Source organism: Sarcophilus harrisii, chromosome 6 (assembly GCF_902635505.1).
Source record: "Sarcophilus harrisii chromosome 6, mSarHar1.11, whole genome shotgun sequence".
Taxonomy (NCBI): Eukaryota; Metazoa; Chordata; class Mammalia; order Dasyuromorphia; family Dasyuridae; genus Sarcophilus; species Sarcophilus harrisii.
The window spans coordinates 144,862,433-144,970,438 of NC_045431.1; the positions used below are offsets into that span (position 1 = coordinate 144,862,433).

The window sequence follows — 108,006 nt, forward strand, 5'->3', positions numbered from 1 at the left end:
TGCTAGATCCTGAGTGATCCTTATTATGGCTCCTCAGTATTTGAATTGCTTTTTCCTGGCTGCTTGTAATATTTTTTCCTTGGTCTGATAGTTCTGAAATTTAGCCACACTATTCCTTAGAGTTTTAATTTTGGGGTCTCTTTCAGTAGGTGTTCAATGAATTCTTTCAATGGCTATTTTGCTTTTTGATTCTATGACATCTGAGCAGTTCTCTTTGATGACTTCCTCAAAAATAGTATCTAGGATCTTTTTTTTTTTTTTATCATGATTTTCATGGGGTACAATAATCCTTAGATTATTTCTCCTAGATGTATTTTCCAGGTCTGTTGTTTTCCCAAGCAGGTATTTAACATTTTTTTCCATTTTTTCATTTTTTTGGTTTTGCTTGACTGATTCTTGATGTCTCATCAAGTCATTCATTTCTATTTGTTCAGTTCTGATTTTTAATGAATTATTTTGTTCATTTACTTTTTTTTACTTCTTTTTGTAATTGTCGAATTGAGTTTTTAAATGAGTTGTTTGGTTCTATGCAACTTTTTTTTTCCAATTCACAAATCTTTTTTTTTTTTTTTTTTAAGGAGATATTTTCTTTTTCCGATTTACAAATTCTGTTTTCCTGGGAGTTCTTTACCTCTTCCATTTCACATTTCAGGGACTTGTTTTCTTTTTCCACCTTATCACATCTTTCTTTTAATGAATTATATGTCTTTTCCAGACCCTCTTGCAGTTTTCCTTTCCTTATCCCATTTTTCTTCTAGCTCTCTTTTAAGATCCTTTTTAATTTCTTCTAGGAGAGCACTGTGTGGTGAGGGTCAGGTTATATCTCATTTTGGGGCTTCATCTGGAGACAGTCTACTTTTAGAGTTTTCAGGGATTGAAATCTGTTCTCTTTCTCTACAGAAGCTGTCTATAGTTAGAGGTCACTTTGCCTTTTTACTCATTTAAAAAAAAAATTGGGATCTGCTTTTAGGGCAAGGAGGTTCCAAGTTTCCTCTACAGACCACAAAATGACAGCAATGTGCTAGGATCGGGCTGAGTCACGCCTGGTGCTGAGTGGGTATAGCCAGGTCCCATGAGACTCTGACACTTTGGGGTACTCTTTACCCTCTGCATTTGTGTTGGATGCTTTATAACTTCTCTGTTGATCTACTGATTGCAAACAGGGCAGAGTAGCCAACACTGTGGTAAAGTCCTCCCCGTAGATTCTCCTCCCTACAGATTCTCCATCCCCCAAAGACCACACCATGCCCCTGGTCTCCTCAGCATGTGTTGGCCTCCGTGTCTGTGCCTGGCCTCCTCCTGTACCTGCACTTGATCAAAACTTTGGTAATCTTCAAAATTATCTTCTGCTGATAATTTGCTACACTCCCAATATTCATGAATTCTGTCAGTCTAGCACTATTTCAGAGGCTGAATTTTGTAATATGAGGTTAGTAGGAGAGCTCAGAAATAAGTCTATGTCCTCTCCACCATCTTGGCTCCAATTCCTCCCCCTCATTCATTTTTTAGGATGAGATTATTTAATTTCCAATTACTTTTTGGTCTATTTTCCCATGGTCTTTTAGTGAATGTAATTTTTATTGCATCATGATCTGAAAAAAATGCATTATTTTTGCCTTTCTGCATTCAATTTTGAGGTCTTTATGTCCTAATATGTGGTCAATTTTTTTTTTTTATAGATTCCATGAACTGCTGAGAAGAAAGTGTATTTCTTTCTGTCCCCATTCAGTTTTCTCCAAAGATCTATCATATCTAACTTTTCTAATATTCTATTCACCTCTTTAACTTCTTTCTTATTTATTTTGTGGTTTGATTTATCTAGTTCTGAAAGCAAGATTGAGATCTCCCACTATAGTTTTGCTATTTCTTCTTGCAATTCTCTTAACTTCTCCATTAGGAATTTAAATGCTACACTACTTAGTGCATATATATTTAATGTTGATATTGCTTCATTATCTATGGTACCCTTCAGCAAGATATAGTTTCCTTCCTTATCTCTTTTAATTAGGTCAATTTTTGCTTTTGCTTGATCTGAGATCAGGATGGCTACCCCTGCTTTTTTACTTCACCTGAAGCATAACAAATTCTGTTCTAGCCTTTACTCTGTATGTCTCGCTCTGTTTAAATGTGTTTCTTGTAAACAACATATTGCAGTATTCTGACTTTTAATCCAGTTTGCTATCTGCTTGCGCTTTATGGGAGAGTTCACCCCATTCACATTAACAGTTAAAACTACTAATTCTGTATTTCCTGCAATCTTATTAATCCCAAATTTCTCTTTCCTTTCCCCCCTTCCTTCCTCCTCAGTATTTTAGTTATGAGCACTATTTGCATCAAGAAGTCCTCCCCCTTTAGAGATCTTCCCCTGTTCTTATACTTTTCCCCTACTATTTTACTGTTTTCACTTCTGTTTAGCCTAACCCTTCCCTTTTCCCCTTTCCCAGTCTGACCCTACCCTTTTGCTATAGGGTGAGAGAAATATCTCGGTGAAACCAACTATATCTAATATTCTTTCTCTGAGCCAAATCTGAGATTTAAGATTCACACAATATCATCACCCTATCTTCTTTCCCTCAATTATAAAAGATTTTCTTTGCTTCTTCCGAGATGTAATTTCCCCCATTTTACCTTCACTTTCCCCTTTTTTTCTGTTATAATCCCCTTTGCACCTCTAGTTTCTTTCTTATAACAGTAAAATTAGATTATACATGTACTCTTTATGTATACCCATAACAGAAATACAGTTCTCAAGAGTTTCTTTTTCTTTTTACCTTTTTATACTTTTCTTGAGTTCTATATTTGGAGGTCAAATTTTTTGTTTAGCTCTGGTCTTTTCATCACAAATAAATGGAATTCACTAGTTTCATTGAATGTCCATCTTCTTCCCTGAAAGAAAATGCTCAGTTTAGCAAAGTAATTTATTCTTGGCTGCATTCCAAATTCCTTCCCCTTTTGGAATATCAGATTCCAGGCCCTTTGAACCTTTAAAGTGGAAGCTGCTATGTCCCGAGTTATCCTTTTTGTGGCTGTTCAATATTTGAATTTTTTTTTTCTGGCTGCTTGTAATATTTTTCCTTGGCCCAAAAGTTCTGAAATTTAGCCACAATATTCCTTGGGGTTTTAATTTTGGGGTCTCTTTCAGGAGGTGTTCAGTGAATTCTTTCAATGGTCATTTTACCTTCTGATTCTATGACATCTGGGCAGTTCTCTTTGATGATTTCCTGAAAAATAGTGTCTAGGCTCTTTTTTTCATCATGTATTTCAGGGAGTCCGATAATCCCTAAATTGTGTCTGCTAGTTCTATTTTCCAGGTTGATTATTTTCCCAATTAGGTATTTTATATCTTTTCCCATTTTTTCTTTTTTGGTTTTGTTTGACTGATTCTTGTTGTCTCATGGTCATTCATTTCCATTTGTTCACTTAGGAATTTTAGTGAATTATTTTCTTCACTTACTTTTTTTTTTACTTCCTTTTCTATTTGTCCAGTTGAATTTTTAAATGAGTTGTTTTGTTCTATGGATTTTTTTTTCCATTTCACAAATTCTGTTTTTTAAAGAATTATTTTCTTTTTCTGTTTCACAAGTTCTGTTTTTCTGGGAGTTGCTTTCTTTTTCCATTTTATCAGACCTATCTTTTAATGAGTTATATGCCTTTTCCAAACCCTCTTGCAAAGTTTTCATTTCCTTTCCCTATTTTTCTTCTAGTTCTCTTTTAAGATCCTTTTTAATTTCTTCTAGGAGAACCTTGTGTGATGGAGACCAGGTTATATTACCTTTTGGGGCTTCATCTGGAGACAATCTACCTTTAGTCTTCTCAGAGTTTGAAATCTGTTTTTCTATTTCACCATAAAAAGCTGTCTATAGTCAAAGTTCTCTTTACTTTTTTATTCACTTTTTAAAAAATGTTAAAGTCTGCTTTTAAGACAGAGGACGTTTTCCAAGCTTCTTCTACAAGTAGCAATCTCCTCTATAAGCAGCTGTCACTGTGCTGAGTCAGTACTGACTCACTCCCAGTGTTGGGTGGACGTGGTCAGCCTAGGTCCTGTGAGATTCTGGCTTTTGTGATTCACTATTTATCTTTTGTATTTGTGTTGGATGTATTGTTGATGTACTGGCTTGCAACTAGGGCAGAGTGACCAACACTGTTGTAGATTCCTGCAAATTCCCTGCCATGGGGAATCCTCACTACCCTGAGGAATCCACATAGCCCTGCGACTCTGTGCTGTCTGTGCTGGTGTCTGTGCTCAGCTGCTTGTGCTTAGCTGCCTCTCTCCTGTTTCGGATTGAAACAGACCTTTTCTGGTAATCTTCTAAATTATCTTCTGCTAGTAATTTGTTGCACTTCCGATATTTTTGGGTTCTGCTGGTCCAGACCTAATTCAGAGGCTGGATTTGCTAATTAGTCTGAGGGTTGTAGGAGGAGGATCTTAGGATCCTTAGTATCTGTAAGATCTCCTACAATCCTAAAGGTTGTAGGAGAAGGTCAGAAAGAAACATGTGTCCTCTCTGCCCCTGGAAGTCCTATGAAGGGTCTTTCAAAGGCAAACCCAGTAAAGGAAACTTAAATGAACCTCAAAAGGACAAGATCTTAAGTAGAACATTCTCATGATCCTTCAGGGCCCCAGTAACTCTTAGGGTCAAATGAGGAAGAAAAATTGTCAAACTGGGTTAAAGGTCAAAAAAAAAAAGGTCATCAAGAAAAATTCCTGAAGGAGAGGCAAAGAAGAAAACAGCACAAAGTTGTTCATATACTGAGATGGGGGGTTGAGACAGTAGGGATCTCATGAGTTTCCCTTTTAGCTGGGCTGAACAAACAGTTTTTAAAAATGACACTAAAAAGATTGGCATAGTACAGAGAAAAGGAGATAACAATGGGAGTGAGTTAGGCCAAGTAAAGGGAAAGGGGGAGGGATTTTACATAATTTGAAAGATACAGAGAGTAGATTTTAAAAAAGAACAAAATGTATAATTTGAGAACCTGCATCAGTACCAGGGAAACAGGGAGGAGAGAAGGCTGGAATTTGATTGTCCCAAGTTATAGAAACTACAGATACCTAGAGCCATTTTTTCCCCCATTTGAGAAAGGGTGGGAGGAAGAGGGGGTAGACAAGAACCATTACATCAGGATATGATTGGGAAAAAAACAAACATAAAAAATCACTTTTTTTTTTTTAAGTAATTAAATAGCATGTAATATGAAAGATTAATTTAAACCCAATTACCAAGCAGAGCATTTAGGTAGGCTTCCTAAACATTCCCTGACACACTGGAAAAACTTAGAGTGGACAGTTACTGACAACAGATAAAATATTCATATGAAAGAACATAAAGGCAAACACTAGAAGACTGAAGAAATAATAATAATTGAAATAGCTAAGATTTATTTAACACTTTAATTTACAAAGTTTTTCACAAATGTATTATCTTGTTTCATGCTCGCAATAGCCCTGTGAAATGAGATATGTGCCATTACAGGAGCCTTTTCACCAATGAGGAAACTGATGTGCCCAAGGTCCCCCAGCTAATGTCTGTAGCAAGACACAAACTCGAGGTCTTCCTCACTCCAGGTCCAGTGCTCTATCTATTCCTGTATGCTCTGTTTGCATAATGTTCAGCCATTAAGTATTAATTCCTTAGGCACCCATTTTCTAAACAGTTGAGGAGAAATGAAAAAATTGTCGTTGTTCAGTTAGTCTTCAAAGGACTCTTCAATTTAGAAGAGTCCTTCTAAATTAGTCCACTAATAACTAAATAAAGAGCATAATGGGGATGTAGATTTTGTTTCCTATGCCAGAAGTTGGGGGCACTTCCGCTTCTCTCTCTGCAGACATTACTGCTGAGGGTATGTGCTGTCCATTCTGTCTGGCCCCTCTCCTTTTTGCATTGGGTCCAGCACATTTTCGGTGTTTTCCTCTGCACTAGAGTCACTCTCCTCCTCCTCCTTATCCCTGTTGCTGCCATGTTCATGTGAAGAGTTTTCACAGACTTTGTCTGCAGGGACAGCACCTTTCCGCTGAGGAAGGATGCTAAAAAATGCTTCCTGCCAGTCTCTTGTCTCGAGGTACTCTAATACGATCTCAAAAACTATAAAGAAAAAAAAACAACCCAAATTTCTTAGCAGAGCAATCTATAATACTTCCCACACTCTGTAAAAATGCACTTTTCCCTCTATACTTTCTGTCAAAATAGGCTGACTTCTAAATCTCAGGGTCAGGATCTGAAAGCAGCATAGGACCCTCCCCTTTCTTCTCACTACTGAATTCAAAAAGTTTTCCCAAAAGTATAGAAACCATTTCCTTTTCTTTTTTCCCTTACTCCTTTTGCTCCCATCATACTTCTGATATGCCATAACAAATTATATTTACTGTGAAGCAAAAATTATCAGGAAATAGAAGTTTAAGTTTCTTCCAATATAACACACAAAAAATGAATGAGGTAATCACTTCTGCAGCAAAGTCTTGTGAATAGTTATTTCCTCCAGGCAGATGCCTTTATGTCCTGGAGAGCCCTCTCTTGAAAGACTAGGTAATAAACTGTACCTTAGAGCTAAGTAATGCATACCAAGGATATTGGAACTCAGATTGAAAGAGACATGTAGGTTTGTCAATAATGGAATGTTTCTGTTTAACCATTTCAGAACTTACCATGATTAACAGCTAAAACTTTTCGACTATTCATTTTCACAAAATCCCCCAGTGGAAGCTGTGCATGATTAATTCCATGCTCTGATGCTTGTCTATATGTGATACCCTGTAACAAGGACACTATAATTAGTATTAAAACATATTATTTCAGCAAGGTCTGTGATACTGTGGGGCAAGGGAAAGACCCTAAGCAAACCCTATGCAAACAAAGAAGCAGACTAAAGAACGCGTTCTGGGGAGATTTGTCATTTTTTTTTTAAACTGTGATTGGGAAAGATACTTCTAATACTGAGATGCTTTTACTTCCTACAATCATTCTTTTTAGAATGTAATGTGCCTCCCAAGCTCCGATCAGATCTGTGTCTATAAAAGAACAAATCAGATCTCTTTTTTCTTCTGCATCTTCCTTAGTTATTAATTAGTATTAAAACTTAAAACTTCACCAGGACGGCTGGGACACTATACAATCTAACATACTGAATTTCTATAGAAGCATCATTAACTTTCCTTAGCAGAAGATATGAAGATAATGCATATATGTAATACAAAATTAATTTTAATCTTTTTTTTTGCAGCAATAAGATAATATAATGTAACATAAGATGCAACAGCTATATTTCATTTATATAGGCTATCCCAAAAAAGTTTTAGTGAGATTTTAACCTATTTAAGTTTTAATAGCTATTGGAATAAATAGTATCGTTATTAAAGCTTAAAATGGCACTAAGATTTTTGGGATATAGCAAGAAGCAGCAAAAAAATAACATGAAAAAAATGAAATATACAAATCACTCTGTATCAAAAAAAAAAAAATAGGTTTTTTGTCATTTTTTTTGTTTTCTTCCCCAAGAAAATTTTATCAAAGCTACTAGCCAAACTCACTGATAGGAATTCCAACTCTTCTCTGCTCCCTGTAAACCCTTGAGGCAGGAGTCTGAAAAGTATTAAAATGGTCAAAAAAGACAAAGAGCAGATGGAAAAATTGAAGCCAAGTCTCTGAATTATCCACATACTGGATAACCAGCATATAAATTACTGAGAATTAACTTTGTAGTGTGTGTTATATACTATAAATAGACAAATAAAGGTATTTTTTAGTTGAAAAAGACGTAACAGAAATAAACATGGCCACAAAAGAATGTAAAAGATTAATTTATATTTAAGGAGATAGCACACACAGAAAAGCTTGAAAGAAGCTCATTGTATACATTTCTTGAGAAGTTTACAGAATAATAACTTTTTTATTCTGGGGGGCATATTGTATTGATAGATAAGTTACTTTCACTTTCTGTACAAATTATCATCTGTCATTTAATACTTTTTTTGTTAAATTAATTTTAGTATATTGGCAAAGTACTGTACGATTCCCTCTGGAAAAAAACAGCTCTGTTAAGTTGACATTCTGATGAAAGGCAAAAGTAGACCAAGACAAAGCAAGGAGGCAGGAAAATGTACTAGATCATATCATCAAAACCAAAGACTCCAAGATGAAATGGACACTGCCAGAGTCAGTGACCCAGACCCATCTTTTCTCTTACATTACTAAATGCTAAAAGCAGATTTTGTGGGTACTGGATCTATGATCTCACAGGCAGGGGAACTTCTACTGAAGAAAACAGTACTGACAGGCAATTGCTCTGCAGCTTCCCTGTCTGAAGGTTGCTTGGAGCCCTATGAGGGGAAGGGCTGCCCCTTGTCACCCAGCCAGATGAGCATAATCACCTTATGATGATTGTGATCAACCAATCCTCCAATCACATAGGCCTTGGACTCATCTAGTTCCTTCAGTATATTAGGTGAATCTGATGTAAGATAGATCAGGTCCTCTTTCTTCATAAGTTCACTATAGTGCTCTGGTTTGATATGAATATCCTTGAAGACACAAAGTAGGAGAAGCAATTAACCAAAAAGTTATTTAGCTAAAGCAAACTCAGGAGTGAATACTTTCTTCTCCATTTTACCCCCAACTTTTAACATAAGTAAAACAATTCTTGTCACAGTAAGAGAAAAATGCTTAGTAAAATGTAGGTCATATTCAATCCAATTACTTAAATGAGTACAATAGATTACTATTCTTCCTTTATCAGATGTTTCCTACTCTAAACCATCTTATATTCTGATGTCACAATAACTTTTGGATCTAATTCTTTCATCATTTCACTCACTCAAAAAATTCCAGTGGCTCCCCATTATTTACAGTGTATAAAGTCGAAGCCTTTTAATTTAGCACTCATAGTTGAAATGGGCCTTTCCACTCTCATCTTCCATTACCTCTTTTCCTAACTACACATGTTTAGAATTTGTCACCTCCCAAAAGGTGCTATCAGGGAAAAATCTGAATCATCCAAAAAGATTTGGACAAATTCGTTATGGTAAAAGTCATACATGTTTAAAATGAGATGACAGACTTTAAATTTAACATACCATGAAGAATAATCAGGGCTTCTTAATACATTTGTAAGGGCCTTTGAGGCAAAAGAATCCTGGACTGGAATGAACCAGTCTTTCCTAATCACCTCAGTTCTCTTCTTCCTCAGAATTAATGTACAATCTTTTATTTATATCTATAGTTAACTCCAATTCTGCACCTGCCCTCAATGTCTGTACTCATGTCCTACAGTTAGTATGATTTGTTCCCTCAATCCTAGAGAAATTATAAAAACAAAAGGTTATTTAATCTCATAAGAATATTTTTCCAGTTTTGTAGTTATAATTACATCTGTAATTACACATGAGGAAAATAAGATCCAAAAAGGTCTTACCTTTGGCTTTATACTCTCTTTTGTTCTCTCTCATTCTCTCCAGAAATATTCATTTATATGTATGTATATATGCATGTATATAGTCAATTCCTAAAATTTGCTACTTCTTCCTATGTAACATTTTATGATTTCACCTTTCCTTCTTAATTCTAACAATCTCAGCCTTGGTCCAATTGCTGTCACCTCTTGTCTAAAGAGGACCTCTTCCTCACACAACTTATTAATTAAAAAGATGGCTCCTGTTGAACAGAACAGCATATGTATAAAATATCTTATTTCCATAAAATGTTTTACAAATTGCTCAAGTAATTGTTGTGCACAAGGTGCATAAATTGGACAAGAGAAGGCACAATGAATTTGGTGAGTCCACTAGTAGTTCCATAGACAATATCAACAAATTTGTGGAGAGGTCTCTAATGACTCTCCATTTTCTGCTGGCCTCAAACAACATTGCAGAGGCAGATTTGACTTAATGTACTATTGAAGAGAGTTGTCAAAAATTGGAAGTGCCTTAGGATGGCTGTGTAGGCTTGCTAGAGCTCATGCTCTGCTAGTACAACCTTAATAATTGCAGCACCATGCCATAATGAGGCACTAAATGATGACTTTAGTAGATGCTGGTACAGCTATCCTTTCCATATTACAGCTTTCCTCATTGAAGTGAGCTACTCATCATTGGAGGTCCTCATATAGAAGCTGGAAAACCACTGCTGCAAAGGAGATGGCATTTGAGGAATGCTTTCCACAGATGTGAATATGCCACATGCCTTCTGTAAAGGTCTGACAGGACTTCTACCAATTTAACAAGATCTTCTGCCTCTGAAGAAGGCTCTTCAACAGATGCCTCAGCTGGCATTTCCTTGTTGCTGCCTATCATTATAATCAAAAGCCTTTACTTACTCAAATAATTTAATTTGGCCCTGTACTAAGGTTGGCCTCTTTGCTCCTTCCAGACAAATTTATTCATTTTTCCTTTATCTGATAAAATGAAAGCTTCAGGTCTGTCCCAGAACAATTCAATTCCCAGCTTCTCAAGCTCCCTTTCTCTAGCTGCTCAGACAGTTCCTCCCAATGACTAACTCATAAATCATTACCTTCCTTCACTTGTCCCACTAACTGCATATAATGTGAATAACATGAAAGTCTTAAACTTGGACTCGTCAGAACTATGTCACAGATCGAAGTATTCTAAGACTGAATCTTCTAATGAATGAACTTCCTTGAATATGGCCCCAAGCAGTCTAACATTATACAAAGTTCTACTTTCTTTGATTATGTACTTACTTTTTGTATTTGCTTTTACTTTTCACATGTATCTTTTCCATTGTGATCTACATTAGTTTTACATAACTTCTATTTTAAACTAATAAAAAGAAATTACATCTATTAAATGTGCTTTGTATATTAACCAGAATGAAGCCAGGTCCCTGGGGGCATAATTAATGTTTTTAAAAGATGGATAAATTTCAGAAGTGAGAATTAAAAACTGGAGACAAGGGACAGAATCAAAGTAGATTACTGATTCATTTGACAAATACAGTAGAAGAGTTTTCTCATTGGGAATTAAGATTTAGAATCAAAATCTGGCTTTGCCACATTATTTTTGTTACATTGGGCAAGTCACTTTAGCTCTTATATCATTCAGCTTTGAAAAGCATTTTTCCTCAAAAATTAAATTCGCAAAATATAGATTCAGAGTATCTTTTGTATGAAAATATAGCTCTCACATTTATTACTTAGTGAATTCAAACAACATTTTAAAGTAAGGGAATTTACAAATTAAAAAAAAATCAAATAGTTAACTCAGAATTCCACAGCAAGTCGGTGCCAGAGATAGGGTGAAAATTGAAGTCTTCTAGTTTCCAATGAAGGACTCCATCCAAAAGATTAAGGATCACGCCATCTAGTGGCCTCCTAACATTATACTTTCTATATATTATATCTAGCCTCTTGCTTTGATACCTCTTGTCTTCTATCTATTCCCATGGAATGTAATCTCTTTGATTAAATATGGTCCTTGATAGGACATATTTCATTTTAGTCTTTGTATCTGCAGCACTTGTAAGCACTTACCAAATATTTGGTACTTTAAATTCGATTCTCTTACTCATTTTGTTCTAGAAAGGCAAAGTGGTAGTTAAGAAAAAAATACTGGATTTGAAGTCTAATGCCTCCTCTGACATTAAAAACCTATGAATCTTTGGACAAATTCCTTAACTTTTCTAGGTCTCAATTTCCTCATCTATAAATGAGTGGGCCACACTAGATCTAATTTCCTTTCCAGCTCTAAATCTTTGGTTCTGTGATCCTTTGCTGCTTACTATGTTGTTGTCAAAGAATGTTCATCGCTTTATCTGGCTAAGCTCTAGTTCAATATATATGCAACAATAAGGCAATAAAATGTAGAAATTTAAGCACAATCACATTTGAAGCAAGACATTTACCCTGACTGAATTACCTTCCAGTTGACCCATCCTTTGTCATTTTCATCCATGATCTTTTTCAGCTGACCTCCATGACTGGTCAAATAATACTGGATGGAGATTGTGGAATGAGAGACAAGAAGTTGGAAAAAAAAGAAAAAGAACAGTGAATATTTAAATTCCATATATAGTTTTCTAACAAATACTTATTTCTCCATCAACAACACATAGGGAAGGGCAGCTAGGTGATGCAGTGGATAAAGCACCAGCCCCTGCAGTCAGGAGGACCTGAGTTCAAATCTGACCTTACACATTTAACACTCCCTAGCTGTGTGACCCTGGGCAAGTCACTTAATCCCAATTACCTCAGCCAAAAAAACAAAAAACAAACAAATAAAAAAAAAAAACATGGGGAAAAATTCCTAAAAAAAAATTCTTTGTCCAAGGAGGAAAAAAATCTGAATTACGCTTCCTCACCTTTATTATTTTTTTTGCCAATCCTAATAGATGGCTACTATTTCCTATGCATATGCCCACTCCAGGGAATTATGAGAATTAAATGAACCACTTGACTTCATTTTGTGATTCAATTCTGGAGCTAGCTTAGTTTCCTTTTTATTCAGATTCTAAGCCTAGTCCAATTTCTGTCTTGTGAAGAAACAATTTCATTCAATTACAGGAATTGTGAGAAAACATTATTGCATTTTTTTTTAAACTACGCCTGCATGGCTAGGAAGCTGGATTATTTCTACCTGCTGTTTAGAGATCCTTAACTAAGGGCTTAGATTTACTATGACTAGAAACTACAATAGATCCAAAGACTGATGCGAGGAATTCACACACACACACACACACACACACACACACACACACACACACAGGCTTATTTTAAATTACTGATACTTACCTGCACAGGATGTGATGCTCGACGATTTTCTGCATAACACCTCTGAATCTGTTTATGAAGCTTCTTAATATCCTATAAACAAAATATTTCATTTTCAGAAAAAAGTTCCCCAAATCAATTGCTAATGTAGCAATCCTCTTGCTTAAGAGCAATAGAAAAGTCTGGCATCAAAACAAGAGTTCGAATAGCCCCACATCCAAATGATTATCATATAAGTGCTCTGCAATATTAACTATGTAATCACTAGACAAATTATGCTATTCTATAAAGTCTTATTACTTTGTTTTTGTCTTTGTTCAAGAAAAATTAGCCACTGACTTTTTCCCCAAATTTTCTGCCTTTCCTTTAAGTATCCTTTATTTTTATATTTCTAATTCCCTTTTGAATATACTAACTTCTCTGGTCCACAATTTGCTCATTTTCTGTAACTTTCTCCTCCATTCTACTACAAACCGAAATATTCATACTCTTGATCTTTCCCCACCTACAAATGTTCTATTGCCAGATTCATCAATTCTGAAATTCCCTCAACCAATCTTAATTTCTTGTCATTTTACCTCTCTAACTTCCCTGCAACTTCAAATCTACTTCTTCCAAACTATGATTTCCAATCCCTTAATTCCTAGTTTTTTTTTCAGGTTTTGAAGATTACATTAACTATATTCTCAACAACCCTCAGTAGGTCCTTAGAGGAACTATGCAATCCTTTTCTCTTAAATGCTTATTTTATTATCAATCTTGCCCTGCCAAACCTATGCCTTATATTACTTCCTCTGTCTTCAATCCTACTCACAAGTGGCTGAAGACAGCTAATGAAAATCACAGAACTGTGTTACTTGGATAAATGGATTTCTTATTTATCTCAATTTCAGCAAGATAATTTTTACACCTCATTAATTCACATCATTTTTTTCTAAATTTATTCATCCCTTCTCAAATCCCCCATGGCTTCCTTATCCCCCTCTTTCCCACCTGAGAACCTTGCCTCATATTTCACCAAAAAAATTAAGGACTATATCCACCTTCATCCTTGTTTCACACAATGAGATGATCTTTCTCCTTGACAAGGCACATGTCTTTACAGGAACCCTTAATCTCTTCCCCATCTATCTCCTCTAGCAAACTGCCACCTTTATTATCCCTCACTTATCTTCAATCTCTCCCAGATGATTGGTTGTTTCCCTGCTGCCTACAAAACATGTCAATGTTTTACTCATCTTCAAAAAAATTTTCACTATCCATTTCCTCTAGTAAGTATCCCATGCTTCTCCTCCTTCCTATGGCTACATTCTTTGAGAAAGAAATTCTTATAATTTACACTCCCCTATGTAGCCTGCAATCCAGTGATACTGACCTCCTAGCTGCTCTACAAAGAAGACCCTCCAACTGCTGACTTCAGCATTTTCTCTGGCTATAACGTCTCCCTTCTCATTTCTACCTTCTGGTTTCTCTGGCTACCTTCAATTAAAATCTCATCTTCTACAGAAAGCTTTTTCTAATGCTTAATTCCACTACCATCTCTATACTGATTACTTCCAATTTACCAGATTTTTAACCTATTTGTACATAGCCTTGTTTGTAAATTGTGTCCTTCATTACATTGCAAGTTCCTTAAGAACAGAGACTATTTTTTTACCTTTTCTGTGTCCCTAGCACTTAGCCCAATGCTTGACTCACCACTGGTGCTTAATAAAAGTTAATTAATTTTGTTCAATAATTAAAATATGATCTCTATTAATGTGGCTTAAATAATTAAGTTTATTGGGCCATCTTTTCAAGCTACATTAAAAGGGAAACATATATCATCATTTTCTATTTAGAGATTATGGACCATTTACCAAAAAAAAAAAAAAAAATCTATGAAGAATAGTTTTTATTAGTTGTAAAATTGAAATAATACTTTTTTTTTTTTTAAATGAGGTATGGAGTCCAGATCTTTAGGGAAGGAACTCCTGTTATGGAAACTCTTTCCACTAACACACATTAGCAACTTTTTATTAGTAGTTACATAATCTATTTAGATTCATTTTATAGGTATGAAAAAGCAATGCAATTCATTATATAATTTATTTTGGGATAGTAAAACTTATCTGAAAGATATAGTGGGTAGAGGTCTTAGAGTCAAGAAAGCCTAAAGTTAAGTACAACATTAATTCAACAGACAAAAGCTCCATTCTAAAAGTAACTCAATTCAAAAGATCTATGAAAAAAATCTGACATTTGAAAATGATACCTTTGAAACCATCAAATTGTCAAAACTGCAGTCAATAATAAGGCGGAGTGGACTCGGAACAGCTTCACTTCGAAAACGTTTCCTGTCATGGCCATCTGAGTTTGATTCCAGGTGAGATTGGCGTTCCAATTTTCTTCTCTGGCGTCTTTCCTTGCGCTTTTGCCTAGAATTGGTTAATGAAAAGTAATTCCTTTTGTCATATACTTAAACAAAAAGGAAAAGAAAAAAAGTAAGCTAATATTTGAAAGAGCTTTTGCTGACAATATGAGTTGATGAAAGAAATCTAAATATTTCTACTCAAATACCATCTGTGCCCCAAATTTTGTTTATTCTATTAGCCCAGCAGCTGTACTGTATTAAATACTTTTCCTTATCCCCTTTACAGATATCTCAAGCTGTGTTTCAATAAAATGGAGCAAACACTCAACAGAGCAATGTGTACAGAGATTACAGGAGAAATTTTTATGCTAATATATTCCATCTAAAATATCAAAGATAAAATCACATACATTTCAGGTAAAAAATAATTACATGTAACTACTGTGGGGCCATATAAAATAAGTTCTACTTCTTTTGGTCTGCTGCCCCAACTCCAGTTTCCTATTCCCTCAGAGGCATTCCAAACTCTGAGATGACTTAAGCTAGAATTTACAAATTCTAATGCTGTATTTAAAATGTTTTATGACTAAATTTGCTTGAAAAACGCTGATTTAGAAATGGAGGAGAAAGGCTGATTTTCAAACAACTGGTTTTTTACCTAACAACAACCAAGCTATCTGACTGATACTTCTACTAGACTGACTAGAGATTTCAGTACTGTGTACTACCAGTTTCAATATATAACTCTAGCTAAACTTGCAAAGGTTCTAAACAAGGCCTGTGTGAAAAGTGTGAACTATGTGTGAGGAAATTAAACTTTTTTTTTAACTTTATGTAAACAGAATATAGTCTAACCCCACCAGTCATTTCATAAAAGGGTATTATTACTACTATTAGGTGGCACAGTAATAGTGCATATATTTTACATGTATTTACATTATATTCATTAATTTTAATGAACATTATTTATTGTAATGATTTACAGTATTTAATTCTCACAACAACCCTAAGAGATAGGAACTATAATTATACTCATTTTGCCCAGGATTACATAGCTAATAAGCTTCTGAGACAAGGTTTGAACAAAGTTTAAGTTCAGATCCAGTATTCCATCCACTATATCACATAGCTGCTTATTTCAAAACAGATGACAGAAAATGGATGACTCTGCAAAACTATGCCTTTTCTCAGAGTGGATCAGTGCAGGCCAGCACATTAAAATTGCAACATGCAAGGCTACGATATTCAACCTAATTTTAGTCTTTATTTTCCCAGGAGTTTACATCACAAGATCACATATACTGAAATACTCAAATCTTAGGGGCATATTCTCAAAAGTAAAATAATATACCAATTTTGAAAATCATACTTGCGGAGTTCTCTTTGGTCTTCCCATTGTTTTTGCCTCATTAGTTTCTTCATCTGTCGCTTGGACATCTGCTCGGGAGCTTCTCCTTTGTCAAAATTTGGCTTCAGTTGTTCAGTTTGATCCTTACTCGAGTCCAGTTTTGTTTTCACACAATCTGACTCAGGAGGTGTTGGGAGTACATCAGTTGACATATTTATTATTTGGTATCTGTACAATTGAGAGGCAATCTTTTATCAATGCTGAGAATTCACAAACATGCAAGTCAAAAATCCCACTTTCTTGCAAGAATGGATTTAATTCATCAAATATTTCTATGCTTAAGAGAGATAAAAAGTTTAGATAAGACTTTAGTTCTCATGGTGTTTCCAATTTATTATATAAATTCAAAGTTTTTAAATATAAGGTATTTATTCTGATATTTACAGAATATTTGGTTTGAGATGTCCTGTTGGAATTTGAAGTTCAGGACCGATAAAGGATGATACAGAACTAGGGATTATCTGCACAGATGCCTATTGAATCAACAAGAGTTAACGGAATCACCAAGTGACAGAATGTATCTGGGGAGAAGAGAGTCCTTCCCATCCCTATCACCAATCAGTTAGCAGACATAACCTAAATGAAGATCCAGCAAAGGAGATTGAAGAATGGTCAGACAAGAAGGAAGAGAACCAGGAGAGAACAGTTTCACAAGGAAAGTGAAAAGGGGATGTGTAGGGAAGTATCAACAGTGTTAGATAGTACGTTAGAGTTTACAATGCACTCTATGTACATATATATGTGTATATATATATATATATATAAAATCTCATTTTGTCCTCAGAATGACCTTGTGACATAGGTGCTCCATTATTGCTCCCATTTTATAGATGAAACAGGCTGAAAGAGGTTAAATGATAAGCTCAAGGCAAGGTTACAGAGCTAGCAAGTATCTGAGATAGGATTTGAACTCAGATCTTCCTGAACCACAACTTCTACACTCAACTCACAGTTCCACCTAGCTGAAGAATAAGAAAAGGTCATTAAAATGGACATTTAAAAATTTTTTTGGTAACTTCAGAAGAAAAAGTTCAGCTGACTGATGAGATCAGAAGCCAGATTCAAAAAAATTTTGAAGAGCTTGAGATGATAGAAAGTATAAGTACTGAATATAAATGACTTTCTCAGAATTTAGCCAAAAATGGAAGAAAAAAAGTTAATAGCTAGCATAGATGGTTGAAGCAAAAAAAGGGCATTTTTTTAGGGATGGAGGAGATATTTGTAGGCAGCAGGGAAGCAGCCAGTAATCAAAGACTGACAAAGATAAGTGAGAGAGTGGGGAGAGAGTAATCTATAGAAGGGAAGCGAAGCAGGTTTTCCCTGCCAAGGAAAAAGGCCACCTCTTCAGACTGGACAGGCACAAAAGAGGAGATACTGGGAAAGCCTTGACTGAGTAATACAAGACAAGAAGAGGAGGCAAATGGCCCCAATTTGTCAGATTAAGTATGAGGCAAAGCCTCTAAAACTGTATGATTCTTAGCCCCTTTTTCTGCCACTCTGCCCGCCATCGTTGCAGAAGCAGAAGAAAGTTGCATATAAACAAGTAATCTTATATTTTTATTTCATGGGTTGCTATGGCCAATAATCAGTCTGTTGTAGGGAGGAGGGGGAGACGGGAAAGGGAGATTGAGCATCTCTAAGCATTACCTAAATCTGACTCAGGGAAAGCAGAATCTGCTCCAAGGAATGGACTTAAAACCATTTCAGCATCATAGGTTGTAGAGGGCAGGAACTCTGGAGAAGTATACTTGAAACAAGGATACTTACAACAAGGTGTTAATTCAGTGGAATTGATGAGTTGATGGTTCTCTAGTTTACATATACTTAGTACTTAGCATAATGATGTAATGGTTCTCTAGTTCACACATATTCAGTATGCTGTAATGATGTAATTATAATAGGGTATTTAAGGGCTGAGAGGACTGGAAATGAGACATTCCATCTTTGACCAGCCTGGTGATGTCTGTCTTGCCTTCATCACTTCTCCATTAAGATGAAGGACTCAGGCTGATCCCGAGGTCCTCCAGAAAGCTAGCCCAAACATACAACAGGATCCCTTAGGAACATGAGGAACTGGCACAATTAATTAACATTTATGAAATACTAGTAATATTACAGCAACTGTCAAAAAGAGGCAAGGAATTCACCCTCCAACAAAGGAAACAAGCAAATAAGTATGTATCAAAAAGACACATACAAGTGAACAAGATGAGGTGAGATCTCTCAAAACAGCTGTGAAAATCAAGTAAGGCTTCATCTACTTCCGAGTTGGCCTGAAGGTCCTTGAGCATTGACCCAAGGGCATACTTAAGTTCCCTTCCTGCCTTCCTCCCATGACATCATTTTTTTCCTTCCTACTTCAATCAAATATGGGCAACTATGTACTTACTGGCCAAGTTCAATTTCTTGGGAATTTCCCGTGTTTAGAATGTAAGACCCTCAGCCATTGAGGATGATGGTCAGTGGTTGTAATGTTCTGGTTGTTTTTCTGGAGGTCTAAGCAGCCTTCGTTTCAATTGAACAATCACCACGAGAATAGCCAGATGTTAAAGTCCAAATCCTTTATTGTCTCCTTGCCTGGGGCCCTCATAGCTTGGTTTCAATGGAGGAAATGCAGGAATCCAGCCACCACCGTGGTGTGAGATGGAGTGAATCTCTCTCCTTGGCTTCGAGAGCTTAAGTTCCCACCTCCAGTCCTCTATCTTCTCTGAGTCTGACCTTGGCTGAGTTTGTCCCAGCTTATAGGCTCTATTATAATTACATTATTATAGGTGTGAATCTTGTAGAATAGGTGTCAATCTTGTAGAACTATAATAAATACTAAGTACATGTACTGAACTAGTGAACTATTAATCACCATGCTAAACTAGATAACCATTGTATTCCACTGACTTAACACCTTGTAAGAATCCTTGTTTCAAATACAGACTTCTGGCCCATAACAAGTAGTGGGAGGGGGTTTGCATTAGGGACTATTTAAAGTGTAAAACCTGTCCCAAAAGGTGCTTCCTGCTTTCAATTTTGCTCAATGGGAGGGACACCTTTTGCTTTGCTCCTAGAGATCTCTCCAGTTTTTTTATTAAATGGTGACTACTCACCAATTTGAGCCACAGTTTGAGGGGGTTTGTCTGGGATCACATGACTTGTGAATAGGCAAACTCTTGAGTGCTAGTGGAATGGCTCCCTGCCTTGACTTAGGCAGCCCGGCAGCTTCCAGGGACTTTTCTCCTGGCTCCCCAAGGTAAAGTGGGCCCGAGGTGGAGAAACTCGGGGCAAAGCAAAAGCAAGAAACTCCACAGTAAAAATTCCAACCGACTCAGTGTGAGGACAGATCAGTCAAGCAATTTGCTGCGCAGCAATCCAGAGGTAAGTCCCCGTGAGCCCCTTGAGTCAAGTTACAGACTCTGGAGGGGTGCTCTGGACAGGATAGGATAGGCCTTCTTGGGTGACTGAGGTCAACTGATAACAATTGATGTGTTTGGGCATTTTGGAATTTAGATTCCATCCCAATTCAATGGGTGTGGCTCAGTCCCAGACATCTCTCTCAGAGAAAAATGAGAGAAAAAAAATGGTCAGAAAATACTGGTAGATAGTCCCTTGGGAAATAAGTAATTAGAGCAAACTGCCAAAATATAAAGGAAAAAGCAAGAAAAAGATGATAAGGTATTGTTGTTTTGTCTGGGGTAACAATGATATTGGTGGAGGCACCATTTGGCCTAAGTATGGCTCCCTTGAAGACTGGGTGTGCCAAAAAAGTAAATTTGTATGTTAATAATAAAAAATCTGTTAATCCAGAGGAGACCTTATGTGCCAGACTATAGGCTTTCAAGAATCAAAGTGAAAAGGGTATAAAGAAGACTTTCTACAATGGAAGGCATTGTTATCTCTCCCTCCTCCATCCTTAGCCCCACCTCAGGAAGCCATGACTTCCAGACCTGAAAGAGAAGGAGAGGACTTAATTCAATCAGCCCTTCCAGGGACCCTGAGGTCAAGGAAGACTTAATTCAATTAACCCCACCAGGACCCTCAAAGGGCTATTTGATTCACTAAGGAAAGAATTAGAGCAAATTCAAAGGGATATCCAAAATTACCCTCTTCCAAAACCCCCCCCCCCCCAAGTCTTAAATTGTATCCCTTAAGAGAAGTTCCCTTGGTTCGGGGAGGTATAGGATATGTGAATGCTCCCCTGAGTGCCACCGAAGTCAGGACCTTTAAGAGGGAAATGAGGCCCTTAATAGAAGATGCCACCGGGGTAACAGAACAATTTGATCAATTTCTGGGTCCTAATCTTTTTACTTGGGGAGAACTTATATCTATTTTGAATTCTCTCTTCTCGCAAGAGAAGAGGGAACTAATCAGAGAAGCAGTTCTAAAAGAATGGGACAGGAGACAACCTTCAGTGCAGGAGTACTTCCAACTGACCAGAAATACCCTTTGAGTAGATCTGAATTGGGATCACAATAACCTCATATATCAGGGAAGTATGAGGGATCTTAGAGAACTGATAATTACAAGAATTCAAAATGCAGTGCCAAAAGCACAGAACATGAAAAAGGCCTTTGGGGTGACTCAGGGGAAGGTCGAGTCACCAGCTGAATATCTGATTAGACTAAAACTTAGCATAAGGAAGTAGTCTGGGTTTGACCCTGACCAGGAGAGTAGAAGATACCTTGAAATTGCACTTTGTGACCAAAGCATGGCCAGATATCAGTAGAAAGTTACAGAAAGTAGAAGGATGGAATAATAAAGAGCCTTTCCAATCTATTGGAGGAGGCCACCAAGGTGGAATGATGAGAAACTCTAGCATGGTAGATGGGAAAAGGAAAAATGGATTTGCTATTGTGGATGGAGATAAAACTTCCACTGTTACCAAGGGCAGTCTACCTGTTCATTAGTCAGCTCAAATTTATGAATTGTATGCCTTAAATCAAGCATTGAAGTTATTGAGGGACCAAGATGGGAATATATACACCAATTCGAAATATGCCTGAGGTGTGATACATATATTTGGAAAATTTGGGAAGAATGAGGATTTATAAATAGTTAGGGTAAAAAACTGGTCCACAATACACTAGTCAGAGAGGTACTGGAAAACATTCTGGCTCCTAACAATGTAGCAGTAATACACATAAAGGGACATCAGATGGGAAATCCTTTTGAGGCAAGGTTAAATAGATTAGCAGATGAGGAGGCCAAAGGAGCTGGAGAAGAGATTACCCCTATAATGGCCTTGATACCTGTACTTCCCCCTAGTCTGCCCTCTCCCAGTTTTACCCAGAAGGAAAAAGAGAAGGCCTCAACTCTTGGAGCAGTTGAAAACTCGGAAGGGATGATGGCTCTTACCTGACAACAGAGAGGTACTGACCAAACCAAGTATGAGGCAAGTCCTTCAACTGCACCAGGGAAATTACTGAGACGTCCAAAACCTGTGTGACGCTGTACTGACAAGGAAGGTTTTCCCCGGGCTTATATACTATTGTGATAACCACGTTAGAACCCTGGATACCTTAGAATCAGCCAGAGTCAGGATAAGCAAAAGTCCTTAGCCTTTATTCTTGGTCTTTAGAAATAGGATTGAATTGGATGGAAGCAGAATCTCCACAACCTTCCTCCTCCCTCATCTACCGCCCAAGTGATTCTGGCTAGTCTTACTCCACCCCTTAGTCCCTCCTACAATTCTCTGTATACACCAATTATTGAGCAGCACAGGATAGTGGGAAGGGCCATTTCCCAAGCACCTGCCCATAGAGTATTGTCCAATCGGTAATCAGCTTTAAGTGCTTGAACCGACCTCAGTGCATCTCAAGAGTTTCAGCCCTCTACATACTATGACCTAAAAACTAGTGGAAAACTGTCAAAGGACTAACAAGGCTGCTCAATGTCCCCAAAGGGGGAAGAGCTCCGGCAATCAGATCATTTCAAAGCATCCAGATGGATTTCACTGAACTGCCACCAGTGGGTCGCTTCAAATATTTGTTGGTCATAGTGGACCATCTAACCTCATGGGTAGAGGCATTCCCCTCAGCATGAGCAACTGCCCCAACAGTAAGTAAGGTCTTATTAGAACAATTATTCCCAGATATGGAGTAGCGGAGAGGATAGACTCGGATCAGGGAACACAATTTTCTGCCCAAGTATTGCAGAATCTGATTAGGGCCTTAGAAATCACTTGGGTCTCCATACCCCTTGTTATACTCCCTCTTCTGGGAAAGTAGAAAGGATGAATCAAGAAATAAAATAAGCATGGACTAAATTATCTTTAGAGACCCAACCACCTTGGACTAAACATCTTCCTCTTGCTCTGGTCAGAATCAGAATCAAGCCACATAAGAGATATTGGACTTTCACCTTATGAATTATTGTATGGTCATCCTTTCCAGGTTTATATGGGAAACTGAGACCCTATTTTGGGGACAAAGGATTTATTTCATAAGAGATATGTTAAATCATTGGTATAACTTTTACAAGAACTACTACAAAAAGGATTAATATCTCAAGACTCCTACTCTAGGTTTCCCTATTCATAGAATTCAGGTTGAAGATTGAGTTTTGATCCAATCCTGGAGGGATGAGAAGTTACTCTGTGGTGGGACGGACCCTATCAGGTGAGACTGACCTCAGACGTTGCAATTAGGACCCAGGAACGAGGCTGGACACACCATATCAGAACAAAAGGACCTGTGGCACCACCTTTATTGGAGTGGACAATTGAAAATAAGGGAGACCTCAAATTTCATTTGAGAAGGGGGCCTCCACTGCATGGAACACAATCTCTGAACCCAGTGCATTGTAATTATCTATGCATCACTCTTCTTATTACTTTTTAAAATTACTTTGGGCCTCTTTGCCTGTGTGGGAGCTGATATATTTTCCCTTAGGAATTTCACCTTTACCTCACAGTGTACTCACCTACTTCTTAATTGGACACGGATCTATTATATGGATTAATAAGGCCAAAATCTTTCTTTCTTCCTGAACAGGCAGACAAATATTTAGAGATTCAGTTGTATGATGATTTGGGAAGAGGGAAACAGAGTTTAGATACCTCCATTACCCAGACTGGAGATGCAAATGGTTGGGGTGAAACTTGGCCCCCAGAAAGAACAGTTAAAGAGTATGGGCCAGCCACCTGGGCTCAAGATGGGAGTTGGGGATACAGACCCCTAATATATATATATATTGAATAGGATAATTAGACTTCAAGCAGTTGTAGATATTATCACCAGTCCTAGATCTAATTAATAACTAGAATAGTCCAAAACTCATTATCCAGAATGATTAGTTTGGAAGGGAAAGCTGAGGGGTCTGTTAGATTGATGGTATTAAAAAGATGGGAGCCAATGCCCCAAGAAGACCCACAGGAGCCAGAAGGGGATGAGGAATTAGATAGGGAATGTGAAATTATGTTACAAAAATTTGAAGAGATCTTGATGAGGTGAATGAATGAGTGCGATTCCTTCTGCTCAGAGACTGCAGGTGCAGGTTGGGAAGCCAAAGAATTCACTAACCCCAGAGGCAGTGACAAAAATAGGAGGATTTATTGTCAAACACAAAGAGGCATTCTCTTAGTGGGCATATTTTTTTCAATGGAGAGAAATCTATAAGAACTATAAAAACTATAAGAATAGTTTCCAGAAAACCTATTTTATGAGTAAGTCTAGGGGAAGTTTGATAATTTTCAATTGAATGTGAAATCTTTCCTGAGATTGACTTCTTGAAAGGGCAACAGAAGTTTGATTTGCCCTTGAATGGTTTTCTTTATCTCCCTCTGAAAAAATATGAAAGCATTTGGAGTCTAGGCAGATCAAAGGGAGATGTGGTTTTTGTCATTTTACATAATTTTACAGAGTTCACTCAGGTCATACAGAATTCACTGGTGTCAATCTCAGTATACAAATAAGAAGGGGTTGGGGGGGGCTGAATAAGATGAGGTGAGATCTTTCAAGACAGCTGTGAAAATCCCGTAAGGCTTCATCTGCTTCCGAGTTGGAGTAGCCTAAAGGTCCTTGAGCACTGACCCAAGGGCATGGCTAAGTCCCCTTCCTGCTATCTTGCCATGACATCATTTTCTCTCTACTTCAATCAAAGAGGCAACTACGTACTTATTGGCCAAATTCAATTTCTTGGGAATTGCCTGCGTTTAGAAGGTAAGCCCCTCAGCCAATGAGGATGAGGGTCAGTGGTGGGAGGGGCTTTACATTAGAGACTATTTAAAGTGTAAAACCTGTCCTCGAAGGCACCTCCTCCTTTCGATCGTTTGCTTGCTAGTAGGGAGACCCCAGAATAATAAACGCTTGCTTTGCTCTCTCCAGCTTAAATGGTGACCATTCTGAGCCACACCCAAGGCAAGCTGGGAATAATTACAAGAGGAAACGCATTAGAATTCAAAGGAGTTGAGAAAGCTTCTTTGCAGTAGATAGGATTTTAGTTGGGGCTTGAAGGAACGACAGTCATCAAGTGCAGAGAGGAGGGAAATGTCAGGCGTAAAATGGGTCCTTGACAATCTCGGTAGTTTTAGGCAAGTCTCTGGGCTTCCTGAGCTGTAAAGTGGGAGGATTTTGATCAGACGGCTTTAAGGGTCTTTTCTAGATCTACGATCCGCGGGCATCCCGTCTCTCCGCGCCCGTGGGCATCAGGATTCTGACCGATAAAACGGGGGACTTATACTAGATGACTTGTTCATTGCTTCAGTCAGAAGTGGGACGGTAGACCGCAGGGGGAGGAGCAGAGCGCGGGCCAGAGAGCACGTGACACAAGCGAAGGCGGGGCTAGGGAAGCACGTGGGTCATTTCCGGGCGCTCCTGCCCGCTCTAAGGTGGAGTCTTGAATATATTACGTGAAAGGCAGGACCAGGGAAGGAAGCCCGCGCCCTCTCAAGCCGCCTCCTATTGGGGGACTCGAAGTCTTACGCAGCGTGTGGAGCCGCAAGGCTCGTTACGTAAGAGGGTGGAGTGGCTCGAAACAGCGGGGTGGAACCGCGAAGTATATTACGTGAGGGCGGAGCCTAACATACTAATGGCCCCACCTCCTTCCCCATTTCCCGCCCTACGCAGGGGGTGGGGAACTACTTCGCGGTTCTACCCCGCTGTTTAGAGCCACTCCACCCTCTTACGTAACGAGCCTTGCGGCTCCACACGCTGCGTAAGACTTCGGAAGGAGGTGGGGCCAAGGAGTATGTTAGGCTCCGGGGGCGAGGCGAAAGGAATCACGCGCTTTCCAAAGCCACACCCCCATTTCCGGTCCCGCCCTTCGCGGCGCGCCGCCCGTCTCCCAGAAGTTTCGGGCCTGTAGCAAGTGCCAACAGTAGTAGATTCTAGCCAAGCGGAGGGCACTCACCCTTTCCCCCATTCTGGCTGCGAGCCACCTTACCTGAGCGAGGTAGCACACAGTCAACCGTTTTTTGACCCGCAGATCGTTTTGCGATGAGTCTTGCTTTTCCTACACTTCACTTTCTGAAGGGACTTCAACTCCCAGAGGCAGAAGCCTCGGAGGCCACGGCGGCGGCTTGACGTAGGAAGCCGTGGGAGGCCGCTCCGGGTCGTGATGTGACGTCGTCACCCCGCGCCAACTCTACTCCTCAGGAGGGCTCCACGGAAATTCTTTGCGCGCATGCGGAGAATGAACCATGTGGGAGGGCGTGTTTCAATACAATTAGAACTGTTGCCTCAGAGTAGGTGGATTCTTTTGGCCAGTTCTCGACTTTCGCCCAATTTCACATAGATCGTATTTGAACCCAACGCCTCTGACTCCAAAACCCCTATTTCTCTACTGTGCTTTTCAAGGGGCAGCAATAAAAGGTAAATATATCATCGATTTCCAGTTTTAAAGTGCGTTCTTAAGCCCATTTCAAAAATGAAGCACCTTGAGATGTCAAAAAGTTGTCTTTTTTTTTTTTTTTTTTAAACAAAAAGATCGTCTTGCCGAAGTTCTTCATAAAACCCTATCAAGTATCAGCACTTAATTTTCTTAGCTAACATTTTATTAAAATAAAAATAATAAGCGATTAACAGAAATAACTTAATATAAGGGATGATTTTGGCGCTTTGGTACAAGGAATTCCCAGATGAGGAAATTCAGAGGAAGGTGGGTAGAGGGAAAAGGCTGTTCCAGAAGTTGGGACCTTTTTTTTTTTGGGGGGGGGGGCGGGGCTGAAGTGACTTGCCCAGGGTTACACAGCTAGTAAGTATCAAGTGTCTGGGGTGAGATTTGAATTCAGGTCCTCCTGATTTCAGGGCTGGTGCTCCACCCAGCTGCCCCGAAGATAGGATATTTTTAAAGTCATCAGCACTATATATCCGAGGTGGGTCTTCTTGCCTTTGAAGCCAGAAGACTATCCATTAGCCAGCAAGGTGTCCCCAACGTAACATACGCAGATATTTATTGAATTCACATGCTTCAAATTCAAAAACACCAACTTGAGAAAAGTCATCTGTGCCATAGGTCAATGTATCCACTATCTTCAGATTCAATTCAGTAGTTCTGGCACACATTCATGCTCTGCTATATTAAATAATCACATCCCATACCCTTTCAAGTTGGAATGTCTACCCATTAAAACATGCCCCATGCTCTATGAATTACTAAAACTGAGTTAAGAAGAAGATTGAAATTCAGCTCTGCTGACTAGGTTTCACCACCATTCCTGCACACTGTAATAGAAAGTGCACTGGATTTAAAGTTAGGAGCAGATTTATAATTGGAAGGATCCTGGGAGGTCATTAGGTCAAACTTCCTCATTTTGCGGACTAGGAAGTTGAGGACCAAAGAGGGTGAAAATGAGGTGGAAGGTCATACTTAGAGAAAGCAGAGCCAGAATTTTAACCCAAGCCTTAGTACAAGTTTAGTACAAACACCAAATTCCTTCCTCTAGAAGACCTAGGATCAAATCTCAGCACCACTGCTAGCAGCTGTATGTTGATGCCTGCATTCATTTACAATTATAGGCATCCATAAATGTTTTTTATTTCTCAGTCACATTTATTGAAGCTCTATAAGCATTCATTAGGTCCTATTATATCCCAGATACCGAGATAGATGCTAGGAATACAATGACAAAAACTACTATTCCTAATTGGAGAAAAACAACATGTACTATGAAAATTAAATATAAAATATGGACAATATAGATACAAAGTAATTTCTGTAGAGAAGGTACTAGCAACTGGCAAAGAGGATAGGCTTTATAGTAGCCATAACATTTGAACAGTATCTTAAAAGAAACTAGAGATTTTATTAGCATCTATGCTAATATGAAGCTATAAAATGAAGAGAAAATAGTTCTTCTTGTAGGAGACAGCCTATGCAAAAGTGCTACTTAATATGTAATTATTGTTATCTAGTACATATAGAAGTTTTAAGGTTTGCAAAAATGCTTTATAATTATTGTCTCTTTTTATCCTAAGACTTTTGGGACACCCTGTTCTGAAAAGGTTATCATTTCTTTTTTTTTTTTTTTTTTTTTCTTTTTTTGCTGAGGCAATTGGGGGTAAGTGATTTGCCCAGCATTTAGTATTAGAGGTTAGTCTTGAACTCAGTTTCTCCTGATTTAAGGGTTAGTGCTCTATCCACTGAACCACCTAGCTGCCCCTAAGGTTATCATTTCTAAGAAATTTTTGTACTACTTCCTCTTATGGTTAATATTGCTTATCTATTTATTGGTGGAGTTTGTTTTCCCTAGTCAGTTGTGCAAGATTTCAGGAATTACTGATTATATTATTGTCTTCAATTCTGACTGAACCTTTATAACTACACCACAGCTAATAAATAGCATGGTCTTCTGAATTTAGACTTCTTGTTTTAATTTGGAGTAAATTTTATTAAACACTTTGCTGAATTAGGAAAGGAAGAAAGGAGTTGAGATAATCTTGCATGATGTCAATTAACTGGTAGGTGGCAATACAAGCCTGGATTTACTTCTGGTCACTTAGTAGGCTGCTTCCTTCAACTGCCTCCTTGATCAGCATAGAGAATGCTCAGCCAAGATTGGTAATCAGATATGCCACCCTTCACATCTAGGTCACAGAATTCAGTCTGGAATTGTAGTAACCTAAAACTTTCCCTTTGACAGCTGCTCAGTTGACAAGGAAAATTGATAGTGCCCTACATGGGATCTGTTTTATGAAGAACTGAATATTTCTTCCCAAAAAATCATACACCCTTTTTATTTCTTTCCAATCCTAGTACAGTGTCTAGCAATACTAACTGATTAATTGATTTCTTATTCTTGTCAAGATTTTAAGTTTTTTCTTTGTCCTTTTTTCATAACTTCATATATTGTCACAAAGTGCTTTATGTACGTTAAATAAATTTGATTGTCACAATAACTCTAGGAGATTGGATCATAGATAGCATCATAGACCTAGAATGGGAAGAACCTCAGAAGCCTTCCACTTTTACCCTCCCATTGTACTACAGATTAGGAAACTCAGGCCTGCCTAGTGCTACACAGATAATAAGATCTGAAGGCAATTATTATGACTTCACAACTCTGCCTGGGTGACTAAAAAATAACCTGAGGATGGAGGTTTCCAGCCGTGGCCAATACTTTATAGACTCAAAAGATCTGAAATCATTAGAAGATTGAAGTAATACTCCCAGCAGCAACTACAATTCCTAGCAGAGGAAAGAATGAACATCAGAAGGAGAAAAACCCCAAATCATTCCCAGAGTACATAGATGTTTGAAATTGATTCAGAAGTAGAGTCAAGGGGAAGATGAAAATGAGCAGTCCCTCCAAATAATTCATATTTTGGCATTTTAAATATTAACCTCCTAGAAGAGTACAATAGGAATTAAAACAAGCTTATGAGCATTTTGTGTTTTAAATATTTTTTTTTTTTTTGTGAAAGATATAAATAGCACCAGCATACCTTGTTTTATATACTGAGTACCTTTCTAAAATGTACCTTGGTCCTTTTTGTAGATACAATAGACATGATATTTATATTTATACAGCATCTACTCAATATATTTTTCATCTCTTGGTCTTTATAGGCTGTCCCTTGAAGCCTGCTTTCCTGATTAGTGAGTTCCTGGTCTGATTTACATTTTCTGAGAGGACCTACACATGCTATGCTCATTTCACTCATTTCCTAGACTTGGATTCACCTCGCTACCAATTGCCAAGTACTTTCCTCTTCCCCCCATACTCCTCATAAGCTTGTGGAAAGTAAGGACATTCTTATTTTCTACAATGTCTGAAACATAGTATTTGTTTGTTTGTTTGTTTGTTTTAAGTTCTAGCTAGCTAGGTTTGTCAATCTGTCATCTACTTTATCATTTTGTGTCTGTTAGAAAACATTCATTTTTGTTTTTACTGTTATCTTCTTTTCCATTGTTGTCATCATATTGCATTTTTTAGTTCTGCTTAGTTTATTTTGCATTAGTTTATGCCTTCCCATGTTTCTCTGAATCATTTTTTTACGTATAGTCCAAGAATTATATTCATCTATCACAATTTGTTTAGCTATTAACATAACTTGTCAATAAACACTAATTAAGTACCTACTATGTGTTAGGTACTAAAACAAGAACTGAGCTAGAGGAAACCCTTCAAGATATTGATCCCTATCACAGTCTTGGTACTCCTTGAAGTATATACATAGCAGTGGGATCTCTGAGTCAAAAAGTGGACATTTTAGTGATTTTTGAGGGAGAATTCTAAAAAATTGGACAAATTCACAGCTACACTTTTCCAAAGCTCGTCTAACATCCTTCCCATTTTTTGGTAATCTTTGCCAGTTTGCTAGTTATAAGGTAAAAAAATCAGGATTGTTTTAATTTGTGTCTTTCTTCTCAGTAATACAGAACATTTTTTCATATGGATATTAATTATTTGGAATTGCCCTTTGACAAAGTGCTTGTTAATATAATAGTTGTATTTTGACAAAGCCAGAATTTAATACTAGAGACCTTATGGATTCCAGTCTCTCAGTTACAGGGACTCTTTCCTTAATGACACAGCACAGAAGTTCACTAATTGTTTTTTTTTCTCTACTAGGTAGCCTAACAGACCGAGAAGATGAAGTTTGCTGTAAGTGTATCAGACATTGTCCAAACTTTCTTCCTGAAGTTGCCCACCTTAATGACAGTCACAATGTCTATCCTCAAAAACCCATTGTGAGAACTGGCTGACTTTAAACACAAAATTCCTTCACAGTATTGAAAATAGGATTTTTTATTTAACCAAAGATGTGCTCTAAACCATTTGAGGAATACCTGTTACAAAAAGTAGGATATACTTGCATATTATAAATTTAAATGATATTCAACTTTAGAACAACTAAATAGATAAATTTCGATTCTACATTCCAGATCTTTCTCGCTTCCCTTATTTCAATTTGGTATCATACACCTGGTTTTCTTGATCTATTTCTGGGATTGTGATATAATCCTGTCCAAAGTTAACTCTTTTTAATGGACTAAAGTTCATTAATCTTCTAATCTAGCAAAACTCCTTCCTCCTACCAATCTCTAGTGATAAGAACAGAAGGAAAAATGTACTTTAGAATGAGTCAACCATCTTTAGATATTTCACTAGCCGTTTATAAAATTATAGAATAGTAGTCTTAAAGACAGCCTTCAGCGTAAAAGGGAATCTCATTCCCTTGGATGAGAAGGACCATGAGAAAAAGACCATGCCAGTGAATTTGGTTGGTGCCTTCTTCCTGTCTGCCTCCACCTACAGTCTAGCCTCCCATTCTGTCAGAAACTTAAGACCTTACTCCTGTAACCCTGGACTTTGATTTATGAGTATTTCACCACATCTTGCCTAGTTGCAGGACCACCACTGTCACTTCCTGACCCTCTCTATGCCTTGCTACTTACATTTCTGCCTCACCCCATACCTCTACCCTTTCCAGCTCTAATTCTAAGGAGATTGTTCTTGTCAAGATTTTAAATTTTATCTTCCTACTTTTACCATAACTTGCATTTATATATTGTCACAAAGTGCTTTACATACATTAAATAAATTTGATAATCACAACAGCTCTAGGAGGTTGGATCATAGATAGCAAATCAGCACCTACTAACCTTACCAAGTACAGGTCAGTCAATTGTCCTATGTCTCCAATTACCATTCTATAAGACTCCCTTGTCCATTACTGCCCTTAAAAGCCTTCTGGGCTTCTGTTAGAGTGTTAAGTTCCTCGAGGGCAGGAAATGCCTCCATTCCCTTGCCAATGCTTTGCCAGTACTTACATAGTAACTAGCATATAGTAAATGTTTAATAATTCTTTTGGAAAAAAAAGTTCTCTACCAACTTCAAAGGTATTAATTATGAAAGGAGGTAGAGTATGAGTTTATTATAGAAGGAGGTAGCATTTAGCTTTTAAAGGCTGTGTAGGAATTCAATGGGCATATTAGGGGAGGGGAAAAGAGAATTCAGAGCATAGTCAATAGTGTGGGGGAAAAAAGGGTAGAAATAGAACAGGATAGATAGACTGTGTATAGAGAATAATTAGTATTCAAGTTTAACTAGAACAGGGCTTCTTAAGATTCAGTCTATACATTTGCTCTTTTAAAAATATTCTTTTAATTTTTAATTTATGGAGTAAAATTAGAATTTTCATAACATAGTATAATAAAAAATGATTAAACATAAAAACTGCAAAGCTGGCTATTTCTTTTAAATATACAACAAAATTATCATGTATATATTTTTTCTCTTCCTCTTCCCTCCAGAGATAGCCATCTTTAGACACAAATAGATTTGTGTATATAATATATGTAAAATTATTCACATATGCTTCTATTTATCAGATCTTTCTCTGAATGCAGATAGCATCTTTGAGTATTTATAATAATCAAAATGACTTATTCACTGTCATTCTTAAAACAATATTGCTGTTATTAAATACAATGTTCTGATTCTGCTCATTTCACTCTTCATTATCCATGTTTTTCTAAGATTCATTGAGCTCATCATATCTTATAGGACCATATTATTCCATAACTATATACTACAACTTGTTTAGACATTTCCTTTCATAATATTTTGATAACTGTTTCAGTAAAATTGGCTTCCTTTTGTGTTCCTATATACTTTATGCTTTTAAAAACATTTTGAGAAGGGGTTCATAGTCTTGCCAAATTGCCCTCTTGATAGTACAATCAATACATAGAAAAAGTTTAGAACCTCTGGACTAGAGCAGAGTATGTGAAAATAATAATAAAAGAATAAAAGAAGGAGTCTGAGCTTTCTTTGGTGGGCATTGGGTAATTACTGACAGAGTTTGTATAGAAGAGTGATATAAGCCAGAACTTTTTCGACTCCTGACCGCTTTTCATCCAAGAAATTTTTACACAACCCCAGATATATAGATATTATAAAACATACAAATCAAACATTTAATTATAATAAATCATAATTTCATGACCATCACATTGAGTTACATGACCTCATTCCATAATTTAAGAAGCTTTGATATTCATGGGGCAGACAAATGTACCAGTGGGTGAGTTAGAATACAGAAAGTTTATAGAGACAAAAAAAAAAGTTAGAATAATGAGTCCAGATAAGGTGTCCTTAAGGGCCCAGACTTAAAGGTAGAAGTGATGAGATTGGAGGAATGGATGAAAAATAAACTGGTTTGGGGAGATAACATAAGGCTTTAGATATGGAAAATAAGGTAAGTGATGGTACTGCCAACAAACAATGAAACCAAAAGGAACGGTTTTTCATAAAGATGACAAACTGGGGTTTTAGACATAAGCTCATAGAATTAGGAGTCTTAAAAAGGATTTTAGAGATCATTTTGCAGATGAAGAAAATGAGGGTTTGGGAAATAAACTGACTTGAGGTCACACAAATAAGTAACAGTTAAGATTAAAATTCAAGTCCTCTGATTTTAAGATCAGATACTTTTCTACTCTAGCACTTCTGGAGTTTGAGGTACCAGTGGTATATTTAGATGGAGATGGCCCATAAATGTTTGGAGATGTGGGTCTGAAACACTGAAAAGGGATCAAAGCTGGGCATCAAAATGTGATTATTTACTTTGAGCTGATGGTTGAATCCATGGGATCAGATGAGTTCATTAAGGGAGGAAGCATAAAAAGAAGAGAATTAGGCTGAAGGAAAAGCAATGGTGAACCCCTAACTTAAGGGATATTAAGAATGAAGATAAACATAGCAGTTCTAAATCTTTCTATGTCACGAATCCCTCTGGCAATCTAGTGAAGGCCATAGACCCCCTTCATAGACATAGAATAATGTTTTTAAATGCATATAAAACATACTTAAGTAGGCAGCTAAATGGGGCAATGGATAGAGCACTGAACCTGGAATCAGGAGAACCTGAATTCAAATCCAGCCTCAGATGATTACTTACTGTGTGACTCTGAGCAAGTCACAATTCTTTTAAAAAAAAAAAAAAGAAAAGACAAAAATAGCACAAGATTACAAAGGAAACCAATTATATTAAAATATATATGTAACTTTTCCCATCTAGCCTCACAAGCCTACTGAAATCTAACTACAGACCAATCCATAGACCTTAGATTCAGAATCCAGGATTTAGAGTTTTGTCCCAGTTCTTCCAAGGATGATCTTGGAGAAATTACTTCACTTTTCTGAAACTTTTCCTCTTTGTAAAATGAGAGGCTTGAATAGATCTCTCAGTGATCTTGCTTCTCTTGACATTCTGTGAGAAGGAACAATTATAGAGGCAGGAGGAGAACCAGAAGAGTAGGGTTTTTCAAAAGCCAAAACAGGAGAAAAGAATAATTATCAGTTACTTATTAGATGCCTACTATGTACTCTACACAGGGCAGAGCACTGGGTATACAAAGAAAGGCAATAGATTCTCCTTACTCTCAAGAAACTCACGATCTAAAGGCAGGGGCAACATGTAAATAGCCATGTACAAGCAAGATATATACAAAATAAGTTGGAGATACTCAACAGAGGGAAAGTGCTAACATTAGGGGGCATTGGGAATGGTTTCTTGTAGAAGGCAGGATTTTAGCAGATACTTCAAGGAAGCCAGAGACCAGGAGAAAGAGAATTCCAGGTTCAGAAGAGAGCCGATGAAAATGCCCAGAGTTAGATGGAAATTTTTTGTTCAAGGAACCTCAAGAAGGCTAGTGTTACTGATTTCCAGAATACCTGAGGGAGCTGCAGAGAAGTTAAGAAGGATGCAGCCTGGAAAACATGTCTTTGGATTTGGCTTTTAGAAGCTCATTATTGACCTTTAAGGGAACATTTTCAGTAGAATGGTAAGGATGAGAGATTTCAAGGAATTAAACAAGGGAGTGGCGGGACTAATCTGTAGACAACTTTTAAAAGAAAATTCACTATGAAAGGAAGATTGATTCATGCTCTTCTGGACAATTAATATCATACTTGCATGGAACAGTGAATTTGGGGAGATTCCTATATTCCCAGGTATAATGGCATTGTATAAGATGCCATGTAATTATTAGATGTCTGGGAACATTGAGCTCCTGAAAAGGACAATAAGTAGGGAAGTGAATTTAACTTGAAATAAATATTGCTTCTTTGGTACTGGAAAAAAAAATTGACTTTCATTTTGGAAATATTGAAAATCTAGTTTATAACACCTGGGCATAGAATTAAGCACTCTGCCAAGCTCCTCCTCAGTGTTCTATTACCCCAAGGAGGGTATGATCATCTCCTCCCATCTTCAAGAGCTGCTCAGTAGAGGAAACACTGCTTGACTTTGAATAGAAATAAATATCTCATACTTACATGAGTCCTTGGTACCACTTCAGTAATAATGCTAAAGGATATACATTGGAGCCAGCTGGGTAAAACATGACTGCCTTCCACTATTCCTTTCTTAAATATATGCCAGTTCAATTCCCCAAAATGTATATTATCCATGTCTATGTGCTTACATGAGGCTGTCCAATTTTTTGTCTGAGTAGCAGCATATGTTTAATTGTTCATTTTAAAAAATTAATCATCCCTTCTGGCAAGCTGAATTTGGTTCTCATTTCTCACTCTGTATTTCCTACCATTTTAATTCATTGGCAGACAAAAAGCTGTCTCTGGTCCTCTGCTCCTTAATTTCTATTTGTGAGATTTTGCCTTTGACTGATCTTGACCTCACTGATAGAATGGTCCCTTATTATATAAACCATATTGGTAATGATTCTTTATAACAGGAATATTGCTAAGCAAGTGAAAACTTTATAAACGTCAAATCTTTTACTAGGGAAGAAGGTGGGAAAACTCTTATACTAAGATTTGTCTCTATGATTTCATGAGATAAAGAACATTTATGTTAAATTTTAGTGTGGAATTTATGCAAGCATTTATAGGAATCCTGAAGGGGACTTATTGGTCAAGAAGGCTCATTTAGATATTTAAACCAGTTTAATTAACTGCATCTGAGATCACAGAGTACTATGCTCTCTGACTGGGGAGGCTCCCAATTTTATTTATTTATTAAAGCTTTTTATTTACAAAACTTATGCATGGGTAATTTTTCAACACTGACCCTTGCAAAATTTTCTATTTCAAAGTTTTCCCTCCTTTCCCCCATCTCCTCCCCTAGATGGCAGGTAGTCCAATACATATTAAATATGTTAAAAATATATGTTAAATCCAATATATATATACATATTTATTATACCTTGCTGCACAAGAAAAAATCGGATGTAGAAAAAAAAACCTGAGAAGGAAAACAAAATGCAAGCAAACATCAACAGAAAGCATGAAAATGCTATGTTGTGCTCCATACTCAGTTCATACAGGCCTCTCTCGGGTATATATGGCTTTCTTCATCACCAAACAATTGAATTGGTTTGAATCATCTTATTGTTGAAGAGAGCCATGTCCATCAGAATTGATCATCATATAGTTTTGTTGCCATGTATAATGAGCTCCTGGTTCTGCTCATTTCACTTAGCATCAGTTCATGTAAGTCTCTCCAGGCTTCTCTGAAATCATCTTGTTGGTCGTTTCTTACAGAACAATAATACTCTGTAACATTCATGTACCACAATTTATTCAGCCATTCTCCAGTTGATGGGCATCCATTCAGTTTCCAGTTTCTAGCCACTACAAAAAGAGCTGCCACAAACATTTTTGTACATGTGGGTCCCTTTCCCTCCTTTAAGATCTCTTTGGGATATAAGCCCAGTAGAATTACTGCTGAGTCAAAATTATGAACAGTTTGATAATTTTTTGGAGGTTCCAAATTTTTTGTTCTTATTTTATCATTGGGCTTTTCCTGTGGACTTGAAAAGTCATCTTATCCAATTCTTTATCAAACCAGAACAGGTGACCACAACATGTACTGTCATCAAAAATAGGTATTGGAAAGATTTTCATATGTATTTTGAAATATCTCTCTATTCAGTGGAATGACTAATAGAAATATTTTATTGGAGAGCAAATGTTCAAAAGACACATCATTAGTTTTATTAGGCAATAAGGGTATGCCCTTTATTTGTTGGACTCTGGAAAATGCATGACAAGTGAGAGTACTTTAACCAGAGGGACACGTATTATATACTACATAGTTTAACCATGAAGTACATTAAATAATAGTGCTATTGAGATAATCAATGAAGGATTCTAGGTTTTTCAACAAGTGAAACAAGTTTATAAAGTCCTATGCTAATAGAATATCTAGTAGCTACCTTAGTGTTATGTAATTCAAAAATATAAAAGACCAAATTTAACAACTAATAGGCCATAGTCATTTGGGGAAAGGATAGGAGCCAAATCTGTGATTTCATTGGTAAAAGGAATTCCCAAATGAGGAAGATCCCTCTATTGGTACCAGTCTACATTTTCTCTGCAATTCTTTGTTAAAGGATTGTGCATATCTAGAGTTTTAAGTGACTTGCTCAGGGTCATGCAGCCACCAGAAGTCCAAGATTGCACTTTTAATTCAGGTCTTCCTTGCTCCCAAGGTTAACTCTTTATCCCCTATGTCATGCTGTTTCTTGGGAGGTAGGGCAATTTTCACGGGATTTCAGTAAGAACATTATTTTTGAAAGTTTGTCCTTTTCACTTAATCTTATTGACCTTGGGATATTTTATAGCAATCAGATCAGCAATGGTTTGTTAGTATTTGGCATGTACTTCTACAATTTGTATGTAAAACTTGAGAGCAAAATTTCCAGTATGAATAAGAGAGTTAAAGACAGATAATTGGCATCCTCTAGTCTTTTATATGGTAAATGTGAAGGTTTTTATGTTCACATTCTTATTCTATAATATCATTCTGTGCCACCCTTTGTCCAGATTATTCTGGGCATCTATTGGTCAGAGCTCCAGATGGTGTCTGGGATGATTGATAGGGAGACCCTTCTCATTCCAAGACTGAGATTTTGGAAAAAAGGATGAAACTAGGTAATGAAGATCTGTCTTTAAATGTGATTGTATTATATAAGATTTATTGTCTTGGGAAGGAGGGGAGATAAGAGGGAGAGGGAAAAAATTTGGAATTCAAAATCTTACAAAAATGAATGTTGAAAATTGTCTTTACATGTAATTGGCAAAATAAAATACTATTGAGCAAAATAAATAAATCTGGTTTTATATATATGTGTGTATGTATATATGTATATATTTATGTAAATGTATATTTATGCACATGTGCATATAAGATCAAAAAAATTTTTTTTCTACTTTATCTTTAATTTAGTAAACTCTGGAGTAATCTTTTCCTGAGGAGTCCTATACACAAATAGTCTTGCTTATAAGAAACTTAAACCAAAACATTTTAATAGTCTTTTTTTGGATCTTTTAACTTTAGTCTCAGAGTCACCTATGATGGAGTAGGCCAGGGTCCAAGTACTATGCTTTGGGTTGGATCTCTGTGTTGATGTCAGCCCTCTCTCCATTCATTCATTTATCTAATAATTATTTATTGAGTACTTGCTATGTATAAAATTCTGGGAGAGTTACAAAGATAAGTGAAACTCCAATGGGAATATTAAGAGGAAGGCAAGGACACAAATAATTTTAAATCAGTAGAATAGAATTTAACGATCATAAGAATTTAAAGGTCATGTAATTTCATTAGAGAGAGACTTCACTTTTAATTGAAATAGTGCCCCAGAGATTAAGAAATCTTCAAGGAGAATTGGCATGCAAGTTGAGTACTGAATGGTGGCTAGAACAGAGATTAATGGCAGGTCATTTAGTGGGGAGGAAGAAGGAGGAGGGAGAGGGAAATGCAAAATTTTGCCTCATCCAAGGACTTGTCAAGACAGATACTAGGATCTAGCGTGGCATGGTAAAAGTCATGCTGGAGATTCCTGAAAGCCCTAGTCATGTTACATAGGTGATTTATCTCTTCTTTAAAGACAAATGGTCATGTTGGCATTTTCCTATATACTGATTTCCAGAAAGAGAATTCAGGGGGTACCAGGATCCTTTTAGTTAATGTTTGGCACCAGGTGCATGCCATGATAAAAGGGTGTGTGTGTGTGTGTAATTGGGGTTTTTTCCCACACATATTGGGACTGCTCCAAAAATTATGGAGCCCAAGTTACAGACAATATCTCAACGTATAAAGAATTATCTCTTCTTTTAATTCTCCCTCTCTTTTCTTTCTTCTTTCCCCTTTCTGTCCTATCTTAGTCCTCTCTGCTTCCCTCGTTTCCCTCTTCTCCCCCTTTTCCTCCTCTCTTTTTCCCTTCTTTCTCCTCTTCCTTCCCACCAGGCATCTAAGAAGTGGATAGAGCAATAGACAAGAAGTCAGAAAGACCAGAGCCAAATCTTCAGACATTTTGTGACTTTGGGAAAGTCACTATATCTCTCTGTGCCTCAGTTTCATACCTGTAAAAGGAGGAGCTTGGACTAAATGGCCTTTACAATTGTTTCCAGCTTTAACTCTGTTATTCCCTCGAATGTCTGGTCTGTGGATTCATTTAAAATTGCTTATTATGCCAAGATTTCCTGGCCAACCTCAATTTTTGTAGCGTCTTTACTATAATGCTTCAAATTAAAGCTTACCCTGGCTGCTTTTTGAACTGCTCTTTCACTATATTGGCACCATTTTCTTTCTTTTTTTTTTTTAATTAAAGTTTTTTATTTTTAAAAACATATGTGGACAATTCTTCAACATTAGCACTTGTAAAACCTTTTGTTCCAATTTTCCTCCCCTCCCCCCACACCTTCCCCTAGATGGCAAGTAATCCAATATATAATGTTAAATTTGGTAGAAATATATGTTAAATCCAATATATGCATACATATTTATACAATTACACTGCAAAAAAAGAAAAGCAGAAGAGCAAAATAAAATGCAAGCAAACAACAAAAAGAGTGAGAATGTTTTGTTGTGAACCCTGCTCAGTTCTACAGTCCTCTCTCTGAGTGTAGATGGCTGTTTTCATCACAAGACCATTGGAACTGATCTGAATCATCTCGTTGTTGAAGAGAGCCACTTCCATCAGAATTGAACATAATATAATCTTGCTGTTGCCCTGTATAATGATCTTCTGGTTCCTCTCACTTCACTAAGCATCAGTTCATGCAAGTCTCTCCAGGTCTCTCTGAAATCATCCTTCTGGTTATTTCTTACAGAACAGTAATATTCCATAACATTCATGTATCACAATTTATTCAGCCATTCTCTAATTGATGGGCATCCATTCAGTTTCCCGGTTCTTCTTGATTAGCCCCATTTTCTCTCTGAGATTGTTAACTTGGCGTCTATAACCTTTTTAAACATATCTATTTACATATATATATATATATATATATGTCCATATGTATATTTGATTACTTAATTTCAGAATAAGTGGTTTGTGAGAATTTTCAGTAGCTGGTCCCCAAACCTGGAACTCTTTCTCTCTTCATCTCTGCCTCTTGTCTTCCTCCAAAGCTCAGCTAAAATCTCTCCTTTTTACAAAGAAACTTTTTTTTGATCTCCCTTAATGTTGTATCTTCCCTTCTCTGGGTTTATTTCCAATTTATCATATTTATGTGTATGTGTATTCATATATATATTACACACATATATGTATATATATCTACATATTCACTTGTGCAGATATATATGTGTGTACATATAAGCATATATATATATATATATATATTTATTTATGCAGAATTCGACTTTTACATGTTGTCTCCATTAGTATGTAAGCTCCTTGAGACTAAGGATAGTCTTTTGCCTGTTTCTTTGTATTCCTAGTGCTTAGTAGGTGCTTAGTAGGTGCTTAGAAGGTGCTTAATAAATGCTTATTGACTCACTTATTGACTTTGTAATATTGTTATTTTATTCACTTAAACACATGATTCGAATAGGAGTCCATGGACTTTCAAAGGAGTCTGAAAGACCAAAAAAAGTGAAGGACTTGCTTTAGCGCAAGGCTGCTCTGGCCTAATTCCCCAAAATGAAAGGAGAAAGAAGTGAAACTATAAAAAGGGGGTAAATTTTGCAAACCTTACCCCCCCCCCCCTCAGTGCTTAATGATTAACGGAGAACATTTTATTGAACTTAGGCCCTGAAGATGGAATTTGGAATCTGCCCTTTGCCTGAAGATAAACCTGATTGTCACAGGTGCTGAGGTTTTTCCCCTGCTTGGCTGCAGTCAGAGCAGTTCCCTGGTAGGTGCAGGCAGGCCTGCCCCGAACTCCATGCACTGCTGTGGACACAACCAGAATCAACGATGATTCTTCTTGCTGTTCTTTTCCTTTGCTTCATTTCCTCATACTCTGCATCAGTTAAAGGTAAGTTCGTGCTGCCCATTGATTTCTAAAAACTAAATCATTGGGAGATAAAAATGGCATATTTTAGTTTTAAAAAGTCTCGTATAAAGCCTTTTTCCAGGATGGTTATAAAGACAGAAATGGGGGGAGGAAGGGATGGAAAACACACTTGGAATCTGATGTTCATTGAATAAAATTGGGCTTTCTTGGAGGTTTTAGTCTGCCAAACTAAACTGCCCTTTTTTTTTTTTGCTTGAATCACCCATTCATACTTTCTTTCTTTCTTTCTTTTAAAAGACTTCTCTTGTTTCAGGGAGCTCTAGCTGTTCATTCACAGAAGGTTTCTCCCTCATTTGACTTGTAAAAAAAGGTCCAGAGCCAGGATTTCCTCTGAAGTTGCTTAGCAATGCAAAGCTTTGCCTTCAGGAAAAATTAGACCCCAGTTTGAATGGGCCTTGGGGGCCCCTTTCCCTAACTTCTAATAATAAACCCCAGAGCCATTTTCTTAGCCTTGGCCAGAGAAGCATGAATTGGAACTATTAAGAATCTTTTAAATTTTGTTGTCATTTATCAAAACTATAACACTAGCAGCAACTTAAAAGAATTACAATTATATTATTAAGTGGTAAATTTGCCATCTTTGGGGAAAAAAAGCAAATGAATAATTTACAGTTTTAAGATACAATTAATTGGTAGAGATATGTGATTTAATTAAGAGTAAGAGACACTCTTAATTTTAAAAGGTCCCTACTTGGTAGGTGCAAGTCTCAATAGAGCAATGTGTCATAAATATCTTAGTATGATAAATGATTCAGTTTTGAAGCAAATGCTATCTTAGCTAGTCATCCTTAAATATTTAAAAGAGGCCAAGTAACTTGAAAGGTTTACTGTTAGGTAATAATAATTAAGCAACCTATTCATGATGGCTTTTCCCTTAGTAGGAATTATATTTAATATATTCATGGCTTTTAAAATTCTAGGTCTTTATAGTAAAAAGTAGTTTATAAATGCAATTACTATTTGCTTGAGCAAAAAAGGATGGGTTAGAATTGATATGCGTGATTAATTTAAACTCATCACTTTAAATTTTTGTGTTAATAATAAATTTTTCTCTAGTTCTGAGGTAGTGTTAAGAATACTGGATTTGGAATCAGCAGTCTGGGCTCAAATTCTAGCTCTGTCCATTTACAATTTTTGGGATCATGGACAAGTCATTTAGGCCTCAGTGTAAGAATTCAATCTAAGGCATCAGTTCATATTTGGGCAACACTTCAAATATTCAACTTCCATTCAAGTTCCATAAAAGGTCCATGTGGCTAAGCCTGGCAGTCTGGGAAGCATTTAGTGATCTGTTGAGAAATACAGCTATAGATAATAGTGTCTAACAGTAAGCTCAATTATATGATTCTTTGAGAAATACTAGAGAAGGGGTTTGCTTTGAATTATCACTTTTTTCATTTGATCTGAAAATTTCTAGAAGCATCTAATAAAGCACTTTTAAAGATGTTTTCCACCAGTACTAGATATTTAATGTCACAAAATAAGGAAGTATGATGTTTGGGATTGCTAATTGTTTGAGATGCATATACAGTACATGCCAAATGTATTAATAAAGAGCACAGGACTCAACAGCTGTCCCTACCAGACACTGCACCCTTCTGTATTATACAGTATCATGATTTAAATATAGAATTGGCATGGCCCTTTTAATGACTGACACCTATTTGTTAATAGTCCACACTGTAAACCAGTCTGTGCCCAACTTTTGACCTCAAACTAATATCTCAAAGTATTGGCCCTTTGGGATAAACCATTGAAGTTTAGATAAATTATCCATTAATGCCTTCATTTTGGGGGGCGTAATAGAAGAAGATATGGATGGTTCCTTTAGGACTGGAGATGCTGGTAGGGTTTAGGATAGGAGAAAGAATTAAGGAGTGGGGGGTGGGAGAAGAGGGGGGAAGGTTGGAATAAATCAAAGATATATTCCAAGGGTAAAGGAATTAAAGGCTTTAAATTGTCAATCTCTTCTTATTTACACTTGTTAATAATATCCATTCCCAAATCAGGCCACATGCTATTCTGATTTCAGCCCTAATTTTGGCTCTAAAGGCCTCCTTTCCATTTTAGCATTCCTGATTTTCTTTTTACTTCTATCAGTTCCCTGGAATAGCTGCAATATCTTGATCACATTTGCTTTTTTAAATTTATTAATATTTTTTGTCATACCATAACCAAAATTTCCATTCTCCCAGAGGAGGCTTTGATCAAAATTGGTCACTATATTGAAAACGTCTGAAAATATGTGCAGTGTACCACACCTAAGGACCTTTCACCTCTGCAAAGGGGTGCGGTGCTAGTATCTTTTCTTATCTTTTCTTTGGAGTCTCACTTGTTTTTTTGTAATCTTCTTACTTTTTTTGTAGCTGTTCTTTTATTTGCTTCACCTTCCTGCCCATTTTGAAACTTGATTCCTTCCTTGGCATCTAGTGGGTGGTTAATAAATGCTTGTTGGTTTGTTTATTGGGTTTCAATCCTTAGGATTCTTTCTTAGTTATTGGCAACAAGTGCTGACACATCTTTACCTCCTTCCTTTCTCTTTTAGTTTTTACAGTACTTTCTTCCTTAAAAAAAAAAAAAAAAAAGTTTAATCTCTAATTCTATTCTCTGCCCTTAAAGTGTGTTCTTTTTGTGTGTTCTTTCTCCTCTCCAGAATCATCCTCCTTACTCTTAGACTTTGATGTCAATTTTTCTTTTTAATTTAATTAATTTTTAAATTATTAGCCTAGCCTTATATAAATAGTATATTGTGTAATGTGTTATTGTATATAATAAATTATTTAAAGTAGCATAACCTTAAGGGGACTTCAGCATACACCACTTTATATTCTGATTGCTATTTTTTTTTCTTACCACTACCATTAATTTTGATATCTTCTGACACTTTTTTTTAACCTAACTCTGTGTAAAAGCATCCATATATCTTATCACCTCTAGACATTGTGTTTTTGTTTCTTTACTCTTTATGTTTTAAAAACTTTCCACTGCTTATCTCTTTTTTGATCTTAGTTGTCCCTAATTTCTTCTACTCTTTATTTACACTTTCCTCTGGTATTTTCCCACCGATTTCTGTCTTTAAAAAAAAACAAAAAAACTCCAGAATCCTACCCACTTTTTAATCATTTTGTTCTTCTCTTCAGATCTCAGCTGTGGCTTACCTCAATCTTATCTTCTTGTTTAAACCAATTAACTATTCTATTCATTTGAGCTTGACTAAACAAGAAGGGAATTTGTTTTAAAGTCATTTCCTATGAAGGTTACTAAAACTAAGGAGATTATAATGCTTCTAATTAAATTCTGTGGAGCAAGTTAAAAAATGTCTGGATTTGCACTTAAATTTCTGGGGGTTTTTTTGTTTTTTTTTTTTGTTTTTTTGTTTTTTTATGTAAAGCTCTGAACTTGGAATCACTCAACTTGTTTTCAGATGTCTGTTCCTTTATTTACCACATTGAGCTAATCAGGTGGCTGTCTCTTCTGTTAAGGGAGGGGGTTGAATTAGGTGGCCTTTAAGATGTCTTTCAGCTTTAAATCTGTGATCCTATGAAAAGATTTATCTGTAATGGGGAACACAATTCTGCTGCATATAAAGCTAATTATATGTCAGGTAATGTCTAGCTGGCTAAAAATAGAAATAATATGACCAGATAAATACTGAAAGGTAAAAAAGATAACAGGAGAGTAGTAATAACACCCTTAGACATCTCTTTTCCATATCTATATCTATCTATCTATCTATCTATCTATATATATATATTTATGTGTGTGTGTGTGCATGTATATTCATATGTGGGTATACATATATATGCATGTATATTCATATGTGGGTATACATATATATAGGCATGCTTATACACACACATAAGACTTTTTCAAGTCACTGGAAATTTCAAATGTATGCAAAAGAAATTTTTGGGAAAAAAATATTTTCTTATTTATTCAAAATAATGCCTGTTTCATGCCCATGGAATGGTCAAAAGTTATTTTTATTTTATTTTGATTAGTAATAGAAAAGCTAAAAAAAAATTACAGTAGTTATAATAGAATTAGAGTGTTTTGAACCATATAGACAATACTGAGGAAGGGTGACTTTTTCTACAAATATTTTTTTATAATTAAATATAGCCAAATATTTCCTCCTAAACAAGTACTTCTCATTTTCTTTATCCTTTCTAAGCAGCTTCATGCAAATTGTGATGGTCAAAAGCTATTCTATTAAGTTGTAATGTTTTCATGTTATTTTGATACTTAAAAGGAAAAATTTCAGAACAAAACTAAATTTTGAAAACCAAATGAACATGTTTTGACAGCATTTGGAAATATTATTTATTTTAAAATTATATTTTTATTTTTAGAAACAATGATTATGTGGGCTGAATAAGGGTCCATTTCTGTTTTTATGAAAAGAGAAACTAGAATCAGTGCCTATGATTTCACAAGGTTCAGGGAACTTTTGGTGGAGAATCTGCTTTTCCCAATGCAGATCAACAATTGTTCCACAATTCTAGTCTTTGAAAATTGTCTGCAATATTGATAAAGTGAGTTGTCTAAGGTGACACTGCCAGCATGTGTCTTAGGAAGAACTTGAATTCAGGACCTCCTAGGAGGCTGGCTCTCTTTCAATTCCCCTGATCTTTCTTGACATTACTGATGAAATAATTTCCATAATGACAGACTTCTAAATAAAGTTTTAAGGGGCAAAGACTTTAAGGAAATAGGAGAATTAATGATAAACCAAAGGTCCAGCCACTATTGTTCTCTTTTACTTTGGCAGATTGTGGATAAAGCACCTACCTCTTAGGTGAGAGAGGCAAAGAGGATATACCCCTAATGTATTTATAAAGAATTTCCTACTAGTATTATAATCAGACCATTTTGAACATGGCCTATAAATAAAGGAATGCTTTTATTTAGAATTATCAACTTCTGTCCCCATTATCCATCATACTTAATAAATTATAAATATATAAATGTATATATTATTATGTTATATTTTATATATAAATTTATAAATATGAAATTATAATTAAATTATAAAATAAAATATTGCCTATGTAGGATTACCTTATGCATATCAGGCACTTAATATGTGTTAATGAAGTATATAGTCTATGTGTGCTCTTGGTAGATGTCCTGTCTAGTATTTGGGATGCTATGGTTGCTCACATTGCTCACATTGACTTGTGTGCCTCCTTCTTTAAGCCTAGAAGAAGTCAGGATGTCTCTATTAATCAGGGTTTGCTATACTTGTAGTCAGCCCATTAGTTTTTGTTTTCTTTTGTTTTTTAAAACTAGGTCTCCTTATCTTACATATACTAGCTACTCAATGCAGCAACTGACTATTCCCAAGCCTAATCCCATTGATGTTTAGCATGGAAGTTTTGACCTTTTCTATTTTTGACAGGGACCTGTTTGTCTTTCCTTAGATAGCCTGGTGTCAATCTGCTCCTAAAGTTGACCATATTGTCCTACATTAGTCCTTCTGCAGCTCAGAACTCCCAGATTCAAGCAATCCATCAGCTTTGACCTCCCATAGAAGCAGGAATTATAGGTGCACTCCACATTCAACAGCTTCAGTGGTTTTGTTAAAAAATCTTTCTGACATGCATAAGACTTCCTCTCCTGCCACCACTTCATCCATAGCTGAGCAAATTTTTTAAAGGAAAACCCCACTGTCCAAAAGCAAACTTAACACAGAGTATGATATAACATATAATCACAAAATTGTTTAAATGCAATCAGATCTGTTATTAATGAAACATATTTTCCTAAAATCACTATACTATTAAAATCATACAGTAATAACCATAGTTTGTATGGGGGAAAGAAATTAGGCCCACAGTACTCAAAAATTTTTCAGTGATGCTTTAAAAAAAAAAAGATAGGACCCAAATAGAAATGGTGATGTAGTTTTGTATGTGTTAAATAGTTAAGAAAAACATACATATTATAATAAATAGCATAATCTGCCTTGGGCCTTGGGCTGATGCACTGGCAGATCCCCGTGATCTACTGGATCTGGTCATAAAGTAGATGGCTAGAGGTGAAAGGGTGGCCTCTTTGAGCCACAGCTCCAAGTCTCTGAGGCTAATAGGCTACAGCCACAGAGGAGAGTAGGGATGAGTAGTTGCAAACTAATCCTCCTCCACTCATAGCTCCTATATGCACCAACAGATGTGCAATAAATCTGACACTGCCTAGAAAAAGACCAGAAGTTTGCTTGTGAGTGTCAGAAGGATTGCAGTTTCTGAATTATTGTATAGTATGGTTTTCTGTATTCTTACTATTTGATACTTTGGTTGGTGAATAATATTGACTTTTAAAAGGGACTGTTTGATGAGTGACTCCCTGTGGATAACCTCATACAAGAAGAAGGTTATCAAAACTTTTTTCAAGAGAGACTAAAATAGTGAAGTTTGGAAGATAAATATCTTCTTAGAAAGCGTGGGATAGAAGTGGGATCACAGCTAAGTAGTACAGCTAAGTAGTAGCTCTGGAGTCTGGAAAACCTGAGTTCAAATCCAGCCTCAGGTATTTACCAGCTGTGTAATCCTGGGCAAGTCACTCAATTCCAATTCTTCCAAAAATAAAATAATTGCCTATTAAAGCTGCCTTATTAATATATATATATATATATATATAACTCAAAATTATCCTGGTTGGTAAAACAAATTCATGTTTTCAAAACAAGAATTAAGGCAGAACTGATTGTATAGGAAAGGTTCAGGCTTGCTACTCACACATCTGACATCTAGAATTTTTCTTCCTTTTTTCTCACATTCAGAGAAAACAGAAAACTAATATTCTGTATTCTGTATTGTACATATCAAAGAAAAAAGGAAAACTATATATAGTCATTTCCTGAATCTATAACTTCTTTCTAGTACTCCTAGTCCAGCTTTCCAGGGTTATAGAAAATTTAGGGAAAGGAATTATATGTTTGTCACTCCTCTCAGAGTTAGGAAATTATACCAAAAAAAATATGGTACGGGAAAGCTATCCTTCCCTAGCCATTGAGGTTTCTTGCATCTCCTACTCTAGAATTTGCCTCCATTTCAGGGACCCATTCATGTTGATCCATTGTGGTGCACTTGTGATGCTGATTCTTTGTGGTTGGAAGCTTGCATCTCTGCTTTCCTGTCCATTGTTCCTAATTACCCACCGTGGAATCTTAGAGTCAGGTGGTGGCCACTGAATCCCTGCTAGCCACATGGTGAACAGAGCTGTAGCATCACTGCCTGGTCCTCCCTTCACACCAGTTTTCCCAGCATTAACCTTGTATCAAGGGCAAAGAGAGAAAGGGGAGATATTGTTCACCTGCACTTATTATGAAACCATCTCCCTATCTTTATTTGCTTTGTTTTTCACTTTGGGTTTGACCTATCTCACAGACACATGGCAAATGGGGAAGGGTTTAGTAACCCTTGCCCCCCAAATCACCTAAGACCCTAAGATAAATAATAAATCAATGATAAGAGGGCATGGAATAGGTATCAGTTACATTTATGACACAAGAAATAACCCTCTGGCAGGTTAGCAAAAGAAGAATTTGAATTGCTTGTCTACAGACTATCTCCATAGCAAGCTTGAAACTATGTTTATAATCCAGCATCAGATAGTGTTCATTTTAATTAATGCATTTTGACCACTTGGTGTGTGCCTGATCAAAATACATAAAGGCACTAAAAGGTTATAGAAAGCAATTATAGAATAAAAGATTGAAAGGGCCATCAAATGAAGATTAATTTCTAAAATATTAATTTAACTTGAACTCAAAATTTTAGTATAAAGAAATAGGAGTGAGTATCAGAAATGAGGGGATCATTGATTTAAAGCAGGAAGACACCTTGGAGATCATCCAATCCAGTTCCCTCATTTTACAGAAGCAGTGATGATCCCAGAAAACTTAAGAGATTGGCTTTAAAAGGATCTGGATTCCAGACCCTCATCTTCCTGAGTCAGCTGTCTCTTGCTTTTTGCTTGGCACAACTGGATAGTTGACTTCATTTAATTACTCTTTATAAAAAAACAAAATTAAGGTTCCATTAAAGGTTTCTTTATTTTATTTTCTTCATTTTTTGCTTTAAAGGCAATTGATTGTGTGTGTGTGTGTGTGTGTGTGTGTGTGTGTGTGTGTGACAGAAAGAGAGACAGAGACTATTTTTAAGGTAAGGGACTAATAAGACAGCCTAATTTAATGGATAAATAAGTTATTGACAATATGACTGAGTAAATCATGTCCTTTCCATGGTTCCCAGACAATTCTTTAAGATTATAAATTGCAGAGCAGTTGACGATTTGTATTAATAGAGGTTTCCTAGGAATCCCTGACCCAGATATAATCACAGATCTTTAAACAAAAATATTTTAAAAAGCGAGATGGAAGGAGGTATTAAGTGATGAAAAGAAAAACATGTGTTGAAGGGCATTTAGGTGGGGCAGTGTATAGAGCATTAGCCTAGGAGCCAGAAAGATCTGAGTTCAAATGTGGCCTCAGATATTTGAAAGTTACTGGCTATATGACCTTGGGCAAGTCACTTAACCCTTGCCTTGCCAAAAAAAATTACAAAAAAGAAATAAGTGAAAAAAAGAAAAAATAAAAACATGTGTGAAAAAACTAAGGCAAATCATTTCCCAAGGTTTGAATATTATTTCTCTTCTACCCCTCACTTTAAAAATTTATTCCTCCACTTTTAATCTTAAAATTGTGCTGAAGTATGTTATTGTTTATAGGAGTGTTTGTTTTTCTTATAGCATTTTATCATTAAAAAAAAATACCTCACCTCCATGAAGACCAGAGTTTTCTGGCATTAATCATACATGCATTAAAAAAAAAATCCTATTGAAAATGTTCCTTATTGTGTCCCTTGGTGTCATGTCCTAAATGGCTCCCTGACTGCTAGCCTTAATCCTACCTCAATTGTAAAGCTAAACTGACACTCTTTTTTTGGTCCCTGAAATCCTAGAACTTTAAAGATAAAAGGAACCTTAGTGATAAGCTGGATTGTCTGTCTAGTTACAACTCCTTCATTTGACATAAAGGAACAGGGACCTAGATAGACAAAACAATTTTCCTGATTTCACACAACTAGTGGCACAGTATTTTAAAGATCAATTTAATTAATATCTTTGTTTTTCTATAACTTTTATCTCTATATAAATTCCCTCCCTTTTCCTCTAGTCATAGAGTCATTTTATATAATCCCTCCAAAAAAAGAAAGAAAGAAAAAACCCTAACACTTTAGCAAAACTATCCAACCATGGGCTAATTGATAGTATATTCAAAGTTCCACATCCATTGTTCCCCCCATCTATGCAAAAAAGAGAGGACGATAAAAATTTTTTATCTCTTTTTTGAATCAAAACTTGGTCATTATAATTAATAATGTTTGATTTGGGTTTTGGTTTTGGGTTTTATATTTACATTATTGTAACCATTGTATATGGTTCTTCTGTTTCTGCTTGCTTTCTTCTGTTTCAGTTTATTCATTCTCTCCACATTCCTCCAGTTCCTCTTAATCATCATTTATTACAGTGTGGTAATGTTCCATTTCACTCACCAGGTATTTTTTAGTCGTAACTTAATTGATGGGTATTTACTCTATTTCAGGTTCTTTGAAGAGCATTTTAAGTAAATTATTTCTAATTCTTTCTTAAAGGAACTGGGGGGGAAACTATTGCTCCTACTGCTTTAAGTCCTAAACTCTAGAAGCTTTTAGATAAAATATGATATTCATAAAAATGAGGCCTTAAGCCCCAAGAGCCCGGAGGTAGTAGGTGGCAAAGGAGTTCAAACACAGCTTAAATTTCTCTAAATCTCAAGATCCTGTCACTACACAAAGCTGCTTCTTCGATTTTGTGATAAGATACTACAGAAAACCTCACTTATATAGTCTGCTAGTGATTCTTCAAAGATAGGTCTCAATGAAATTAATCTTTTTAGAAATTTAATTAATGTATTAGAAGGATTTGCTCAACAAATAGGCATAGCAAATTAAATTGGAGAAATGTTTAGTCTACTTAAAAAACTATTTTTAAACATTAAATGTTTTTTTATTAAGTCTTTTCCACAAAAAATCCTTTGATTATTACAAGCAATTCTTATTGATTCACTAAAGATGATTTTAGTAGGTACCATTTATTAAATTATTTTTCTTTATGTATTTGAAGCAATGCAAGGTGCTTCTGTGGACAGTGTATTCAGGAAGACTTTGGGTAGTCTTGGTGTTGAAGTCTTATCCCTATGTGACCATGGGAAGAATCACTTGACATCAGGCAATTTTCACCTTTTGAGTATTATGGAGCCCTTTGGTACTTAGGTGAAATCTCTGTATCCTTTCCAAGAATCATGCATTAGGGGGATAGGGAAAGGAAGGGAATAAGCATTGATTAAGCACCTACTACATGCCAGGAATTGTTAGCCACTTTATAAATATTATCTTATTGGATCTTCACAGCAATCTCTGGGAGTAAGGGATATTGTTACCCTCATTTTATAAAGGAGAAAATTGAGACTGAAAGAGGTTAAATGACTTTCCTAGGATTATATAGTCAAGTAAGTGTCTACAGCACATTTTGAATTCAAGTCATTATAAATGCTAGAACTAGTATACTGGAGTCAGCTCCTAGGGTCCCCAAGAGTGATTGTTAAATTTTCAGTGTGAGCACTTACAGTTAGGAAATTGGCAAAGTCTACAAATAAGGGCTTGATTTATTATTTTGTTAATTGTCTAGATTTAAGAGAGTGATGGGAAAAAGAAATTAATAATGAAGATTAAATTTAAGAATGTGTCCTGTGTACTTCTCCCATACACATACATTACCTCAGCATAAAACTGGTTCTTAAACACTTCATCTCTGAATTCACTCAGGTCTCCCTGATTCCAAGTCCATTATATTAAACATCTAGTTGCTTAAAGATAGAATTTAGACAGGAGAAATGGTATTATAAAATAAGAAAAAATTGCAAACCAAAATAAATTTAGAGAATGGGGAAGTTGGATCAGCAGCCTTCTATAGGAAATTTATTTTTAAAAATTAAAAATACTTTTTTACATCTTATTTCATGTTCCTCATTCAGGACACACTACTGGACTCTCTCTGAACAATGACAGGCTGTATAAACTCACATACTCCACCGAGGTGATTGTTAACCAGGTTGGAGAATCACTCCAGGATGGCGCAGGCTACAAACTTTCTTCCAATGTGGATGTTGTACTAGTATGGAGGAATCCAGACGGTGATGATGATCAGCTGATCAAAGTCACGGTGAGCATTTTCTCTTCTTTGACAGAAAATCTGCATGTCAGAGGAAATCCTGGAGATAGTCAGCTATCCACAGTGAGCTTCCATATTATGGTTTGTAACCAGTCACTAAAAAGTATCTATAGGTTTTATCTGCCATAAAACTTGGGCAACAATATTCTGTACTACCTGAAAGGTATGTACTTCTGGGTACCACACTTTAAAGAAAACACTAACAAACTAGAGGATATGCAAGGCAAAGTGACCAGGTAAATGAAGGCATGTCATGAGGAAAAGATTTAGGAGCTCTGGAGATATTTAGTTTGGAAAAGAAAAGTATAGAAGTTAAAAGGAAACATATTCTCTCAAAAATAAGAAAGAACATTTTAGTAATTGGAGCTGTCCAACAATGGAACAAACAGGGTTCCACAACACAAGAAGTATTTGAACCAGTGCTGAATGACCTAGCATGTTGTAGAAAGACTTTGGCCATGAATTGAATTGTTGGATGATTGCTAACATACTTTTCAACTTTAAAAATCTAAGACTTTAGGAGTCATTTTCTAGAACTCTTGTTTCCTGTTTCCTAAATATGGCAGAGGCCAACTATATCCTTGATGGAATAGCTTTGCTTTTAAGAAAGAATACACTTGTGAGAGGCAAACTTTTTGCTATATAGAGACATGCAATATTACATGGAAAATTAGATGATCCAATGCAACTGAATCTACGGAACATTAAAGTATTTAAAAATGGGATTTACTATAGCTATACATCTTCTTACCCAAGTTAAAAACTCAGTAGTCTTTTCTATTTTTTGACTTGTTTCTCACTGGGCTATTATCATACACTGTAGAAAAAATCTTAATTATTTGTTCATTCACTCACTCATTTATTCAATAAACATTTATTCAGTACTGATAAATTGCATATTATGTTGTTAGTCACTGAAAGAAATGCAGAGTTTAAATGACATACAGTTTCTGTCTTTTTTGGAGTTTATAGTCTAGTATAGAGATGAGACACAGGCAGATAATTATTCTGCCCAAAATTATGTGAAGACTACTTTAGAGAACTAAATAATGCATGGTCTAATAACATGAATTCTAAGAGGAAACGATTTTACTGACTCAAAGGATCAGAATATGCTCCATGGAGAAGATAACCCTGAGATGGGTTTTAAAGGGGGAATATTCAAAACTTAGGGAGCAACATGAACAAAGACTGAGAGAGGGCAAAAGATCAAGAGTATATAAAGGGACAATGCTTAATCAAGTTTGGCTTGAACATCAAGTGCACACAGGAGATGAATCTAGAAGATGCTATATTGAGAAGAGTCTTGAATGCCAGGGAAAGGAATTTGTATTTGTGTTACTCTTGTGGAAAGGATGTAAAAGTACAGATTAGATAATAATACAATCGTAAGGATTCAGAAAGTAATTCTGAATATTCAAAAGTAATTATTAATGGTCTGATGTCAACTTAGAAGAATCTTCCAGTCATTGTGCTTTCAGATACAACATAACTTGTGCTTTCAAGCATTTTGATGAATGACTTGAATAAAGACATAAATGGCATTCTTATTAATTCTGTAGATGACATAAAGCTGGGAGGAATAATTAATAACATACTGAATTACTGTCAGAATTCTAAGTGATCTGGACAAGAAAGAATACTGGAACAAATTAGATAACATAAAATATAATGGAAATCAGTGTACAATCTTATACAAATTAAAAAACTCAACTTCAGAAATGTTAAAGCATGACTAGATAACAATTCATCTGACAAAGATCTAGGGGTTTGAGTGGATTGAAGACTCAGTAGAAGCCAACAGTGTGATATGTTCCAGAGAAAGACTGGAATAATTTGCATAAAGTAAAAAAAAAAAAAAACAACCATACCTTAGGGAAACATGATAATTAACTCCACGTATTTGAATGATGCTATGGAAGAGAGAATAGATTTGTTTTCCTTAGTCCTAGCAAGCAGAAAAAGGAGCAATGAATGGAAGGAGAAAAATTATTTAGTCTTGATGTGATTCTATATGATGTTACAGTTTTCTGAATTATGTACAAATTAGAATCAAGAGGGTTTGGGGAAGGTAGATGTGGGAATCTATTGGAATTAATCAAGAAATTGAAAAGAGAAAAGAGATGAATTCAACTCAAGTCTTTTGCATTTTAAAAAAGTCTGCCACCAGTCAAATAGATATTTGATCTCAGATTATTGTTTTAACCATTTCCTTAAACCTTATATAGCCTTTTGATGAAGCCATATTTTAGGGGATGGGGGTTAATAAGAATCCAAATAGTTTACTTTTTTTTCTTATTTATCTTGTAATAACTTTTTCCATCTCACTTTCCATAGTTCTTTGGGGATAGATACAGATTAGTTCCCTAATGTATTTCTCACTTGATTACAGATAAAAGATGTTAATGTTGAAAATGCAAATCAAAGGGAAGGAGAAAAGAACATCTTCAAGGGGAAAAAAGTCTCTCAAATCATAGGAAAAGATAATTTGGCAGCTTTGCAGACACCAGTGCTTATCCATTTGACTCGAGGAAAGGTAAGAAGCCATTTTAAAAATATAAAAATCTTCTTTTTTTCCATTTTCACCATTGCTTCTCTGCTATAGAGAGAGGACCTTGTGAGGTCGAAAGAAATGAAAAGGTTGTCCACAAGAAGATAATTTAGGACTTCTGTGAGGACATGAAGAATCCTAGACAAAGGCCCACAAGTCGATTTACTAGAAAGCAATGCAATTAATCAGATGCTAAATTTCTTTTTGTTTTTTATTCATTTATGATTGCTATTATTTATAAAGAAATATATGTGACTATAGAAAGAGATGTTATTCCCCCCATGACAGGTAAGCATTAGGGAAAGTTATATTAAATAGTAAATTAAAGATGGTAGAAATGTGGTGATCACTAAAATTTAAAGAAATAAACAGAATGACTATAAATAAGACCAAGCAAACATAGAAAAACAAGACTTTCAAAGGGTAGAATATTGATAAATTTGATTTTTAAAATTAAGAGAATTCATAAATTGCATCTAAATTTGAAAGTATTCCAACCTTAAAATAATGATAATGATAGTTGATATGTATATAACATTTTCAGGTGTGCAAAGTATCTTATATACCTTTGTGCTTTAAAATAACCCTATGAGATAAGCACGACAGGAAATTTAGTCCCCATTTTATAATTGAGGAAACTGAGGCTCTAAAAAGTTATACAATATACCTATGGTGACACAGCTGGTAAGTTTAGAAGTGGGTTTTTAACCCAAAGCTATTCTAATTTCAAGTTCAGTACTTTTTTTCACAAAAAAAGAACAGTATGTACTACTATAGTATTAAAAGTTAGGTGGCAATGTGGCTAGAGTGCTGAGTTTAGAGCTCAAATCTTCACATAGGAACTTACTAGTTTTTGCACCTCTGGACAAGTAACTTAATCATTCCCAACCTCAGTTTCCTCATCTGTAAAATGGGGATAATGATACTTCACAGAGTTACTGTGAAGATTAAATGAAATAAGATAAAGAGTTTTGTAAACTATGAAGGGATTTTTTAGTAATGATAATAAATTAACTCATTCAAAAATTAGTTAATAAACTTATTTGCAAACATCCACTAGTTATATTCCGAGTCTGTATTACAGTGGAATCTAAAAAATATAGCAATCAATATTTTTTAGCTATGGCCTATATGACAATATTAGAATATCCAAAGAAAGTGAATCAAAGAATATGATGCCCATTTATGGAACTGAACTGAAGAAAAAAAATTTTAAAGAACCTGAGCTTCATATAATCTTTATATTAAAATGTGTTTTTCTACATGGCATGGAGGATAGAAATTGAGTCTTAGAGGATTGGATTCAAATGATAAAGGCCTGGGTTCAAGTCTTCCATCTGATCCATACTGGCTTTGTGATTGTAGGCAAATGATTCCACCCCTCATGCAGTAGGAGGCTTTTCACAGCTATCAGTAGGAGGTACTGATCTGTATTGGTAGGAGAAAGTTTCCACATTGAGAGTGTCAATGAAATCATAGTTCTGATTCAAAAAAAGAAGAAATGTCCCTAAATATTAAAAAAAAAAAAAAAAGAAAGAAAAAAGAAAAAAAAATGTGACAGAAACAATGCTGTTTAGCTTTTACCTCAACAGCATGGAAGGAAGGATTATCTTCTCGCATAATTAAGATTAGAAATAGAGGTTTATACAAACTCAGGGTAGCTAAAGTTTATCCTATAACAAAAGGCTATAGACTATGAAGAACATTTGGACCTGCAAAGACTGTTGGGAAAATTCATGCTCTTTAGTGGGGTTATATATTCTCCTTTCTGATTCTCTTCAAAGATCTGGTTACTCAATAGCTATGTCCTTGATGACATGAAACTGTCTACTTTTCTTCTTTGCTTCCTACAACCTAGCAAGACACGTGTACCAATATAATATTAATTGGCTTTATAATCTTAATGGCTCCCAAGTGTCACCTCAGAGCAAAGTCTTTTGCTACTCACAAAAATAGATCGGCCCATGCAGGTCAAAGGCTGCAATGTGCTTGCCACATCATTATTTCAGCAACTTAAAATCTTTCAGGGGAGTTTCTTCCCCAGGTTAAAGTACATAATAGTATCTTTTAGGCATATAATGCAATAATTACAGAGGAAATGAGATGTTGAAGCCATGTTTTAGCCATGTCAGCATTCTCAAGAATTCTTGCTTGGACGTCTCATTTTAATGTGAATATGACAGTAGCTTAGGAAAAATCCCAGCCCCTCAGAGGCAAACAAATAAAAAAAGGGTTTACAATTCCCTGTGGCTGCTTCTTAACTCTTGGACACTGATAACTTCAGTCCTGGCTCATCAGGCTTTGATGTTCATCATCCCAGGATTGGGCTTCCAGAACAGATTGAGTTTCTGATCCATCATTCTTTATCCTGTGAGCAGTATGACCAAGTGCAAATAAAGCTTAGGTCATACAGTCTAAGTCTCAAAATTGATCTGATTTTGATGTAATGTCTTCCAATTATCTTTCATGATCAAATCTATTGAATAACAATCAATTTTTCATCTCAAGCTAATCCACTCTGGAAACTGGCTATCTCATTTTATCACCTACCACTGATGAAGTCATATAGAGTTGCCTAGTTCATTTTGTTTTAGTGAAAATTCAGTCTCTTGCTGCAACATATGTTGTATATTTTAAAAAAAAACTCTCAGTGTAATCTGGGTACCTGCACTGGACCCCTAAAGTGTCAGGGTCAAATCAAATCAACAATCACTCATTAAGAAGTGCTGTGGTTACAAAGAAAGGCCAAAGACAGACCCTGCTGTCATGGAGTTCCAAGTCTAATGGAGAAGACATCCTGCAAACAATTTTGTACAAATAATCTAGAGGCAGAGTAAATGAGAAATAATCTTAGAGGTAAAACACCAGAAATAAAAGGGATTGAGAAGGCTTTTGTCAAAAGGTGTGAATTTAACTGAGAAACCAAAAAGCAGAGATGAAAAGGGAGTGTATTTCAGAGATGTGAGTCGTGTGAGAATCAGCAAAACGTCAATGTCACTGGATTATGAGGGTACATAGAGGACAGGAAGGTATGAGGAGATTAGGAAGGATTTTTAAAATCACCCACAATCTTTTATATTCAATGCTGGAGGTAATAGGGCATCACAGGAGCTTATCTATCTATCTATAGTATGCTAATATTGTGTTAGCTACAAACAGAAGAGATTTTTAGGAGAGACAATGGAGATGGAGGGAGGAAATGAGGTAGTAGCTGAGATTTCACTAGGATAGGGAATTCCAGGTGAGGATACTCCCTCTTTTAGTGCTGGTTGTCACCTCTCCTCTTATAGAGAGTTGTCTAGAGCAGAGGTGTCAAACTCCCAACCTGTATAGTTGTTCAATCAGATTAACTTGTACTGGGAAATGTTTAATAAAAGGAATAGAAATGTAATACAATACAGATAATCTTAATTTGTGACTTCATGAGACAGTGTGCAGCCTGCAAGGATATACTTCTGTTTAAGTTGACACCACTGGTAGAACACACTGAGGGATGTTAATGAGTTAACCAGCATGGCAGAACCTGTGTATATCAGAAGTAGGGCATAAACTCAGATTTGAGCACAAATCTCCTTTTACTATGTCATGATGAATTATCATGTAAATATGAAGATATACTAGGACTTCAGTTTCTTTTGAGTTTTTCTGCTTCCTGCCCCATTTTTGCCTCTTACTTAAAAAGCTTCCCCATTCCCCTTCCCCCTCCTCCTTCACTTTAGCATCACCTCCCTCCCCCATTCTAATGGATGGGAGAACTGATTCATGTTTGCTAGGCCCCTACCTATTATTATTATTTTGAGAATTTTTTCTTAGCTAGTAGGAGTTTTTGAAGATGCAGACTTGATTTTTGTTCTCCTTAAAGATAAACTTAAGGAATCTTCGTAGAGGCTTTACTGGGGAAAACCTATAAACAATTCCCACTGAATTCAGTGAAATGTTTATTTCCAATCAGATTATAGCCTGAAAGCTTCCTCTCAGTCTTTCTTCCCATCTGTGGATACTCTCTTTCCCTCCCCCTATTTGCAGTCAGTAACAATGTGCCCCTGATGGTCTTTAGACCTTTAGACTTTAGGGGAATATTTTCAGGTAACCATTCTAGGCTTTTACATGGCCCTTTTCAAAATGGAATGAAGTCATCCTCCATGGCCAGAGTATGATCGAACATATTCACCTCCTGTTGTGAAATTGTGACCTTCATTTGACTACAGTAATGCAGGCTCCTGACTGACAGCTGCTGAGATAGAACTGTGTGCTTTTCCACAAGCGATTAGAAAGAACACTGATTTTGAATTAGGAAAAAGGGGGGTTCAAATCCCAACTCTAATACTTAGCCCCAAGCAAACCCTTAATCTCTCTAGGCCTCAATTTTCTCTTCTGCAAAGTGTGAAAGTTGGACAAATGTTTTCTAAAATCTTCTTAAGTCTAAACCTGTGTTCCCATAATTCTGCCATAGAGAAGCAAAATCCAAGTATCAGCCGAGTTTCCACACTTTGCCAGTTTCACTTGAATAATAAAAGTTGGTATGAAGAATGGAAAGAAACATAAATTCTCCCTTAAAATTTACTTCAAACATAGGATTCTTGATTTAGAGCTGAAAGCACCTCTAAAGACCTTCCTGTCTGGTCCATTATTTTGTAGATGAAGAGTCTGATGCTTAGGGAGTTGAAGGGGACCCCCAATCTCTCCCAGATAACCCAAACAGTAAGGGTCAGGATTGTGATTTAAGCCTTGCTCTTCTGACTCCAGAGCCAATGAGCAAGCAGCCTCTCCATCATTATCTAATTTGAGAGAAAAGTCACCATTAAATAAATGTCTTCTGAAATCACCTAGATAAAAATCAAAACTAGAATGTTATCAGTGAGCATAAAAGAAGAGCATATTGTAGATGTTATACTTAATTAATAAGAATCTATTAAGCACCTGTTGTATGCCAGACACTATGCAAAGCACTGGGAATACAAAGACAAAAATAAATCTTTGCATTCTATATAATACATTTTATATGGAGAGGCATTAAAAAGAATATACATATTTATATGTTTTTTAGGTGTACTTACACATGCAAACATATTTGTATGTGTAGGTATATAGGTAAAGTGTTTCAAAAGTTTAACTCTTAGAAATTTTTGAGAAACCTTATGTATAAAACAAGTTTTTTACTAGAGAGGGATTCAAGTCAAAATTAGTATGATTCTTGACTTCTCCCTAATAATGCCAAAATGACCCTGAAAGTGTAAGATTTGACTTAAGATCTAGGCATGCAAACCTAAAAAATCTTGGCTCTGAGGGGCAGCTAGGTGATTCAGTGGATAGAATACTAGCCCTGAAGTCCAGAGGACCTGAGTTCATATCTGGTCTCAGACACTTAACTCTTCCTAGCTGTGTGACACTGTGCAAGTCACTTAACCCCAATTGCCTCAGGGGGGAAAAATCTTGCTTGTACACCATGTAACTAGAAATAAAGCCTATGGCCACCTTGTTTATATATCGGAGATGTTAACACTTTCTAAGGGCCATCAAAATATCTGCCTTAAAATCAGAAAACGTTTGTTATCCTAAGAATGAATCAGAGATTCAGGTTACAATTAATGTAAGGTTATCTACATAAAAATATGTCATTTTTTTGTGGGTTGGAAAGTTGTATTATAAAATAATAATACTCCAAGATTTTTTCCTACCAAATCCTAATACTTGCCCCTTGAGACAGCTAGAAAGTAGGCCAAACTTGTGCTCTCCTAATCAGTCATAATCTGCACTCTATCATGTGAGAAATCAATCATGGTCTATTTCTTAACACAGGTGCAGTGGTAGTAGACTTTAGATTCACTTTATTCCTGGAAATTATCCTAACCTACCCCTGATCTGGGAGATTTGAATGCATGCCGGTCATGCTGCTGAAAAATGGAAAAGACCTGGTTTATGATATAACTTACGAGAAAACTTATATTTCATGTTGATAGTTTGTTTGCCAGTGATTTGTTTGAGAATATGATACTTGGCGTTTTCAGACACTGAGATCATTGTTCCAATTCCTTTTAACTGGAACAAACACTAGCCTGACATACATGGGTTCAACCACCACAGAGACTAAGAAAGATTACCATTTTAATGTTCATTTTATTAGTAAATTTATTAATAAGCTTAGATCCTCTTAGACAAAGAGAAGTAGAACCTTGAGGTAATCATGGGAATAGGAAGGGGAAAAGATCCTGTGCTCTCAAACAAAGTTATAATTTTTTTCTGCTAATTGTGTGAATTTCAATTCTTTGGGTAATTGTTCAACTTTCCCCTTCACTTTCTGAAGCCACAGTTTATATTAGGAAGAAAAAGATGAAAAAGGATGAGGTATTTCTATATGAATACTATCAAATTAAATTAGGTGATATTTATTAATGCATATGTGTGTCTTATTCCATCCTTTTCCCTAACTGCATTTGTTTATACCTTGTATGTACATTAAAACGCACAGCATGACAGCCTAGAAAATTGGCTTTATTGGAAGTCAAACTTATGATAAAGGACAGTCAGTGAGGATGCAACAGATCTGTTGCTGCTCTAAGTGGAATTGGGCACACTTGCTGAGGCCCTCAAAGGAATGAAGCACCCACACCAACAAAATTCTAGGTTTTTATAGGGTTCTTATCAGGGTTAAGCATGTCCAGGAATTGTAGGGAGGGATCCTGAACCTAGTCCTGATTCTTGCTAATGGGAAGTAGTGAGAAAGAAGCATTCTAGTGTGATTGGTAATTGGTTATTAGTTAATATTCAAATGCTCTGCCACAGGGAAAGGGACCTTTGGTGTTACTACTTGACAGATTGACTCAAGGCTTTTAAGCTTCTCTAAAACTTCTTCATTTAGTACAGTGGGATAATATTATATTTTGAATAGATTGGGATCAATCATTGGGTCTCAAAGATTGATCTTCTAGACAGTCACTTTAAATATGTCTAGGGTTTATAGCAAAGAAGGAAAATAGCCTACAATAGTACTTGTTCTCACTCTAGAAAAGTCCTTAGCTCTCAGCATTTCCCCTTTCAGTGAAGCTCTTCAAAAAATTTAAAGGCTTGGTACTAGAATAACAGATAATAAGAGGAAGAATCTGATTCTCTCTGCCATTGATTTAATGATGTCTGATTAATAATGCTTGTCTTTCTTTTGTATTATTTCTATTACCCTAGGTTACAAACTACTACTCATATCCAAGTGAACCAGTGGGTGTTCAAAATCTCAAGAGAGGACTGGCCAGCCTGTTTCAGATGCAGTTAACCTCTGGAACCACCAACGAGGTTTGAACTATAGCGAGTTATCATGAAATAGCTATAACTTCTCATTCAGTAACAAAAAAAAAAAAAAAAAAAAAAAAAAAAAAAACAACAACAACAACCCAAAACTGATGCCCTAGGTTATAATTTAATTTTTTTTCAATGAACAAGCTCCCTACCATGTAATTCTATCAGGGGAAAAAAACCTCAAAACTCTCATAATAAATATGTATTTAATTTTAAACTTAACAGATTGTCCCATTGACTACATCTAAAAATATATGTTTTATTCTGCATCTTAAATCCATTATCTTTCTGTTGAGAGGTAGATAGCATGTTTCATCATCAGTCCTCTAGGATTTTGGTTGGTCATTTCACTGATCAGAATTTCAAAGTCTTTTATTTTATTTCTATAGTTATTATTTATTTATTTTTAATATTTTAGTTTCAAATTTTATTCCTGCCTCTCACACCTCCCACAGGCATTGAATAGGCAAACAATATAATATCAATTGTACACATGAAATCATGCAAAACATATTTCTATATTAGCCATATCACAAAAAGGGAAGAAAAATAAAGTAAAAAATTATATTTCAATTTACACTCAGAGGAGGCTAGCATTTTTCATCATGAATCCTTTCAAAACATCTGAGGGTTTCACTGTCGATCATCATTACAAAATTGCTGTTACTGGATACAGTGACTTTCTGTTTCTGTTCACTATGCTTTGCATCAGTTCATGTAGGTCTTCCGACAATTCTCTGAAAGCATCTTCCTTGTCATTTCTTATAGTACAGTGGTACTCTGTCACAATCCGATGCCATGTCTTGTCTAGCTACTGCTCACCTGATGATCATATCCTCAATATTCATATTTTTGCCATCATAAAAAAGAGCTGATATAAATATTTTTTCTTTTTTCTTTGAATTAATTGTAGTACAGACCAAGTAATAGTATTACTGGATCAAAGAGTATACACAATTTTATAGCCTTTGGTTATAGTTACAAATTGTTCTTTGGAATAATGGAACAATTTTACTACTATACCACTATTTGTTAGTGTAGTTATTTTCCTTCATCACCTCTATCATTTGTTATTTCTGATATGTGTGAGGTGGTACTTCATAGTTGTTTTAATTTACATTTCTCGAATCATTAGTGATTGAGAGCTTTTTTTCACATAATTAGAGGTAGCTTTGATTTCTTCGTCTGAAAACTTTCTGTTTATAGTCTTTGACCATTTATCAATTGAGTAATGACACTTAATTTTATAAACTTCACTCAATCCCTATATATTTGAGAAATGAAGTCTTACTCAAATATATTTGCTACAAATTTTTTATATTATTTCATTGTCTGTCTTTTAGTAAAATGTAGTTTTCCTGATTATCCCTTTTACGTTTGTTTTGCTTTTGCTTTGTCAGAGATCACAATTCTACATTTGCCCTTTTTTACTTTGGCTGAAGCACAATCAGTTCTGCTCCAGCCCCTTATTTTTACTCTGTGTATCTTTCTGTTTCAAGTATGTCTCTTCTAAACAGCCTATTTTTGCATTCTATTTCTAATCTGTTTTGCTATCTACTTTGGTTTCATAGGTGAGCTCATTTCATTTACAACACAATTATCTTATTAAACTTTTTATTTTCTTCTGTCTAGCCTTCTCTCTTTTTTATCCTGTTCCTCCTCAAGTCTTTTAGAAGCTGCTAAATTTTATGCGATTCTGACTATGACTGAAATACTTGAATTGTTTCTTCCTGGCTCTTTCCAATGTTTTTTTTGCTTGACTTGGGAGCTCTGGAAAATGACTATATTATTCCTGGAAGTTTTCATTTTGAGATCTCTTCCAGGAGATGACCACTGACTTCCTTTGATTTTTATTTCTGGTCCAAGGGTAACAGGCAGTTTTCCTTGATAATTTCTTGTCATATGATGTCTAGGTTCTTTTTTTTTTTTTTTATCATGGCTTTTGGAGAGTCAAATAATTCTTACATTATTTCTCCTTAATCTCTTTTCTAGGTCAGTTAGTTTTACAGTGTACTATTTCACATTTTTTTCATTTTTTTTATCTTGTTTTATTGTTTGATATATCATGGAGTCATTAATTTCTACTTAACCAATTCTAATTTTTTTTTTCTGAGGCATTTGGGGTTAAATGACCCCAAGGTCATGCAGCTGGTAAGAGTCTGAGGTCAGATTTGAACTCAGGTCTTCTTGACTTCAGGGATGGTACTCTATCCACTGCATCATCTAGCTGCCCCCTAGACTAATTCTAATTTTTAAGGAATTATTTTCAGTGAGCTTTTGTACTTCCTTTTTCATTTGGCTTTTTAAGATGATATTTTCTTGAGTATTTTTGTGCTTTTTTAAAAAACCAAGATGTTAGTTCTTGTTTCATATTTTTTTGCATCATTTTATTTTCCTATTTTTGCCTCTACCATTCTTATTTCTTTCTTTAACTTTCCTAAGAACTATTGTAGGACTTCTGTCCAGTTAGCTTTTTTTTTTCTTTGAGGCTTTGCTTGTAGCTGTTTTTACATTTTTGTCTTCTTCTGAATTTGTTTTTTGGTCTTCCCTACCACCACAGTATATTTTTATAGTTAAATTCTTTTTTGTTTCCATTTCTCCAGCCTATTTTTTGACTTTGAAATTAATGTTAAAATTGGGCTCTATTCATTTGGGGTCTGAGTAATAGGAAGGTACTGTTCCAGATTTCAGGCTTTTTCATGCTGCTGTTTTTAGAACTAGTTCTGGGGATCTTCAGGTTTTCAGTGCTTCCAAAGTAATGTGATCTGGAAAGAGATGTCACTGGCCTCCTGGTCTGTGCTCTGGTCTTTAAGCAGGAAAAGTTCCTGATCTCCTGCAACCAACAATGCTAGTGTTCCTTTCTGTCTTAGAACTGTGTCCAGGGCCCCTACTCCCTTGTACTCCTCTGCACCTTGGAATTGTGACTGAGAGTGTCTGTAGATAAGAAAGTTGCCAGTTAGTATCAGTTCAACTCAAGGCCAGCAAGATTCCTCTGTAACATCTTTCTGATCCATTCTTTGATCCCTTTACCATCTCTGGACTAAGAGCTCCCAAATCTGCTGCTGTCACAGACACCTCCAAAAGTTTTTTTTGAAGTTGTTTGTCATTACAATAATGTTGATATTGTATACGTTGTTCCCTTGGTTCTGCTCCTTTACTCTATATTGGTCCATACATATTTTCTAAGATTTCTCTGAAACTATTCCTTAATTCATTTCTTTTGACACAACAGTATCCCTGTAGTAACTTACAGACATTCAATGAAAGCAGTTACACAGACAGACCCTTGATTAGGACTGCTTTATTCTGGTAAAACCCAGGGGAAAGAAGTACATTGTAAAGTGGAAATTGTTTGGGTAGCATAATTTAATTTTGATAGAAATATACATGTCTGTTACCAGGACTAGAAGAGAGAAGAGTCAAAAAATTCAGTTGATTAGATACCCTGGATCCAAGTGAAGCTCTAGAACTGAATGAAACTTCAGAGTTCATTTAATGCAATCCCTCTAATTTGACAGCTGAGGAAACTGAGGTCTAGAGATACGATGTGGCTTGTCTAAAGTCACACAGAGAACAGATGAGAAAACCAGGGTTGGAGCTGCAGATTCAGCATTCCAGGTTCGTGTTGCCAATGAGAAAACAGAGCCAGAAGGTCCAGTGAATTTCCAAAAGTTAGTAACTGGAAGTACTAGAACTTTGTCTGGGCATCATACTGACCACATTTCAGATAGATCCATTATATAGGGGAGAAATATATTCAGACAAAGAAAGCTATTATGAAGCTATTATGATCATAGCCAAGGGGTAGAGGCCCAGCCAAGATAACTCAACTAAGTTAAGATAGAGCCTAGATACAAATCAAGATTCAAACAAATACAAAAAAATTTGGGACGACCATTAAAATCTGGTAATAGAACCCTTCAGGCCTGTACTCCCATCCTTCCAACAATCTGAGATATCAGAAGGTGACATCAAGGCAAAGTTTTACCCATAGCCAGCTCATTTTCCTAAGTCCCATTATTGGCAGGTATCAAAGAATATCAAGGAAATACATTTTGTGGTTCCTGAGTTGCTTGTGAAGTTATGGTAAAATTCAACTGAAAGGCACGGGAAAAATAATGATGTGCTAGAAGAAATGTACTTCTATTTCCTCCTCCCATTCCAAGTAACCTAGAAAAAAATTATAATTTCCTAGTAGTAAGTAAGGGTGACCTTTCTCAAGGCCTTTCTCTTAGAATCAAATAATTTATGAGTTTATTCCAAATTATGTTTCCTCTTTTTTAAAAAAAAAAATAGGTGGACATTTCTGGGAATTGTAAAGTGACCTATCAAGCCCATCAAGATAAAGTAACCAAAATTAAGGCCCTGGATACCTGCAAAATTGAAAGGCCTGGATTTACCACTCAAAACAAGGTATGAACAAGACCTCTTATTTCAGAGTTTCTAAAAAGTTGTTCTTTGGGAAGAAATGGAAAAGGAGCAAGCATTTATTAATCATCTCCTATATGCCAGGCATGTGTTAAACATTTCACAAATATCATCTCATTTGATATTGATTTGGCATAATAAGTATGAAAAGAGAAGATAGAGAATAAACAAGTATATTTTGAGTCTTTAGTTAAATAGAGACTACATTGTAGATATGCCTACCATACAAGCTAATTGGATGGTTACTTTGTTTTCTTAACTTGATCCAGAAATAAATAACTGAATCTTGTTGTTGTTCTTATAAAGTGCTTTTTCTCTCCTTTTCCTCCTCTGTTCCCCTGCTGCAGGTTTTAGGGATCAGTTCCAAAGCAGTATCTCTAACCACTTATAAAATAGAAGACAGTTTTGTCACAGCAGTTCTGGCAGAAGAGACCCATGCTTTTGCTCTCAATTTCCAAAGAATGGCTACAGGCAAAATAATATCTCGGTAAGATAAATATTTGAAATTTTAATTAAAACAAATATATTGTTCTCTTCAGTTCATTTCTCTGACTAGCACAATTTTTTAAAACATAAAACCTAAAACAAAATAAAACTAAAATAAACAAACAAGAACCTTATGTTATTTGTTTGTGAAAGTGTCTTATACTGAAAAAATGAAAGGACTCCAGAAGAAGCCTGGCTTGGTTAAGAACTGGTGTTAGAATCAGCAGGTGCTGGGTCCTTCTTGGATACATCCTTTAATTTTATAGTGATGGGCTGCTCCCTTCTTGGCAGAGCAGATGCTTCTCTGATTGAATAAAAAAACTCCCCTGAGAATTTCCTATTTCTGTAAAATCACAGGTACAATTATAAAAGAAGAAAGAGAAGAAATTATTTATAAAGGGAACATGTCAGATATACTCTCTGCATTATTTGACATTCTCTTTCTACTTGTTTGGATATGAATGCTGATCATGAGATCTTTTTTCCTTGGTTGTTTTACAGGCAGAAACTGGAGCTAAAGACAACAGCAGCAGGCCCAGGATTGATGCCTGGAAAAAAGGTTGATGCTGTGGTTAAGGCTGTGGATTCCAAATACACATCCATGCCCCTGATTGGACAACTCTTCCAGAAGGAATGCAAGCGGTGTCCTTCTGTAAGTTCTTATGGCTCTTCCTGTTGCTATAGAATGGAATGACAACCACTCACTTGGCTTCTGTTCAATTCCATAAACATTTATTAAGCATATGCTGAATGCTTTATACTGTACTATGAACTTACATTCAACTGGGGGAACTGAGCTTGTACAGTGTATACACAGAATATGATCTAGGAACAGAGACTAGATCTGTCATTTTAGTAGTGCAGAGAATTGCAGGTTGGGGAAATTTTCACTATGAATATCAGTCAGTGCCTTCTCTGCAGCTTACAGTCTTAAAAAAGAGATTCTTAACCCAGAGTTCATGGACCTGATCTATTAACTTGGATGGGAAGAAAATTATATATTTATGCTTGTATAATTGGTTTTCTTTGTAATCCTGAGCATTTTATTTTATACATTTAAAAACATCATTCTGAGAAGGAGTCTGTAAGTTTTTACCAGACTGCTCAAGAGGTCTACTACACCAAAAAAATTAAGAATCCGTCTCTTAGGGAGTTGCCTAGGGTAGTGACAGGCTGAGTAACAGGGTCACACAGGCAATATGTTTCAGAGATGAAACTTGAATTTAGATTTTCCTGGGTCTGAAAATAGCATTTTGTCCACTAGAGATACAAACTATATGCATAATAATTTCAGGAGGAAGAAAGTGCTTAAAACTGAGGGAATCAGGAAATATCTCATGGAAAAGGTGGCAATAGTCTGCTCTTTTTAAGTAACAGATCATTTGTTCTTTGAAGAAAGTTAGGTAGATGAGGATGGAATGTATTCCAGATATACAAAGTCCCAGAGGTGGAAGATAGAATAGATAGGAACAGCCAGTAGGCCAGTTTGACTATAATGAGAAATATGTAAAGGGTACTCATATGAAATAAGATTCAAAAAGCAAATGGGAATCCGATTGTGGGAGTCTTTAAATGTCAGGCTGAGGGGTTGTAGTTTTTCCTAGAAATAATAGGGGTAGGGAGGTTGACATTGAATATTGCTGAGGGGTGACATGATCAATACGTATATTTCAGAAATATCAGTTCAGTAGTTCTTGAGACCAACTAGGAGAGAATTATAATCATGCAAGTATAAGGTAAAGATTCTGATAGAAATGTGAAAGAAGTAGATATATGGGAAAGATGCTATGAAAAATGAGTGTTATCATATATTGTATCTAGGTTATACTATAACATATTTAACATGTATAAGACTGCCTGCCATCTAGGGGAGGGGGTAGAGGGAGGGAAGGGAAAAGTCAGAACAGAAGGGAGTGCAAGAGATAATGTTGTAAAAAAATTACTACAGTGCATATGTACTGTCAATAAAAAGTTATAATTAAAAATATTTTCAAGATTAAAAAGAAAAAAAAGGAAAATGAGTGTGACTCATCAGCTGATTGGATGTTAGGATGTTAGGAAGAAGGAACACTCATAGAAGATATCCAGACCAAAGGAAGGAAGCTTGGAGGAGGAATGCATTTTGTCCAAAATATGAGTTCTTTTTTAGACACACTGAGTTTGAGATGCCTTTATTAATTGCAATCAATTCATTTGAAGACAGATTCAAACATAGAGGCTAAATAATTTAATCCTAAAGTACAGGTAGTTCATACATCTTATCTAACTCACAGATAACTTGGGTCACCATATTTTGATTCTAAGGGTAGCCCTGAGGGGTCAGGGATAATTTTATGATATCATTGTTCTAAGCTCTCTTTGGAATACTCCCCCCCTACCCCCCGATTACAAATTGAATGTCCATTTAATAAATAGTTTGGAGAAAGAGTTATTTTTAAGATTGTATCATGAGATCAGTTGGTACCAAACACCTGTAACAAACTTTCCCTCCACTACATGCAAAATTCAGGGGAAAGTGGGCTCAGGCTTAGATTTCACATATTAAAAAAGGATACCTTGCTGGAAGTCTTTTTCTCCCTTTCATGAGGTTCTCAATAACTTCCCCCTTAAGGACGTGTGTGGTCATTTTGCTGGGCCCCTTGGAGGGCCAGGAGTCCAGCCTGACCCTGGCTCTCGGTGATAAAGACAGTCTATAGATGTCATTTAGGCCTTGGATTAGAAGCTCAGCTACTTTCCTGGGCTTATATCAAAATACTAATGAGAAGATGAGTAATCTGACAAATCCTCTAAACTAAAGTGGGGAAGAGAGAGGCAATTTGGACAAAGCTTTTCCTTTTCTACCAGGCAAGTTTTCTTGTGAAGAATCTCAGCTAAGACTCTACACATATATTCCAATTTCTGAAATCCTATGCTTTCTCAACTGTTTGATAATTTGTAGACATCCCTAGGGCATATCCAAATTTCCTTGACCCAACTATCTGTGATTCTTGTGTAACTAATTTTAGCACTTGTTTGTGGTTTGATAGGCCAGTTTGTGATTTATACAAGCTATGATTCTACCTTTAGAAACAAATACCCCAAAAATAAAAGATAATTTCATCAAAGAAAATTACAACAAAGAGACAGTTTAAAATTTTTTAAGGGATATAGCCAAAGCTACATTTTAGGAGAAAATTTATATCTTTTAAGAAAAGATTGAAAAAAAAAAAAAAGAAATGATTGGTAAATTAGGCAAACAGAAAAAAATAGCAGTTTTGAAAATCAAAACGATAAAAAAATCTATTGAATTGATGAGTAAAACTAGGAGCTAGTTTTTTTTTTTAATTAGTAAAATGGACAAAACATTAGGTAATTTTATTTTTTAAAAACGAGAAATGGAAAATCAGTTTTGCCAAATCAAAAGTGAAAAGGAGAATTTATGGGTGTAGAACACATATACTTCTCTACCCTCTACTCTATGCTTTAAAAACATGAGGTCACTAGTAAAGTGACTACAGACACTTGTGGAAACTGTTAAATTAATTAAGGAAAAAACAAAAAATATTTTGGATTTTTTTTTTTTTACTTCTCAAATATTCTAGGAATGAATGTAAAATCTACCCTTTTTTTTCAACTTTAGTGGCAAAGCCCTGACCTCAGTTTAAAACTCTATAAAACAATAACAAGGTAAACTATAAGTGAGTGACTACAATTTTAGATTTTTTAGGTTGAGAAATACTAATTAAGCATGGTTATTTCTGTGACCTAATAAGAATATAAGATAACCTAATATATATGGTCACCATAACTGAAGGCAATACCAAAAATGTGTTGTAGGATGTAGAGATTTTGCTAACACATTGGTTTAAGCTACTTGAAACTTATAAAATAGGATTTATTCTAGGGAAGAGTAATCAGCTCTTTGTAAATGATTCTGAGACATCATACTGAAAGCATCACACTGAATATGAACTGGTAGTCATGTTTTTTCAGCTCTCTGAGTTCTGGCAAACCAAGAAAAACCAATTGCAACCTGACAACTTGGGCAAAGCTGAATCCGCCAGAAGCTTCTTAGACCTCATCCATCACCTCAGGGCAGCTAAGAAAGAAGAGATTCTTCAGATTCTCAAAAAAGAAAAAAAAGAAATCCTGTAAGTCTCTGGAGCTATCATATGCTTTTCTAAGGTCAAAAATGAAACTGGGGCAAAAATTAACAAAGCTCTTTACTTGGATGATTGTTAAATAGAGAATGGATTTGAGGGCAAAGTTAATAGAATTGTTTGTTTTCTTGGCATTTTGGGGGGGTACTTTTGTCACAACTTTATGACATAGAATCACTTGACCAGGAAAGGATTTCATAGTAACTGTGTGAAATCTTGACAAGAAACATATTGGAATATTTAAGAACAAAAATTGATCTTGTCCTTGTGCACAGGGAAACAAGCAAAAGGTATAGCTCAGTGACTAATACATAGTAGGTGCTTAATAAATGGTGATTGATAGATACTATTTTTGAATATTGAATAAACTTTGTTTAGATTTTAAAAGGTTTCAATCCTGGTTGGGGAAAAAGGTGACTTCAATTGAGAATTATAATTTAATTCAAGACATAAATGAAAAGATCAATCAACAAAAATTTAATAAGTACATACAATGTTCCAGCAAGTACTGTTGATTCAAAGACAGAAATGAAACAGTCCCTGTCCTCAAGGAACTTTAACTCTAATGGGAAAAACAAAACATTAAAAAAAAAAAACAACTTTTGGAAGCCGGAGGTCAGGAGTTCCCTCAAGATGCCACGGTTTAAAAAAAAAAAAAAAAAAGCTTGAGGGTGAGAAACAGAGTTAAGAGAGGAATGATTGGGCCCTTCCTTAAAATGGAGAGTCTTGAAAGAATCCTTCTTTTGGGAAGAGGGGCATAAGGATCGCAGGGATGTTCCAGAGGTGACAAGATATATTCTTAAGAATAATAGTGGGGCAACTAGGTGGCACAGTGGATAGAGCACCAGCCCTGAAGTCAGGAGGACCTGAGTTCAAATCTGGTCTCAGACACTTACTGATGATACTGTGACCCTGGACAAGTCACAACCCCAATTGCCTCAGCAAAAATAAATAATAAAAAGAGATTGGTAGTGGACTCTGGAGGGTCTGCAGCAGAATTGAGTAATGAGTTGAGGTTTAAAGAAATTAAGGGATTCTCAAAGGCAGAGGGGAGAAGAAAATACATTCCAAAAATAGAACAGCCTATACAAATGCCTCTTTTAATATACATTTTTTCTCACAAAGGCTCTCTATACATTCAAGGTGAAGTCAGAAACTGAGTAAATCATCCTGATGATTCATGCCAAAAATTTTCCCAAATTATCTGATATTTCTGAAGAATAGTGAGCTTCAAGAACAGCGACCTGCCTTGTGGATAGAAAGCTGATTTCTGAACTCAGAAGACCTCATGCTCTACCTAAGACATATACTGGCTTTGTAATCTCACTGCCTTCAGACAACTCTCTGAAATTATAAATTTCAGTGAAGGTTCCAACTTGTATAGTAGAAAGACAGCTAGTGTCTAAGTGAATATAGTGCTACACCTGGAGTCAAACTGAGCCTCAGACACTAGTTGTGACTTTAGCAAGTCACTTAATTTCAATCTACCTCAGTTACTTCAACTGTAAAATTGTGATAATAATAGCATTTACCTCCTAGTGTTTTATGTGGTTCAAACAAGGTAATATTTATAGAAGCACTTGGCATAGTGCCTGGGACTTGGGAGCTGTGCCTTTTTATTTTTGGTCATTCAGTCATTTCAGCTGTGTCCTACTATTGTAACTCCATTTGAGGTTTTCTCAGCTAAGATACTGGAGTAGTTTAGCATTCCTTCTCTAGCTTATTTTACAGTAAGTGCTTAATAAATACTTCTTCCCCATTTTTCATCTGCTAGTTCATCATGTCACTTAAATCACATTTCCAGTCCCTATCTTGTATGAATCTGACTTTTCAAATTCATTAGTATATAGATACAATCTGTAGCTATTCATTCAACCCAAATCACTAGACTATTTATTCATTACTCAAAATCTAGTCAGTCTGTGAATGCTATTAGTTTTAGCCCTTAGCACAATAGAAAGTATGAACCAGTTGTTTTTATAGAATTATAGATCTAGAACTAGAAGGCATCTAGGAAGTCATCAGATCTAGCTCCTACTTTACAGATGAGGAAGATGAAGCTTGTGCCTTCTTTGTGTTTGCCCAAAGTCTCACAGAGCTGGTATTTAGTAAATAGGAGAGCTGGCATTGGGTCTCAGGTCCTATATCTCCTCATTCAGGTTTTTTTTTTCCCCTCACACTACATAGGTAGAATCAATGACTCATTGAATTTCCTGATAAATCTTTAAAATACTTTCATTTCATTGTAGATGAACCTACTCTTTGGAGGGAAAGTCTGCTTTTTAAAATGATAATATATTACCTTGAGTCTGTTTTCCTTTTGATATACTAAAGGAAATATACATGGACATGAATTAGATATGAGATAAATATCCAAAATAGTAAATTGCAGACTCTATTTGAATAGAATTTTCAAATACAATAAGATAAGATATCTTTATAATAAAGAAAAAGAAGCAACATCTTTTAGGAATTTAAGCTCCCTTCCCACTCACCAGATCTAAATTTCAATCCTGCCCCTGTGTATAACTAGCTGTGTGACCTTAAAATTCCTTACCCTCCTTGGTCCTCATTTTACCCTCTGAACAATGACAGCAATGCAATTTGTCATACCTACCTCATAGAATTATTGGATCAAGTCTTCTCCAAATTTAACTAAGCAATTTCGTATGTTTGTATTAATTCAGCCGTCAGTCAAACAGCTATGCATTATAGGTGGGAGGCCCTGAGCAGTTTTTCAGAGTATGATTATAAAAAAAAAAAAAGAAAAAGGCATCAAGTAGCCTTGGGACTAACTTTGGCTCTGCCCAGACACTAGTGGACTGGAGCCACTTGATCCAACAGAGCCTATTATTCAGTTTTGAAAACTGACAAACAACAATACCTAGTTTATTTTGTTGATTGTTTAGACTTAAGAAAATGCTGGAGAAAATTGTAATAATGCAAATTAAATTGAAAAGTGTCATGTGTATGTCTGGAATTATTCTATATATATATATATATATATATATATATATATATATGTATATATATATATGTATGTATAAGCACATACCTGTAACACACATTATGTGAATGTTTCTTGTAGAAAAATTAGTGTTAAGTACATCTTACAGAGATATTCCTCAGGACTACATCAATAGAGAAGTGTTTTTTGTCTAGGTTATACAACCCATTCTGAGTGATATCCCCATATCCTAGATCCTCAGCATACTGGGGTCAAATGAACAAGCATTTATTAAGAGCTTACTATAGGTCACACTCTATGGTGAGAGCTGTAATAAACACATATAATGTAATGGCTTTCATAAAATAGATAATTTTAAAGTGAATACTAATTTCCTCTGAATCTTATGAACTTTTTCTTCATGTTTTCATTTCCATACGTGATCCAGTAAAATATTTAGGCTTTTGATGCATAGACACTTGGTTATTTGAAAAGGCAATGAGCAAGGAAGGCCAAGAGTGTCAGATTTCAGTTGTCAGCATTCCATGCATTGGTAACAGTGGAATATAGGTGTGTTGATAATCCTTAATAATGATAATGATGATTAACATTTCTATAATGCTTTATGTGTATTTCTCTTTTAATAAAATAACATATTTTTAATGTACTTGAAGATTTACAATGTACTTTATATTATCTCTTTTGATCTTTATATCAACTCTGTTAGGTAGATGCTATTATTATCTCCACTTCACAAATGAGGAAACTGAGATTGAAAGAGATTTCAGTTAGTAATGGATTGACTGGATTCAATGAGAAATTGTAATTAAAACACTTATTTGCCTCTTTTTTACCCTAATTATTTCATCTTGGTCTTAATACATTTCTCTAGCACTGGAATTCATTCATGATTTTTCTTTTCCAATGGATTTACTTTTCCAATTATATTTAGCTTTAGTTAATATGAATATTAGTTTGCATTCTTCTGAAGATGCATTATTCAGAATAAGGAAGAAAGGAAGGAGAGTCCCAAAGGAAGAAATGTCCTGCAATTAAACAATTTGCTGGCTATTCCATAAAGCAGATAATCAATAGAATAAAGACTATAACTAAAATTTTATATTAAAAATACTTGTAATAGTATTGGTAAGAAAGGGTGAAAATTAGATCCTATTTTCTCATGGTATTTTTTATTTCCTTGGAAAGATTAGAAATTCAAAGTCTACGAGTAGTTGAGCTTTTAAACACCTTCTTGAGTACTCACAGAAAAGATTAATATTTATTATTTAATTATCCTTCATTTATTTGGCAAGCATTTGTCTTTCAGCTACTACATGGCAGGCAATCACTGTGCTAGTACTGGGGATGCAAATATATTGAGTGGTTTTTCTCCTACAGACCTCAACTGGTAGATGCTGTAACATCTGCTCAGACCTCGGATTCTTTGGACGCCATACTGGAGTTTTTGAATTTCAAAAGTGAAAGCGATGTTATTCTCCAAGAGAGATTTCTTTATGCCTGTGGTTTTGCTTCTCATCCTAGTGAAGAACTCCTAAAAGCTTTGCTTGTAAGTACAAAAGGACAGTGTGAATCTGTGAGAGTAGGGGAGTGGGAGGGGAAAGAAAGCAGTTCTCTTAATGCAATGAACAGAATATTGAAGGGTGAAATTAGACCCGAATTACTAAAAGACTGTGATGTGATTGTTTATTTTCTACAACTTATAACTATGAGTTCAGATCAGCACCTTCTCTGCAATTTTTTTTTAGAGCTTATATCTTAAAGATTTGCTCTAAGAGTTTAAGTAAGAAGACCTGGGTTTGGAATCTGCTTCAGGAGATGGAGTCAGGATGGTGGACTAATAGTTAACATTTTTACCTAGCTCATGCAACATACCTTCTGAATGTCAATCTATGAAAACAGCAGATTGAATTCTTATGAGGAAAGCCAAGGGGAAAAATCATAGTAAGTTATTTTTTCACCTCAGAACAGTTTAGGAAGATAGATAGAGAGATCTGTGGGCACAAGTTGACCAGATGCATAGAGCATGGAGGCACCAGAAGTAGTGGTAAGGAGCATTCTAATACCCAGGGACATAAGGAGGGTAAGACTGAACACTAAGGCTGAAAACATCAGAACATTTGAACCAACACTGGAAACAGAAACAGGTGGGTATCAACTGGCAGCCATTATCCAGGTCTACATTCAGGGAAGTGATGGATCAGGAAGAAGCTCAATTTGATGAGTCATCATAGAGAGGACAATATGTATCATTTGCTATTGTTATACTTTAACCAATGTTTCTTTCTAACTTAATATTAATCTCAGCTATTTCTACCTTCTGAAGTAATTTAAGGATTATCTATCATCAGTGACTTCCAAATGACTCTGGAAAATGTGTTGGGTCCTAAAGCATGAAACTAGAATACTTTTGCAGGATAAAACCATTTTACTTGTACAGTAGAATATATGTTTTTCTACCTACATACTGCCGAAAAATTAAATGTATCAATAACATCTATTTCTATTTGACTAACAGAAGACATTCAAGAGCCCCATTGGAAGTAATGACATCAGAGAAACAGTCATTATTGTGACTGGTGCACTTATCAGAAAATTGTGTCAGAATGAAGCCTGCAAAGCCCCAGTAAGTGACAGTCATTTTGCTAATTTCTTTTACAAACTGTCTGTCATCCAGCTATTTTTGGTTTATTTTGAGTGCTTCCTTACATGCCTAACATTATAGGGCCTTAAGTACAGTTATGCTCTTGGATACAGACAAGATTTCATGAGAATACCTGAAAACAAAAGTCAACCCACAATGGAAATCTTTTATTTAGTTATTTCTAATTATTTAGGAGTTGCATGCTTCTTTAATCTGTGTATTTTGGTTTCATATGATAAAAGTCACTCCATTTGTTTAGAAAATCTGCCAGCTCCATATTTTCATTTTTAAAAAATTAAAATTTTACTGATTTCTCTTGTTTTTAAATCATAATCATTTCTGAATTAATTGAATCCTACATGCATATGTCTATTCAATGAGCCTCTCATTGTAATAAAGGAAAACATCTAAGCAAAACTAAATGACATTCTTGAGTATGTCTGATAGGCTCATCTCCATACCACATCCCCACTGATTCCACAAAAGGAGAGAGGTTAATTTCCATTTCTCTTTAAAAGAGTCAGGACACTTATGAGATGTTTGAGTTTTTGTTTACATTTTTGTCATTGTGCATCTTGTTTTCCTGGTCTTAATTATTTCACTGTGCATCAGTTCATATAAGTATGTCTATATTTATCTGAATTCCTCATATTCATTTTTATTTTGGTCTAATATTCTGCTTTATTTAGGTACTATGTATAAAATCATACTTTTTTTTTTTAATTCCCAGCCTTCAAGGAATTTACATTTTACTAACTTTTGAGATCATTGAGCATGAAAAATACAACTTTGCACATTCAGAATATGACAAAAACATTAGTAAAACTATTACCAATCGTGTTCCTTCCTTCTAAAAATGCCTTAGGGTTTTGTTTTAAGACAGTCAGCTTAATTTAGGTTTAATTTACTAGTGACTGGCATGCCTGGGAGAAATGTTCTGGTTCATCCATTCAAGTGAAGTGTCATAAAGAATATCATCAAAGAAATAAGTGATTGAAAATGAAGTGGGACATAAGCTTTTTTGGGAATCTAGGCAAGGGAAAAAGAATACTTATATAGCCCTTGTATCTCTTACCCATTGTACACATTTCTGAAATAGTGTCCTTGTTCTCTTTAGGCAGTGGTTGAAGCCAAGAAACTGATCCTGGGAGGCCTTGAAAAAACAGACAAAAAGGAAGACATTAAAATGTATTTGTTAGCTCTGAAGAATGCTCTTCTTCCTGAAGGGATCCCATTGCTGCTGAAATATGCAGAGTCAGATGATGGTCCCATCAGTCACCTCGCTGCAACAGCTCTTCAGAGATATGATAGTTCTTTCATCACTAATGAGGTAAGAAGATTTACTGGATGGCTCCCCCAAATTCCAAAAGCTATAGTTAACCAATAAAATCCAGTGGCTTCCCATTACTTTTAGAATCAAACACCAAGTGCTCAGTCATTTAAAGCCCTTTACAACTTGGCTCTAGTTCACCTCATCAGACTAAGTTCCTATTATTTCCCTCTATACATTGTAGTCCAGCCAAATTCTCCTCTCTTCTTCACATTTCTTTTCTCCAGGTCTTTGCATAGGCTTATGCCCCATTCCTGTCAGGCCCTCCCTTTTTAACTCTAATCCTTTTTTCAAAGCTGGACTCAGATGCCACCTCCTACATTAGACCTTTCCTGATATCGCCAGCTACAGTGTACATTTATTTTATATACATTTATATCTGTACATATTGTTTCTCTGGGTAGATTGTTACCTTCTTGAGAACTAAGAACTGTTTCATTTTTGCCTTTGAATCACCAATACCTAACATATTGCCTGGTGTAGAGTAAGTGCTTTATAAATGCTTGTAGATTGATTGAATTTAAGTGAATTTTGCTTCATTGTCCCACCACAACATAGGCACCATTGCGGATCTTTGTACCACATCATACCATGCCATGTGATCTTAAGCATGGAAGTCAGCTGAGGCTTTAAAGGAATATGCTTTCCAGTGGTTCACATCTTCTTGTGTCCCTGGACCTGCTTCACATATAGCCAGTAGCATAAAGTATAGCCTGGACTTTTGAAAAAAATTAAATATACCTTTTTGTTAAAGGATGAATAATTTGGATCAATTTAACAAGCATTTGTTTAGTGCCTCATTATGTGCTTGGCACTGCACTAAGCACTGGAAATATAAAGACAAAAACAAAACAGTTCCTGTTCTCAGGGAATTTTCATTCTACTTGGAATACAAAATGTACACACATAAATAACTAAATATATGAAAAATAAATACCAAGTCATGGAGTGGAGAAGAGTACTACTCTCTGTTGTAGAATATGTCACTTGGGCTGATGTAATGGGCTGAGGCTTGGGTTGATGCACTGAGGTCCCAAGCACGTAAGGCTAAATAGTAATTGGACTATACTCTATTAATATACATGCCTGGATAAAGAATGCCCCCCCCCCCACTCTCTGTGCAAGTCCTGATGTGTTGTATAGGAAATGAGGATTTTGGTGGGTGGAGGCAGAGAGGCTGGGGGAGATTGCAGGCTGGGTTCGGTTCTGGTGGCTGCTGGTCTCGCGGCTTCTGGTCTGGCTAGCTTGACTCAGCTGCTGACATTGCTATTGGTGATTCCCTTCTACCTCTGGTCTTTCTTCATCTCTGCTAAGAATAAAGATTGAAGATTTTCCCCTAACCTGAATTCTTGACTAGGGCTGATTTTAAAATACACGGTCATCACAGGCTGAGTCTTGAAGAAAGCAAAGATTGACTCTTCCTCCATACCCTCTCATTCTCCAAGTATTCTTGGTTTCTGTATCCATTTTTATCTATTTCTCTACTCACGGAGATGCGTTCTCATCACCTTTCCCCTGGATTTTTGGAACAGTATCCTAATTGGTCTCCTTGTATTCAACTTCTTCCCTCTCCCATCCATATAATACACAGATGCCTAGTCCTCCAGTCTCGAAGTATCACTCCCCTCCTCAGGGAATTTAGGATTTCTAAGATAAAATACAAATAACTTTGTTATTTGAAGCCCATCAAAATCTGGACCACACAATTTCTGTATTCTTGGCAAATTGACCTAGTTGCTAGACTTCTTCATCAATCACCCCAACTGTAGAATTTATCTCTGCACATTTCTGCTGTCTCCCATAGAGACAGCAATAACTGGGATCATGGACATAGGTCTAGGAGTTGATCTTAACAAAGAGAAGGGTCACTTCATTCTCTGAGATAATGGAGAATGATATTGAAGTGATTTGATGTGTAAAATTGGGAGGTTGAGGGATTGTGAGATGGATGGTGTCTGTGTTTTCAGTAATTAATATGTTGAGGTTATCCGTTAGAGTAGGAGAAAAAGGGAGATGGTGAAGATAATGAGGAGAGAAGAGAAGATTTGTCAGTGCTGTGGTGAATGTGATAGTCAATCAAGGAAGAGAAAAAGATTGATTTGTAGCAGTGAGGGCCCAACTAAAACAGAACCTTTGGGTGATCCCAATCCAGAAAGTAGTATGTCTTTCTTTCCTGGTAGTGGTGGAAAAATCTAGGATTGGCTTTTGGACAGGAATGAACGTGATAGAATAAGGGGACAAGTGATTAAGAATAAAAGATGGGTTTGGACTGTTTAACTAAAGAGTCAAGATTTTGAAGGGAGTAAAATAAGGCCAGAGTAGGGAAAGTAACAAAGTAGGCCCCAGGAAAGAAGTGAAGAGTGGAGAACTGGAGTCAACTAGTATTTATTAAGCATTTATTATATGCCAGCTGGAGAGGAATAGGGAAAGATGAAAAGATAGGAAGTTAAAATTGGAGGAATTTTCAGAACTGTGCATTATGGATCCTTGTATTTGACTAAAGTGGATAAAGATGCAGATTGTGGAAGTAATTCAAATTGAGAAACTGGGGGAAAAGGTCTTTTGACGGTATATCAAAGTGGGCAGGGATTGAAAAGAGGATTATTGATGTGGGATCAGTGTGTAATTCCCCATAGGATCTGGATAAGATGATCTGTCTCACTGGAGTGAAAAGAGGATGGGAGAGGATGGGAAAAAAGAGTGGGAGAAGTTGCAATGAGGAGCAAGAAGCATACTACTCCTGCTCCTGGCCTGATGGGGAGGGAGATGAGAAAAAATACATTAGGTAGTGAAGAGGGTGGACAGCAGTTCACTCTTTGCAAGGGAAAACCAAGCTTTTGAGGTTTCAAGAAGATAGATGGAGCATGAGAAGAAGAGGTTTGATATAAAGAGTAGTTTGTTAACAGTTAAACAGAGATTCCAAAAGGCACCTGTTGTATTTGGAAAGGACAGAGAAGGATAATGATATAGAAGAAGTGAGAATGACATGGATGGTTATGTGGAAACTAAAAATAGTAGCAGGGGAAGACCTAAATAGCTTCCTGGATCCCAGGAGTTTGAGTGGATGAGAGAATTTACCCTTCAAAGGACCAGGGTTATACTGGAGCCAGCTCAAACCATTGCTGATTGTTAAATTTTCAATGTGAGCATTACAATTCTAAAACTATCAAGCACTATAAGTCAGGGCTTTATTTATTTATTTGTTTGTTTTTATTTTTTTATTTTTTAGTTGATTATCTAAAGTTAAGAAAATGATGAAGAAAATGTTAATAACAAATCCTTACATATGTTTCCTGTAGACTTTTTCCACCTGGAGAGCCAGTTGTCAAACAATTTAACAATTCACCACTTTGAAAACACCATTAACATCAGGAGCTATGTCCCGAACCTCAGATCAGATGTGATTTAATTATCATTTCCTGAGGAAAAGGTGAAAGAAAGTAGGATTAGCAAGAATCCTGATCTTGGGCAGAAGGCCAGCTTCTCTGGGGCCAGGTGGCCTAGTAATAAGCATCAGAAAAGAGAAAAGCTTGTGTCTATGACCCCATTAATTATCGAGAATTAAGTTTTGGCTGTTTTATTCTTTAGTTATCTGACTGGGGCCCAGGTCCAATATTGGTTTGTTTTTTTCTTCCCCTACAATATTTGGGGGAGGGGGGTGTAGGCAGGGGTAGGTCCTTGGTTCTCGTACAAAAGCCTGGAGGTGAGAGGCCTATGAGTGGGCTCTCTTTTATGGTAGAGGCCTGGAGCCTGGTTTTATTCTGCAGTTATCAATGTGTCAGGAACAGGTTAAAAGAATAGTTGAAATGTAGAACAAGGTGAGTTAACAGGTACATCTTTTCCTTATAGTAATTTATATAAAATGACAATACTTGCAAAAGACCTCTTTTTCCTTTCCATCAAGGCAAAGAATTTTTGCTAAGTATTTTTGTCATTTATTTTTTCTCTTATTTGTGTGGTTTATTAGCAACTCTTATAAAGTTATGTAAAGGCTTTGAGATATCCCTTGTGCTTTTTTAAAAAGCTCTTATCACTTCTTTTTGGGCTTTCAGTTATTGTTTAACCAAATAGTGGAAGATGCAGGATGTGATAAGTGTGATGCTACTGTTTTATCATGTACCTTGAGCCCTAGATCTTTGCCCTGCTCCTCTACCAACCTCAGTGATTTTGATGTCTAAAGCAGACTCCAGGAGCAGCAAAGTCTCTGACGATTCAATCTAAGGAATGAGAGAGCCAGGCACAGAAGAAGAAAAAAAATATTCCAAATGCCTGGCACAGTGTTAAGACAAAGCAAGCTCTCAGCTACCATTTACCTATTGTTTTAAAGTTTATGAAGTACTTTATAGATATTTTCCCATTTAATGTAGGTGTTATTAATAGCACCATTTTACACTTGAGGATCTTCAATTTACCATATCTTTTCAAAGTTAAGTGATTTCCATCTCAAATGCTTGTTGACCAATAATAATAGCTGGCATTTATATAGTCCTTTAAGGTTTGTAAAGCAATCCTATCTCATTTAATCCTCACATTAACCCTATTATTATCCCCATTTTACAAGTGAGAAAATTGAAGCTGAGAAGTCAAGTAATTTGTAACTCAGCTAGTAATTGAGTAACTAGCTAGCAAATATCTAGCACACAGCTAGTAACACAGCTAGTAAATATCTGAGGCAGATTTGAATTCAGCCCTATCCTGACTGTACCAAGTACTTTATCCACCTAGTTGCCTTTCTGAAAAAAGGAAAAAAAACTAACAAACTAGTATATGTGACTAGTGAATGCTGCATTCATTCACAATGGATTTTCTATGCTGATGTAAAGTGAGAAAGATAAAAGGCAAGGAAGGAAGGCAGAAAAGCATCACTGAAAATTGTGCTAGGGAAAGAGTGCTGCCCTCTAGCCTTGCATGAAACCTGAATGCCAAAGAACCAGATCTGCCCTGACGAAAATAAAACCTCCTATACCCAGGTGAAGATCGTCATGAATAGGATTTACCACCAGAATCGGAAGGTCCATGAAAAAACAGTGCGCACCACTGCAGCCGCCATCATCTTGAAGAATAACCCATCTTACATAGACGTCAAAAACCTCCTGCTTTCTATTGGAGAACTCCCCAAAGAAATGAACAAATACATGCTCTCAATGTTCCAGGACATTCTCCGCTTTCAGTCGCCTGCAAGGTAAGAGTATCCCTTCAGCCTGTCTGATGTTGGTGGTGTCCTATTGCCCAGATCTAAAGATGAGCTTGAGGTTCTGCTGAAGATGGTCCATAACTGGCTGGAGCAGAAGTACCTCCTCAAACACACACAGACACACACACACATACACACACACACTAATATTAGTGTTGTACTGATGCTGTGGGGACATTTCAGAAAACAGCCTGGTAGACAAGTGCCTCCCAAGAGTATTCATGTTTTTAAACCATCTCTTTTCTCTGCTTCCTTTCTAAACTTGGGGAGATAAGATCCCAAAACATGAATACAATTCATTCCCTTTTGATGGTGAGCCAAGTGATCTCAGATATTATGTAGTCCAGTGCACTAGAAGAAAAACAAAGCAAAGCTCAGAGAAAGAGTGGTAAAATTTCCATGATCTCTCAGCAAGTTAGTGGCACAGCTAAGGTTTCTGGTGCTCCATTGACCCAGGTCCCTGATTCTCACCAGGCTGTTTTCTTTTGCAGTTTCTATTAGGATTGGCTATAAAGAGTTGTTGTGTGGTGGATAGAGAACTGGTCTCATAGAAGGACCTATTTTTATAGTTTTGTGGGTGATTTGGGAATTTGGGGAGATGGGAGCGTGCAGTTGAGGAACTGTGGGAAGAACCAGACCCATGATTTTGTTAGCATAATTACTGCTAGTATAAGGACCACTTATTCTTTAACTTTTTTCTTAGAGAGTTGCCTGAGGCACTCATTGGTCCAGGGGTTTGATAGAGCCAGCTAGAGGCGATTATTAAATTTTCAGTCTAATAGTATTTTCACTCTTTTTGTTGTTGTTTGTTTGCATTTTATTTTGCTTCTCTTTTTTTCTTGCACAGCATGATAATTGTATAAATATGTGTGCATATATTGGATTTAACATATATTTTTACCATGTTTAACAGATATTGAACTACTTGCCATCTGGGGGAAGGTGTGGGAGAAGGGGCGGAAATTGGAATACAGGGTTTTGCAAGGGCTAATGCTGAAGAATTGTCCAATATGTTTTGAAAAATAAAAAGCTTTAATTAAAAAAAGTTCTATGAAAATACATTTTTTTTCAGGGTCAACCCCATAGACATCTTAAATATTATAAGTCAGATCTTGGGACAGCTAGGTGGCACAGGGATAGACTACCAGCCCTGAAGTCAGGAGGACCTGAGTTCAAATCTAGCCTCAGACACTTGACACTAACTAATTATGTGACCCTAGGCAAGTCACTTAACCCCAGTTGCCTCAGCAAAAATAATAATAATAATAATAAAATAAATCAGGTCTTGATTTATTTTGCTGATTGTGTAGGCTTAAAAAAATGATGGAGAAAATGTTCATAATGAAGATTAAACTTAAATGTGTTGTGTGCTCTCAATTGTTAAACATTTCCTAGTAAATTCTTCTCAGGGTCATGTAACCAATACATAGCAGAGGAAGTACTTGGGCACAGGTCTTTCTGGCTACAAGGCCAGTTCTCTATCCACTATACCACACTTTCTGTCTTTATAGCTTGTATAAAATTTTTAAAAACACAAAGTAAGGCTATGTAATGAAATGCAAGGAGTACAGGAGTGGGCAAGTTACAAGAATCTTGGCTCTGCCCCTAACTCACAGAGGAACCTTTCTGAGCTTCAGTTTCTTCCTCTAGAGAAAAAGAGTATGCATAAATTAACAATAATTGGGTAGGATTGGTTAAATAGTCACTAAACTATGCCCAATGTCAAACGACACAGTCTATGCATAATAGGCACTTAAAGGTTTCTTGAGAAGCAGTGTGTAAAAATGACAAGAGAGGTAAGAGTTTAATTTGATATAAAGAAAAATTTTCTCACAATTCAGAAGTGTGGGTTTTCCCATATTGAATCTCTTCAAATAGAGATAGTTCAACCAGTTACTGAGAAGTTAATGGAAAGGTTTGTTCATAGTTTGGACTAGCTGGTTTCTATCTCCTCACCCTCACCCCTCAACCCTGCTCTTCCAGTTCTTAGATTCTTAGGAAGTTGGATGGTGTAAAATTTGATCTGGAGGTAGGAAGACCTTAGAAGATAGCATATATAAAGTACTTTGTCAAGTTCAAAAGAAAGAATGTCTTCAGGACATGTCCTTTTGGGAGAGCTCTAGCCTAGGATGCAAGCTAAACATAAGGCTTGAAAAAAAAAATCCATACTTCTATTTTGTAATTTCATTCACTAGTTATCTCCTAAAAGAAGTTTAAAAAAAACCATTGAGGTCTGTGGGTCATAGATTTAGTCTTGGCCAGAACCTTCTACCAACACTGTTATTTTATAGATAAGAAAATATGAGGCCAATGGTTGTTAAGTAATGCCCAAGATCATACCAATAGCAATGTACCAAATTCTCAAATGAGGATTTGAACTCATCTCCTCCAGACTTCAAAGATTACTCACTTTCACCCTTCTGATATCCAAGACCACGTCTGCTTTGGCATATCTTCCACACAAAGGGGTCAATAATCCTATATTCATTTTTCTCATATAAGCTGTATCCTATTAAGGGGATGCACCCACCAAATGGACTCAAGCAGGCTCCATTTCTATTGAATACACTCTCACAACTCTCACTTTTGCATTGTTAATTTCCAAATGTCAAAGGTATAAAAGAGATGAGCTTTAATATGTCCTTCTCTCCAGGTTCTTCTTTAAATTTAGAATAATATTAGGAAAATTTAATCTTTCTTTTTCTCTTACCACTATATGTACTCTAATCACAAACAAATTTAACTTGGAAAAGAGTCGTTTTGTTACCATTAAAATGCAAGTTTTCTCTTTTTCTCTATTGCAGCAAAATGGTCCGTCGAGTCCTAAAGGAAATGGTTACACACAATTATGATCGTTTCTCCAAGAGTGGTTCCTCCTCTGCCTACACTGGTTATGTGGACCGTATGTAACTGCACAAATAGCTTTTGTTCTTTTCTCACCTCTCTCCTTCCCTCTTCTCTCTCCTTCCCCCTCACCAGCTTGTATATTTGCTTTGGTATATTTGTGGGGCATTATTACTAATTTATAATCTAGATTTTTGTTGCCATTAGGTTCTTCTCATTCAACATCCACTTACAGCCTTGATATTCTCTACTCTGGCTCTGGTATTTTAAGGAGAAGTAATCTGAACATCTTTCAGTACTTGGAGGATACTCATCTTCATGCTAGTCAGGTAAGTATTATTCCATGTGGAGAATAAACAAAAAAAAAATTGAACTGAGGTCAAAATTTACTGAATGTAGGCTTTATAAAAGCTAAGGATAGTAATGATTTAAGTTGTGGTAAAATTTTCTGCAAGAGACTTATAACAAAATCAGAAAATGTGTTTGACTTTTTAAAAAAAAATGAACCTATGAATCAGTTCATGACCAGACTCACATTGTCACAAAATACAGTTTATGTCCTTTGTCACTCATCTTTCTTGTGAAAGTTTGACTTGATTACTAATATAATTCCCTAGTAATTATTTGGATGTTTTTCTACAATGTTATGTTACTCGAACGACCAGACTATTCTAGCCTGACTAATTTAATATTACAAGTCTAAAAAATTAGCCGTGTTCTTGCATGTTCTTTATATATATATATATATATATATATATATATATATATATATATATCTGTGTGTGTGTGTGTGTGTACATACATACATGGTTTATTGGCCTCTATAAATCAGAGTACTTTTCACAGAGTCCATGTTGCATCATTCACAAAAAAGTCTGAAATTAGAATTTTTCCACAAGGATGCAGGTCTCTTATAGCTGCTGGACTGAGAAAGTACACTTATTCCCAATTACAAAGTGATACAGTTTTAACAAGTAGATGGCATTTTACAAAATGCTTTCCATGTCTTGGGACTTGCAAAGGCCTTCTATAAGGCAATGAAAAGAAAAGAGAAAAGGCAATGAAGTTTCTTCACTCAGAGGAAAAATCCAGAGAGAGCTTCCCAGATATGTGAAACACTCCCCATAGGGTGTAGATCAACTGAGTATCCTATTCCTCACTCCCCCCTCCACCACTGGGCCTCCCTCTCCCACTATGGGACCTTCTGTTCTGGGCTCACACACAAGTTAGGTTTAAGCCTTCCAGGTGAATTTTCTTCAGGATCCTTGTAATACTTAAGGGACCCAACTGGAGTCCCCTCACAACTCAAGCAAGCTAACTCATAAAACTGAGCACTGCTTTCTAGACTTTATTGCATTTTAATTAGATGCTCATCTAAGGGAAAATATTGTTGTATAAGCATCATAGCTATGAATTCAGCAGCTGCACTGTGATCTAAAGTGCAAGGCAGGTGAACCTTGCTAAATTCCTTTACCTTTCTGGGCTTCAGTTTCTTCATCTGCAAACTGAGCATGTTGTACTAAAGTCTCTTAAGATCCCTGCCAGATCTAGATCTATGACCCTATGTTAGTTATACTTCGAAACTCCAATGCCTCTGTGGTCTCAGTAAAGGAAATATCCCCTACAGTGCAAATTAAAGTATTTTCTCATCCTGCCCAGTAGTTTTCTTTGTCCTTCCCTAAAGTTCTTTGTGGAGAAAAGGGAATCTATCTCATATTCCAAATTCCTTTAGATTAGGTGTTCTTAACCTATAGTCTACAGATCCCAGAATAGATTTCAAGGGGTCTATGAAATAAGAAAAAAAAGTCTTTATTTTTACTAATCTCTAATTGAAATTTAATATTTCCTTCAATTATTTAAGCAGATTATACAAAAGTTTCCTGGATGACAAAGGGGTCCCAAACAAGGCTAAGATCCTCTGTTCTAGAAACTTGCCTTTCATGTGGTCACTTGAGCTATCCAGCTGCTGAGTACCATGGCCCATGTCATGAAGCTGTGTCCTCCCTGGACTATCTGGCTATGGATATAATGTCAGTTTTTCTCTTTCTAGGTGGTTATTGAAGCTCAAGGATTAGAAGCTTTAATTGCAGCCACTCCTGATGAGGGTGAGGAGAACCTTGATTCCTTTGCCGGCATGTCTGCCATCCTGTTTGATGTTCAGCTCAGACCTGTTACTTTTTTCAATGGATATAGTGACTTAATGGCCAAAGTGCTGTCAGCATCTGGTGACCCTGTTAGTGTGGTCAAAGGACTTATCCTTCTGACAGATTATTCACAGGTAATGTGAGATCTTCATCACTGGTATTGGTACTGATGGGACAATGGAAATATGGAGGAAATCAGTTTTGATGTCTTGAAGTAGGCATGGTACTGCTCAGTCCCCTGGGTTTTGCTTGGCAGGATTATTTAGAGCAAAATCTGGCCTGAAGACCGATATCTGGTTGAGGTGGCATCAAAATTCATGCCTATTGCTACTGCTGCTGCTAATCTTTATTTTTGTTAGATTAGTAGCTTTGCTGATATAGCAGAATAATCACTAACTGTAACATCAGAACCTAGATTCAAATCTTGCCACTTAAACTCTATGGGCCTCAGATTCCTATTGTGTCTATTTAGGATTAGACTAGATGATCTCAATGATTTCTTCCAGCTCTAGATCAGTGGTCCTAAAATTAACTCTAAGATCACATTTCATGAAGATTTTAAATTAAACTTACTCTCCTTAGTAAAATTTCAAATGACTCCCTTCCTATTCTAACACTTGTGAAGAATGGGCTTCCTTTTATTATTCACTTGATCTTTATCTTCCGCAAATTTATCTTCTTAGCTCACAGTCTGATAGCAGTATTTTATCTGTAGGGCAAACAAACTGTTCTCATAGTCAAGCCCAAGATGCTTGGAGAATGGAATATTCAGATGATTAAGGAAGATTAAAGAAGGATTTCAGATAATCTTTTTGGTTTAAACCTTTTGCCAAAAACTTTCTTGAAGTGTATTGGTCCAGTTTTATGATTCTCTTAGTATGACAATTCCAAGAAGCACCCTCATGATAATGTATCATAGATATGGAGAGGAAAGTGCTGGTAAATGTTTAACAACTGAGTTGGATTAGGGTGGTGTAGTAGGGGAGATGTACATAAGACACTCTTTAACATTACCAACAATTTTTTTCTATTACTTTAGTAAGTTTAGACAATCAACAAAAAAGTCCTGATTTGTAGGGTTGACAGTTTTTGAGGTATAAATACTTACATTGAAAATTTAACAACTGGCTTTCATGATTTAGCAAGAGTTGGCTCTCATACATAACAAGATGTATTTATAGAAAGTTATTGAATTGTATACTTAAGAACTCTAAGTTTTATTCTTTTTGTTGGTTGGACCTTTTTGTTTGTTTATTTAACTTTAAAAAAGTTAACTTTTTTAACTTAAAAAGTTAAATTTAACTTAAATAACTTAAAACTTAACTTAAAAATCTTAAAAAAATAAATTCAAAGTTCTGTTCCCAAATAGTAATAGTGCCTGGGATTGTGATGAGGCTCAAGGTGATAATATTTGTAAAGCATTTAGCATAATGCCTGGCACATAGTAGGAGCTTAATAAGGGTTTGTTCCTTTCCCCCTAATTCCTCTCTCTCTCTCTTTATAATCATCGTTCAGTCCAGTCTCTGAATTTTTGTTTCCTCACCCGTTGAGTGCAAGGTATAGAGCTAATTTTAGCAACACGAGTCTTTCATCTTCCTTTGTTTTGTTACCAGTTAATTTTTTTTAGATAAAAGTTATAAGTCATACAGAATCATAGTATTTGGAAGCTAGAAGAGCTGAAGAGATTTTTCTTTTTTTTTTCTTTTTTTTTTTGGAAGAGATTTTTCTATAGCTCCTCCAAGACTAGTTCTTTCATTTTATCAGAATTTCACACTGCAATCCAGTCTCTATGAGAATGTTGTATTGATGACAGAAGTCTCTTTAAAAACAATCTAAAATGTATTGAGGCATTTCTCATATTGGAATTCAATCAACAAACATTTATGAAGCACATACTATGCACTAGGCACTCTACTAAATGCTGGGCACACAAAGAGAGACAAAAAAACAGGGACTCTCTCCAGGACATCACAGACTAATGGAGGAGACCACTTGAAGACAACTATGTATAAGCTAGATATATGCAGGATAAATCAGAGAGAATGAACAAAAGAAAGGTACTAGCATGAATAAAGTTAGAGGAGAAGGAGAAAATGAACCTCAAGCCAATTCCATCCCACCTAGTACATCTTCTGTCCATGGAGGTCAGTCAATCAGTGGGGACAGATAAGCTGAATCCAGATAAAAGCCAGGCACATCCTGGCCATAATCCAGTGTGTAAATCAGTCAGGAGGAAGAATGGGCATACTGCCCTTTCGTTAAACCAGAGCATGGTAAGCAGACTCTCCCCAAGGCAAACTGACTCCTTTGGCAGGACTCCAGTGACTGTCAGGCAAGCAGGTCGATTGAGGGCCCGTTGACTTTGAAGAACACACTAGCAATGGTTCAACTTGTGGCTCCTAGGAGCACATATCACTTTAGGTCAAGTGCTGACATTGAAGGAAAGTTTGGCAGCAAATGCCCTGCTACATGTACCAAGCAAGGTAGATGGGATTACTCTGTGCTTGCCCTCCTGTGCTAGTATTGCTACTCAGACAAGTAAGCCATCTGCCTAGGAAAATCAGCTTAGTGGGTAGCTTCTCCTTACCCAGGAAAGAGACCAAATGTCAGCAGGGCAATGAGCTGCCCAAAGTGCAATAGTGGAGTGTATCCAAGAGAAGTTCCTGTGGCAAAATTGCTGACATTTGTGATATATCATGGGGCCATACACATGTTCCTTTACTGGGTCCTCAAGATAACCTCATGAAGTTGGTAAATGGGACCCTTATAATCCCCCTTTTAGGTTTGAGGAAACCAGTGCTTAGGCAGGCTGGGAGACTTGTTCAAGATCATCCAAGATCACATGCAGTTAGTGAGTAGCTGAGTCAAAAAGTGAACAAAGTCTTCTGGTACTAAATCTAACAAAGGGAAATTTGTGAAACAAAAATATTCTCTAGTCCTCTGTATCATATAGTCTCACAAAAAGGTTTGGGGTATCCAATAAGTTTGAGGCATTGTCTCAAATGCAATAATATTTTGATGTTTCCCTCACAGCATCTTATAAAATCCAAACCCCAGGCACTTCCTATATGTTAGGTGGCACAGTGGATAAAGTGCTGGCTTTAGAGTTGGGAAGATCCCAGTTTAAATCCAGCCTCAGATACTTACTAACTATGTGAGCAAGTCATTTCATCTCTGCCTGCCCCCATTTCCTTATCTGTAAAATGGGAAGGAAACTGTACCTCCCTCTCAGGATTTAAGGTTCAGATGAGATAATATTATAAAATGATTTGCAAATCTTAAAGCACTATATAAATTCTATATAACTGCTGCTGCTGTGTATATGAAAGAACTTTCTTGCAATTCAGAAAATAAAGGGAAATTACTTTGTACTACAGTATAATACATCATAATCTCTTTCATCAAGAAAATAGTCTTCTGCAGCTCTACCACAGAGATCCAAATCAGTATTCAGATCTAGAGGAGCAGTTTTTCCAGCAGTTAGTACAATGCCTGGTACATAGGAGGCTTTTTCTTCAAGGATCCATTATGTTTCCTATAAGTTTAAAATATTCATCAAAAGCCACAATTAAATAAGACTGTCTTTTCCTGAAAATTAGACAGGAGCTTATAGAGACAGTACAGCTATAGTAAATAGAGTGCTAGTCATGAAGTCATGAAGATCTGGCATCAAATCCTATCTCTGACACTGTTCGACCACAGGCAAGATACTTAACTTCTCTGATTCTTAATTTCCTCCTCTGTAAAATGAGAATACTAATACCTACTAGTACCTACCTCACAGGGTTGTTACGTGGCTTAAATGACATAAGTGATATAAAAGAGCTCTGTGAAATTTAAAGCACTATGTGCCAGGTACGTCAGGGGAAGAGCTTCCTTCAGTCTTGGAGATTATTTCAGCATCCAGTATTTACCCAATGTGAGCACCATGATACATGCATTTATTACCCACTTACTATTCTTCAAATACTATTTTAGGATTATAGATGTATGTGTGTGTATCTCCATGCTTTATTGTATCTTTCTTGGAGTAGAAAGGGGAAGAAGGGGGGAAAGAATAAAGCAAAACATGCACCTCAAGGAACAAAAGAAAACCTATAAAGAAGCAAAAAAAAAAAAAAAAAAAAAAAAAGGATAGCTCTGAACACAATGAATCTTCTCTTATGTTCTTCTGTGCACATAGCAATGTTTTTTTCTTTTTCTATTTTTGTATTTAAGTTTAAAATTAATTTAAAAATAAGTATCTTTGGTATACCCAGGATGATGAATTTTAAACTTGGTAAATCAATAAGCTTTTAGGCACCTACTATGTATCAGACACTTTTCCAAAAAAGGTTTCAAATAGAAAAAAGATATAGGATTTGTTCTCAAAAATCTTAATAGTGCGATTAAATGTATATTAGGGAGGAGAGGCCAAGGACAGATGCTTTGGTCCAGGGCAGTTACAGGATTATAAATGGGCTTACAGGGTAGTAGATGGTTGTGCCCTGTCATTAGCAATGTTATTGCCAAATTAAATATTATTCCCTAAGCAAGAACTAGGAGAGGGGCAGGGGAGGAGAGAGTTCACCTCAGGGCAAATGGCTAAATGCCCACAGCTGTCTAGGCTTGGTGTCCTGGTAGATGGCTAGATGGGTAACATGAAGGAAAAAGAAAGTGTGTGACCTCAGGAAAATCACTTAATCTGCCAATGATTCAGTTTCCTCCTTTATAAAATAAAGGGATGGACCTAGATGGCTTCCAGGGTCTCTTCTAGCTCTAGATCTTTGATCCTATAAATATAGTCTGGTGTGTAAAACCCCTGGCAGTAAAGTAAAAATCAACTTATTCTCCAATCCAGGCAGCTTGACCTCAAGAAATGAAGGGAAAAAAATGAATGCTATTGAGCCATGGACAATCTCTAATTAGAAAGAAGTGACTGAGAGAATATATTATTTGCAATTTTCTCTGGCTATTCTCATTCATATTTCTTTATATTAATTATAATTCTGTAGGCTTCAACCATTATGATAGTGTAAACCACACATAGAGGGATTTTCACTTCTGCTTTCAAATGCTTAATGCCCTGAGAAGCTGGGACTTTCATCTGAGATTATTTTTGAAACTAAAATTATATACAAGCTTCAATTATACTTTTTGAGTTTCTTGGTGATTAGTTTTCTATCTCTTTTGCTTAAGATTTCCTGCCTCAAATGTTGGGAGTTCTTTTAGATTGGTATCTATCTTTTCCTTAGTTAGAGAATAAAATATATGGGGTATTTGTGTGGAGGGAGATAGGTGATTTAGGTTTGAAATGGATGAAAAAATAATTGATTTTGGCTGAGTAGGTCAGTTACATAAAGAAAATGTTCATCTTGTTAATAGCATTGATGATGACTATATTCAGGCTGGTCTTGCTCAGATCCAGGGCTTTTGTCCTTTTTAAAAATGACCTCACATCACATGGGGACGTCCAGCCACTTCCTGACCTGCACTTGCTGGAGATGTCAAGAATCAGAGACAAATACCATCACCACTTTGGCCAGAGGGTTGAGCATCTCACTGCACTGCCCAGCTCAAACAATGCCAACATTGGTCTGGAAAATGCTTATGAGCCCAGTAACTCTTTTTTGCTGCCTTGCTGCCATACCAAATATCAAACAGCAAACTATAATAGTGGCTTTATTTTAAAACATCCTGCCAGCCCTTTCCTAATTTGATCATCAGTTATGGGAACTTGAATGCCACCTTGACAATTTGTATTTTTTACTGCTGTTTTGACCACCAGGACAATGGTGCCCACAGCTTACATAGTACATGAATGAGGATGAAGTTGTTAAGAGGCCAGCTGAATCATCTGTTTGCTCCCAGACTACCCAATGCATCTTGTATCAAGGAGGGATGGGCTCTTTTTTGACTTTTCTACATTTTATCCCCCTAAGAATTGACTGTTTTAATACTTTCCATGCAGTGAGTCAGCCAATGAGAAGTCAAAGAAGAGGTGTTGAGTATTATATAAGGAAACTTTATTTAGATCATTCAAATTAAAAATGATACATTTCTTAAGAAAGTGTGTACTTTACCATAGCCAAAGTCACCCTTTAGGGAAAATTATGACCTTTTTCTATGCACTAGAAAATCCAACTGCAATTTTCCGTTCTGAACCAGATCATTGGAGTTGGGAGGGGAGAAAAGGGAGGGGTAACAGGAATGTGTCTTTGGAAGGTGCCTATGTTAGTTAACATGTGGCTTCTTCTCTGCTTGTAGGTAATTCAATTGCAATCTGGGCTGGAAGCCAATGTGGAGTTCCAGGGAGGTCTGGCTATTGATATTTCAGGTGCAATGGAGTTCAGCTTGTGGTACCGTGAGTCTAAAACTAGAGTGAAAAATCGGTGAGTGTGCTAACATATAGTGTGATCAGAAAACCATAGAAATTAAATATTAACTTCTCAGGATTTTAAGTACACATAGGTATGCTTTTTGAAAATATAATTGATCAATATTCCCAACTTAAGAAAAAAAGTCAACATTTGAACTCAAAAGATTAAATAAATTTTTAAGAAATAAGACTTCCTACCTCCTATTTGTCCCTTTAAAGTCTCCTCTGCCGAATCTTCATCAGGCACACCGAGTAAGTGTGGGTGTTCCTTAAAACTCTGACCTATTTTTTTTTTCTCACACTTTTCCCCATATTTCACTTGATGATCTTATCAACTCCCATGGATTCAGTTATCATCTCTGTGCTGATTATATTCAATTTATTTATCTTACTTTTATACCTCTCTTAATTTCTAGACTCTTTTTTTCCAATTGACACTGAACATGTCTAAATCTAAATTTATCTTCCTTTTTTATCCTTTCCCTGTTACTGTGGAGGGCATCATCTTCCTCATCACCAAGATTTAAAACCTAAGTGTTATCTTTCAGAATATCTCCCATAGGCACTTTCTTCTCTTCTCTGTCTTCACACTAGTGAAGGCCTTTCTTATCTTGTACCTGAGCGATTGTAATAGTCGTTTAGTTAGTTTCCCTACTGTAAATTTCTTCTTATTACAATCCATTCTCCACTCAGCTATCATATTGATTTTTCTAAAACACAGACTTAGCCATGCTAATGCCACCCCTCCTTTCAATAAATCCAATGATTCATTATCATTTCAAATGTAAAATTTTCTTTTTTTTTTAATTTAAAATCCTTCATAATCTAACCCTTTTCTACCTTTTCAGTCTTCTCACACCTTACCACATTTCCCACATACCCTGTAATTCAGTAACACTGGCATCCTTGCAATTTCTTGCACTAAACAGTCTAACTCTTGCCTCCATACATTTTCTTTTTTTTAAATAAATTTATCATTTATTTATTTTTTTAAACATTTTTCTTTTTAAATATTGAGCTACAAATTTTCTTCCTCTTTCTAAACCCTCCCCAACTCACTAAAAGGCAAGCAAATTATATCAGTAATACATGTGAAATAATATAAAACCTATTTCGTATTGCCAAAATAAAGTCCAAAAAATTAGAAAGCGAGAAAATTATATTTCAATCTGCACTCAGCTTATCAGTTTTCTCTCTGGAAATAGCACCTTTTTTTATTATGAGTCCTTGGAATTTCCTTGGATCAGAATAGCCCAATCTTTTATATTTAATCATCCTTAAAACATTGCTGTTACTGGGCTCAATGTTCTCTCAGTCTTTCTCACTTCATTTCTTATAGCACAGTAGTACTTCATCACAGTCATATGCCACAACATGCTTAGCCATTCCCTAATTGATGGACATCCTCTCAATTTTTCATTTTTTGTGACGACAATAAGAGCTGCTGTCCACATTGTTGTACATAGAAGTATTTTCCCTTTTTCTTTTATCTTTTTGAATTACAGACTTAGTAGTAATATTGCTAAGTCAAAGGGTATGAGCAGTCTTTTATGCTTCTTGGACATAATTCCAAATTATTCTCCAGAATGTTTGGACCAGTTCAGAACTCCAGTGGTAATTTACAGTATATCTACTTTCCTTCTTACCCTTCAGCTTTTGTCATTTCTGAAAAATGTGAGGTGGTACCTTAGAGTTATTTTAATTTGCGTTTTTCTAATCAGTAATTTAGAGCATTTTTTCTTGTGATTCTTGGTAGCTTTGATTTCTTCTTCCAAAAACTGCCTCTTTCTATCTTTTGACTATTTATTAGTGGTCATAGTGTATTGCAGCATGGAGTCACACCCATTCTCATGTCACAGATCTTTTCTGCAGACCTCCTAAATTGTCTTAGGCTGGAAAAACATCTCATTCTGACTTCTTGTAAACTCTGCTGCTCTAAAATTTGATTTGAAGAGTTATTTTAAAATTGTTTGGAGGGGAATGTTGCTAGAGCTTAGCTGAGTTGCTACTTATACTCCTTCATCTTAATTCTACCAGCTATGTTTTTTAATTATAAATTTTAATATCATATCTGTATGTGACCAGGAGAAATTGTTGTCTGTATTCCTGCCCTTATTCATGACAATATATAATTCATCTCAATTAGCTGAAAATATTTCCCAGTTTTAAAGCATGTTATACAATAAGTCAATTAATAACTATTTATTCAGCATCAGGAAAAAACTAACATGAGATAATTCCTGCCCTCAAGTAGCTCACATTCTATTAGAGGAGATAACACATATACATTTAAGGAGATATACAATATATACAAAAGCAAATATAAAAGGCAGTTAGGGAAAAGAAAGATCTAGAAAGGTCTCACTTAAAAGGTCTTACTTGAACTGATTTTGATAGAACCAGAAATTCTAAGTGATGAGGTAAAAAAGGATTGCATCACAGGCCTGAGGGACAGTTTGTACAAAGATGAAGGGCTAGGAGATGTGGTCATTTTTGAGGAGCTGAAGGTTAGGCTACTTTGGTTTGACCACTGACTGACAGAATGGAGGTCAACCTCCTTTACAAAATCAATCAGTTTTTACCAACACACTGCCAGGAAATTCCCCTACACAGCTTATAGTATTATAATTATATTGCATATTATTACTCTTCTATAAATACTTGTTGGAAATAGGTAACTTTTAATTTCTTTAATTGATATGTACTTTCATGGTTTTAAAGATGACTTTGACATCTCATCAACCTTCTCCTTACCAGGCAAAAGGATCCCAATTCTTTTACCTTTGTTTTTTTAAGAAGATAGATTTGATTGGATTCCAATAAGAGCTCTTTTTTCTGAATTTAAAACATATGTGTATGTGTGTGTGTATACACACATCATCAGTATGATTATTTTCCATATTAGTTTTCTGAATGGAAGACTTATAGTTACATGGACCATAGAAGTCATCTAATCTAAATTGCACCTAAGCTATCAATTCTACCTACAAAGTTTCCAACTAGTAAATTTTGCCAAGAATGCCTTAGAAAAAGCTCATTCATTTTTTTTCCTCTCCTCTGACTTTTAAAATATGAATGGCATGATGTGTATAGATAGTAGAATCTAAAATTATATCTATTTTAAATAATGAGCCTAGGATTTGATAGTTTCCCAAAGCAAAATATTTACCTTTAAAAGAAAGACTGTGATTGGGGTTGCCAAAAGGGGTCACTACACCTCCAATTTTCTCCAAAAATTACTAGACATGAGATATGAGAAAGGAACAGGCCACCAGAGGGCACAACAAGATATTTCTTTTTTGGAAAGATTTTCTATGTAGAGCTTTCCAAAGCTCTTTGCTTTAGGATGAAGTGGAGCCAAGATGATGGAAAAGAGGCAAGACATTGCCTGAGGTCTCCCCAATTTCTCCTAAATCTCTTTATTTTGGAAGTAATAACTGAAATATAATAAAAGACAACAGAATATTTGACCATAGCAATAGAATTTACCAGACTTATACATTTTCTTTAAAACAGTCCATTCTGTCCCTACTTTAGAAAGTTGAAAAATGAATGACATTTTATACTTATTCAAATATCAATTGCTATTCAGCATTAAAAAAGAAAAAAGCAGATCCAGGTGACTGTTCCCAAGTAGTATTTTTATATTAACTCTAACTATACACTTATTAGAGAAGGTGAAGGCTAAAAAAAGCTTACCTTACCATGACCTTGGTTTAATCCTACCTAGCTTTACTGAAAGGCAAAAAGCCAGAACAGCTAAAAAGATTTGTGGACTCCTATTGATAGATTAGCACCAAGTACAGTCTATCCCATAAAAGTATGAACAAACCAATTCTTGTAAAAATCTTCCCTCAAGGAAGACATCAGCACACAGTTTTAGGAGTCACCAAAGAACTTTCCATGTATATCACAGGAAGATATAAAATCTCATGTAAATGCTCAACTGATCAGGGAACCCCTTTTATTAGCGCTCCTACAGAAATGTCTGTCCTTTTCACAAGTTCAATAAATGAAGCCCTCATCATGAATGAAGAGCTCTCTTCAGAATCAAAACTCAAACAACAAATATGTATTAATGAAAATAATACTTGCCCTCAAGGAGCTTATATTCTATCAGATCAATATGCCCTGTCTCTGAAACATACTAATTTTGTAAACCTTGCCCACGCCCCTCAACCTCTCAATGTTCCAAGCAACTCTAACATTAAGATGCTAAAATTGCTAAGCTTCATTGGTAGGGTGTGGTTCCTCATTGAGAATTGCCTAAATCTATGAAATCAATGAATCAACAAGAATTTATTAAGCACTTATTGTGCTAGAGTGTGGGATACAAAGAGAAAGAATAATACCAATCCTGTTCTAAAGACACTGACATTCTCTTAAAATCACAAATCTGGTCAATAATAATTCTTGAGTCTGATAAGAATGAGATATATAGCCTTTTACATATACTCTTAGTTTTCCCATACTCAGCAATTAGTTCCCTTTCCCTGAAATTCCCACAGGTAGGATTTGGCCCATTTTTAAATGGCTTAGAATTAAAATCCTGTCAGTGGTGGGGAAAGAGAAGCCCCACATTTATTTTAAATGCTCCCTTTCCCATTTTCCATGAGTCCTGGTTGTGGTCATCATGATACATTTTAATCACAGCTCTAATAAGACATCCTTCACCAACACCCTTTCCACCTGATCATTAAAGGTTGAATTCCTAAAGTTCAGAAGAATTTATAATAGCTTGTGGGGAATGATTGAAGGGGAAATGAAAAGGGGATGTCAGAGAATGAGATAAATGGACAGTGTCATGGAAATAATGACCATAAGCTTGGACAGACTTTGGGAGATAGCAGAGATAGCAGAAGGGCCTGGCATGGAGTCATGAAGTGTCAAATACAACTGAACAACTGAAGAACAACAACGAGCTTTGCTGCTGAGTGTTAAGTCCTGTTTTCTTAATCTTTAGGGTGGCTGTAGTAGTGACCGGGGACATCACAGTGGATTCTACCTTTGTGAAGGCTGGCCAAGAAGCCAGTTTTGAAACTGAAGCAGGACTGGAGTTTATATCCACAGTACAGTTTTCTCAGTATCCCTTCTTAGTCTGCATGCAAATGGATAAACAAGAGGCACCCTTCAGGTAAGAAGCAAGAGAGATTTTCATAGCCTTGATTCCATAATTGTGAATTCACTAGTGTAGGGGATGATGCACAAAAACTGTCTCAAAGTATATTTCATCAGCTCCAGCGTGGCAACTTAATGAATGGTCTAGTGGAAAGGGAAACTAAGTGATTTTTGTCCAGCGTCACACAGTTAGGACAATGGGTCACAGGTAGGACTTGGCTTTGGGTCTCCCTGAGTAAGAGACCAGTTTCCTATTCGGTACACTACACTGAAATTTACACAAGAAATTTCAATTGTTTTGAACTCTTGGTTTTAGAACTAAAGGTCAAGGGGGTCTATGCAAAGTATCTTGCAACTCCTCTAAGGAACATGAACTTCCTTGGAAGAGAAGAAGGCATTGGCCTTGGACTTAACTGATTAACTGATTACAGTAATTAGTTTTGTAGTTGGGGAATATCCTTGTTAACTTCTAAAGATCTTAATAAGGAAATCAAAGTCGGATTTCCCATCTTCAAAAAATGGAATTGTTCATTCTTTACTGATATGCCTCATAGCTAAGACATGCACCCGTGGGTTATATTTTAAGTCAAGTTATGAATTTTGCTGGAGAGGAGAAAAACATTTCTAATTTTCTAAGGAAAAACCCTGGGTAAACTGCTTGATTTTTCAGAGCTCCAAGCCAAAGGTATAAAATATGCACATTTGGCCTCTGAATCAGATTAAAATGTGATTGGGAAATGTTCAGCAAAAATAAATGAATAAAATAGAACATAGATATTGTTAATATGTGGTTCACTAAGTCAATATTTGGCCTGAGGGGATGCAGGTTCAGTGCCATCCTCTGTTTCTATGGGAGTTGGACACTAGTGCTCTGGGTACTGCTCCCAGATTATTGGAGGCAGAAAGGGGAAGGACCTACATGGGGAGTTTCCCCAGCCAGAATAGGAGTTCCCTCTACTAGGGAATTCAAAGGTTCAGCCCTTCTTCATGTTCTGGTTTTCTAGAAGCTAGGCTCTTTAAATTGATAGAGTCTTCCTTCTTTTCTGCTTTGTAACCCAACCTTTGATTCTGGACTTTTGGACTAGACTTGTGGCTTCACTGGAATAGTTATCTCCAGTAAGAAAATTACCCCTAAGGTAAAATGAGCACTTGGAGAAAAACTTTACAGTATTAGAGAAATGCTTGGGAACTCTGAGAAAATGGACATCATTACATTCAAGGATTTTCAATCTACAACTAGAATGTGCCTGAAAGGTCAGCTAGCTCAACTTTCTTATTGTGCTGATGAGGAAAATGAGAATCAAAGAGTATCAGTGACAGAGTCACACAGCCAGAATGCGACAGAGGTGAGATTCCAATCCAAGTTTGCCAATGTCAAAGTCAATTTTGTATCTGTTGGCCCAGGCTGCCTTGCTATTGTGCTTCTTGGGAATATTGAATGCAGTAGTTCCACTGCTCTTGAGACTGAGACCAGTCTCTCTTTTATTTTAAACTCAAAGTAAGGCACGCCTTTTATGTTTAAGTGGATATTCTTCAATAGCATTATAGAGGTTCTCTTGACTCACCTAGATAAGGAGAATGAGTTGGGCAGATATCAGGGTCAGGGCAATTATAAGCATGGATTTAACTATATTTAATTTTTACAGGGTAAAAAGAAACATTGTAAGTAAAACATTGTCACTGGGCACTTTGTTTTGGTGTGAATTTCTTTTTTAAGTATGTTAAAAAAAACAAAAAATAGCTAAATTGTGATGGTCAACCCAGCCAAGCAAGCTAGTTCAGAATTCTGCCCAAGAATTTCCAAAAACTAGAGCCCTAGAGCTCAGAATAGTATTCTTGAGAGTAGGACACCTAGCTAAAGATGAGGAGCTCAAAGAATGAGGGTGAAAAACATGAGAAACCTCAAAGCTCTGAAGCATTCCAATACTTGGAGAGAGTATATGTCTGCATATATTGTTGAGGAAGGAAAGGGAAAAACCAGTCCTTTCTTGATGATTTATTTCATATCTTGATATTCTGAGAGACAACATTGTATAGTGAGTAGACAAGACCTAGGTTTATGCCCTACCAATCTGCATTAGTAATGAGAGTTTCCCTTTGTATATCTTTGTATACATAGTTATACCTGTGTATATATGTATGTAATAGTGTAGTACAACTATTTCTTTCTCTCTCTCTCTATTTATATATATATATATATGTGTGTGTGTGTGTGTATGTATTTGTACAAATGTGCACACTTGCATATATTACATACATACTTGTATATATGTATAGCACTTTAAGGTTTGCAAAGTTCTTTACATATATTATCTTATTTGATACAACAACCTTGGGAAGGTAGGTACTATTAATCTTCATTTTACTGATGAAGAAACTGAGATAGAGAGAAGTTTTATGACTTGCTCAGGATCAAACCAGCTAGTAAGTATCTAGGTAGGATTCAAACTCAACTCTCCTCTCCAAAACCACCCCACTTCAAGATCCAATCCAAAGAAGAAGGAAAAAAAATACTTTATCTCAAATCACTTTGGAGTTGAAACTTCAGATCTGGGCTCTTCAACCTAAATCAATAAATAGTGGGGATGGAGAGTGAGCAGAGGCATCTATGTGCATGTTGGCATGTAACTTTAATGTGCATTTTACAGGCGATACGTGACTAAATATGAAAGACTTTCTACGGGCAAAGGCTATGTTTCCCGAAAAGGAAAAGAAAAGCTGTTCCCAGGATCTGAATTCCCTCTTCATCAAGAGAACTCCGACATGTGCAAGGTGGTCTTTGCTCCTCAGGCTGAGAACTCTTCAAATGGCTGGTTTTGAATCTGATGCCTGATAGATTTCACTTGAATCTGTATGTCTTTGTGGGAGGCACAGGGTGGCAAGGCCCAGTATCTGTTCACAAAGAGCACAATGTTTACATGTTTACGCGTATTTAAGATTTTTGTAAAAAGATATGGGAGAAAAATAACTGAGTCAGTCAGTTCTGGTGTTCCCTCAATGTTATTTTGGATCAAAGAACTACAAAAAGGATGATACTTTCCACATCATTTCTGGTTTTCTAGAACTTTTCCTAATACTCATTTGCTCTTGGCCCGCCATAAGAAGAACTTTACTACAAGCAGATGTGCTTTTTGTAAATGTACTTACAAGGAGTCAGTTTTTCAAGCAATTTTCAATTAAGATAACATAAAGCCTTTTCTTAAAGACATGTTAAATTCACAACTCTTTTTTTTTAAGCAACTATCCAATCAAGAAGGAAAAGGCTGCTGTTTTTATAAGATTTTTTGTGGCCTATTTCACTAATGAATATTTATCTGTTTGGTTCTTAAATTTGTTTTTTTATTTAAAACATTATGGGGACTAGGCATATGGAGCTAAATGATGAAGTTTTATATCTTTGGTTGTCATCCTTTATTCCTTTCATAAAACAATCAGCAGTTTACCCTGTCCTCTTAAAAGGAAATCCTTTTACATTAGTCCTTTTGATTTCATTGCTTCACTTGATTTTGTCCACAACATCTTGCATCTATCTGCTTCTCTCCACTCACATAGAAATCACACTAGTTTAAAAGACCCTTATAGCCACTTGCCTGTCTTTTAATAGCTCCCAATTGGACTCCCAGATTCTAGTCTTTCCCTTCTCCAATTGATCCTCTATGAACTATCACAATAATTTTACTGAAACTTGAGTCTAATTAGGATCATGTAACTCTGCTTACCTCTCAGATCTTTAATGGCTCTCTAGAATAAAAAGCAGATAATTTAGTTTGACACATAATGCCCTTTACCATCTAACTCGGGCAGTCCGAACTCAGTGTGGAACTTTCCAAACACTCTATTACTCTATGCACCATTTTCCAGCCAAAATGGCTTATTATTATCTCAACTCAGGATCCCATCTTCTACCCTATACCTTTTGCATGGTCCCCCTTCTTCCCAAGCCTGGAATGCACTCCCTCTTGGCCTTTGCCTCATCTTGCTAAGGACTCTTAATTTCCTTCCAGCTTACCTCATGTGCCTCCTCCTATGAGAAGCATTTCCTAATTTTCTTGTTAGTGCTGTCTCTTTCTTCAGATTATCTTGTTTTTGCTTATATGTTTATTTGTATCCCCCAATAGTATGTAAGCAATTTAAAAGCAGGGCCTATTTTTTTCATTTTTGTCTTTAGATTTCCAGTATCCCAGCATAGTGCCTTACTTATAGTAGGTGTTTATTAAATGTTTGTTGAATCTAATTAAACTGACAGCAGTGTGCTGCCACAAGATGCAGACTTACAAAAATGGTCAGAGAATTCACTTTATTATACATATATGAACTATAGACATAAAAAACTGAAGAAGCTGGATTTCTGGACAATGGGACTAGAAAATGAATTATCTGTCTCTATAAGAATAAAAAGGAAACATTAACTGGTCTCTTTCTTTCTTTGTAATTGTAATAAACTCCCCATGTATTCAGTGATAGAAAAGCACAGCCCCAGTACCAGTATCATCTGGGGATTTCAAAAATGGTAACATGAAGCATTCTTGACAACCAATGGAATTCTGTATTAGTGGATGAGCATTTAGCCATCAGGTGACTCCAGGACCTAATAAACTGATCTTACTCATCAATTTCTGAGAGTACCATTCTCATACTGAAATGTAAATTCTGCAAAAGTCTTTATGTTTCTCAAAAAGAAAATTACCTATTCCTTAACTCCTTCTCTGGCTCAGCAGCCAGTCCAATTCATCAGTGTAAAAGAGTGTGGTTCTTGTGGATTTACCCAGTCAGAGATGAGTTCTGCTGTAAAAGCCATATCTTCTCTGAACCTGCTCAATTTCATTGAGTGTTGTCCATCTTAGTCAATCTTGGAACAATGGCACCATCTTCCCAGAGGTACAGACAAACTTGCTTAACTATATGCAGTGCTTCCCAGAGTCATCAATTTGGATGTGGAAGTGCCCTCAAAAGTCATTTAATTCATTTTACAGATGAGGAAACTGAAGCTCAGAGAAGTAATTTATTTGAGGTCATACAAGACCAAGATTCAAAGTTAATTAACTCTGCTTAGGAACCCTTCACAAGGCAATAAGAAGCAAGGGGGAAAGATCAGATTTACTATGCACTTGTGTTCCTTCAGTCTCACCCAGACCCAGGAAGTATCCAGATAAAATAAAGGCTATCTCAAAGAAAGCACAATCCTGTCTATTTAAGCCTTCTTTCCACGTATCCTGCAAGAAGGCAAAGGAGAATAGACAAAATAACATAGTTCCCAGAGTGTTTGACTCATGTCATCTAGTAGGGCCAGTTACTTTTTGCTGTGAGGCGACTTTCATTATTCCTTATAACAACTGGCTATCCCACCCAATTGAAACAGGGATGTAGACAAGGGCAGAGCTTATTTGGACAAAAACTCTCTGGCCCACTCTCTTTTCTATTAGTCTCTTCCCCTTGAGTTTTCCAGGTTAAATTCCTGGAGGCTGAGAGATGCATTCCATCCCCTTTCTCAGGCTCTTAAGTCCTTGATCTTATCCTGATATCCTTGTCCTGCTGCCTCATCTCTCCATCCCATTAGCCCCACTTCCTCTCTTGCTTCCCACAAACAGAAGTCTCTCTGTGCAATGGGAGAGGGGAGAGGAACAAACAAAATAAAGGGAGAGTGACTATTCTAGTGTACTTTCAATGCCTATCATACAACAGGCAACTAATAAATGCTTATTGATCAAATTATACATATTTAGAATGAAGTGTGACAATATATATATGAAAACCCTTTTGAATTTTTTTACTTTAAATCTTTTATTCTTACTTAGAGATTAAAGGTAAGCACTATTTGAATTCTCTGCAGCCTATAAAAGTCTTAGGACTAATAGAATCCAAACTACAGAGCTCTTTTTGTCTAGATAAATGAAATCCTGGATTAAACAGAAGCTGAATGCAAGTCCTTCGACACTACAGCCCATTACCCCTGTGCCAAATCCATTGCTCAAATAATTCAAAACAAAAAATGTGGTTTTAAAAATGAAGAAAAAGGAATTGGTAGTAATGGTGGTGGTGGTGTGTGTGTGGGGTGTGTGTGTGTGTTGGAGGTGGGATAGGGCAGGGAAGTAAGGAGAGCAATTATCGCTCACCTAAAATTAGAAATCAGAGGACTCAGTGTAGTAAGAAAGCTCTGTTCTTTGGAAGAAGGAGAAGGCAGAAACATATGTTTCTATATTTTTAAAATGGGAATAATAAGAATTTGATTCAAAATAGCAGTTGCAGTGTTCTGGAATCTTCCTGCAGGCTATCCAGGGAGCTGTCTAGAGGAGCTGAGGTAGGGCCAGAAAGTGCTGATCTAGCATTAAGGGTGGGGGTATGGTGGAAGGATTAAATTACTCCTTGGGAGAATTTGGATCAACAAATGATACTTAGCATTTATTTATAAAATGTTCAAGGAAACAAGATCACCGGAGTCCAGTGTGAGCCTTACTTCTGTTTTAATAGAAAAACAAGGAGCAAAGAGAGATGAAAAGGTTTTACCAAGATCTCAGAGATATCCCATGCAAAAGCAACGCCAGAAATGTCATTCTGGACCTGATCCACAGTCCTGTCAGCTTAAACCATTGGATTGGGATCAGGGCCAATTCATTTCAGTCAATTTTATGTAAAGTTGCTTTGAGTTATCAAATCAGCACAGTTGTACGAATTTTCAGTGTGATTATGTCTTGGATATCAGCAAAATTGAGTCTTTATCTTATATATTGATTTCTAGACAATAAGTAATTGGAGCCACATTATAATCATTACAATGGAGGCATAGGGTAGTTCATCTGAAATCAGGAAGAGCTGAGTTCAAATTCCATCTCTGACACATACTGGTAGTGTGATCCCAGATAGTCCCTTGATCTTTTAGTTCCCTTAAGACAACTCCCTAAGAATAGTTATGGATCTGGTAAGTTTCTTCAGTAGTAGCTCTTTTTACCAATGAAATTATAGTTAAGAAAATAAAAAAAATGAGGAAGGAAGGAAGAAGAAAAAGAAAGAAAAGAGGAGGAAGGAAAAGAAGCAAACCAACATTTTCACTCCTGGAAACTCCAATATTAAATATAAAGGGAATTCCTTAATGAGCAAGGTTATAAGAAATTATAAAGAGTATCTTCATGGTTATATAGTTCCATTTCCTTATCTTAATGAAATCATATGAAGAGAAATTACCACCTAAAGTTATATTTCGTGAGCTTAGATTATAGGTGTAGAACTGGAAGGCACAGAGAGTTCAACCCCTTCATTTTACAGATGATAAAACTGAGACCTGGAGAGACTTAAGTGACTTTCCAAAAATATAGTAAGTGGCAGGATAGCATTGTAATACAGGTTTCTACATTCAACATTCTCTCTCCACTGCATACTGATGCCTCTTCCATCTTTCTCCTTCTCATAATCTACTTCTCAATCAATTCTTCCTTTAACTTCAAGTGAGAGTAATTTACTACTTTCCAATTATTTTAGGAGTTTCTTTTACAGGTAATCCCTGATTTAGCTACTATTTCCCAAAAAATTTATAGCAGCATGAAGGCGTGGCCCACACTTCTCCAAATCCTACTTATTATTATCCTTATTGCTATCCAAATCCTATTTCTTATTATCCAAATCTACAGTTGCTCCCTTTCCTGGTAGAAACCCTGTCCCAGGCCCCAGAAAATTAAAGTCTCTCAATTCCTGTTTTTAACCCTTTAACCTAAAACTATACCCATTCTCACCTCTATAGTTGAAGAAAAAAGATGAAGTTGACAGATGAATGGAAGTTACTTCCTCCATGGTGGGCAGGACATGTAAGAAAGTCATTTTCCTGCAAACTAGATATCAGAAAACATTGTCTCATAAAATATATTTTATACTACATACTGGTTAGATTCATATTACTAGGGCATTAAAAATTAGATAGCTTTTGTAAGCTGCTTTGAGAACCCAACAGCATTTTAAAGATTATTTCTATTGGGAAATATGTTGCAAGTTTCAGGCAACAGACTTTCAAATTAACTGTTGGATAGAACCTATTTATAAGTTGGGGACTTACTGTATCAAAAAAAATTTTT

At 36.1% G+C, this 108,006-nt stretch overlaps 2 protein-coding genes across 3 annotated transcripts; one reads left to right on the plus strand and one right to left on the minus strand.

Annotated features, from left to right (window-relative positions):
* Positions 1–5,209: 5,209 nt before the first annotated feature.
* Positions 5,210–25,860, minus strand: TRMT10A (tRNA methyltransferase 10A). Its single transcript, XM_031943765.1, has 8 exons — positions 25,845–25,860; positions 16,437–16,643; positions 14,969–15,131; positions 12,736–12,807; positions 11,864–11,938; positions 8,366–8,515; positions 6,644–6,749; positions 5,210–6,083 (listed from the first exon to the last, which is right to left on the minus strand). Exons 2-8 carry the CDS (start codon positions 16,625–16,627, stop codon positions 5,830–5,832), a joined length of 1,011 nt encoding a protein of 336 aa, XP_031799625.1. The 5' UTR covers positions 16,628–16,643; positions 25,845–25,860; the 3' UTR covers positions 5,210–5,829.
* MTTP (microsomal triglyceride transfer protein) lies at positions 25,696–104,355 on the plus strand. 2 transcript variants are annotated; one of them, XM_031943763.1, is made up of 21 exons: positions 25,697–26,272; positions 29,469–29,643; positions 30,475–30,507; positions 40,914–41,142; positions 52,259–52,446; positions 54,848–54,991; positions 62,186–62,293; positions 66,593–66,709; positions 67,072–67,211; positions 67,712–67,862; positions 71,183–71,340; positions 75,695–75,863; positions 76,833–76,940; positions 78,076–78,288; positions 83,259–83,470; positions 86,287–86,384; positions 86,534–86,655; positions 88,377–88,604; positions 94,717–94,841; positions 99,792–99,962; positions 102,595–104,355. In XM_031943763.1, exons 4-21 carry the CDS (start codon positions 41,082–41,084, stop codon positions 102,764–102,766), a joined length of 2,685 nt encoding a protein of 894 aa, XP_031799623.1. In that variant the 5' UTR covers positions 25,697–26,272; positions 29,469–29,643; positions 30,475–30,507; positions 40,914–41,081; the 3' UTR covers positions 102,767–104,355. The 2 variants fall into 2 exon arrangements, with proteins under 2 accessions (XP_031799624.1, XP_031799623.1); XM_031943764.1 differs by lacking the exon at positions 29,469–29,643 and having other exon boundaries at positions 25,696–26,272; positions 102,595–102,766.
* The last annotated feature ends 3,651 nt before the right edge of the window (positions 104,356–108,006 follow it).

Coding starts and splice junctions, on each gene's coding strand:
- MTTP (XM_031943764.1), top strand. CDS start 41,082: ATGATTCTTCTTGCTGTTCTTTTCCTTTGCTTCATTTCCTCATACTCT. Junction 62,294..66,592: donor CCTCTGGAACCACCAACGAG/GTTTGAACTATA, acceptor AAAAAAAAATAG/GTGGACATTTCTGGGAATTG. Junction 66,710..67,071: donor GATTTACCACTCAAAACAAG/GTATGAACAAGA, acceptor CCCCTGCTGCAG/GTTTTAGGGATCAGTTCCAA.
- TRMT10A (XM_031943765.1), bottom strand. CDS start 16,627: ATGTCAACTGATGTACTCCCAACACCTCCTGAGTCAGATTGTGTGAAA. Junction 11,939..12,735: donor GAGCATCACATCCTGTGCAG/GTAAGTATCAGT, acceptor ATCTCCATCCAG/TATTATTTGACCAGTCATGG. Junction 8,516..11,863: donor AAGGATGGGTCAACTGGAAG/GTAATTCAGTCA, acceptor TGTGTCTTCAAG/GATATTCATATCAAACCAGA.